Source organism: Arvicola amphibius, chromosome 3 (assembly GCF_903992535.2).
Source record: "Arvicola amphibius chromosome 3, mArvAmp1.2, whole genome shotgun sequence".
In the NCBI taxonomy this organism is placed as follows: domain Eukaryota; kingdom Metazoa; phylum Chordata; class Mammalia; order Rodentia; family Cricetidae; genus Arvicola; species Arvicola amphibius.
The window spans coordinates 90,709,978-90,854,093 of record NC_052049.1 but is presented as its reverse complement, the minus strand read 5'-3'; the positions used below and the strand labels follow the sequence as shown (position 1 = coordinate 90,854,093).

At 42.4% G+C, this 144,116-nt stretch overlaps 3 protein-coding genes, 1 non-coding gene and 1 pseudogene across 4 annotated transcripts in view; 3 read left to right on the top strand and 2 right to left on the bottom strand.

The window, feature by feature from the left end:
• The window catches only part of LOC119808827, a 4,203-nt pseudogene extending 2,715 nt beyond the window's left edge, over positions 1-1,488 (bottom strand).
• Kiaa0895 (KIAA0895 ortholog) overlaps positions 1-16,044 on the bottom strand; it is a 69,763-nt gene extending 53,719 nt beyond the window's left edge. Inside the window, exons 1-2 of the mRNA XM_038322934.1 lie at positions 15,928-16,044; positions 13,156-13,225 (exon numbers count right to left, since the gene is read on the bottom strand). Of these exons, the coding sequence (XP_038178862.1) occupies positions 13,156-13,225; positions 15,928-16,044 (187 nt within the window). The remainder of the gene's footprint in view (positions 1-13,155; positions 13,226-15,927) is intronic.
• Positions 16,045-21,195: 5,151 nt separating this feature from the next.
• On the top strand, positions 21,196-80,869 carry Anln (anillin actin binding protein). Its single transcript, XM_042054700.1, has 24 exons — positions 21,196-21,246; positions 22,647-22,800; positions 24,196-24,507; positions 27,670-28,055; positions 29,985-30,207; positions 33,131-33,321; positions 34,295-34,402; positions 38,007-38,133; positions 42,089-42,199; positions 43,795-44,027; positions 45,772-45,917; positions 46,244-46,391; positions 48,130-48,265; positions 48,598-48,780; positions 51,250-51,376; positions 53,567-53,615; positions 53,708-53,764; positions 55,031-55,069; positions 55,415-55,436; positions 57,845-57,957; positions 70,761-70,847; positions 73,402-73,509; positions 78,178-78,350; positions 79,729-80,869. The coding sequence occupies exons 1-24, from the start codon at positions 21,196-21,198 to the stop codon at positions 79,850-79,852; spliced, it is 3,408 nt and encodes a 1,135-aa protein (XP_041910634.1). The 3' UTR covers positions 79,853-80,869.
• Positions 80,870-87,384: 6,515 nt separating this feature from the next.
• LOC119810918 lies at positions 87,385-87,531 on the top strand. The gene has a single exon (XR_005284856.1). It is a non-coding gene; the product is annotated as a small nucleolar RNA SNORA3/SNORA45 family (small nucleolar RNA).
• A 13,240-nt stretch (positions 87,532-100,771) lies between these two features.
• On the top strand, positions 100,772-143,897 carry LOC119810319 (zinc finger protein OZF-like). The gene is made up of 9 exons (XM_038323740.1): positions 100,772-100,797; positions 109,530-109,622; positions 110,639-110,733; positions 120,966-121,164; positions 121,255-121,358; positions 133,585-133,711; positions 137,240-137,332; positions 140,165-140,271; positions 141,388-143,897. The coding sequence occupies exons 5-9, from the start codon at positions 121,356-121,358 to the stop codon at positions 142,441-142,443; spliced, it is 1,386 nt and encodes a 461-aa protein (XP_038179668.1). The 5' UTR covers positions 100,772-100,797; positions 109,530-109,622; positions 110,639-110,733; positions 120,966-121,164; positions 121,255-121,355; the 3' UTR covers positions 142,444-143,897.
• The last annotated feature ends 219 nt before the right edge of the window (positions 143,898-144,116 follow it).

The window sequence follows — 144,116 nt, the reverse complement described above, 5'->3', positions numbered from 1 at the left end:
TTGACATCTGACATGGAGATGCAGAGTATGGAGTTTGCCAAGCTGGTTTTTGGTCCAGTATTTCCTTTGGTCCAGTATTTCCTCACTATGCTTCCTTCCTTAAGTTTCGGAGTGGTAATGTAATGTATATCCTGTGCCATTATATGTTGGAAGTATGTGATCTATTTTTTGAATTTGATTTTATAGGGGATTACAGTTAAGAGACTGCATAAATCTCAAAAAAACTTTAAAATTTGGACTTTAAAACATTGTTGAGAGATATTGTGATAGACTATAGGTATTAGCATTCCGGCATCTGTTCTTGCCTGACCTTGGGGTTCTGACAGGCAATGTCCTCAGCTGTAGCCACTAAGAGCACCACCTGTGTACATTCACTAACTTCTCTTTTAAAAGTGCCCTGCCCACCTCCCATCTTTCTGTCTGTTCCTTTCTCTGTCTTTGTCTCTGTCTCTGTCTGTCTCTGTCTGTCTGTCTGTCTCTGTCTCTGTCTCTCACTGTCTCTCTGTCTGTCTCTCTCTCTCCTCTCTCTCTCTCTCTCTCTCTCTCTCTCTCTTTCTCTCTCTCTCTCTCTCCCCTCTTCTGCTGCTCCTTTCCCAAGAGGCTGGTCTCACCCACACCCACACCTTTTTTCTTTTCTTTCTTTCTCTTTTTTTTTCTTTTCTTTCTTTTCTTTTCTTTTTTTTTTTTTTTTTTTTTTTTTTTTTTTTTTTTTTTTTTTTTTTTTTTTTTGTTTTTCGAGACAGGGTTCTCTCTGTAGCTTTGAGCCTGTCCTGGAACTCACTTTGTAGACGTGGCTTGCCTTAAATTCACAGAGATCCACCTGCCTCTGCCTCCAGAGTGCTGGGATTAAAGGCATGTGCCACCACCACCGGCTCCCCTTCCTCTAATTTAAAAAAAAAAACAAAAAAAAAAAACCAAAAAAAAACCCTCTCATGAACTCTGTTGCATGGTGTCTTTCTAGCTCCACTTAAAAATATAAAAAAATAAAAATAAAAAATTTCAACATTGGTTCCCTGACTGGGAAAGGCTCTGCTAGCGCTTGCTTCCTCTTTCCCGCAGACAGTTTAAGCACGCCAGGATCCTGGGACCCAGTCCATATTTCACATACGAAAGACAGGCCTTGCTTCTCCAGATCACTAGGTCTCTCCATCCAAAACTGGCATGATTGGTGAGCCCCTTTTTCCCCACCTCTGGCCATTTATCGAGTGAGGATTTGTCCTTAAGCATGGTGTTTTGCCTTTTGGCTTCGTTAAGTCCTGGTACCAGACAACCACGACTCTCTTGGGCTCAGAGCCCTTGGGCCCCACCCTTTGTGTGATGACTCACTGGGTGGCCTGTGCCCTTCTTGAGCCCTTGGGTCCTTTGGGCTTTGCCCTGCGACACACAATCCCCCCCACCCCCCGTGATGACTCTCCAGGGTGGCTTGTGCCTTTCTCGTTCGATCCTCGCTTGATAAAAGGCCACTAGATCTCGTTCTGCCTCATTCATGGGAAATATGCCTACCAAAAATCTGCTTCCTGGAACTCTATATCCTGATATTTCGTGGAACCTTTGTAACATTCTGCCAGTGATCCCGATAGACGGGAGAGATCACCCTTTCGCTTTCCCCCTCCCCCAATAAACCTCTTACATTAATTCTGTTGCGTGAGGCATGTTTACTCAATGGCAGAGCTCCCTGAAAGGGAGCTGGGACCCTGCCCACCTGCCCACCCTCAACAGATCTGCTCTTCCAGCTGCAACAAGTCTGCTTTCTCCTTCACTGGCCGCTTCATCACCTTCCATTCAGTATTGGCAATTGGGTTTTTGGCCGCAATCTGACCATTCCCCTGGATGTGAGGTTTCCTTTCTCCAGCACAGTCCTCTCCTTGCCTTCTGGCTTTCTCAGTCCTATTACCAGGTGACTGTATCTCTCTGGGGGATCAGAGCCCTTGCCCACCCACCCCCGCCACGCCCCTCTGTGTGACAACTCAGTGGGTGGCCTGTGCCTGTCTCATAATTGACCCTCTCTGATTCTGGGACACTAGGAATTGCAGACCGTTGGGTCTCACTTCTCTGCCTCGCTCATGGGAACTGTGCCATCATCTATACCTCCTTGCTCCCATCGGGATGATTTTTGGAGACCTGCTGACTCCTCCTAATCAGCTATTGTTGCAGGACGACCAGCTATAGGCCACAAGCTGGAGGTCCAAGACCATCAACCATGTCCGGGTGATGCTGTGGGGATGGGAAAGGAACAGGTGCTGTAAGCCCTAGGGAGTCGACTTGATCCTCCTCGAACAGCACTTTGCCAGGTCTAAGTGGCACCTGACGGTTCACAGAGCCTGGACAGTGAAGTGAAACAGCCAGATACTCCAGGACATGGTAGCACCCCAGCCTTCCCAGAGCCCCCAAAGATTAATGATGCCCCCCCAGGTCAACAGGAAGTAGTCTTGAGAACACGGTGTCCTCATCCCCACCTCACCTGCTACCCATTTCTAACTCCTCACCTTTTTATAATAAATAAAAAAGGAGGTGTATTAGCATTCAGGCATCTGTACTGGCCTGTTGGGGTTCTGACAGGCCATGTCCTCAGCTGCAGCCACTAAGAGCACCTCCTGTGCACTACGTTCCCTTATAAAAGGCCCTGCCCTCCTCCCATCCATCTCTCTCTCTCTCCCTCCCTCCCTCTCCCTCTCCCTCTCTTTCTTCCTTTCTCTACTTCTCTGCCTGTCTTTCCCTCCCTCCCTTTGTCCCTCCCTCCTTCCCTCCCTACCTCTTTTTCTCTCTCTCTCTGCCTCTCTTCTCTTTCTGCTGTTCCTGTCTCCAGAGGCCAGTCCTCCCCCTCCCTCCCCTCTTTATATGTTCCCTTTCCCTAATTAAAAAAAAACTCTCCACCTGAGAGCTCTGTTGCATGGCATCTTTCTCTCTCACGCTTTTTTTTAAATTACTACAATAAGAACTCTTGAAGTTAGACTAAATGTATTTTGCATGTTACAAGTTTATGGGGGTCAGGGAGTGGAATGTGGTAGTTTGAATATAATTAGTTTCCATATGATTATAGGGAGTGGCACTATTAGAAGGTGTGGCTTTGTTGGAGGAAGCGTGTCATTATGGAGGTGGGCTTTGGGTTCTCATATGCTCAAGCTACTCCTAGTTCAGTACACTTCCTGTTGCCTGTGGATCAAGATATAAGGAAGGCTCTCAGTGCCTTCTTCAGCACCACATCTGCCTGCACGCCACCACATCCTGTCATGATGATAGTGGACTGAACCTATGAAAGTGAGCCACCCAAGTAAATGTTTCCTTTATAAGAGTTTCCACAGTCATGGTGTCCTCTCACAGATATATAAACCCTAAGACATGGATCTGTTTTAAGTTTTGTTTAATTCTTCTTGCTTGATTTCAGTAAATTATACATGTTTAGAAATTTTTCATTTCTTCTAGACTTTTCTAGCTTGTTGAAACATCAAAATATTCCCTTATGACCTTCTGGATTTTTCTGGAGTCTTTTGTAACACCCTTTTCTCTAATTTCATTAATGTGGACCCTCTTTCTCTGCCTTTGGCTAGTATGGCTAAGGATTGGCCATCATAATACATTTTCAGAGAAACAACTTTTTGTCCTCTTAATTCACTATATTGTTTTATATGTCTCTATTTCATTAATTTCTGCTCTGAATTTTATTTCTTGCCATAGTCTGCACTTGAGTATGACTTTCTTTTCAGTGCTTTGAGCTTATCATTAAGTTATTTGTTATCTTCATAATTAAAAGTTAATATATGATGATGATAAGTGTGTGTGGCTTGTGTCTGTGAGGATGTCATGGCAGACATGTTGTCAAAAAAGAAATCATAGAAATGGTTTTCTCTTTTTGCCTTTACATGAGTTTGGGGGAGGGATTTTGGGTCACGAATGTTGCATGGAAATCATCTTTACTTAGTCATTTCCCCATCTCCTGCACTGATTTTTTTAATATAATCAATTTATAACTATATTTCCCCCCCACTAAGAACAGGACTGTCTCAGCTGTACCCCCAGAGGTTCTGGTACGGTACATTTTCATTTTTCTTGACTCCAGAAATTTAAAGATTTCCTCTTTTGCTGAGTGTGGTGGCAGACCTCTTTAATCCCAGTACTTGTGAGGCAGATGTAGGTGGATCTTGTTTTTGTACTGAGGCTTGCTTTGTGGTCTATACTGTGAACAACCTTACGGGAGGTTCCACGTTCCACTGAGAAGAGAACATATATTCCCTCTCTGTTGGGTAGAAAATTCTTTGATATTTGTTCATTTTATTGATCTATGATGCAATTTAGGTGTTTCTCTGCTGACTTTGATTCAAAACCAATCTATCTTCGTTATGGTTTCTATTCCTGTGAAGAGACACTATGACCATGGCCACGGCATCTCTGATAAAGGAAAACATTTTATTGGGATGGCTTACAGTTTCAGAGGTTAGCCTATTATCATCATGGCAGGTTATGTAAATGTGCAGGCAGATGTCGTGCTGTAGAAGGGGCTGAGAGTTCTATATCTTGATCTGCAGGCAACAGGAAGTGAATTGTATCCACACTGGTCACAGCTTAAGCAAAACAGACCTCAAAGCCCATGCCCACAGTGACACACTTCCTCCAACAGGGCCGCACCTCCTAATAGTACTACTCCCTTAGGGGCCATTCTCTTTTCAAATCACCATACCATCCATATGTGCGAGAGGAGTGTCTCCCACTACTATTGCATCCAGATCTACATAGTCTCTAATGTCTTCTAGCAATTGTTTTATAAAATTGGAAAGCCCTAAGATTTGGTACATAAATATTACTATAGTTACATCATCTTGAAGAGTCGTTCATTTTATCAATACGCAGTGGCCCTTATGTCTTCTGATTAGTTTTTAAAAAAATGTCCAGCTGGTCTTTTTATTCCTGGAGACACCCAAATCCTCAGAGCTTCTCTGTGTTGAATCTGAGGTGTAATTAAAGGAAAAGTCATCTTTCCACTCCAAATCATGGAGGTATTTTGTAGGAAGACATACATTTCACCACAGAAAGTGACCGATGAGAAGTAGGATGCTTGCTGAGAAGAGAGCATAGAAATTCTTGGCAGATCCTGAGTTCAGAATCTTGAAGAGACAGAAAAGCAGCTAACTTCAGAGAAATATTCGCCCTGTGTAATAAGGCACCTCACATGATCTAACACTGACACAGCCTTTCTCATGATCCTTAAAATATTTCATTTTCCATGTGTTTTAATAGATAATTGTGTGGGGTATAAAAATCTAGGTTGACAAGTATTTACTTTCAAGGTTTTCAACATATCATTCCATGTTTCCTAGCTTTTAGGTTCAATGCCAACAAACCTGGTATTTTGGCCTCTGAATATTGACACTTTTCCTTTATAGCTTTTACCTTTGAATTTTTTTTTAAATTTTCTTTATATATATGGATGTTTTGCCTGCATGTTTGTCTATGTGTCATGTGTGTTCCTAGTGCCCAACAAGCCAGAGAGGCTGTTGGATCCCTTAAGAATAGTGTAACAAGGGTTGGCGTGCTGGTGCACACCTTTTGGCAGAGGCAGAAGGATCTCTGAGTTCAAGACCAGTCTGGCCTACAGAGCAAGTTCCAGGACAGACAGGGCTACATAGAGAAACACTATCTCAAAGCACTCCCCCAAACAAAAGAAAGAATGGAGTTACAGGTGTTTGTGAACTGTTAGGTGGGTGCCAGGAATTGAATCCATGTTTTCTGGAAGAGCACTCAGCTATTTCTCCAGCCCTTTTTTTGTGAGGTTATTTTTGTCTTTTAAAAGTTTATTTTTATGTATATGTTACCTGGCAGTTTTCAAATGGAATGCATAGACCTGTATATGACATTCAACTTAAAGGAAAATATTATCATGTCTTTATACCGTAACACTTTTCCTAGGTCTTATCTTCCCGAAGACAAATATCCCTTGCTTCACAATCACACTTAATTCCTGCATCACATTTTGGCAGCACCTGCATTTTTGAGGAACTATTTTCAAGAATGAAGCACTCTAAGAGTGAAAATGAGAACCAAGGTAGATACCTTGAGAACTCCCTGAGAATGGCAACTACCTCCATTGAACCCATATCGATGGATTAGTTTCTCAACCCCTTCCACTGAAACTGATATTGATAGATTAGTTTCTCAACTACAAAGTCAAATAGCTCACTTGTTTTGTGCCCTCTTCTCTCTGATCGTTTTAATACAATTTTTTTTTAAAAATCAATGAATTGTTTTATTTAGAGACACTTATTTTCTCTATTAACAATCACAAACTTAGCAGGGCATAGTGGTATGGCATGGTGCACGCCTTTAATCTCAGCATTTGTGAGGCAGAGGTAGATGGATGTCTGGGTTCAAGGCCAGCCTGGTCTACAGAGTGAGTTTCAGGATAGCCAGGGCTACACAGAGAAATCCTGTCTCAAAAACAAAACAACAACAACAACAAAATAATTACAAACTTGGAAGCTGCTTAACAAGTTTAAAATTGTTCAAAATGGGTACTGTTAATTGAGACTATCATGTGAGGGCTTTTGTTTATCTTTGTGAATCACAAAACTATACCTAGCTCTTACCTTGCCCAGTCAGCTTCAGGTAGCACTCCTGCTTAATGTATGGCCTAAGACAAATCTCCATCAACTGTGTCTCAGAGAAGAAGCCAAAATGTTGAAACTGCTCAACCTGGGAGTGTGCGCAGGCACATAGGAGAATACTGCTGGAATTTGGAATTCTCATATAAGGAAATTACATTTCCTTGTAAAGCATGGGAGAAAAAGCCACCCACCCACCTAGAATAATATGTGATTACATAACTGTAGCTACAGAAATCACATGGTCCATAACAATTTCTCAGCTATCAGCAACTTACATGGATAATGAGTGTCTCATAAGATTATATCACCTGAGCCAGGTGTGGATGCATATGTCTTTAATCCCAGCCTGCCTCTGCCTCCTGAATGCTCGGTTTAAAGGCATGCAAGACTATGTTGGGTTCTTTTTTCTATTTGTATACACATTAACTTTTTATGCTTTCTGTATGTCTGAAATCATGTCATAATAAGATGGTGCAAACTGGAGTGAAAGGTAGAATATGACCTCACATTTGACTACAGAGAAGGTTTCTCAGTACATAATGTACAGCTAGACTCATAGTTAGATACTTAAGGTGATGGGTAGGGCATTTTGATAGTAGGATCAAGGTAAGAAAGCCACTGACTCACTGACAAGGTAGACAGAAGATTTTGGGGGGAAAGGGTACATAATAGTTGAAAGCCAGGCAGTGGTGGCACACACCTTTAATCCCAGCACTTGGGAGGCAGAAGCAGGCAGATCTCTGTGAGGTCAAAGCCAGCCTGATCTACAGAGTAAGCTGTTACAGGACTACACAGAGAAATCCTGTCTTGAAAAAAACCAATAATAATAATAATAATAATAAATAATAAAGTAAGGACTTTTCTTGGCATTGAAAACTGAAGTGGAAGTACTGAGGAAAGAAGTACAATGTGAAGTATGATGGAGAATGTGATAGGACCCAAAGGATTCTGAGTAACTGTGAAGGTTCGATTGATTAAACAAATGAGAAGTGAAATTGGCTCAATATCTTTTTCAGGAAATACTTAACTTAGCAAGCCAGGAAAAGTAGAAAAAGAGGTTAGTGGTAGGCAAATTAATTCATCAGGGAGACAAGGAGCTGAGGATAATGTCATTAAGATGTCCCCTTGATGCTAAGTGAGAAGCAAGTGGCTGGATGACACAACAGAGGCTGGATGACACCAGCTACACCAGCTTAGAGTACACCTATAATCCCAGCATCTGGGAGGCAGGGAAGGGAGGATCAGAACTTCATGGCTAGCCTCAGCTACATGGGGAGTTGGAGGCCAACCTGGACTACATAAGATTCTGGCTCAAAGCAAAACAGAAGAAAATAAGGTAGCAAAATAAAAGCTGGGCGGTGGTGGCGCACACCTTTAATCCCAGCACTCGGGAGGCAGAGGCAGGCGGATCTCTGTGAGTTTGAGACCAGCCTGGTCTACAAGAGCTAGCTCCACGACAGGCTCCAAAAGCTTCAGAGAAACCCTGTCTCAAAAAAACCAAAAAAAAAGCAAAATAAAATAAAGCCATTTCCCTGAAAATAATCTTAACTCATTAGGTCACAAAACAAACAAACAAATAGAAAGGAAGAAAGAAAGAAAGAAAGAAAGAAAGAAAGAAAGAAAGAAAGAAAGAAAGAAAGAAAGAAAGAAAGAAAGGGAGAAAGGAAGGAAGAAGGAAGGAAGGAAGGAAGGAAGGAAGGAAGGAAGGAAGGAAGAAAGCAAGCAAGCTCCATGAAAGTAGAAATGGGGAGCTATGAAGAGGAAGGGAAAGAACAGAATGGGAAGTGAACACAAGAGGGTAACGAATAATTAAGATGCATTACATATATGCACAAATATGTCATCATGAAAACCATTAATATCTATTTAATGAATGTATGTTAATTATGTTAATAAAAACTTTTTTAAAAAAGAGGTTGGGCAGTGTTTGGAGAAGAAATCCAGTGGTATGGATAAGTCCCCCAAGATTCAGCCAATGGCTATGTATTAAAGGCAGTAAAACCTTTAAGAGGTAGGGCTCTGTCTTCAGGTTACTAGGGATTTCCTTGAAGTATGGTGGAATCACAGGTACTTTCTCATCTTTTCTGCTTCATGGCCCTGAGCTGAGTGGTTTGGCTTTGCCATAAAATCTCCTAACATGATACACCTTTAACCGTCAAAGAAATGGGGTCAACCAATCATAAACCCTTGAAACTGTGAACTAAAACACCTTATTTTTATTGTACATGAGATTAAATCTAAAGTCTCAAGCATGCTGAGCAAGCATTCTGACAATATGTATATTCTATGCTCTCTTTTTTAACATTAAAACATTTTTATCTCCCCAAGAGCCAGAGACCATCTAACAGAAGCCCCAACACCAGTCAAGAGAAGCCCTCTTTTGAGATGTTGGTCAGGATTTCCCAAGAGACCCCCCCCCCAAGCATCATAGGTGATTGCTATTGCCTTTCGTTGCCCCCAGAGGTGGAAGGTTAAGTCCTTATTGTCGAAGACACCATGCACTTCAGACACATGGCCCAGAGGCCCCTGAGCTAGAACTGAGCTGAATGTTCCCTCCATGAGGACTAGCTTCATGTACCAGAAAGTACCATGCAGGGTTTTAAAGGAGGGAAGCAAACAACAGTCCTACCCAGCTTGATACTTGGGAGCCACAATAACAACCATCATGGTATAGTGACCTTATGGTAACCAACAACTCACTAACTGGATAAGAAACAGAAAGAATATCATGCCCAGAACTGGAAAGTCAACTACCCCAACTATTTCAACTACTCCAACTACCCACAGCTAGTGAATGCATGGATCTTGGAGGAGAATCTACAACCACCACTTTACTAAGTCAGCACAATTACCAATTACAGTCTAAATATTTGTCCTTATACCCACAGATAAGTATATTCCTTACCCCTCATAAAGGAAACTTCTCTGCAACAGTGACCATTACAGAAAACTACAGCCAATCAAAATGCAGAATTGTGACGTCTAGTCCCAACTGATACATCTACAACTTCTGCACCTAAGGCTCTGGGATCATTGCAAAAGAAGGAGCAGGAAGATCATGAATAGGGAATTTTCTGTGAGATTGTATCTCCATAAATGCCAGAAGCTACAACCATAAAGTCTACAATATGGCTGCCTAAACAGGAGGTGAACAAAGATGACACCAAGAGACATACACATATGTCTGGGTGAGGAGGGAGCTCATGAGGCCTCAATCCTATACAAAGTGCTATAGGCAACTAAGGAATGCTGAGAGCAGAAGAAATAGTTTTAGCCTGGGAATTGCACTCCAATTGACTATTCAATACTGTCTTAGTTAGGGTTTCTATTGCTGTGGAGAGACGCCATGACCACAGCAATTCTTTTTGTTTTTGTTTTTTTCTTTGCTTTGCTTTTCCATGGCTGTCCTGGAACTCACTTTGTAGACCAGGCTGGCCTTGAACTCACAGAGATCTGCCTGTCTGCCTGAGTGCTGTGCTGGGATTAAAGTGCGCCACCACTGCCCAGCTGACCACAGCAACTCTTATAAAGGAATACATTTAATTGGGGGTAGCTTAATTTTAGAGGTTAGTCCATTAACATGACGGTGTGGCATGGAGGCATACAGGCAGATATGTTGCTGGAAAAGGAGCTGAGAGTACTATCTCGACCTACAGGCTACAGGAAATGAACTGAGACACTGGGAGTGGCTTTAGCACATAAGAGATCTCAAAGTCCGCCTCCACAGTGACACACTCCCTCCTACAAGACCATACCTACTCTAACAAAGCCAAACCTCCTAGCAGTGCCACTCCCTATGAGCTTATGGGGACCAATTACATTCAAACTTCCACAAACACTAAATGGTTAGCCTTGAAAACATATATGTGTGTGTGTGTATGTGTGTATGTATGTATGTATGTATATATATATATATATATGTTTTACAAGTAACATTATATAGACTAAGCAGGTTGTATTTAAGAAAAAAAGAGGTCATAAATTTGAAAGAGAGCAAGAGGCATGTGTATGTGGCGGTTGGAGGGAGGAAAGGGAATGAGGAAACGATGTAGTTGAATTGCTATTCTTGTATGTCTGTATAATGAGTAGGCACATGGATGCTAGGGCATGCTTGTGGAAGCCAGAGGACAACTTTGCCGAGTTCACCCTCATGTCTGTGATCACACAGCACACTTGCACCCCAAGCATTTTACCTGCTGAATCATCTTGCCAGCCTTTTTTCTTTTTTGATGTGTATGTGGGATCTCAGCTCTGTAGCACAGGCTGGCCTAGAACTTACTGTGTATCCTGTCTCAAAAGCAAACAAACCCACCCTAGGATAATACCTCTGGGGTAGGTATGGGGCATTTACAAGTGTTGAGTAGAGTCCAAGTGCTATCATATATGTGAGTAAATGGGAAGAGACAGCTCAACATAGAAGGAAGACTTGAGGAATGTTGGGGTCAGCTTGTGTAGAGATTATGCTTCCTGACAACTCATCAGAAAATGGTACTCAAGGGCAAAGTGTCAACTGGGAGTAGAACTGAGGAACTGGTGTTTGGTTTGAGTGTGCTCCTTCAAAAGCATGTGCTTGAACCTAGTCCCCAGTGCAACAATATTTGTAGATCGGGGCTGCATCCTGATGAATGGCTAATTCCCATTTACTTAAATATTTTTAATTAAACATTCTTTTGTGATTTGTTTTTTTTATGTATATGAGTGTTGTGCCTGCATGTGTGTGTGTAGCATATATGTATCTGGTAGTCTGGAAGGTCAGAAAAAGGTGTCATATCCCTTGGAACCTGAATGACAGATGGTTATAAGCTATTGTGGGTGCTGGGACTGAACTCAGGTCCTCTGGAAGAGCAGCACATGCTCTTAAGTATTGAGCGATCTCTCTAGTCCCAGTTCAATACCATGTCTTGTGTGTTCTCACTTGCCTTTCTGGTTCTGCTTTGTAAGAAGACCTTTTTAATTGTGAAGCCTGTGTGTTAGACTGCTCAGTCTGCAAAATAAGAAATAAACCTTTAAAAAATTACTAAATGTTGGTTAGGCATGGTGGTACATGCCTTTAGTTCTAGCATTTGGGAGGCAGAGGTAGGAGGATCTCTATGATCTATAAAAACCCTAGGACAGCCAGAACAATATACAGGCCCTGTCTCAAAAAATAAACAAAAAGGGCTAAGTTATGATGTTTTGTCGTAGCAGAAGATGAACTAACGCAAATGGATGTCAGACTCTTGAAAGTAGGGAAAAAGACTAACTGGACCTGGCATTTGGAAGTTTAGTGAGAGGAGAGATGAATTCTGACAATAAACTTGATGCATTTCTTTGACTAAAATCTAACGGAAATTTGTCCTTGGCACTCAGAGAATGTGGGTATTGAGCCTAGAGTGCTGATGCTGAGTTTCAGTCACAGCAGGAGGCAGAGACAGACAGAGCTCTGTGAGACTGAGGTCACAGTGAGACCCTGTCTCAAAACACCAAACACAAACAGAACCACAAAGTGAGTTTTATGAAAATAGCCTTATGAAATAAATGTGGGTATGGAAACACACACACACACACACACACAATACACAGATTGTAAGATGGGTACAGTGGCACACCTGTAGTCTCAGTCTTTGGAAGGTGGAGGCACAAAGATCAGGTCATCTTCAACAGCATAGGAAGTTTGAGGCTATTCTGGGATATAGGTAACCTAGTGTGGGAAGTCCTTCTGTATATGTGTTGCTTTTATCGGTTAATGAGTAAAAAAAGCTGCTTTGGCTTGTGATAGGGCAGAATAGACCTAGGCAGGAAAACTAAATTGAATGCTGGGAGAAAGTAGGCAGAGTCAGTGAGAGGCCAGGTAGCCACCAGAGGAGAAAGACGCAAGCTGGTGGCTGGAACCTTGCCGGTAGGCTACAATCCTCATAATAAAATATAAAATAATAGAAATGGGTTAATTTAAGATATAAGAGCTAGCTAAAAAATATGCTTAAGCTATTGGCCAAACAGTATTGCAAATAGTATAGTTTCTGAGTGATTATTTCAGGTCTAGGTAGCCGGGAATCAACAAGCAGCTTCAAACAAACTGAAACATTTTCATTGACTAAACTAGGAAAGGGAAAAGATTACACAATGCTAAAAGCAATTAATAACAGTTCATTTTTTATAATATTCCCCTACCACACCCAATAATAGAGATTGTACACAGGGCCCCTCCTACATGCTATACAAGCACTCTATCACTGAGTCACATCCAAACCCATTTTTAGTTACTTTAAGACAGAATCTCATGAAATGACCCAGTCTGGCTCCAAATTTGCAACCCTCTCACCTTAGTCAGTCTGAAGTGGCTAGGATTATAAGCATGCACCACCATGCCCACCTGTGTATAAAATAGTTTGTTTTTGAAACAAGGTCTTACTAGGAAACCAAGCTGGTTTGAAGCTCACTATGTAGCAAAGGCTAGCCCTGCATGGAAGTCATTCTGCCTCAGGCTTTTGTCCCCATGCTCCACTTGATATTAACTTTTGGTAGTTTTCATTTCTTCACTACAATACATGTATAAAGAAGTGGCCGTCAGCCAGATAACCTGAGGCGGAGAACTTTTGTCTGATCCTTCTCGTCACTGCCTTCTGGTCAGATCTTGGCCTTTTTTCCCTCTGTAAAAATACAAATATCCCTGTTATTGTATTACTTTGTCAATTGTGGTACTATATGTGAATTTTGAAAAATTAACTGGAAATGGATATATTTGGAGTGTTCTTGATGATGTTAATGCTACCACATTTTTGTGTTTTTTTTAAGCTCCCCATTACTTTTATCTACAAGAGACATAATTATTTGTTTGAAAGAACAGATCTTCCAAAGAGGAAATACTCATTTTCTCAGGCTCATCATCTCTGCTTAAGATCCTTATCTTTATAAAAAGATTTTATGTATGGATGTTCTGTCCGCATGTAGTTCTGTGAGTCATGTGTGTCCCTGGTGTCCACAGACGCTGCAGGGGAACCGGACACCAGGGACTGGAGTTATGGATGGTTATGAGACACTGTGTGAGTGCTGGGAATTGAAGCTGGGTCCTTTGGAAAAACCGCAATGCTCTCGATTGCTGGGCCATCCCTCCAGTCCTTGGTTATCATTTTAAATGAACATGTATGTATGTGTTTTTTTTTCTTTTCCTTCTTTTTCTTAGGCAGGGGTAGGTCTTGAACTCCTGATTTTTCTCTCTCCTCCTAAGTGCTGAGACTGTATGCATTACCACCACACCCAGCAAAGATTTGTTTTTAATGGAAAATGTTATTCCAGGTTATAAACAGAAGAATGAACTGCCGTGGGAGGCAACTGCAGCAGCCTAGGGGAGCAGCCTTGAATCTGAAGCATGGTGTCTGGCTCCTACCAGGCGCTTCGGACATGAGAGCTATGGTGCTGTGGGAGCTGCTGGCCCTACTATTACTACAACTAAGACATAATCAATGGCCAATGCTTCAGGGCTTGTACGGAGAGAGAAACTACAAGTTTAGAGCAGCTCTATTGCTTTGCTCAAGCTGGCTAGAATCAAATTGTTGTTTATAATGAAACCAAGGATCACAGAGGCAACAGCCAGAAGGCACAACGGCTACATAAATTTCCCATGACTCATTCCCAAGACTGACATACACAGCCACGCCGCACATACACACACCCCTTTACTGAAGCTTGAAAAAGATTCAGGCTTCGTTTCCCTTTGGTTCATAGGTAGCACATTTATTTGACTTATATTCTAGCAACCCCACACATGACACACTTTTATCATTCCACAGCTCCAAGGAACTGGGGAAGTTTATTCCTGTTATATTGTGGTCCCAGCATGGAAGCTGTATTTTTTTCTTTTTCATTTTCTTTTTTTTCCTCTGTAGCTTTGGAGCCTGTCCTGGAGCTAGCTCTTGTAGACCAGGCTGGCCTCGAACTCACAGAGATCCACCTGCCTCTGCCTCCTGAGTGCTGGGATTAAAGGTGTGCGCCACCACCCCCGGCAAAGCTGTATTCTTAAAAGTTGCTCTTATTCCATGTCCAGAATTCAGTTTATGACAATCTATAGATTATTTTAGTTTTTACATGTATTTATTTACTTTGTGTGTGCAGGTCACAGGACAATATGCTGGAACTGATTTTGGCCTAGAATTCAGGTTCCAAGGCTTGGCAGCCAGGGCCTTCATAGCATGAGCCTTGTTGCTAATCCCAAGTTTCCTATTTTTATTTAGCTTTCTGACTCTGGACTTGACCCTTCAGCACGTTGCCAACGAATTTTCTGCTCAGTAAGGAAAGCATCCTTCATCCTGTCGTGGGCCCATTTAGTATACACATTCACCAGAGGCCTTGCTAATGTATTTTTCTCTTACACAGTCCTCAGAACTTTAGGGCCCACAAGCACCAACCTGGGCACACAGAGCACGTGGATTTGGGTGCTTTCTCAACCTTTTTGGGTAAGGCAAACAGTTCTACAACTGGAGCTTTGACAGCCCTGTTTTGTTAGACACTGCTTCTTGGACAGCCTGGGTCTGAGCATCTCCAAAAGACCCTCCCAGGAAGAGGAAAAAGAAACTCAGATAAAAAGATATTGGGGAAGTAATTTCTGGACTGCTTACTGGCTGGTAAATGGGAACTTTTATTAAAACGGGCTTTTCAATTGTCCCTGCTCTCAAATGTGGAAGATTGAACTACAAGGCTTCCCTAGTGTTCTCAGTGCTGACGTTTGGGTACAGGTGGCTGGGAACTGAAACCGAGGGGGCCTGTGAATGAACTTGTCGCACGGTCTATTACTGTTATTTTTCCCAAGGACAAAGAACTAGTCACTGAATGCGAGTGTGGGGACCCACCAGAGTGGCCTCTCAGGAGTGTCAAGCTTGCAGTCCAATGCCTCTTCTGGTGGCAGGAGACAGATGATATCAGGCCCAAGGGCCAGGGAGACCCGGGCCGGATTCGTAAAGGCCCACCGAGGAAAAAGGCAGGGCGGCGGGAGCTGACGGAACCACGAAAGGACCTGCTAGGGCATGCGTGGGTGCGAGCGGGAAAGCAGGCGCTCTCCTTAGGCAGTTCAACGGCAGGAACGACCCCACCCACGGCGACCAGGGAGGCCAGCAGCTCGTGACAAGCAGAGCCGCCGTGTCACGTGACCGAGCTCCGGGGCGGGGACAAACGCGGCTCGGCCCGCCCGGCCCCGCCCGGCCCCCGCGCATGCGCGCAGTCCGGGGCGCTGAAATTCAAATTTGAACGGCCGTGGTCAGCGACCGAGCCGGCACTGAGGGCAGAGCCGACTGGGTGTGGGAGAGCCTGCCGCCCGGCCTCCTGCCTTCCTCCGGAGCTGCGCCGAGCCCGCACTCACTTCTTTCCTTCTCCTGAATTTGAACCACCGGACCCACCGTCTCGTCTCCCGAACGTGAGGCCTGGAGCGATGGACCCGTTTACAGAGGTGAGAGACTCTGCGGGTGCTTTGAACCATGATCCCCCCCCCCCGACCCCCGCCCGCGCTGCCTGTCAGCCTGCGGCCCACCGACGGGCCGCGCGGCGCGTGCGCACCGCGAGCGTGTAGCCGGGCGGAAGCCGCGGGGTCGCAGGCCGCCTGCCAGGCTTTGCGGCGCCGCCTGCGGCTCCGGCTCCGGCTGCGGCGGAGGAGACAGGGCAGCTTTAGACTCTGGGGTAAGGCAGGGAAGACAGGGCCTCAAAAACCCCGCGCTGGCCGCGAACTCCTTCCTCCACCTCCCAAGTGCGAGCGCCGGGCGCTCTGGCGTGCCCCTGCCCTCCGGTTCCCGGTGACAGAGAGCGCGCTTCCCTCCTTTCTCCGTCGCGCCTTCTCCCGGGAGAGAGCGGCCTGCGGTCGGCTGGGACCGGTCCTGCCGGAAAGCTGGAATAGTTGGCGGGGTGGAGTCTGCTCGGTGACTCGTACTGTGTGCTGGGAATCCGATGGGAGGTGATAAAGGGCTTCACCGGCCCTGAGGAGCTGTGCACTTAAAGAATCCCGTGATGAAATCAGCCAAGTCTAAGCGACCTGGTACCCTAGCCGCGAGTTCCTTCGGACGCTTCTGCTCTGCTAACTTTAGACGTCTCATGCGCAGGATTAACACCGATTAAAAGGGAACAGTGTTTATTGTGTGAACCGGAATTATTAGCGTGTGATGGAAGGCTACTGTACTGTCCGGTGTTAATGTAGCACATCATTCCAACAGTGCCTTCCTCGTCTCTCCCTTGGGAACAGGGTCTCGAGTACGTTGTTAACCCTATTCTTTAGCTCTAGTTTTGGCTTCGTGCTGCAGCTGTGCACTGACATTAAGGAATTTCCCGTTGCTATTCGCCCATTCTTTTATTCCAGGACAGTTCCTCTTTTCTTTATTTCTCTTTCTTTAAGCTGTTGTGCAAATTTCAAGACTATGTTGTGAGTTTTGCAAGGTGGGCGTACGGTGTTTCTGTACTACATTGGAAAATGTCATAGAAGATAGTAATAATTTAATTTGGGTAGTGTGCTTAATAGTTAAATTCACAGGCTAAGCCCAAGATATTGAGTTTCAACTATTAAAGGTCTCAATACGACCGTTATGCTTTCCCCATGTTTGCAGTTCTCCGTTATTTTGAGGGAAACAACACTTTGTTAACTTTAACCCAGAAGAGGGTTGGAGAGATGGCTAAGCTGTTGAGAACACTGACTGCTCTTCCAGAGAACCCAGGTTCAAGTCCCAGCACCCATTCTCCTCTCGCAGCCGTCTGTGCCTCTGCTCTCAGGAGAGCCAGTGCCTCCTTCCAGACTCCACAAGCACCAGATCGATACACATGTGCTACCCAGGAGTACATAAAGGCTAAAGACCCGTACACATAAAAATAAATGAACTGCAGAAAATTCTAATGGAAACATCCAGGACACTATGGCAGCTTTAGAGAATAGGGATGACTGTTCACCAAATACCTGTCATTTACAGTGAGTCTCTGAAAGATTGACTTCTGTGAGTCAGCTGGGCGGTGGCTGGCAGACTGCTGAGTTCAAGCCAGCCTGGTCTACAGAGCAAGTGCCAGGACAGCCATGGCTACACACACAGAAACTTTGTCCCAAAATATATATTCACTTGCCTATGAGTTTGAATTTTTTATTGAAAACATTTATTCTTAAAACTTGCATGTCAGTAAAACCACAATTCTAGATTATATTGCCATTAAAAATGATATTCCATATTACTAAAAGAATAAAATTATTTTGAACGACGCTGTATGTTGTTAGTAATCAACAGGATCAACACACTTCAGAAGTATGGTTGAAATTTGTACTTTTACTTAAAAATGCCCTTTGGAAGCTCATACAAAACTCAGATAAAGAGAACCTTCCAGTCTGGGACATTTTAGAACGTGTTTGGAAACGTGCATGCCTTAACTTGTAGTTTATATTCTGAAAAGCGAGGTCCGTTGCTGCTGAAATCACAGCTCTGACAGCTTTACCTTAATTGGTAATGGGGGCCCCGTAGTGAGCTCCAGCTACGAGGTGCTCAGTGACAGTGTTCATGACATTTTTGCACTGCGAAATGAATTTCTGATAGGTTTTTGTTTTGTCTAAAAAAGGACTAATGTCAATATAAATGACTTTTTAAACAAGTGTCTTACTCAAAACCATGCAACACAGAAAGTTATTAGGAATTATTTTTAAAAACTTCACCCAGAGTGATTCCTTACCAATGCTGTCATGAAACAGAAAAGAAATGAACCCATTGCATTCTCTTACTAACTCCTGTTTCAAACACTACAGTCCTGGACAACACTCTCTCCCCTGCTGCCCTGATGTTGGCGGTTCTCACTTTACCAGCCTTTTCTGCTGTATAAACTCACGTTTAATTTCCAGTTTGCAAGGTGATCTCTGAAGCTTCATTGCCAAATCACAAATGTCACTTGCAACTATCTGTTAAATGTGTTTCCTTCCAGAATGTATGCATTCTAAATGGGCTGTTTTCTCCCGTTCAGACATGTTTTCTCCAACATCAAACATATTTAAAAGCATCTTGTTGAATTAACATTATCAGATAGAGGTTTTACTTTTGGTCGGGATTGAACATAAGTCCTTGTAAAGACTGAGCCACACACTCCCACCCCCATTTGAGATAGGCTTCGTGCATCCCATATTGATCTCCAACTTTCTGTAACCTTGAAGTCCTTATCCTCCTGTCTCCATCCTCAGGGTGCTAGGATTACAGGTGTACTCTACCACACCTTCCTGAAGGTGTGATATAAAAGTTAATAACATTCTAAGCCGTGGGTTTCGCTACAGCATTTCCATACAATGTGTCATTTTACTTTGTTTTACTTCATCCCTCTCTCCCACTGCTTTCCTTTTATATCCTCCATCCTATTCCTCTGCCTGGTCCCTGAAGCTCTAATTTTTTTTTGAAGGAAAATATTTTATATTTAAATGATGCAATATAAAGAAGGTCTACTTAAAATACTGAGCACTTACGTTTATGTAATTTAGAGGACATTATTTCTTCAATAAAAAATCTTTGGCACTTAGTAGCCTTATTTTGTTATTTAGAGTATTTAAAATTTTTCCCCTATCATGTGTGAGTTTTGACTCTGTTGCAAACAGTAGGGCACTTGTGTGTATTTGAATGGCAAAACCAACCACATTCTTGTGTTGTGAACCATTGCTGTGCTGACTCAAGTACTCGACCACAGAGAATGGAATGCTGGGCGTGTCCATGGTGGATTTAGTTAGGGTGATGGTGTTTTCTCAGGGTGATAGACTTTATCAAAAGATTAGCAAACCATTATGAATTTGTATAGCGGCCTGATCACTTTTGAGTTGGTTGAAGAAGACTTCTTTAGTGGATGAAGGTCGTGGGCTTATAAGATATTTTAATTGCCCAGCATTTTGATTGTCATTTCTTTCAGTGAACCAACCTTAAGTTAGAAGATGTATCTAAGTGCAGAGTTTCACCTTAACCCAAATTTTATTCATGTTTTGTTTAGTTTTAGGCAGAGTCTTGCTTAAAGACCAAGCTAGCTTGAACTAGTTTTGTGTATCCCGTGCTGGCTTCCCACTCATGATCTCTCTACCTCCTCCCTCCTCAGCCTTGCGGGACTACAAGAGTGGCCACCACACTTGATAGGCCTTGTGCTCCTTCTAAAGCTTTCTTAAAGAAGTTCAAATAAATAGCTTAATCCCTATCTGTATTAATTACTGCTTTATATATGCAGGGTAGTGAATATCTGTGCCCTTTAATTTGTGCATTTGAGGGAGAATTTTATATCACATTGGTTCAAATAGGAATGTCTATCAATTGAGAGTAAGAAATAAGGAATATTCATGAATTTATCCAGTGATTAAGATTTGAACTTATGACTATTTTATATATTTATTAGTTTTTATTTAATAAAACAAGGTATTTTAGCATTTTTCTTTTTGGGAAGTGTGTTATGAAAGACTTCCTGTCTGGGTCACTTTTTTGCTGCTTGTCACAGCTTCAGATCTGAGCATCTGTATTAGTTTTGAAACTGTAACAATTATAAATTTAGATGGCTTAAACTGGGCATTGTGTTGTACCCTTTCACTCCCAGTACTCAGGAGGCAGAGGCTAGTGCATCTCTTGCGGGTTTGAGATCAGCCTGGTCAACATAAGGTCCTGGAGACCCTGTCTCAAATAAATAAATTCGTAACTCAATATTTTTCAGATCTATAGGTCATAGGTTTGAAGTGGGTTTAATCGAGTCAGAGTCAAGTGTGCATAATATTTCATTCCTTCTGGAAGCTCTAAGAGAAAATCTATTTCCTCGCCCCTTTGCTATAAGGTAACATTGATAGGTCAAAGGATTAGAACACAAGCATTTTTTGAGGGACTATTTTTCTGTCTAGCATACTGACTTAAACAGCAACTACTTTCTGTTAAATAATATTTTTAATGGGGGAGATTGGAGAGGTGGCTCAGTGGCGAAGAGCTCATGTTGCTCTTGAAGACGACTTGGGCTCAGTTCCCAGCACTTATGTGGCAATTTACAGCCATTCATAACTCCAGTTCTGGGGGTGACTGTCCTCTTCTGACCTCCACGGGCACAGGCATGCATGCTGTTCACCTACATCCAGGCATATACTCAGATTTTTTTAATTTAAATTTTTCTTGCTAGAGATGGTTCAGCAGTTAAAGAAAGCTACTCCACAGAGGAGTGAAGTTCTGTTCTCAGCACCTACATTGAGTGGCTCACAACCGCTTCTTCTGGCCTCCGTGGGAACTTAGATGGATACATGTGTGAATATTTACATGCAAACAAACAAAATTACATTATTTACTTGTGTGGGGGGTGGTAGTGCATGCGTGTCAGGCACATATGGAATGCAGAAGACAATTGGTTCTTTCCTTCTACCACATAGGTTCCAAGGATAAATTCAGCATCAAACTTGGCAGCATATGCTTTAACCTACTGTGCCATCTCACCGTATTCCCTTCCTGCTCCTCCACACCCACAATCACTTTTTTATTCAGTGGCACAGGAGTTTGGCCAGTTGGGCTCAACTGGCTGTTTATCCGTTGGTTTTGCCTGGCAGTTTTGTAGCGTTTCTTAGTGTTATGGAAAATTACCTGGAGCTAGATGCCATAATGCTGGCATTCAGTGGAGTTGTTTCTCTAGCATGCCATACCTGGACTTTCCTCATGATGTGCCTGAAGGGGAACCCCAAACAGTGGGGGCTTCCTCCCTGACCCCTGATATGCACAAACCACACCCAAATGCCTGTTTTCACGGAGAGGAAGAAAGTTAAAGTGGCTGCTTTCTGACTCAGGCAGAAAACAGCAAATGACCTCATAACGTGTAATTTTTAAGGGAGGTCTGTGTGAGAATGGGCTAGGGTGTGGTAGTAAAGGAGATAGGGTGTGAGGGGGAAGGACAAAGGACTGCCTCTGGATCAAGAGGAGACAGATGTGGCCCATAGGCAAGCGGTGGTTTATACGGGGAAAGGGAACCCTGTGTTAGGATGAGGTGTTTGATTTTAATTGGCCATGTTAATGAGGTGAGCCAAAGGAGGCATTTTTTTTTCTTTTTTTTTCAAGACAGGCTTTCTCTGTAGCTTTGGAGCCTGTCCTGTAACTAGCTCTGTAGATCAGGCTGGCCTCAAACTCACAGAGATCCTCCTGTCTCTGGCTCTCAAGTGCTGGGATTAAAAATGTGCACCACCACTGGCTCAAAGGGGGCTTTGGTTCCTGGACATTGGTACCGGGAGGAAGAAGTGGCCAAATAAGGGAATAGACTATGGTGGCTAGCTTTAGGAATGTAATTTAAAGGTTTTTAGAAAGGCAGAGGGAATGGGGGAGGAGTATGTGCCAGAGCCACGTGCTCAAAAGGGCTAGTGTCCCTTCAGTGCCAGTCCAAGGAAGGGAGTGCAGAAACTGCAAGCCTTTGGGGGACTTAACATTGAAAGTCACATAGTGCATTACTTCTGCCATATTTTCTTAGTCAAAGCAAATCATAAGGCCTGGCCAGCCAACCCAGATTCAAGAATCGTGATACCGAGTTCCTTTGTGTGTGTGTTTGTGTGTGTGTGTGTGTGTGTGTTTGTGTGGCTGTATGTGCAGGTGTGCATGCGAGTGCACTTGGTGGCAAGGGTTTGATGTGTTTCTTCTTCCTCAGTCTTTCTCCACTTTATGTCTTGAGCCAGGTTTTTCACTGAGTTTCAGGAATCCTGACCTTGTCCCTCCCTGGTGGTTCCTGATGTATGCCACCATGCTTGGCTTTAAGTGGGAACTATGCGTCCGAATTTAGGTCCTTATGCTTGCATGGCAGGCACTTTATCCACTAAACTATCACCCCAGTCTCAAATTATACCTTTTGATTGGAACAAAAACTTGAAGCATTTTAAATCTTAGATAGGTGTCTTTACATACTGCTTATTAATATTTAGATTGAATCTCGTAATTTTGAAGTTGGGATGCTTGTTCATTTGGTAAATTTTGGTTTGATTATTTGGGATTTTACCTTTGAAATGTGTTTGACTGTTATCCTACATACCAGTTGTTGGTTTTAGCAGGCATCTAAGGTTTTGTGGACCTCTGGCTAACTTTGTGTTTTAACACTGGTATAATATAGAAGTTGCTTGAACGAACCCGTGCCAGACGAGAGAATCTTCAGAGAAAAATGGCTGAGAGGCCCACAGCAGCAGCAAGGTCAGCACTACATGCTAAGCGAGTCAGAGAGCCACTTTCAGAAGCAAATAATCAGCAGCCCCTCTCAGGGGGTGAAGGTAAGACTGGGCAGGGGTGGGAGGGGCTCCAAAATTTGTATCACTGTTTTACCTGCATGCATGTCTGTGTAGCATATGTGTACAGTGCCTGTAGAGACTAGAAGAGGGCACGGAAACCCCTGGAGCTGGAGTTCTAGACAATTGGTAGCTGCCATGTGGGTTCTGGGTCCTCTGGAAGGAAGAACAGGGTGCTCTTAGCCGCTGGACCATGTTTCCAGTGGGCATCTCCCAAGTTTTTGTTTGTTTAAAAGAATATATTATCTGTGTGGGCAAGTGTACCCTGGTATGTGTGTGGAGACCGACCATAGGCCTATTCCTCAGATTGGTTTTCTCTCTTCACCTTTCATGTGGGTTCTGGACAGCAAACTCAGGTTACCAGGAATGTGCAGCAAGCATGCTTATCCATTGAACCATCTCACTGACCTTTCATTCCAGTTTAAAATATTAATGTTCTTGGCTGGGGAGATGGGTCAGTGGATACTCATGTAAATTCTGGAACATGGCAAGGACACAGGAGGTGGGGACAGTGTTGTCACGGCAAGCTGGACATCTAGATTAGCAGAATTGATGAGCTCTGAGTTCAAGAGTGAGATCCTGCTTCCAGTTACGGTGATAAGATAGAACACATGGAGGAAGACAGCCATGTCAACCTGACTGACCTGCATGTGCACCTGCACACACCTGTGCCATGCACAGAAGAGCACGCGTACACATCCCCTCCACATACTCTTCCCGAGAGGTGCGGTGAGGCCGTGTCCTGGGTAAAGTGAAGCCTTGTTCTGAATGATGCCCTTAGGATCTCTCACATCCTGTGCAGATGGCCATAGGCGTTTCAGTGATGAGACACTAAGTATTTGTGCTGGTTGGTTTGCTGTAGAACAGATAGTTCAGTTGCCCTCAGAGCCACTTCTCTCCCCTTCTGCCTTACTTTAGCTATTGTCCATGAAAGGTTGTTTCACAAACAACAACAAACCAGAAAGCCTGTTTTCTACAACTTAGTTTCTCCAGGCTTGATTTTTCTTCCCTTAAATAAGGTGATTGAGCTATGAGATCCTTAAACTTCTTTAGAGTACTTGGTTATTCTTGTGTATGTGCTGTTTATTTCCTGTTATCTTAAAATTCCATACAATCTTATGTGTGCATCTTGACAATGTTTACATTTATTTTCATTGAGGGTTTTAACAGAAAAAATGACATTTGCCAAAAAAGATGGGTGGGTGGGTTTTTTTTGCCTTATTTCAAAGTTAATGAAAGAAAGGTTTTTGCATTTTTCTTATAACAGAGTAGCTCAAGTATTAGAGACGTTTGATCCCTCATTAGTAAGTCCCACCCAGTTTTCAGGCTGTGAAACTGCAGAGGTTTCAGTATGGGGTTTTGTTGTTCTTTTGGATCTAGAGAAATCTTGTACGAAACCATCACCATCAAAAAAACGATGTTCTGACAAAACTGAAGTTGAAGTTTTGGACTTGGAAAATAAAGAACCTGTTGAGCCAACTGCTGCAAAACCTTGTTCTCCAAGGCCTGGACCCCCTCAGGCCCAGCCCCCAGCACCAGCTGCCATCAGTGATTCTGCGGCTGCCCCATCATCGCTGCTCAGCATGAGCAGAGGGCTGAACTCAAGATCAGAAGCATCTGCCGCCTCCTCTGTTAAAACTCGAATGCAAAAACTTGCTGAGCAACGGCGCCATTGGGATAGTGATATAGCAGGTATTAAATGATATGGGTGGTCCTTGAATTTCTTCTGGTAAGATTCAGCTTGGAGCTGGATGTGGGGTTCTTGTTTTTAATCCCAGCATCTGGGAGGCTGATACAGGAGGATTATAAATTTGAGGCCAGCCTGGAGTAGCGTGAAAGGTAAGTGCTTTTGTTTTATCTATATATGTATTCTTTTTTTTAAGGCCTTTTTAAAAAAACATTATTTATTTATTTATTTATCATGTATACAATATTCTGTCTGTGTGTCTGCCTGCTGGCCAGAAGAGGGCACCAGACCTCATTACAGATGATTGTGAGCCACCATGTGGTTGTCGGGAATTGAACTCAGGACCTTTGTGGAAGAGCAGGCAATGCTCTTAACCACTGAGCCATGTCTCCAGCCCCTCTATATATGTATTCTTTGCTTGTAGATAATTGATATGCCAGGAATATATTCATAAAAAATGAATGAGAATGAAACATTCTCACTGAAGTAGATCTTGAGGTTCTTTAACTAATACAGCAACTTCACCCTAGTACTGAATTACCTTCCGTTTGCAGTGAAAAAGTACTGACCCTCAGCTCTATATTCAGGAATCCTGTTCTTCAGTTCACTTATCAGATTAAGAGACTAAGGTGTGCAGTGCTCCTTGATAGGGGAAAAAGGTTTCAAAACAAAATACGCCCCACCCCCAGTATATTGACCTCTAAAGCATAGTCTCGTGCTACAGTCTGGGCAACAGGTGAGTGAATGACCCTTACCTGCAGGCCAGTTAGTGGTTTTGTACCAGTGCTATTTTTGTCACTAACTGTATGGATTCCTTGACTTGTTGGGTAAAATCCTTGAAATGGCTTCCCATAAATACCCATATTGTATTTTCCAGAGAAAATATAGATAGGAAAAAATTTGAATTAGCATCTCAGAAGTATAGGGAACTCAAGGTGTGCTTTTGTCTCTTGATTATAAAACCCTTTAATTGGGGTGCATGGCCAGAACTAAGACAAAGCAATATGAATAAATTGATGTTTCATTTTTAATGTAAAAAATTATGGGTTTTTCGGTATATAAGTATGTATACACCATGTATGCCTGGCCTGTTGAGCCCAGAGAAGGGTGTCAGAGCCCCAGGGACTGTTGAAGCTGCCATGTGGGTGTTGGGAACTGAACCCAGGTTTTCTGGGAGAGCGGCAATTACTATTAATTGCTGAACCATCTCCACAGCCCCTGAAACAAAATTTTAAAAGAACATTTATTTTAGTTCATGTATGTTTGTCTGTATGTATGTGTCTGCTTGAGTATATACATGCATACAGCTGCACATCTGTGCCTATATGGAGGAGAGGAAAAGGGCAGTGGGTCCGTCAGAGAGAGCCAGAGTTACGGGGTTGCAGGATCCCAGCTTGTTCTATGGTGTTGGAGTCTGAATAACAATCCTTGTAATTGCACCGTAGGTACTCTTAACCCTGATCCATTTCTCCAGCCCCTCATTACTATGCATTTTAACTGAAATTTTGAGTAGTATTGGACAAGAGAAAGTTTGAGATTTCTTCCTCCTTCTTTATTTATTTGTTTGTTTATTTTAAAGGTTTTATTTTTGTAAGTGTAGGGGTGGTGGCATTCATGGGGAGGTCAGAGGACAACTTGCAGGATTCAGTTCTCTCCTGCCACCATGTGGGTCTGGGAAATGGAACTCAGACTGTCAAGCTTGGCAAGCATCTATCACAGTGGTTCTCAACCTTCTTAACGCTGAGGCTCTTTAATACACTTCCTCATGTTGTGGTGGCCCCTAACCAGAAAATTATTTTCGTTGCTACTTCTTAACTCTAATTTTGCTACTGTTATGAATCATAATGTAAGTATCTGATAATGCAGATGGTTTTAGATGACCCCTGTGAAAGGTTTTAGGTGACCCCTAATGAGGCCGAGACCCACAGCTTGAGAACCACTAGTCTATACCCACTGAGCCATTTTATCACCCCTTGTTTTTAAGTAAAATTAACTTATTTCATCACATATTTATATGAAAAGAGTTTATTAGGAGGAAGAATCTTTTGGAACAAGATTTCTGTGGTTTTAGAGGGGTGGAATTAAATTTTCAAGCCAGGCTAGAAGCTTGGGCAGAAGGAGGATAGGGGAGGTGTCTCTTCTCTTAATTGCATATATAGAGAATGATGTGCCCCAAACCTCGGTTTCCTTATATACAAGGTTTTTGAACATAGAGGCCTACATCCTTCATCAGGTATTACTATCTGAGATTTGTTACACATGAAATACTGAATTATTCAACTCTGTGCTATCCAAACAGCCATTTACCATAAGTAACCTTTATTTAAATTAATTAAAATTGGATTCCATTTCTCAGTTCCCCTAGGCACATTTCAGTCCTTACACAAGTGTTGAGCGCTTGCTGTATTGTGTGTGTAGGTGTAGACACCTCTGTTATCTTAGAGCTTTATGTTGGGCGTCATTGGTTGACTTCAGTTTTTAAAAGAAAAGAATTCTGGCCGGGCGGTGGTGGCGCACGGCTTTAATCCCAGCACTCGGGAGGCAGAGGCAGGCGGATCTCTGTGAGTTCGAGGCCAGCCTGGTCTACAAGAGCTAGGTCCAGGACAGGCTCTAAAAAAGCTGCAGAGAAACCCTGTCTCGAAAAACCAAAAAGAAAAAAGAAAAAAAAGAAAAGGATTCTGTAGGATACAGTCTTAAATAGTTCAGTATTATAACTCAAAGAATTAAACGTGAAATATACTATAGTATCTTTAAACTGTAAAAATTTCATTTGTTTGTATATGATACATATGTGTGCTTCAGGACCTGTGTTCTCACTGTTGTGTCCAGCTTTACATAGGTTGACAAGATTCAAAATCAGCTTCCCACGCTTGAGTTAGAGGCACTTTGTCCACGGAGCTATTACCCCAGCCCCCAGCTCTACACTGGTATCTTATAGCATCCATAACCTATTTAAATAAATAAATAAATAACCCGAAAAAGTACATGTTGAGAGTGTTTCAATTTGGATTAAGTACCATTTGATTTGAAAAACATGTCACGTTTAAGTAATGTAATATTTCATGCATGAAGTTAATCCCTTAAAAATTCTGTATGAGTTGAACATATGGTTATACATAAAAATAACTGTTGAATATGCCTTTTGATTTTTCTGAAAACATTTTCAGATGATGTATCGGAAGGCTCACACTTCTCACCAATGCCATCCGAGGACAAGGCTGCTTCACCTTCCAAGCCACCCCTTTCAGATGCCTCAGCTACCCCAATTGGGAGAAGGGGCCGTCTGGCCAACCTTGCTGCGACAATTTGCTCCTGGGAAGATGATGTAAGCCACTCATCTGCAAAGCAAAATAGTGTACAAGAACAGCCTGGTACCACTTGTTTATCCAAATCTTCCTCTGCAAGTGGAGCATCTGCTAGCATCAATAGTAGCAGTGTTCAACAGGAAGCTACATGCTGTTCCCAAAAGGATAGCAATGCCTCTGTCAGTAAAGCTCCATCTTCAAGTGCTGCCGATAGACCATTGCTTAAAGCCTCAGCATCCAGCTCTGTGGTGAGTCAATACCATTTTGGTCTTTTGAAACTTTTGTTATAAATGGTAATGTAGCTATGTATGTATTATGTAGTATATGTCCAGCACATTTATGTGTTTTTAGAATGTTTTATAAAAAGCGAAAACTATAAATTTGGTAATTAATATAGATTAACATTAATATTAACATTTATGACTGAATTAATTTAATTAAATAATAATTTAAATAATTTAATTAAATTTTTAAAATCAAGAGTATATAATAATGGAATATGATGGGGCCTCTTTTGGGCCATTTGGGGAAAAACTAAAATTAATCCCGGCATTAAAATACCTTTATAAGTATGTATAAATATGAGATACTGAATATTTCTGGGTAGAGAGTATAAACCTGTATTTGTAGTTGCCTCCAAGGAAGGCCCATTGACAAACAAGAATATAACAGTGACATTTTCTCTATTTAACACTTGAAGTATTTGGAACTTTTACTTTATGCATGTAATATTATCTCAGTAATTTAACAAAAAGGAAAAAGAGTGTTGATATTATTGCTGATGATGACCTGTCAGTGTAGACAGAGGTTTTGGATTAACCTGCCTTCAATCCCACTTCTGAAATATAGTGAAAAATGGGACTAGGTACAAGTTACTTAATACTGTAAAGGCTTATTTTCTTTATTATGTAAAATCAGCGAACGGGGTTATTAGAAAGTTAAGTTGATCTGCTTAAAATACTTAGCATAGTTCCTGGCTGAATCTTAGTTATTTTTTATAATCAACTTTCAAGTCTATGATACTTATGGTGTTTGAACAGTTCTAATCTCAAAAATTCAAATCCAAAATGATTCAAAATTCTGAATGAAACCTTCTGAGTCCTTGATACTACAAGTGGGAAGTTCCACGAGAAACTTTGCTTCATGCGTTTTGTTATGTGTGGTACTGGGAATTGAACCCAAGGCTTCCTGAATGCTGAGCAAGCACTGTGTCACTGAGCTGTGCTCCCACCCTTTTTGCATGAAAACAAATTGTTTTTTTTTTTTTCTTTTTTGTTTTTTTTTGAGACAGGGTTTCTCTGTGTAGCCCTGGCTGTCATGGAACTCATTCTGTAGACCAGGCTGACCCTAAACTCAGAGATCTACCTGCCACTGCCTCCCGAATGCTGGGCTTAAAGGTGTGCACCACCACTGCCAGGCTGAAAGTATTATTGTTTTGTTTGAGTTTGTTTTTTCTTTTCTTTTCTTTTTTTTTTTTTTTTTTTTTTTGAGACAGGGTTTCTCTGTAGCTTTGGAGTCTACCCTGGAACTAGCTCTTGTAGACCAGGCTGGCCTCGAACTCACAGAGATCCACTTACCTCTGCCTCCCAAGTGCTGGAATTAAAGGTATGCGCCACCACTGCCCAGCGAAATTTTTTATTTTTAAGATAATCTAAAATTGCTTCCAGACAGTGTCTAAGGTGTATATGTAATAGAATTTAATTATGTGTTTAAGCTTGGGTCCCATTCCAATGATACTTCATTGTTAAATATTTTAAAAGATTTTAAAACTATGTTTCCAAAGTTTTAAACACTTCTATCCCAAGTACTTTTGAGTCATGAATACTCAAGTCATATCTTATTGACTTGATATTAATTTAGTTAAAAATAATTTGATGTAACATAATTTGAAAGTTTAATAAAAGTACTAATCCAATAACTGTAAATTTTTCTAATAAAACTGTGAGTGGACCTACCTCTGATAACTACTTAGATGTCAATATATTGTGAGACTAAATTGCCTACAATTTAAATAGCAGCATTTTATAAGCTGATTAAAAATCATTCAAGTTAGTATATTAGAGAACAGAAGAGCAGCATTTTTGGTGAGTTGTTTAGTGGCTGCCAAGGAAGTGGGGCTTGAGTTGTTTGTGGCTCTATGATAGAATTGCTGTTTACCCTGTGTTGTCTTGTTTCAGAAAGCCACCTCTTCCCCCGTGAAATCTGCTGCTCTCACCCCCAGTACTAAGAGCTGTGGAGCACAAATTCCTGAGATACTTCACAGAAGCGTTAGTCCTCTGAAAACAGAGGCATTGAAGCCAAGGGAGAAAGCAGCTTTACCCCAGGCAGTTCAGTCCAAAGAGGAAGCAAACAGGGACGTTTGTCTGCTGTCCCAACCCAGAGACAAACCTGCAACACCAGGTTACGAATGCTCATTTCAACATTTTATTTTATGTTCACTTACTGTTTCCCAGTTTGTGAGTCAAGATCTTCATAAGTATCTCAGGCTGGCCTGGGACTTTCAGTAGCCCAGGCTGGTCTCCATCTGTAGATCCCCATAGTCTCCAGGGTCTAGGGAGTTGCTATGCCAACAAGGATGACCTTGACATAATGATCCCTATCTTCCCAACCACTGAATTGCTTTCTTACTGGGCTCTGATAGAAAACATATTCATTGGAGAACACTAACCGTTTGCTGGTAAGAAGCATTTAATCTCTTATGTTGCAACAGTTTACACAGGATGATCAGGCTACGTCTGTTTTCTGATCTAGTAAAGCACATAGAATTAGAACCTACATCTTGGGGGACTAGTGGAGAATCAGTCTTCAGGATGTAGAACACTGCTTTCCAGTCTTTACTCTGACTAGAGTAAATCTAATCTTACCTTGGCTAAGCTGTGGGGGCTATCAAGCTCCTAGGATCCACTTGTCTCTGCTCCACCCCACCAATAGAGAGACACTAATGTGCATATAGAGTATTGCATGCCCATTATATTTACATATATGTATACCTTGTATATATAAATAAAGGTTTGTATTTCTTATAGAGGTAAGCTGATGTTCTATAAAATGCTATATTTATCTTGTGACTTACCTTCTGGTGTGCTACATATATTATTGACTGAGAAACAGAAGACTAAAAAAGTTAGCATAAAATACATGGTGACAGACTTTTCAGTGGACTGTGTTTAACTTTGTGTGTGATGCATACATCTGAGTATGTTGGAGTGCCTGCATGCATGGGTGGAAGTGAGAGGAGTGCATTGTTAGTCTTCCTCTCTTGAGACAGGATCTCCCATCAAACTGAAAACTCCATTTAGCTAGGCTAGCTAGCCAGTGAGCACCCAGGAACCATATATCTCTACCTTCCAAGGCTAGGGTACAAGCATATAAATTTGTGCTTGTCTATTTTCACACAGATGCTGAGGATTTAAATTCAGGTCCTCATGCTTGCAGGGCAAATGGTCTTAAGTACTGAGCCATCTCCCTGTCCGCTCCCCACCTTTTTTTTTTGAGTGTATTTCTTTTTTGACACAGGAGCTAATGTGCCCCAGGCTTCCCCTAGGCTTACTCTTAGGTGAGGATGACTTTAGACTTTGATCTTCTTATGGCAGGCATGCACCCCCATACCCAGTTTATGCAGTGCTGGGGATTAAACAAAGGGACTTTGTGCCCTTTAAGTGTATATTCTACCAACTGCCACATCCCTAGCCTGTGTTTAACTTCCTGAAAACACAGTCTTTCTCAAGTAGAGTAAGCAGAAAGCCACTGACAGTTTCTAGATGCACTAAGATGAGGATTAGAAATGGGGAGGTCAGTCGTAGAGCTCTTGGATGCACGGGCTCTGGGTCCAATGTCCAGCGCTCACGAAGCTGCAGGCGGGGTGATGACGACAGTGACAACAGAACAGAAATAATTACAGGACCCTTTGGAGTCACAGTGATTTTTGTTTGTTTGGTTGGTTTTGGTTTTTCAAAACAAGGTTTTTCTGTGTAACAGTCCTGGCTGTCCCTCAGACTCAGATCCACCTGCCTCTACTTTCCACGTGCTGGGATTAAAGATATATACCAGAAGTGGTAGTAAATGACACATAGTCCTCAAACTATGGCCATATGTTGAATTCTGCTGTTTTTTTTCCTCTTTAAATAAAGTTTATTATAATAGTCACATCTGTTTATTTCTTTCCTGTGACTTCTTTCAGTCTTTTCTTTCATGTCTATCACAGGAACGCGTTGTCAGCCTCCGATATATTAACTCTACTTTAAATAACAACCTTTTGGTAGAGGTGGCAATATATATGTGTGTGTTATTCTCTTTTACACTTGATCTTAGCCAAAAGGCTGAGAAGCAATGCGTTGTCCTCTTTTTAAAATAATATTCTGCAACAGGTGTGTTTGTGTGTGTGTGTGTGTATACTTTGTACTGTTTCACATAGCAGTCTTTTATGAGTATTAGTTGCATAACTCATAATTTATAAAAAGAAAAATACAGAGGACAGCTGTCTGGAGTTGCTTTCTTGCTTTCTTCCTTTCTTTCTTTCTTTGTTTTTTGTTTCTGTTTTTGTTTTTTAGAGACAGGGTTTCGCTGTAGTTTTAGAGCCTGTCCTGGAACTAGCTCTTGTAGACCAGGCTGGCCTCGAACTCACAGAAATCCACCTGCCTCTGCCTCCCGAGTGCTGGGATTAAAGGCGTGTGCCACCACTGCCTGGCTTTGGAGTTGCTTTTTATCGTGTTATTTTGAGGCAGGGTCTCTTGTTTATTTCTCTGTTGTGCTCTTGAATTTCCAGCCATTTTTCCTCCTCCCATTTGAATGTAGAGTGCTGAGTCTGGGATTTCAGATGTGAACCACTAAATCTATAAGGATTCTGAGGATCAATGCAGGCTCTCATTGCTTTGCAGCAAGCACTTTTAACTGCTAAGCCAGCTTCTTGTCCCCTCCCCCTTTTTAAATTAACTAAATCCTGTACATTTTAGGACATAGGGGCTAAAGAGATGACTCATCAGTTAAGATGATATGTACAGCTGTTTCAGAGCAAATTGAGTTCAATTCTCAGCCCCAATGTCAGGTAGCTCAAAAGTGCCTGTAACTCCAGCTCCAGGGGAATTGACATCTGGCTTATGTTGGTACCTCTACTAATGGGCACCCCCATACAGAGACACATACATACATATAATTAAAAATTTTAGAACATGTTACTAATAGATTCTTTGAACAATTTTAGTTTCTTTTTTGAATGACTATTTCTAGAAGCAAAGCATTTTGTAACTAATGGATTTTAGAATTTTGCCTTGGAAATGATAATTGCTAGTTATTTTGACTAGATTTCAAAACTATGTTTTTATAGGAGGAAAAGGAATTAAGCCTTTCCTGGAACGTTTTGGAGAGCGTTGTCAAGAACACAGCAAAGAAAGTCCAGGTCACAGAGCATCCCATAGAACCCCCAGTGTCACTCCAAACACAAAGGCCGTCCAGGAAAGGTTACTCAAACAGAACACATGTTCTTCTTCTACCCATGTAGCACAGCAGCTCAAACAGGTAAGGCTTTCTGCATTAATTCTTATCACATGACCTCAGCATGGAACCTAAGAAATAAATATGAGTCTCTTTTTAAAAAAAAAAAAAAAAAAAAAAAAAAAAAAGATGTGCTTATTTTAAGTGTCAGGGTGTTTTGCCTGCATGTATGTGTGTGCACTACATATATGTAGTGCCTGCAGAGGCCAGAAGAGGTCATCAGATCCCCTGGAACTGGGATGGTTGCAAGCCTCCTTTGAGTATTGGAACTGAACCTGGGTCCTCTGTAAAAGCAATCAGTGCTCTCACTCACTGAACCATCTTTCCAGCCCAAATATGGGTCTTTTTGACTGAGCTAGAGAGAATCCTTTTGAGGACATGCTCTAATTATAAGACCTATCTCGTTCTGTAGCCTAGGCTACCTTTGAATTCTCTAGGCAGCCCAGGCTAGCCCTATGTTCTTGGTAGTTCTTCTACCTCAGCTTTCCATGTGCTAGGATTATAGATTTGATCACTATCCCTGACTTTAATAAGCAACACTTTGGCTCTCTGTACCTTTAACTGCAAATTGGACATGAAATAACATATCATATTCCACACGTGTTATGAGTTAATATTTTATAACTGAGTACAATTTTTTTTTGAGACAGGGTTTCTTTGTGTAGCCTTGGCTATCCTGGAACTCGGTCTGTAAACCAGGCTGGACTTGAACCCACGGAGATCCATCTGCCTCTGCCTCCCGAGTGCCACCATCACCAGCAAAAACAATAATTTTTTTAAATCTTTCCTTTGATTAAGCCCTTATAGAGTTCTAGCTGATCTCAAATTAGCTCTATAAGTGAGGGTCATCTTGAGCTGCTCCTGCTGCCTCCACCTCCCAAGTGCTTGGACTACAGTTGTATGCTACTATGCTTTTAAGAAATGTTTTACTAGTATTTGGATATTCTTAAATGCTGTTGGTTCTTGTGTAAAACAATGCCTTATCTAATGGATTTAGGAACGTGAAAAAGAACTAGCATGTCTTCGTGGTCGATTTGACAAGGGCAATTTATGGAGTGCAGAAAAGGATGAAAAGTCAAGAAGCAAACAGCTAGAAACCAAAAAGGTAATGTGAACAAGAATTATAAAAGTCCCTGATGTACTAAAGTAATAGTAGTTTTTAATTTTTTTGATTTGAGAGGATGCTCTCTCAATCTAGCCTAGACTGTTACAAACTAAGTAATCCTCTTTTTCAGCCTCCCAAATTCTTGGATTATAGGTGTGAGTCGCCGTGCCCAGCTTTGTAAAGTCAATTTTAAACACTTTCTTTCCAATGATGTTTCTTTTCCCCTTCCCTGGTGCTTAGGTGTAGATGACTCCTTTCCTTGTGGTGTTCTCCATTTTTGTCCCTCTACAGCTTTCTCGCTGACCTCACAGTCAGTCTTGGTGTTCTTCTTAGATGCTGGTTTTAAACACTTCTTAGAATCTACGATTCTCCTCGGTGACTATTTAACTTTTCTACTGTTCTAGTTTGTTTCTCTATTGTGATAAAGCTCTGACTAAAAACAGCTTGGGGAAGAAAGGATTTATTTGGGCTTACATCTTATAGTCCATTATTAAGAAAAGTCTGGGCAGAAATTGGACATAGGAACTCAAGCAGAGAACATGGAGGAAGGCTACTTACTGGCGTGCTCTTCATGACTTGCTCAACCTGCTTTCTTATATAACCTGCCCAGGGATGACACCACCCACAGTGGGGTTGACACTTTCACATCAGTTATTAATCAAGAAAATGCCTCACAGACTTGCCTGTCAGCCAGTCTTCCAAGATGACCCTAAGTTGTGTCAAGTTGACCAAAAACTACCCGGCACATCCACATATGATGCCTTTAGTGTCTGCAACCTTTTCTGGTTCCATATGCCTTTAATTGTTTCTTTATTCTAGTTAGTCTTCAATAAGTCCCTCCTTAAACAAACACAGTCACACTTGGATATATAGATCCAGTTAATATTTTCTAATCTATTACCAATCTTTCTGTCTGTCAGCCAGTGTGATAGTTGCTACCATAGGTTTGTTTTTCTTGTTCCAATTTTCTTTTCTCTGCCCTCTCCTTTTCTCAAGTTCATCCATGATTTTCTTTGATTAGTTTCAGATATTTAACTAGACTTCTTAGCAACGTTTGGCATTGGTACCATAGTACCAGATTCCGAACAGTTTTCTCCAGGCCCTGTAGTCAGGAATCTTTAGATTATGTTGTACTAAATAATTCCTTGGAAGCCTATGAGATAGCAGCACTTATGCATGTGGCCAAACTTATGAACATGATACTAACAGGGAGTTCAGAGCTTTCCTTCCCCAGAAACCCATTGGTTTATCACAAAAGGAGTAGGCAAAATCATGGGTGGAAAATACAGGAGTGTCATTAAAGTCCAAGGAGACAAACCTTTTTGAGAAGGAAGGGATGGTTTATCCCCTGAGGGTTTAAATGAGTCCGCTGAGATTTGTCTGTTTGGTGTTTGTATGTGCTGAGGTTTCAAGTATGAAGTCTGCTGTGATGTGTAAGGTGAAGAGTGCAGGCATGAGGAGGGAAGAGAGCAGAGCCAGTGTAGGCAGTTGCTAGAAGTTCTGTCTAAATGGGAGGGAGAAAGCAGGTGGTGCCTTGGTATAAAAAAGCAAGGTACAAAAAAGCAAAGTGTGTTTGAATTGTTGTGTTTTGTTTTCTGTGACTCAGGAATATTTTAGCACTGATGGAAAGGAGTTAAGTTAATAAGTTATGGTGAAGAGAAAGGAGCTGATCGTTGTCGGATGAGGGAGGGAACCGTGTGTGAGAAAAGCAAGGTGGAAACTCCGCCCTGATGTCTGGCGCGCTGGCCAGGTCTGAGGGTCTGTTAGTGGCTGTTGTGTTTCTTTCAAGGAAAGGGAGGTGCTCACTTCTCTGTCTTTGACTAGAGCATGGCAGGGGAAATACTTGAAGGAAGAGAGGCTAACTGAGAATCAGAAGGGACCAAGATGGTAGAGTTGAGACTCGGATGGCCATGTGTCAGGGACTTTTCTGCTGCCGTGATAAACACCATGACAGAAGCCACTTAGGGAAGAAAGGGTTTGTTTTAGCATAGGGTTCCAGAGGGTAGAGTCAGCGATGGTGGGAAATGGTGGCAACCATCAATGAAGCATGGAAGCAGGAGCTGGCTGGCCATCCTTTCAGCCACAACAGGAAACAGAACAGGAAGTAGGGTAAGGCTATAAACCATCAAAAGCCCATTCCCGTGACATACTTACCTCCAGCAAGACTCCATATCCAAAAGGTTCCAAAACCTCCCCCAAATAGCACCTCCAGCTGGGGAGCCACGTGTTCAAATACATGAACTGTGGGGGACATTTTTTTTCAAACCACAGAACTGTAAGACCATACATGTGTACTATAACAAAATTGCACAGGTATAGCCAAAGAGTCTAGGTGTTGATTTGAAGAATTTTGGTCAGTCCTGGGTTAGGGTTTTCCCAAACAAGAGGTCTGGAAGCTTGGTCATCTGAACCCTTTGATGTCGTTGGTGAGGAAGTGGTTGCAGTGAAGAGTTCTGAGGTTGAGGTCCACACTGTGTGGTGGTGAAGGGATAAGAAAGTAAGTAGAATCAAGGAAGAAGAGCATCAGCTGACCAGAGGACAGAGAGCATTTGGTGGGATTGGAGTCACAGTCAGGATGGGGTGTATGGAGAAGCACAAACCATTTTCAGGGGAGGCCAAATTGGAGTGTTGGCGAAGGGTTTTGGAACTGACATTTTGATGCAGCTGAGAGGTTGCTTGGATGGCCCTGATGGCCCCTTGATGATGCAGGCCTTAAACTAGAGAAGCACTTGTGGGTTCAGAGAAGACTCTGTTAGTAATGCTAAGAAGCTCCAGGTTGTTTCTGGTGGGGCCTGTGGTCATGGAGTGCACTAAATTCTGGGGGCCAATCTTGGAGTAATAGCTTTAAACGCGGGTTAATAAGACCCTGCAGAGGTGCGGTTCTCGTGTTGTCAGGCTCGGGCGAGAAGTCTGTTGTAGGTTTTTATTGTTTTAGTCCTTCTCACAGTCATTGACTCACTGTGTAGACCAGGCCGGCCTGGAACTGGCAGTGCTTTTTTTGCATCTGCCACCAGAGTGCTGGGGTTATAGATGTGTGCCACCATGCCTGGCCATCATAGCTGTCTCCGCTGCGGGGCGAGAACAGCCTATGGAGTACACTACAAGTTAGCAGTGGGCTGGACAGTAACTAAGCCTATCCATCAGAAAGTCCAGTATTGAGACAGTAAAACAATGTATGCTTTCCTTCTTTTCTTCCTTATTTTTGGGTCTGTTTTTATCCTTGTTTTGTTTTGTTTTGGAATTTTATACTTTGAGTAAATGATGATTAAATAGAATCTTCGTGTCAGAACTGTCTCAATATTGTATAGGCAAAGACAGAGAAAAAGTTTTGTGTTACCTTCACTTTAGTTGGTTTGTGTATGACTGAGATCTGATGTGAATTTTCATTCTTTCTCACTTTCTAGTCTTGTAAAATATTTTAAATAATGAAAATCTTACACCCGGGAAGTTATTAACACTGGCCTGGGCCCTTTTAATAGTATATTATTTCTTTTGTACTCAAAAAATATATTGAATGTTATTTAATAATAGTTCTATTTCATTTAGTAAACTAAGATTTATAATTCTGAGAAATAGAATTTACCTCTCCATTTGCCTTTTGCAGGACATTCACTGTCAGAATACTCCCCTCAAGAAACATCAAGTTGTTTCAAACACCCCATCGGCTGCTGTAACAGATAAAGTGGCCGAAGATCAAACTGCAGTGAAGATATCTAGTGCAGAACCTTCAGGTTAGTGTCCCCTGCTGCGCAGCTGAAGCTGTGCTGCTGCAGACACTGGAGATGACTCCGAGGACGAGTGCTGCTGTGCCATACGCAGGCAGAGCTGTTCTCCCCTTCAGTCTGCTCATTTCTGACCTGTAGTTCTTCCCAGTGTAAGAGCTCCCGCTTGGCCAGTGTGCTGTCCCCTCCCCAAGGACAGACGGGCTTTGGCTTTGTTCTGTCTTACAGCCTAGAGAGTATAGCCCGTCATGGCAAAGGAGCCAAAGGGGCCTAGGCTAGGAAACTCCCCCCTCTACCCTCCCCCTGTCTCTTCCTCCTCTCTTTCTCCCCCTCCCCCCATTTCCCCAGCCCTCTTTTTCTTTGGAGATAGGATCTTACTGTGCAACCCAGACTAGCCTAGAACATTTAATCCTCCTGCCTCAGTGTGTTAAGTGTTGGAATTATAGGTGAGTCACCACACATGGCTTATCACAAACACTTTGAAATTTTTGTTTTCCTTTCTTGCTTGCTTTTCTTTCCTTCTTCTTTCCTTCCTTCCTTGTGACAGGGTCTTACTATGTAGCTCCTGCTGTTCTGGAACTCTGTAGACCAGGCTAACCTCAAACTTAGAGATCAGCCTACCTCTGCCTCCTAAATGCTGGGATTAAAGGTGTGCCCCACCATGCACTTGACAAATTTTTATCTTAATAATGTGTGATATATAAAAAGAATCATATAAACTCAGGCTCAGGGGATAAGAACACTGGCTGTTCTTCCAGAGGTTCTGAGTTCAATTCCCAGCCCCACATGTTATCTCATAACCATCTGTAATGAGATCTGGTGCCCTCTTCTGGCCTGTAGGCATACATGCAGACAGGACACTGTATGCATAATAAATAAATAAAGCTAAAAATAAAAATAAGAATCACATAAACTCTACCTGCTTTAGCTGGGCATGGTGGTCTATGTCTTTAATCTCAGTCTTCTATGGGCTAAGAGAGGATTCATGATGTTAAATAATAATAAAAATAATGAAACCCCACCCTTATCCCATCCCCCAAAACCAGTTGAACAACTTACTGGCCTTAGGTGCACAGTTCAGTAGAGTTAACTATGTTCACTTGTCATCGATCTCCAGAACTTACCTTGCAAAATTGAAACTGTACCTGTTAAACAAAAATTCTCCTTGATGCTTTATCCTCCCATTTTACATTGTTGCTGTGAATTTGTCTTCTTAAAATGCCTCATGAGAAGAAACACGCAGTAGTACTTTAATCTTTAAGAATGCAGTCCGAGATTCTGTAGGAGAAGCTTAAAATTGTGACTAGCACCTGAACTCCCTAAGAACTCGGGTTCTCCTGCATGTCCTGCAGTTTTCACACGGCACCAGAATTGTCACAGCTTGGTGTGTATTTCTGGAAAGTGAGACCCTGGGTGAAGGAGGCCACTGTAGCTGGACACTGTCCCACCATGTGTACGTAGCATGTGTACATAGCTCACGCATTCTCCGTGTGTGCACTTACAGTGCCTTCTCCCTCTCTGCTGCCGTGCGCAGTTGCCTGCGCCCCCGTTGCAGTCTTTGAAGAAGGAAGTGCCCAGCAGTGGAACCGCTGCATCGTGTTTCGTTGCAGTTTCACAATCTTATGTTCTCACTAACGGTGCACAAAGTTCTAATTTTTCTGCTTTTTACCAGCGTTGTTACTTTCTGTTTTGACTGGTTTTTGATAATGATGTTTTTGTTTTGGGTAGTAACCATCTTAATAAGTGTAAGGTGAAATCCCATTGTGTTATTTGTGTTTCTGAATGGCGATGGTGGACATTTTTCATATTTTTTTGTGGTCATTTTTGTTTCCTCTCTTAAAAAATGACTTCCGTACCCACCCATCCCACACACATACACCTGTTTTTTTCTGGGGGGAAAAAGGCAGGACCTTACTAGGTCGGCTAGGATAGCCTGGAATCACTTCAAATTTCTGCCACTGTCCCTCCAGGTGCTGGGTTTATAAGCATGTACTGCCATGCCTGTTCCAGTCTGTGTGTGCATGCAGGCGTGTCTACATGGGTTTGTGGTATTTTTCCTTGGAACCGTCCATCTTTTGTTGAAACAGGCTCTCTTACCTAGAACCTGTTGTTCCCTGGTTAGGCGAGGGTAGCTGATCCTTAAACTGGGCATCTGCCTGTCTCCAGCTTCCTGGTGCTGGATTAGAAGTGAACACTGCCACTTTGATCTTTATGTGCGTTCTGGGATTCAGCTCAGGTCCTCATGCTCGTGATTATTGGCAGGTACTTCACTACTGACTGAGCTGCCGCCACCACTGCCTCCGAAACCCTGCTTCCTTCGTTTTTCAGCCATCCGATTTCTCATGGTTGGGTTGTTGTAGTCATCTGTATATTCTGGATAGCAACCTCTTCATCATGGATAGCTTTGTAATTGTTTGCTTCCTTTTATGTGTTGCTGAAACCAAGGGCCTTACACCTGGCAGAGAAAGTACCATTAAGTTGAACCCAGCTATATAATACATTTTAGCAGGAAATATGAATCTTTTCTTTCAGAAATATTTTGAATATTCAGGGGGTCCTTGAATTCTATATAAATTTGAGGATGCCTTTCTGATCCTGTAAAGGAAGATTTTGGTAGATATCACATTGAGTGTGCAGATTATCTGGTCCTGCTGGCGCTTTACCAGATGTTTCCTCGTGTTTGTATCTTTTAGCAGAATTTTGCTGTTTTTAAGATACAAATTGTTTGACTCTTTGGTTGAGCTTATTCCTATGTATTTTCTTCTTTTACTTTCTTACCTAGCCCAAGCTGTAGTCCAGGATCCCCTTAAACTTCAGACTCTCCTGCCCCCACTTCCCAAGTGCTAGGGTCACAGTTGTGCGTGCGCCACCACACCTGGGTTATGCGGTGATCACAGGTGAGCATGTGCTACCACATCTGGGTTATGCGGTGCTGATGATTGCTCAGGCTTCCAGACAGCCAGAGAAACTAGAGTTATTTTGAGACTGTTCACGGCTGTGTAGATGTATGTTTGTATGTATGTATGTATCATTGGTATCATTCAGTGTTATGCTCTGTAGCCCTTGCTGTCCTTGAATATGCTGCAATTCTGCGCTAGCCATGTGTTTTAAGATTTCAGGTGTGAGCCACCAACCACCCTTAGATGTTGATATTATCTCCTTTATGTAGCTTTGCTGAATTTACTAAATTTATTAGTTCTAACAGGCATGTGCTGCCTTATTTTTTTGGTAGCATTCTTCAGGGTTGTCAGCATTAGGTGATGCCATTTGTGAGCTGAAATTGTGGTAATTCTGTTCTGGTTTGGATGCCTTTTATATTTACTTAATTTTTATTTTATTTTTATTTAGTTGCTTTTGATAAGACTTTAAAATGTATCTCACATTCAGTAGGGAGAACAGGCATGCCTTATGTTTCCCACCTCAGAGGAATGCTGTCAGTCTCTTGTCAGTGAGTGTGTTAGCGTTACCTAATACTTTCATCTATTTTCTGAGGAAATGATCTTCTGGACTTAGTTTTGAGTGATTTTGTTTACACATTTTTTTTAGGTGAAAACTAATTATGGAATAGTCTGAATAAAGAAAACTTGCCATTTTTCCTCCTGGTGGAGAGAAAAACAGGAAATTAAGAGAAAGCAGATAAAACACTTCCCCCTCCATTTATAGATTTGAATGTTTAAAAGTACATGCATGGCTTGCTTTTTGGGGGCGGGGGGAAACAGGGTTCCTCTAGCTTTGGAGCCTGTCCTGGATCTAGCTGTTGTAGACCAGGCTGGTCTCGAACTCACAGAGATCCGCCTGCCTCTGCCTCCCGAGTGCTGGGATTAAAGGTGTGCGCCACCACCACCCAGCCAAGTATGGCTTTCTAATAAAGATTTATGATTCTCTAATTTTACATTTTCAGGTTGTTCCTGGCACATGTGTGCGACACACACACATTAATTTGATTTTTCTCAAACTCTTTTAGGTTCCCCTGAAAGCAAAATGACCAAGTCCAGCCCTTTGAAAATAACATTGTTTTTAGAAGAGGAAAAGTCCTTAAAAGTCACATCAGACCTGAAGGCTGAGCAGGAAACTGGTTGGTTTACAGCATTACTCTTGTTAGTTCTAGATCCCTTGTAAGAAATAACAAAATAATGTAAGACTAGTACTCTCATTTTAACCGTCCTGTTACTTTATAATACCTTTTTGTCACACTAGGATACACTGTAGCTTCCGTTGAGCTGTGGTACTGTTGGTTTTTGTTTATCTTTTATTTTTTATTCATTTTGCATTTCAACCACAGTTGTCCCTGCCACCCACTCCTCCCAAAGGGTAAGGCCTCCCATGGGGAGTCAGCAGAGCTGCTGTTAGCGGTTAAATCACTCTAGATGGGGCTAACGTTTTCCTGCACTGACTGCTGTGTGAGATGACATCTCCTACAATAGAAGGGACTCCTTGGAAGTGCTATTTGAGGTTTATCATTTATTGTTTTATTTTACTTATTTATTTTTTTCCAGGACAGGGTTTCGCTGTGTGGCCATTGCCGTCATAGACTCACTTTGTAGACCAGGCTGGCCTCAAACTCCCAAAGATCCACTTGCCTGTCTCCTGAGTGCTGGAATTAAAGGCATGAGCCACCATTGCCTGTAGGAGATGGGAGGCAGCTAGTTAGTTCCTGGTGGCCCGGCTAGCTTAGATCTGAAATAATCACATAGAAACTGTATTAACTAAATCACTGCTTGGCCCATTAGCTCTAGCTTCTTATTGGCTAACTCTTACATATTAATTTAACCCATTTCTATTAATCTGTGTATCGCCACGTGGCTGTGGCTTACCGGCTAAAGTTCCCAGCATCTTTCTTCAGAGGCTCCATGGCTTCTCCCTGACTCCACCCTTCTTTCTCCCAGCATACAGTCTAGCTTTCCCCACCTAGTTCTGTTCTTCCCTGCCATAGGCTCAAAGCAGTTCTTTATTCATTAACTAATAGAAGCAACACATAGAGAGAAAGACCTCCCACACCAATTGCCCATCGTGACTTATTATTTTTAAATTATGTGTGTGTGACTCTTTATGGTGGTGTGTTCAGAGGTGCCTTTAGAGGCCAAAGCAAAGTGTTTTGTTTTGGAGCTGGAGTTACAGGTCGTTGTGAGCTGCCCATTGTGGGTGCTAAGAACTGTACTTGGGTCCTCTAGAATAATAGCAGACTTTAACCACCAAGCCATATCTCCAGCCCTTGAGTACTTTTTGAAAGTCAGAATCTTATGTTTACTTTCCTTTTTTTTTCAATATTTATTTACTTACTTATTATATATACAATATATGTCTTCTGGCCAGAAGAGGGCATCAGATCTCATTACAGATGGTTGTGAGCTACCATGTGGTTGCTGGGAATTGAACTCAGGACCTTTGGAATAGCAGGAAATGCTCTTAACCGCTGAGCCATCTCTCCAGCCCCTACGTTTACTTTCTCTGTAAATCTAATCTTTATATCTTAGAAAATATCTCGGAACTTTTTAAATATTGTTAAATATGAACTTTATCTTGATTTTATAAGCATTGGAAGTTGTCCTCTCTCCGTTGTTAGGAAGTGATTTTTCTTAGAGTAACTCTTGTTTATTTTAGCAAACAATGGAAACTCAGCCTCCTCTGCCACGTTGGTTCTTAGTGTCTACCCACTGAAATGTTTTTCAGAAGTAGTGCGTGAAATTGAAATGAATGTGGATGATGATATCAATAGCTCCAAAGTCATTAATGACATCTTTAGTGATGTCCTAGAGGAAGGAGAACTGGATGTGGAAAAGAGCCAAGAGGAGATGGAGCAAGTGGAAGCAGAGACCAGCGAAGAGCAGGAAGATGCACTGAATATCTCCTCGATGTCTTTGCTCAGTCCCTTGGCTCAGACGGTTGGTGTGGTAAGTCTAGAGGTAAGAAAAGACGACATGTACACAGGCTTAATGCCAAATACACTGAATAATATACTTCTTCCACTTTTTGTAGATGGATTTCCCTCTACACAGTGGGGTTGTATAAATCTGTTAGAATTTTCTTAGTAACTCTAGTAGTTCCTGTGACCTCAGGTAAACATTGACATATTTTAACAAACATGACATTTGGGCTCAATTCTGGTTGTAGTGTTTTGTGATTGTTGCAGCTTCTCAATCACATGGTTCTCTCAGCTGTTATACAAGGTCAGCTATTGCCTACATTCTAGGGCTGATGGAATCTTTAAGTCTTAATTATATTTAGGTTCGGAAATACAAGTAGCATTCACTGAGGCCTAACCTCTGTTACTTGCCATCACCTTATGAGCTCAATTAGAAGTACTTTATTTAAAAGGTTTTGTTGGTTTGGGTTTTTTTTTAATTATTATTTATTTATTTTTTGAGACAGGTTCTCATATGGCCCAGGTTGGTGTGGTATTGTTAGGTTGGTGTAAGTTTAGGTTGGTGTTGCAGTTTCATACCATGAATTTTAAGACTTTCTAAAAGGCTCAAGTACATCTTTATCAGTTAGTCTAGGAACTATTAAAGGTAGCACTTTTTTTTTTGGTTTTTTGTTTTGTTTTGTTTTGTTTTGTTTTGGTTTTTTTGGTTTTTTGAGACAGGGTTTCTCTGTAGCTTTGGAGCCTGTCCTAGAAGTAGCTCTTGTAGACCAGGCTGGCCTCAAACTCACAGAGATCTGCCTGCCTCCTGAGTGCTGGGATTAAAGGCATGCACCACCACTGCCCAGCTTAAAGTTAACATATTTTTGCCAGTGAGAAATAAATATGTTTAATTGTGTAGTAAAATGTGTGCTTTTAAACTCAACAAACTTTTGAAAAGCATCTCTGGATCCTGCTGGCTGTGAAGCATCTTCCTATAAACAGTGTTGTGGAGATGTTGAGTCAGTGTTAGCTGGCTGACTAGAGGTCAGGCGAATATGGTGCATGAGGGAGAACTTTGTGACTCAGTTCAGATTTAAAGAACTTTTTTCCCCTCTTCATTTTTAGTTTTATGTGTATGTTGTTTTGCCTGAGTGCTTATCTATGTATCATGTATGTGCAGTGCCTACAGAAGCCATAAAAGGAATTGGATCCTCTGGGACTATATTTTAGAGATGGTTGTGAGCCACCATATGAGTGCTGGGAATTGAGCCCTGGTCTTCTAGAACATCAGCCATTATTCTTAAATACAAGTCCTCTCTCCAGCCCCCAGCTGAGCTTTTAAAGTTTGGTTCTGTGATGTTTGGTCCTTCTCTGTGGACCAGTACTTCTGTGGCAGTAGGTATTTCAGTCTTCAGTGCATTTCATGTATTTGCTGATTTGTGTGTTCTTTATCCATTTATTTTGTAGAAATTCAATCTGTTTTATTATTTTATTATAAAGCAGTAGATGTGTTAGATATGTATGTCCTAATAACAGAAAAGAATTAATTACATTATTAATTCAAAATTAAATGAAGTATCATTTAGGATAGTGTTGTACATCCATAACATCTGGTATGTAAATCCTGGGTGTGGTGATACATGTCTGCAACCCCAGGTTTCAGGGGGTTTCGGCAGGAAGATCAAGAGATGGAAACTAGCCTGGACTAGATAATGAAGACCACGTCTCTTAAATAAAAACAAAAAATATATATAAAAACAAAGTTGAAAGTCTAACATCTCATTTACTTGTTTACTTTTATGTAGAATGTAATTTCTTCACCCAAATTGGAGTTAGGAGACACTAGCCCAAGTGCTGCAAGTCCCAAACCAGGAAAATTCCAGAGAACCCGTGTTCCTCGAGCCGAGTCTGGTGATAGCATTAGTTCTGAGGATCGTGATCTTCTCTATAGGTAAGGTGTGTGGGGAAGGCTCACCTCCACCGTGTTGTCTGAGGTTGACATGAGAAACATCACAGCTTAGCTCTTGTTTACAGAGCTTTGTAAGCTTGGGATGACTGTGGCCTGGGGAGTGAACTCAGGACCTCAGGTGTGCTAAGCAGGAAGCCTGCCACTGATGAGCAGCCCCAGCTTGGAATAACTTCTGTCAGTTTTCCTTTCACCAATGACACTTCCATTTTGGGGGAATGCGCTGATGCTTAAGTGTGAGATTCGGTTTCTGTGACGTTTGATAACGTCTGTTGTTCAGTGGATCTCTAACAGTGGCTCTTTCCCTGCAGCATTGATGCATACAGGTCTCAAAGATTCAAAGAAGCAGAGCGTCCTTCCATAAAGCAAGTGATTGTTCGAAAAGAAGATGTTGCTTCAAAATTGGGTGAAAAGAATAATGTCTTTTCTTGTCAAGTTAATATCAAACAAAAAATGCAGGTATGTTTTCGCATGTGAAGGGAATGTAGACTTTCTTGAACTAAATTGTGAGCTTGTGGCCCTACTAATCTTGGCCCCAAGGGACTGGAGTGAGGCTAGCATGTGGGTGTTATGTTAGTAGTATCTTAGCTACTCCTGATTCAGTTTAACATCAGGAATACACCCTTCTTAGAAAGTTGGAAGCTGGTTCACAGTGCTGTGACATCATCACACTGGAGCAGATTGTGTAGTATAGTGATGCCTAGCATGTGTGAGGCCCTGGGTTCAATCCCCAGCACCTCTCTACTGCCCAAAACTTAATTATAACTGTTAGCTGGATGATGGTATGTGAAACTTACTATGGTCTTAAAGGGGTTTTATGCTAAAGAAAATGTTTTGTTTGCTTGGTGCTTTCTATGTGGGCGTGGGGATCAGGACCCAGGTCCCCATGCTTGTGCAGCAGACCCTTTGCCAATTGACCCACCAAGTGACCATGTGGAGCTCAAGTCAGCACAATAGCAACTTCTGAAAACAAAAATACACTATAATTTAAAATTGTTACTAATTACTAAGAAACAGTGGTAGGAAAATATTAAAAATTTGTTCTAGCTGGGCGGTGCTGGCGCAAGCCTTTAATCCCAGCACTTGGGAGGCAGAGGAGGCGGATCTCTGTGAGTTTGAGGCCTGCCTGGTCTACAGGAGCTAGTTCCAGGACAGGCTTCAAAAACTACAGAGAAACCCTGTCTCAAAAAAAAAAAAAAGTTCCAATTAGTTACGGCAGTATGGTATATTTATTTATTTTGAGACAGGGTCTCCTGATGTAACCTTAGCTGGCCTGGAGCTTGGGCTTGGTATGTACCCAGACTTCCCTAGACTCAGGTCTGCCTACTTCAGCCTCCCGAGTGTGGAAATTAAAGGACTGTTGTGGGTTTTTTTCTTCGTTTTGTTTCGTTTTGTGGCTTTTCAAGACACAGTTTCTCTATATAGCTCTGGCTGTCTTATAACTTTCTCTGTAGACCAGGCTGGCCTTGAACTCAAACTCTGAGAGATTCCCCTGGCTCTGCATCTGCATATGCCACCACGCCACCTGACTGTCTTGTTTTATGGCAGCAGAAAACTGCATATATACTAAAAGTTCACTTTATGGCATAGAGTGTGACCTTCATAGCCAGCAGAGTCATGAGCTGTGGGAGACAAGAAGACAGTTTGGTTCATCAGGACTTAGTAGCTGGTATTAGTCACCAAACTTGAGTGTCTGCTCCAGCCTTCTTGATAAGGAGGTTTTTCATCCCTTCCCTTGATGGGATAACTCTGTGTGCTTAACATTCCGAGATCCCTAGTAAATATCTGATCACAAAGGCCTCCATGCCTCCCGCAATACAGTAGTGTCACATTGTAGGTTGTCTTCATTGGTGTCACATGGTGTGTGATGTACATGCTATTTTCAGAAGTATGGCCACAGGAAGGTGTGCACGGATAAGTGCTGCCAGGAACATCTTGGATTCATCACATAATTTAACTTTGAACTAATGTTTGATTGTTTGTATTTACAACCTTTTACTGTTATATTTTTTGTGATGCTCACAGTTATGTTCCTAGCTAACCCACAGTAATAGAATCTGTAATCTAAACACTTGTGCAGTAAAACTAACATTTGGACTTTTAAAATATTTGGAAATTGTGCAGTCTGTTTAATTAGAATTAAAGTTTAAATAAAGTGGTAATGATGATTAATTAATTCCTCTTGTGCTTTCACTAGGAGCTCAGTAATGACATAAATTTGCAGCAGACAGTGATCTATCAAGCCAGCCAGGCTCTGAACTGTTGTGTTGATGAAGAACATGGGAAAGGATCCTTGGAAGAAGCTGAAGCAGAAAGACTTCTTCTGATTGCAAGTATGTATAAGGCACCTGGAATACAGTATCCTAAATGAACATACATGTGCCATTCCTGTCTGTGTCTTACATCTAATGTGGGAATGGAGCGGTTGAGGTGGGAAGGTGACACCTCATTAAGAAAACCGATTAAAAACTGGCCCTTTGTAAGGAGCTGGGAGCAGACTAGCAGAGGACATTTCACCCAAGAGCTCCGTCGAAGAGACGGTAACTGATTTTTGTCTCTGTTGTTTTGTTCAGTTGCCAACTCAATGTGCTTTCATGATTTGGCCTCATTCAGGTCCAGCTGCAGTTCTAATATTTAGAATCCTTACTTGCATATTTCTATGTAGCTGAGAAGAGAGCACTTCTGATTGACGAACTGAATAAGCTGAAGAATGAAGGGCCTCAGAGGAGGAAGAAGGCTGGTATTGTGTCTCAGAGTGAATTTGTTCCATCCAAAGGGTCAGTCACTTTGTCAGAAATCTGCTTGCCTCTGAAAGCAGATTTTGTCTGCAGCACCGCTCAGAAACCAGGTATGAGGCTGGATTACACAGATAATTGTGAAGTCCACTTAGACTGCATTTGTTTGAGAAAGATATAAGTATGCATTATGATGCAAAACTTCCATCTTACATTGTTGCAGTGGTATGCTTGTTCATCCTGGCTGCCCAGAAACAAAATAATAAAACAGAAACTGTATTAATTAAAACACTGCTAGCCCATTAGCTCTAGCTTCTTATTGGCTAACTCTTATATTAATTTAACCCATTTCTATTAATCTGTAAATCACCACATGGCAGTGGTTTGCTGGCAAAGATTCAGCATGCCTATCTCTGGTGAATTCATGGCGTCTCTCTGACTCCCCCCTTCTTTCTCCCGGCATTCAATGCCGTCCTCCCTGCCTAGCTCTGCTCCACCCTGCCCTGCTCTACTGTGGGCTCAAAGCAGTTCTTTATTCATTAACGGTAATCACAGCATACAGAGGGGACTCCCACATCATTACAGTTTCGTTCCTCATATTGTATGGACAATTTCTCATATTAAATAGTTAGAGGAAATTTTACATAATAGGGTTAGCAACCCATGCAAGTATGTATATCACTGTATCTCAAAGTAAGGCCAAACATAATATGACAGAAAACATTTTCCTAGGTTATCTTGACAAGGCATGACATTTGCCTTTCATTGGTATAGGAGGACCTTCTGTATTTCTGTTGCTTTCATTGGTTAATAAAGAAACTGCTTTGGGCCTGGTGATAGGGCAGAACTTAGGTAGGCAGGGAGACAGAACTGAATTCTGGGGAAAGAAAGCAAAGAGAGAGCCGGGCGGTGGTGGCGCACGCCTTTAATCCCAGCACTCGGGAGGCAGAGGCAGGAGGATCTCTGAGTTTGAGGCCAGCCTGGTCTACAAGAGCTAGTTCCAGGACAGGCTCTAGAAACTACAGGGAAACCCTGTCTCGAAAAACCAAAATAAAAAAGAGAGAGAGAGAGCCGCCATGGAGCTGCCAGGTCAGACATGCTGAATCTTTTCCAGTAAGCCATGACATGTATGTCGTGGTGACATACAGATTATTAGAAATGGGTTGAATCAAGATGTGAGCATCAGCCAATAAGAGGCTAGAACTAATGGGCCAGGCAGTATTTAAATGAATACAGTTTCTGTGTGATTATTTTGGGTGTAAGCTAGCAGGGTGGCCGGGATAGAACAAGGGACCCCTCTCCTACATTTCATTAATTAGTTTTGTTATCTGCCAGGTCATTTAAAAAGTTTACTTTATTGTTAAAATTCACCCCATTTTATAAGTTCCTTCTAGAAATTTTGAATTATTGGTTGTGTGAGTGATAATTGCTCAGTGACTATACTATATTGAAGTTCTATTTCCTTTTCTTTTCTGGATTGGATAACCACAGTGACCTTTTAAGATTGCCTAATCTACAAAAAAATCACATGAGAGTCATATGGGTAAAGAGGAATATGGCAGTATGCTCTGAAAACAGCAGGATATTTCTAGAAAACTCATGTGAAATATTGGATAAGAATTGTTTTAAGATTCTTTTGCATTTTTATTTAATTAGAACATTTTCTTTGGAGTAAAGAAGTTTTAAAATTGAAAAGTGAATTTAAGGTTTGGGGAAAGAATGGAGACATAACATGGTTGAGCCTTCAGTGGGACCATGTGGAACAAGGTTGTCATCCCAGCTGCTTGGGAGGCTGCAGTGGTCCTGAGCTCAAGGCCAGATGGAACAACCAAGTGACAGCTGTGTTTCTCCAAACAGGGTAGGGAGGGGGCAGGGGTATAGTTGAGACCCAGTGCTGCCTCACATGTCTGAGTCCCTGAATTCAGTCTCTAGGACTTAATTTTTTTTTTAATAACATTCACTGGATGTGGCGGCTTGTGTTTATAATCCCAGTAGTTTGGAAGATTACAAAAGTATATCTTCTCAAATTCAAGGCCTGCCTGGGTTAGAGAAGGCGTTCCTATTTCTGAACAAACAAATGAAGAAAAGTTTGAGTATTATTGTAGAAATGAGCTAATCTAGGTTATAATTTTTCCTGTTGCCTGATTTTAGTATCATGCAGAAAACTTGGTAATTTAGTCTTTGAAATATTGTTACTTAGTGATAGTGAATAATAGTTTGTTTTTATTAGATATTATCCCTGAGTAACCCTTAATGGTTTTTAAATCAAATTTTGAAATAACAAATCATAATTTACCTTTTAGAGGTATATACTTATTACTGCCTAATAAATTATAGCAGAAAGGGAGGAATGTAGAATGAAGTTATTTTGCTTTATGTAAGTAGAAGACTTTATGTTTATCCCCAGACTATACGTATCAGCTTGTCTTTCTTAGGTTTTTGTTTTGAGAAATCTGATCTTAGACATTGTAAATATAAATTTTATGTGGGTCAGGTGCGTTATGACTTCTGACCTTCCAGAATGTTGTCTAGTGAAGTTTGATCCTCTTTTGCTAATTTTGCAATGTGTTTACTTATTACAGATGCATCAAATTACTACTACTTAATTATGCTAAAAGCTGGATCTGAGCATATGGTCGCCACACCGTTAGCAAGTCCTTCAAACTCTCTGAGTGGTGACGCTCTGACATTCACCACCACATTTACTCTGTGAGTAAACTGAGTATCTCATGATTCAGACAAGTTTTTCTTTATATAGAGTAAGACAACCTCAGCATTTGACTGATAACTTATGATCTCGTTTTATCTGTTGTAGTATATGGGATGGAACTCAGCTTTGTGCATGCTAAACATGCATTATCAGCAAACTACATCCCAAACTTTTATAGGTTGGTTTTTTTTTTGGGGGGGGGGGGAGGTATTTTTTGAGACAGAGTTTCTCTGTGTAGCCCTGGCTGTCCTGGAACTCACTCTGTAGACCAGGCTGGCCTCAAACTCAGAGATCTACCTGCCTCTGCCTCCCTAGTGCTGGGATTAAAAGCATGTGCTAGCACTGCCAGACCCCAAACTTTTATAGTATTTAAAATGTATTTATATTTGTTTGCTAATTTATTTTAATTAATGTAATATTTTTATTAGCATATGTTATACATAATGACATGTTATTTTTATACCTGCAAATAATATATTTTTGGTTATATTAGCTCCCCGCCACCCTTTCTTGTCTCATCTCACTCCTGCTGATCCCTTTGTTCTCCCAGTCAGTCTCCCATCTGTCTTCTCACTTTGGTAGTACTGAAATCAAGCCTAGGACCTTGTGAACTAGGCAAGTACTCTACCACATGCTACAGCCCATCCCCTTAATTTGTCTATTTTAGTTATTATTCAGTGAGCTAATGAGTTTAAATTAGGGTTGCTTACAGGACCATGGGTAAGGGGTTACTTACAATAGCATGGGCAACTTATCAGTGATTGCCCTACTGAAAAAAAAGTCCCATGTCTTCCCCCACCCCCACCCCAGTAACCATCAGCTGCCAGTGTCTCAGGTAGAGATAAGCCCTTGAAGCACCTCCCGCAAATTTTTCTTTCTTCTATTCTTCTTCTTTCTTTTTCCTTTTAAGTTTATTTATGAGACTCTGGAGAGATGGCTCAATGGCTAAGAGCATAGTCTGTTCTTCAGAGGACCAAGTTTAGTTCCCAATATCCTTGTGGCAGCTCACAACAATTTGTAGCTCTAGTTAGTTCCTGAGGATCCAATGCTCTCTTCTAGCTTCTGCAGCCACCACATACAGGTGTGGTACACAGACACACATGTAGACCAAACACCCACATACATTAAAATAAAAATAATTAATCTTTAAGAATGTATTTGTAACTATTATCTGTTTGTGTGTGTGTGTGTGTATGTATGCTTGCATGACGTGGGTGCATGGGTTTGTGTTTAATAGTGCATGTGTGGAAGTTAGAGGATAACTAGAATCTGTTCTCTCCTTCTGCCTTTATGTGAGCTCTGGGTATTGAACTTAGGTTGCTAGGCTTGTGCAGCAAGCCCCTTTAGCCATCTTCTGGACCCCTGTTTATTCTTTAAATATGAGCAGATAACTCAATTTTCAGTTGCTCAGTTTAGCTCTTCTTTCTGATTTATTTTCATTGATACTTTTTTGACTATAGATATTCAGTATATATTGTGCTTCAGTATTTTGCACCATTATTTTTATAGGTGCTTTAAATCACGTAATATTTATTTATTTTTGAGTTTTGAGTTTTCAAGACTGGGTTTCTCCTTGCAGTCCTGGCTATCATGTTATTTGCTCTGTAGACCAGGCTGGCCTCAGACTCAGAGATCTGCCTGCCTCTGTCTTCCAAGTGCTGGAATTAAGGGCATGTGCCATCTTGCCTAGCTGTAACAATATTTTATTATCACTAAAAGATAATTAGTATCAAATACATATTAAACTGCAGTCAAAATCTAATTTGAAAAAATCTTTCTGCTTTTATTATTACTATTATTATTTATCCTATGAACTTCTAAAATTACCTGCATACAGCAGCCCAGGAATGAGGGAAGCAGAGGGACAGCTTGTGGGAGTCCTCTTTTGTTCTTGGGTCTTGGGATAGAGCTCAGTGCTCATGCAACCTTGGTTGCAAGCACATTTACCTCACTGGCCTTACTTTATTAGTAGTAAAGACCTTGATTTTTATAACACAAGTATCTCTGAACTATATCTTAGAAAATATATGTTTGTACCATTTTTTTATTATTCTTTACAGGTTTAGTTGTATTTCTTAAAAATACAATAGAATCTTTTACTTTGAGTCTTGTAACAGTGTTTGTGCATTGTTTTTAAAGACATGAGTTTAGTTTTTTATTACAGTTTTATTTAATACTTTTTTTTCCAGGAATGATGTTTCCAATGACTTTGAAATAAATGTTGAAGTTTACAGCTTGGTAAGCAGTTAAAAAGCTTTCTGAAATGAATAATAATATATTTCCTTAATAATACCACATTTTAAGATAGTTATCTTTGGATCTGTGTGTAGGTACAAAAGAAAGATTCATCTGGCCCTGATAAGAAGAAGAAAGCATCAAAGTCCAAGGTGAGAGTTACAGAGACCTAGTAAAAGCATCTAAGCCAGTGTTCTGCTGCTGTGAGAGACTGTGGCCATGCAGTGCTTATAGGGGAAGCATCTAATTGGAGCTGGCTTATGTTCAGGTTTAGTCTGTTAGCATCACAGTAGGAAACATGGCAGGCAGACATGGTGCCAGAGAGGTAGCTTGAGTTCTACATCTGAATCAGCAGGCAGCAGGAAAGAGAGACTAGGCCTGGCTTGGGCTTCTGAAACCTCCAAGTCCATCCCCTGTGACACTTTCTTTAACAAGGCCACACTTACTCTAAGGTCACACCTTCTAATGGTGCCACTCCCTGGTAAGTTTCAGTGATTTAAAGTTTTTTTTTTTTTAAATCAATTACAGGATCCAAATTTCTATTTACTGAATTAAGTAGGTATGACTGTAGAATGTAAACATACACAAGTCATCATGATAAGTGTAATCAGGGCCCTTCTAATACATGCAAATATCTTATTTTCTGAATATTGCTTAAAAATTGAGTTTATAGCTTACTTCAGCTTACTTGTGCTCCTGTCTCTGCAGGTCTGCAAGGCCAAGGTTGAGAAATATGATTACTGGGGTCTTGGTTTCCGCCTTTTTTGCTCTTTTGTTTTCTTCCTAAGTCATTAGACATTTCTTCTGGCTGAGTGGTTGGGGCACATGAGTTTAATTCAAGCACTTGGAAGGCAGATCTTGGATAGCATGGTCTACAGAGTGAGTTCCAGGACAGTCAGGGCTACCCAAAGACCCTGTCTCCAAAAAACCAAAAAAGAAAAAGAAAAAAAAAAAAAGAAATTTTTGTCTGTCTCCAGTTTTGTTTTTTTTTTTTTGTTTTTTTTTTGGTTTATTGAGACAGGGTTTCCCTGTAGTTTCTAGAGCCTGTCCTGGAACTAGCTCTTGTAGACCAGGCTGGCCTCGAACTCAGAGATCCGCCTGCCTCTGCCTCCCGAGTGCTGGGATTAAAGGCGTGCGCCACCACTGCCCGGCTTGTCTGTCTCCAGTTTTAAAGTCTTCCTTTATTCTAAATTTTTTTTGGGTAGAAGTGGAGAGGACATTATACACACACACACACACACACACACACACACACACGCTCTACTTCCAAAGAGTAAAGCAGTATTTGAAAAGCCTTGATAAAGGAATTTAGTGTGGTCTATAATGTTTATATTTAACAGTTATTTTCTGTGTAAGAACATTAAAGTTCTGAATTGTAATATTTAATAGAAAATATGCTAAGCTCTCTCCTTTTCCAGGCTATTACTCCAAAGAGACTTCTCACATCTATAACTTCAGTAAGTAGAATTTTTCTAAAAGTCAAATTCTCTTGATAAACCTACATTTTTAATAAAACTACAAACTGAGAAACCAGCTTTAAGCCTTTAATAGTATAGAAGTCTTTAAAATGCACGAATGGGTCCCAGTACTTGAGAGACAGAAGCTGGGGCATTACAAGCTGAAGTCCAATCTGGACTACAAAGTAAGACTTTCTCAAAGTAAGTGAAGATATGTTAATTATTGATACTTATATAGGAAGCGTGTTTTCTCAACTGTAGTCCTTGTAGTGTTAAAATTTTGTACTTTATTTCATACTAAATAGTAGATAATTAATGTGTCTTCTTCATCTTTTTTTTTGTTAGAAAAGCAACCTTCATTCTTCAGGTGAGTGGATCTAAACTATTTGAAGCTTTAGAATAAGTAAATTTAGCATTTGCATACCTTTATAAATATATCCAACCATATACACCCATATACACACACCTTCTTGATTTGATTTGAAAAAATATTTTCTTTTTTAAGAGTTTTAAAAATTATTTTCATGTGGTATGTGTATATTTGTGTGTTTACCATGTGTGTTTCTGTTGCTTGAAAAATCAGAAGTAGTCATTGGAGCCTCTGGAACTGAAGTTACAGGTGGTTGTGAATCTCTTATAGGTACTAAGGATTAAACCTGGGTTCTCTAAAAGAAGCTCCAGTGCTCTGAAGCACTAAACTGCTTCTCTATCCCCTTAAGATATAGTATTAATTTTAATTGTGTGTGTGCGTGTGTGTGCATGCCTACTGGCACGTACACATATGCATGTGCAATGGTGGTGCGCATAGAGGCCAGAAGAGGATGTTGGATTTCCTGGAGCTAGAGTTAAAGGCAGTTGTGAGCCACCCCTTAATAAGTGCTGGAAATTGAACTCTGGTCCTCTGTTAGGACATTGAGCTATCTTAACTATTGAGCCATCTCTCCAGCCACAAGAAAACATTTCCTACATGGACTTTTTAAAAACAACATATATTACTGGCCAGAACAGATTGTAGTCGGATTTGTTAGGCAGCAATATAAACTAATTATTAGGGCTTTTTTCAGATTGTAGCAGTCATGACTAGTCACTTAGTAATTCCAGCAAGTAGTGTTATTCTTCAGCCCTGCTTCACTTTTTTTATTATCAACACTATGGAGTTTGCCTCTTTTTTGGTTTTCTTCGAGACAGGGTTTCTTTGTGTAACAGTCCTAGCTATCCTGGAACTAGCTTTTGTAGACCAGGCTGGCCTCAAACTCACCGAGATCCGCTTACCTCTGCCTCCCGAGTGCTGGGATTAAAGCCGTGTGCCACCACTGCCCAACTGAAGTTTGCATCTGTAACTTACTGATTTCAACTAGTATTGTAACATGTCAACAAAGCATCTCTCTAGGGCCCTGGGAACTGGGTTGCTGGTGATCAAGAAAAGTCCTCTATAATGAATTTAGGCTCAGGTTTTCAAAGTGGGCTGTGATGGAACTGGCCTCATTTACGTCATGTGTTTGTTCTCTCGACTGTGGTACAAGAAAGTTACTAAGATCACTCAGGATTACCAACAGTAAGGCAGTCTTTTCCATATTTCTTGTCATTTTATTTACTGATATGTGTCTGTGTATACATGCACATGTGTAGGTCAGAGTTCTTTCTCTTCTTACACTTTATAGATTCCAGTGATGAAAACTGGGCCATAAGGTTCGGCTTGGCAAATGCCTTTACCTACTGAGCCATCTAGCTGGTCAACTTTTCTGTATTTTGGGAAGATGTGGGGGGAAATTGCTTTATTTATGTTGAAACTTTTAGGTTCTGTGTCATTAAAAACATAATTTTTACCAAATTAAGAAGTGTCTGCATTTCAGTTAAAGGTAATCTTCTAAATAGTTTTCTTTCATTAGGAAAGCTTGATCTTTGATTTTCCTCCATATTTAAAGTCGAGGTGAGACAGTGATGTGGCTAAGCAGGTAGATTCTTATATGCAGGCCTTAAGATCTGAGTTTGATCCTGGGGTGCCACAACATGGCAGGAAAGAACTGACCTGTCAGATTGTTCTCTTGATCCTCACAAGACTGCACGAACACACAATCAAATACACTAGAGTAAAACTGGAGGACAGTGGACATGGAGCCTCACACTTGTGAGTGATCTTGATACTTGAAAAGCTGAATGAAGCAGGAGGGTTGCTGTGCTTTAATGGCCACTCTGGGCTCTCTGGTAGTTCAGCCTGCCTGGCCAAAGGGAGGCATCCCTGTCACAAAAGACAAAGAATGAAAAGGGAAATGAGGCATCGGATTCTCTCTGGCAGTTTTATTTCATACATGTGGATAGTGAGAAGTCATTGCTTATTACTTAGTGTCATGGTCACTGTGCTAATGCTGTGGAGACCATGACCAAAGCATCTCTTAGGAAAAAAGGCATTTAATTGGGGACTTGCTTCCAGTTTCAGAGGGTGAGCCCATCATCGTGGCAGGAACCAGACAGGCAGTAACTGAGAGCTTTACATTCTGATCCACAGGCAGTGGTTCGGGGCATTGGGAGGAGGAGTTGAAAGAGGTTGAGACTGGGCTTGGCATGGGCTGTTTACATCTCAAAGCCCACTCCCAGTGACACATCTCCTCCCATGAGGACACACAGCAAGGCTATTCTAGCAAGGTCACACACCCTAATACTTCTCAAATGATTTATCAGCTGAGGACTGAGCATTGAAACATGAGCCTATGGGGCCATTTCTATTCAAACTTAGGAAAGCCAATCTGAACTAAATTTTGCTGCGTTTCTCTACAGTTATGGCCAGTCCAGGAGGTCTCGGTGCTGTGCGCACCAGCAACTTTACCCTTGTTGGATCTCATACGCTGTCATTATCTTCCGTTGGAGACACTAAGTTTGCTTTGGACAAGGTAACTCAACTGGACTTATGATTGTGTGTACACTTAAAAATATTACTATTAGTCTATAAAAATTCCAAAATACTTTCAAATGTTTGAAATCTTTGGCTTAAATACACATTCTTAGAATTTTACATTTTAATAGAGGTATACATGAGTGATATATGTTGGGAGTATTTTGCATATTGATACTATTAAATAGATTTAAATAAAATCTTTGGTCTATACTGGTTTCTGTGACAGTTCTGATTAACATTAGGTGTCGCATTTAGGTATTGTTTATATTTTGAAACAATTCAATATGTTATGGAGTTAGCTTTATATATTTTATAGGACAAGTTCCTGCTGTGTCATTGAGGCTTGCCCAAAACTTGCTAAATAGCCCATGCTAGAACTTTCTTGGTCCTCCTGCCCTAACCTCTCAGTGTTGGGATTATAGGCATGTGCCAGCCACAGCTTTTTAATTTTTGAGATCCTTCCATTCTTCCTTCCTAAATTTAATGCTTCAGACTTCAGATCTGTATTTTTTCACTGTGGAGTGCTTCTTACCATAGTGTGAGGTGAGTAAGCATTTAAATCGCTAATGAGACTGTGGTAGGGAGCTTGCTCACGTTGACTCGTGATACATAATATAGTGATTGCTCTTTAAATACAGATTTTTTTAAAAAAAATAGTTTTTAAATCTTAATTAAAATTATTGAATTGGCATGTAGTAATTTGCGTATTTACTTTAATACATGTGCACAGTGTGTCTGATCCAGTCAAGATAATTAGATTTTATATCTGTTCATCCCTTACTGTTTAGAACTTTTGAGCTCCTGTCTTAGTATTTTCTTAAAATACTTAATAAGTTATTATGCAAATAATCCTCCCACTGTGATGTGGACACTAGAATTTATTCCTCCTAATGGTAGTTTTTTTTTTTTTTTCCTGGGGTTTTTGTTTGTTTTTGTTTTTGAGTTAAGGGCTCCCATAGCCCAGGCTACACCGTCAATCTTGTGTGTGGCCGAGGTTGACCCAGAACTCCCAGCCTTCCATCCCTACCTCTGAATTGCTGAGACTCCCAGCTTTGGGATATCTGCCTAGCCTGATTGTGTTCTAGTACTTGCTTGACTTCCCACCTCCTCCACAGCCTCCCTTTCCTGTTTCCCTTCTCCATCTCTAATGGCTATTGACCTCGGGTGGGCTGTGGAAATTCTTCCCGGGTGGAGAGAGCATGCAGTCTTGGGTTCTGTCGTCAGAACAGAGAGGTGAAACTGCTGAAGAGAGGCTGGGCTTCTGTCTGGGCAGATTGAGGTCCATGTCTCCTTCTCTGGTAGCACTAGAGGCCGACCCCAGCTTGCATGCACACTGTGCTGGTAACTTCATTCTGAGCAAAATCACTTCATACTCGGGGCTCTTATTTCCCCATAGGGGATATTAGATTAATACTAGTCAGCCTAACATTAAAACTACGAAAATATTATTTTTGGTTGATAGACAGTGCTGACCATGATTTAATTTTGACTACTGCTAACACAAAAATTATTTTAACATGCTAATATCTAAAATTGTATGTAAGTTTTATTTAGTAATTTGACTAGTCTTAACGCATTGAGTGATTCTGGATTTTTTTTGTTTTCTTTTTGTTTTCTTTTTTGTTTATTTTAGATAAATTTTGATGTAAGAGAACAGGAGCTACTGGGCTATTTGTTCCAGGAAAAGGTTGCTTTATTTTCTTTACTTAAAATTAATGTGCTTAAGAAATCATTTTCTGTCTGTATTATTTCTTAATCATGTTATGTTAAAGCTGCTGGTTAAGTATATGTTCTGATGAATAAGTTGAACTTAATAATTTAAAAAAAGAACTAATGTTCTCTTCAAAACAATAGCCAATCCTTGATTTTTGGTCAATGTGTGTTTGTTTCCATAACCACTCTTCTATATTTTTTGTTTATTTGAATAATTAACAATATGCATGTAGAAACAAAAATTTCATTCTTTGGACTCTTATATATGGGCATCTTTTTCTATGCTTTCATAATTCTAAATTTATAGATTTCTTTACATTTTCTCATTGTTTTCCTTGTTGATTTACTTTAGAATTTACTGTATATATACTTTCTTACATTTTGTGCTTCTTTGTTGTTGTTTGAGACAGCGTTTCTATATGTAACAGCTTTGGATGGTTGTCCTGGAACTTGCTCTGTAGACCAGGCTGGACTCAGACAGAGAAATCTGCCTGCCTCTGCCTTCTGAGTGCTGGAATTAAAGGCAGTGCCACCACCGCCTGGCTTTTTTTTTTTTTTTTAAGACAGGGCTTCATTTATATTTGGCTGGATTTGAACTTACTATGTAGCCAAAGATGACTGTCAACTTCTGACCTAGCAACCTTCCAAGTGCTGGAATCACAGCCCATTGGTCTTCACGGCTTAACATTGGATGCTGGAAATCAAACCCAGAGCTTCATGCATGCTAGGCAAGCACTCTACCAATTGAGCTACATCCCAGCCCACATTTTATAATTTTTTGAAATCTATATTCATATTGATTATTTTTCTGATAAAATTATTCTATATTTGACTATATTTGATAAACTAAAAGAACTATTGGTATGATACTTTAAAATTGTTCTTATGTGTATGAGTGTCTTGGCGGCATATATGTATGTGTACCATGTGTGTGCCTGGTTCCTGCAGAGGTTGCAAGGAGGGAGTTAGATCCCCAGAACCCCAAGTGGTAGATTTCTGTGTTATCTGGGCTGAAAATTAATTTAAAGACTTGGTCCTGGCACTTAAATGATGAATCTCAGTCAGTTGCAGTCTCAAATCCCTTATTGCGATGTCCCCAATGCGACATCCAGAATACTTTTGCTTGATATGTTTCTGAGAAAAGGGTGTTCAAAGCTCACTGACTTGAAGGCGCCTCTTATAGAGAGAGGTTTCCTTTAGGAAATGGAAGTGTCAGTTCAAATATTTTAGGGAAAACAGTGATGAAGTAAAACCATCAGAATGACAGGGTTTTGAGCTTAGAAGTAAAGTGATTAGGCATTTTTCCCTTAGACAGGGTCTTTCTTTATAGCCCTGGCTGGCTGGGAACTCTAGGTAGACCACGTTGGCCTCGAACTCACAGTAATACTCCTGCCTCTGCCTCCCAAGTGCTGGGCTCAAAGGCGCACACCAAAACACCTGACTGAATAGACATTCTTTTTGAGGAAATGCAGCAAATGCCTTTGGGGGGTATTTTTATTTCTATTTTTTTATAGATGTGGTTTTTAATAAATAAATATAATTTATTTATTTATTAAAAATTTCCACCTCCCATTTCCCTCCCGCTCCCCCTCTCCCTCCCTCTCCAGTCCTAAGAGTAATGGGAGCTCACCAAGGCCAGCTGGACTGGGACTGAACGAGCATGTGATCAAAACGGACTCTCTGAATGTGGCTGACAATGAGGGCTGACTGAGAAGTCAATGACAATGGCACTGGGTTTTTATTCTACTGCATGTACTGGCTTTTGGGGAGCCAGATTGTTTGGATGCTCACCTTCCTAGACCTGGATGAAGGGGGGAGGGCTTTGGACTTCCCACAGGGCAGCAAATGCCTTTTGACGTGTATAGCCACGTCTCCCTTCCACTCTAGAATATGCCAGTGCATGACGAGTTCCATTATTCATCCTGGCTCTAGGTCACAGTTCACATCCTAACTATCAGTGAAGTGAGGATGCCTTAAAGAGATTCATGCTAAGTGGACTAAGGCGAGAACTTTATCTTGTGTGTTAGTAAGAAAGATTTACTCAAAAAACAAGCAATGCCAAAGAAAATATAATCCTTAACACACACACAAGAAAAGAAAGATTTACTCTTTTTTAGATGAGTGGATATTTCCATGCCAGATAACTACGCTTTAATTTGGAAGAAAATGTCAATCAAACTTCTAATTAGTAGGACTGATGTAGTTTCAGTTTTAGTTTAAAATTTTGTTTAGTCTGAGTGTTTTGTGTGCAGGGTCCTAGGATTCAAGCTGAGGGACTCATGCATGATAGGGTACCTTGCGCGTATTTTGTCAATTTTTGTGTCATATATTTTAAACTTTCTGATGCGTTGTTCCATTTATCTCTGATTTTTATTTTAGTTTTTTTAAATAATTTTTATTTTATGTGCATTGGTGTTTGCCCTGCATGTAGATCTGTGTGAGGGAGTTAGATCCACTGGAACTTAAGTTACAGACAGTTGTGAGCTGCCATGTGGGTGCTGAGAATTCAACCTCAGCCCTCTGGAAGAGCAGACAGTGCTTTTAACATCTGACCTATCTCTCCAGCCCCTAATTTGTTTTCTTTTTTGAGGGTCTTCTCATGTAGTCCAAATTGACCTCAAATTTGTTTCAATCCTCTGCCTCACCCTCCTAAATACTGGACCTAGAGGAATAGGAGATCACACCTGCTTTTGGTCCTTTTCATTTTAAAGTTTGTGTTGTCTGATATGAATGTCTGATATGGTTTTGCTTTCTGCCTTCCCCTTATTCCTTCTCCATCTGCTTCAAGCTCGTGTCTTAGGTACAGCCTAATCTGACAAGTCTTTTCAGTTCTTTGTCTTTTTCATTGAACTGTTTAGTTCATTTGCTTTAGTGTCACACAGATGTGGGTGAAGTACAGCCCACTGTCAGTCTTTCTTTAATGTGACACATGTGTGTGAATTACAACCCATGGTCAATCTTTTCTTTTTCTTTTCATGTCATACAGATGTGGGTAGATTACAGCCCACTGCCAATCTTTTTTTCTCTTACTTTAAAAAATAAATTATAAATACTTTATCAAAGTTCATCAAGGACCTTCCAGAATGCTTACTCTTTATTGTTCAGGGATTATTCGTTCACAGAGTAGGTCACCGTGCCCTATCTTAAACCCCGGCATGTCATTACTCCTTGTGGGCCTCAGTTAGATGTCCACACTGGTCTCCTTTTCCAGTGGCGCACACATCGCACAGGGCCATATTGGTCTCCTGGCAAGAGCAGCTGTCAAGGTTTATGCTGGGGTTAAGCCCCACTGAAGCTGTCAGGATTCAGGAGGGTCGCTGTAGCAGGTGAAAGCTGGCTAAGATCTGAGGGAAACAAACTAAATTAGCTATATAAATCTTTTTATCATGTCCCATTTATTCTTTCTATGCTCTTTCTAATTCTCTCTTGATGTTTGTCTCTTGATGTTCCTCGCTGTTCCTCCTCACTGTTCTACCCATCCTACAAGGATTTCAGTTTATATACACAGACGTAGTTAACAGTATACATTTTTTTAGGGCTAACAGGATAGACAAAAGAATGACGCGGTAGGCATCTTATGTCTCAGAAGGGACATGGCTGTGAAGCTCCCTAGCAGGTACTGGGAGGATTAGGATGAAGTTTACCCCCTGGGCCAAACATCCTGGTACTGTGTTGGCTGGCACCCAGGTGAGAAGGAATTTCTTTCTCTGGGGCTGGTTTAGCGACCCAACATTTTTTTCCTGTATCTTTTAAGGGTAGAGGTACAAACAGTTAATTTCCTAGACTAAGATCTTGTGCCAGATGAAACTGAGGTGAAGGTAAGTAGAGAATACTAATACTTGTTAGGGGAGAGGAAAGGCCAGTGGGTCACACTCTCCTGAGTTGTCTGGTAGAGCACTCAGGGCCACCCAGACCTGTTCATCAGTAAGAGCAGAAATGCTGTCTCTCCTGCTCAGGGCTCCTTTCTTGTCAATAAGTCCTGGATAATTGTGTGGAACTAGCTTTATGTAGATTTGACTACTAGAACAAAGGTTTGGCTGAGTGAATACTTTTACACCAGGGCCACATGGTGTGGGAGAAGGTATATGTTATGCCCAAATCCGCGGGGTCCCCACAAAAGCCAATAAAGGAGACCAAGTCCCATATGTAAAAGCAAAGAGCCTTTATTTTAATAAAGTTTGCAAACTCGGTCTCTCTGCATGTCCAACGTGCTGGAATATACGGAAAGCCCTGAGCTCAATTAGAATTGTGTTTTTATAGTAGTAGAGGTGGGGTGAGGGGTCTCTGAGGTTTAGGGCCCCTGACTGGCTGACATTTGTCCAGGGGTGTCCTGTTGAGGTGTGCTGGCAGGTGTCTCTATCTACAGTTCCTGGAATGCCAGGCATTTCCTTTGAATGGTCTGCTCTTGGGTGGGGGTCGGGCCACCTTGGCCTGCCAGGGATTGTCTCAGGGTAAAGTATTGCAACTCCAGACTCCATTTAAATTCATCCATGGCCAGAGTCCCAGGTGATAATGATTGGAAGTAAAGAATTTCCTTTGGGTGACCTGCCCAGACTTAGCTTATCATGGCTGGCCCCCACAATATACAGTTGCCAGTTCAGGAAAAATCGGGTTTAAAAAATAATTTATACACTGCTGAGATATTTCAGGATGAATCCCATTATAGAAGGAGAAACATCATAATTTCACAAGATTTCTACAGAATTGACAGTGGCTATCCAAAAGACTAGTGTTCCTGAAGCTTTGCAGATCAGGTTCTCCACCAGGTCATACTCCTGTGGATCCGTCCACGGACCTGTCAGCTGTACTTTACCGTATAATACTTGTGGCTCACATCAAGGAGCCAAGCAAGCTTCAATTTAGAGAGGTCTCCTGAGCCTCAGGGTGGTGGGCAGGGCTTGCAGTTGCCAGACCTTAGCATCTTTCCGTCTGAAAGCGCAGACAGAGTGCATGTGAGCTAAGCCCCAAGCCTCAGCTAATCTGAGCCTTCTGGTCTACTTCTTCAGTTGCTCTCTATTTTGTTTGTTTGTAAGACTCATTTTGTAGCGTGTAACCTCAGCTGCTCTTGAACTCCTTATGTAGGCCAGACTGGCCCCCAACTTGGCATTCCTCTTGTCTCAGCATCCAGAGTGTCTAAAATTAAGGTTTGGCCTTTGAGTAGTTCTGGTTCAGTTTTTTTCAGAGACCTTGGATGAGCTGGACCCTGTGTTCTCCAGCTGCCTGCAGATACTGATAGGTAGGGAAGGCTGACAGGCAGACCACTTACCCCACAGCCCCTCGGCTGCTAAAGTTTGCCTTTTTACTACAGAATGCCCTGCGAATGGCAGTTCAGCCCCTGGGAAATAATTTGGCCCCAGCTTTGTTTCACCTAGCAAAGACATATGTCTTACTGGCGTTTAGTACTTCCCTCCTGTTTGCTTTTGTAGTGGTTTGATGACTTCACTTTATCTTAGCCCAAAGGCCAAGAAGCAATTTTTTATATCTTTTTTATTTTAGATATTATAATTATATAATTTCTCCCTTCCCTTTTCTCCCTTCAAACTCTTACATACACTTCATTCTTGCTCTTTTTCAAGTTCATGGCCTCTATTAAAGGCCATGGTGAGACTGAATATAGCATCTGCCGTTCCTGGGAAAGACATCTTACTGCAAACTCTCTGCTCCTCTGGTTCCTACAGCTTTCTACCCCCGTCCACAGTGTTGCCTGAGCCTTCGGAGTAGAGTTGAGCTGTAGATGTATCTGCCAGGACAGAGCTCCACAACTCTGTTTTGGTTAGTGTAATTTTCAGTAATTGTCTCCATCTGTTGCGAAGAGAAGTTAGTTTTTATTGCTGTTGCTAAGTTTACCCAGTGTTTTATTATTGTTATTATTAATGTTAAAGTAAAAAAAAAAATAATAGACTTTTTTGTAGGTTTTCATCTCTAAGATTCTGGGAACTTAATTGTATAAATCTTTCAAACATACATTAGGATAAATTAGTAAACAGAATTTGGGAGTAATTTTGAGAGTGTGTACTTGTCCAGAATTGTCTGTCTCTATGGTCAAGCGAGAAGAGTCAGCACATGGCGCAATGACAGGATGGGACTGCACCGTCTGCATACAGAGACTAGACGTCTGCATACAGAGACTAGACAGGGCTCCTGCAGCTGGAGTTCTGTGGCGGCTTTCACTGCTAGGTCTAAGCCTGTTTCTATCCAGGGTCAGGCTGGCTGACTTTACGTATGGACTTCATAGTTTTGGAAATCTGCCCCAAAGTAAAATGACACCAGGTTGAGTGACTGTCACCTGCATTAGGAGTGTTCTAGAGCAGCGTTAAAGAAACGAGTAGATAACTACAGGGTAGTTATTATCAGCTCCTTTTTGTTCTCTTGGGTGAAATTGTGTTTGAGGAAAGTGTTTTTAGTTGGCACATAGGTTCATAAGGTTTAGTTTTCCTCTATTTCAGGAAAATTAGGAACAGAAATTATCAAGGGAAAAATAGAATTATTTATAGCTTGGCCTACCTGGGGAAATGGCAGTTAAATTTTTATAGAAAAAAATGAACCTAAAACCAGGAACTTTGTATTACTATACATATGCACATGTTGCTTTGTGAGGCATTTTTGAAATCCCTTTTGAGGAGGCAGCCCTCCTAGTGCCAGTTAGCCTTTGCCTCCGCAAGCTTGAGATTCATGGGGATATTTAAATTCTTTTGAGTCCATTGTTTTGGGGTCCCTGTTTCAATGGTGTGTTTGTGTGTGTTGTTAGTAGGTGCTTCTTCACTTGAAATGAGTTCATATCCTGCTAATTTCATCGTAAATTGAAAATCACTTAAGATATCTAAACCTACTAAGCATGGCTTAGCCCTCCCTTCCATAAACATTACACTAGCCTGTACTTGAACAAATTTATTTAACATAAATCCTATTGTATAAGAAAGTAAGGAGTATCTCATGCACTTTGTCAAATTTTTTAATTAGTAAAAGCTTGCCAAGGACATGAGACGCTCTAAAGTAACAGTCCCTTCTCTGTGGCTGATTCAAAGACAGTTTCTGCTAAGTGCATGTTTACTTATTGCACGGTATCAAATACCATAAATTGAGTCATAACTGGTTAAGAATATTTCTTATGTGTTTAAATTTCCTTTAAAACAAACCTGTTTTCTTGTGACACGTGATGTACATGAAAGCTCATCTACAGTAGTAGAAAGTAGACCCACAGTTCCCTGGAGGTGATAATGTTTGTGACTGACTGTCGTCATGCTCTAAACATTTTATTCAAGGGGCAGGTAAGATGCACAAGTCTGTGGACCTGAGTTTGATCACTGGAACCATGTAAAGGTGGAGGGGAGAACAGACTCCATCAAGTTGCCTTCTCACCTCCACAAGTGTGCTATGTGCACACACACAAATAAAAGACAGAGAAAATAGTCCACATGGTAAACTGTGTAAAAAATTTTTTTTAATTTAGGTAAATGTAAAGAACTTAAGGCAAAATTCAGTGAGTTTTGACAAGTGTACACCAAGCAGGGTATACAGCATTTCCACTATTCCTTGTTATCAGCCCCAACCACACAGACACCTGTTCTCCCTTCTGCCCTCATGCATTATTTTGGCTCCTTGTTAAACTTCCTTTAGGAACATGTGCATTCTCTTTTTTTGCTCAACGTTATAGGTTTTGAGGTTTATTCATGTTATGTGTTAGGAGTTCATTGTTTGAAAAACGATCAGCTGGATGTGGTTTACATCTTTAATCCCTGTACTTGAGGTAGAGGTAGATGGACCTCTCTGAGTTTAAGGTCAGCCTGGACTACATAGTGAGGCCCTGTCTTCCTTAGGATTCAGGCATTATGCTGGCCAGCCCGTCACCTGACAGGATGCACCTGTAGCAAATACTTAGTCATCCCGGTGCCCTAGATTAACTACGTCATGCACTGCATAGCTGTTTAAGGCTCTGCAGGCGTGCACAAAAGGTCCCTTTAAGAGACAAGCTCCACCCATTCCAGCTCCCCCCCCTCTTTCTCTCCCCCTCTCTCCCTCTCCCTCCCTCCCTCCCACTCCCTCTCCCTCTCCCTTTCCCATTCCCTGTCTCCCAATAAAAACCTTTGTAAGCATGGTCTACATAGCATATCTGTCTCTCACCTGCCGTGGAGTTCCTTGAACTCCCTTCCACTAGATCACAACAGTCTTGATAAAAAGAAAAACAGAAAAACAACCCTCGGCACAGATCAATAAATTGGAAATTATTCATTGAGTTAGAATTCATTCAACAAAAGTACAAACTTTGAAATGAACAGTTTAGTGGCACTTAATACATTCATGGGCATGTTCAGCTATCATCTCTTTTTTCCAAGATAAACCCATTTCTCCAAAACTTTGAGTTCTGTTATGTTTGAGTTGTTTCTGTCATTTTGGCTTGATTCTGTGGTTGTGCATGCATGTAATTGTATGAGTGCCTTGTTTTTGAGTTCTGGGACTTATATCCAGGAATGTGACTGGGGAATCACAACGACAATCTGGATTATCCTTATAAAGAGCCACAGTAATAGGAGGTTCCAATTCCAGGGTTTTTCTTTTTAAGACATGACCTTCCTAGGAGCTATGAAGTGGCTTACTGGTTTGAGACAGGCTCTACCCTCCATTTCAGGCATTTCTCTGGTTAGGGCTGTAAGTTTGAGCCACCTCAACCACCTTTCTTGTGAGTCTGATTTGCATTGAGTTTGTCTTTTGGCTCTTTTGCTCTTGAGTTCTTTGGCTTTTCCAGGCACAACACATGGATCATTTGATCGACATGTGAGTAGTACAAATGTCTCATAGTGAGAAGTGTCATGATAGTTTTTTTTTAAATTACGTTTATTTACTTTGTGTGTGTGCTTGTGCATGCTATGGCACTCATGTAAGTTCAAGGACAGTCTCTCCTTCCCCTGTATCATTCCTGGGGATGAAATACAGGCTGTAAGGCTTGGTGGTGAGCATTTCTGCCCAGGGAGACATCTTGGTGGCCCTGTTTTTGTTTATGTTGTTTTGAGACAAAGCCTTAGGTACCCATGCTGGCCTTGAATTTGCCTTGTATCTGAGGATGAGCTTGAACTCTATCCCAGACTCCGCCTCCTACTGTTTAGATGAAATTTGTGCCACTACTCTGGACTGTAATTGTGTTCATTGTTTTTAGCTGTTTCTATTAGCATATTAATATGCATATTAGTGCATTTTAGTTTTTTTTTTCATACGTGCACATTCCCTCCAGAAACCGAGCCCCTTTTGTGACTTCACCTCTGAAGATGTCTACCCTCCCCCTCCCCACCGTTAATCTACCTGTAAATCCCCAGGGAGGGGTGACAGGCCTAATCTTGCAGAGCTCCTGAGCAGGTGACCACAGCCCTTAGGAGTTCAGGGATGTAGTGGCCGTGTTATGATGCAGTGATCCCTGAAGCCGGCATATTCCACACACACCCCTCTACTGTTAGATTATTACCCCTTCCCTCATTCAGCAGTCCTTTGTTCTCTGAATTTTAGCCAATTATGAGTCTCTGTGCTTTGCTCTTAATTTCTGGGGACCCTCTTTTCTGAAAGGTTTTTAATTTTGATGAAGCCTGTTTTATTTTCATCTTACTTGTGCTTTTTATATCTTATCTGACAATTCATTGCTAAATCTATGAGCATGAAATTTTATATGTTTTCTTTTGGTGATAGTAGCTCTCATATTTAAGTCATAATCTATTCTAAATTAACATTTATGTTATGAGGTTGACGTTCAGCTGTTCTGCTTAGTAGGATTTTTTTTCTTCTCATGTTGGCACAAGCTAGAATCATTTGAGGTTAAGAAACCTCAATTGAGCCAGGCGATGGTGGCGCACACCTTTAATCCCAGCATTCAGGGAGGCAGAGGCAGACGGATCTCTGAGTTTAAGGCCAGCCTGGTCTACAAAGTGAGTTACAGACAGCCAGAGAGACACAGAGAAATCCTGTCTCAACAGAAAAAGAAAGAAAGAGAAAACAAAAGAAACCTCGATTGAGAAAATACTTCCACCAGTTTGGCTTGTGGGCAAGGCTGTAGAGCATTTTCTTTGATTGACGTGGAAGGCTGCAGCTTACAGTGGGCACTGGCACTACTAAGCACGTGGTCCTGGGGTACATAGGACAGACGGCTGAGCAAGCCAGTCGGCAGCACTTCTCCACGGCTTCTGCTTCAGTTCCTGCCTCCGTTCCTGCCCTGACTTCTCTCGGGTGGACGGTGACAGGAAGTGTAAGATGAAATATGTCCATTTCCCTCCAAGTTGCTTTTAGCCGTGGTGCTTTATCACAGCAGTGGGAACTGGATGAAGACACCAGCCTACACTTCTGCATGTGATCTCCAGTTTTCTCACTGCCATTTGCTCTAGACTGCTCTGTTTCTTAGACTAGTCTTGGCACAGTTTTCAAAAATTAATTGGCAAAAAATAATCACGTATGAATATGTGGGGTTATTTCTGGTCTCTGTCTTTGATTACTGCAGATTGGGTCAGGGCTTTGTGCATGCCACCCAGTCCTCTGCCTCTGGCACATCTTGAGTTCTTTCTTGGCTCTCAGCTCTGTTTCATGTGCCCGTGTGTCAATCTCTCTACCTACTGCTAAATAATGTGTCCACTATTTCAACTTTGAATTAATTTGTGAAACTGAGAAGTATGATTCCTCCATGTGTTCTTTTTGATGATTTTGATTACTTACAGTCTTTGCAATTTCATATAGACTTAAGGATTGGCTTTCCTGTTCTGTGGTTTATTTTTCTTTATTGCTAAGTAATGCTGCATTATAGGAGTGTACACAGTTGATCTATCCAGACTCCTCCTGAATGTCTCCTAATAAAGGAGTCAGCAGCTCCTAGTCTCAAATCTCCTTTCTTTTCTCATTAGTTTGGATCTTGGGACTTCTGTTTTTGTAAAATTCTACCTTGAATGAATTTATTCTTTAATTAAAAGTATCTGTTGCTAAGGAACCAGTGGCTCTTTTATACTTCAGCTTTAGAATGTGATGTATTTTCATGGTATAGTATTTTGTGTTCATGATTTATCAAGAAAGATCAAACTTTGAAACGATTTTACAAATAATTTCCCCTTTTCTTCACAGGTACCTTTTTTATCTCCTTTGGAAGGTCATATCTGCTTAAAAGTCAGCTGTCAAGTGAATTCAAGTGTTGAGGAGAGAGGTTTCCTGGTGAGTGACATCTCGTTCTCCATTACCTTCTTCCGCCTTCCTGAAGGAAGAAAGCCTATATGATCACATGATAAATCGGTTTTGTAAGGATTTGTTGCATTTCCCTCTAAGCCACTGACTGTGCTGGTGTTAGGATATAATTAGACACGGAAAAGAATCTCTTTAAATTGGCTTTAAAGTTTTTAATTATATTTATTTATTTGGGAAGGGGCACATGTATGCCACAGTGTGTTTATGGAGTTCAGAGATTAAGTTGCAGAAATTGATTCTCTCTACCTTATGGGTTCTGAAGATCAAACTTAAGTCATAAGGCTGGCAGTAAGTACCGTTATCCACTAAGCCATCTTGCTGGTCCAGGAGGAGCTTTAACTTAGTATGGAGGAAGGAAGTGAACTGAACCTACAAGAGCATTACATCATAAGAGAAAGCAGAGGGCGCACTGCTGGGAACTGAGAGCGTAAGCTGCTTAGAAAGTCAGCAGAGGCAGGGAGAGAAATGCTGTGGGCAAGTGGGACAGTGTCCTGGGTGTCCCTTCCCCCTGTCACTCCAACCAAAGAGAAGGAGGAGAGAGTGCTCAACATTTCAGGATAGTAAGGGCTTAGCCTGGGGACAGAGGTGGAGAATGAGGAGATTGTGTATGGTTAGAGAAATGGACCAAGTATTTTAAAGAAATTGAACTTCATTCTGAAGCCAATTGAGTGACTATTACAGAGTTTTAAGAGATGAAAATAGCCACATTTTGGGTTTAGGATAATCACAGTGAGTGGTGTGTAGAAGATGGTTTAGAGAACAGCAATCTGAAAGATGGGCGAGCTCACTAGGTCTCAGCCACTCTACATGAGAGATGAGAGAAGGCAAGCATGGGCAGATGGTGGACAGGTCCTAGTGACTGTCTGCAGGAAGTGAGAAGGGAAAAGACAGGAGAGTGCTCAGACTGATCCCTGCCTTGCACAAGTTGGGTAGCAGGATGCTGCTGAGGAAGGACACTGTGGGGAGTAAATCTGCTTCTCTTAGTGACACTTAAAATAGAAGTGGTGGGTTTCTTGAGATATTGACCTCATCTCACAAAGAATATACATTGGTCATCTCAATTTTGCCATTACATTTGTTTTGTTGCTTTTTTTTTAAACAGTCTGTTTTATATAGCACTGGTCATTCTAGAACTTGCTATGTAGACCAGGCTGGCCTTGAACTCAGAGATCCAGCTGCCTCTGCTAGAATTAAAAGCTTGTGCCACCACACCCAGCACAACACTTTTTTTTTTTCTGTCACTTGTAGTTGGAGGATGCTTGTTTGTTCCCTCCTGCCCAGACCACGAAATAACCACTCAGAAACTATATTATTTAAATCACTGCTTGGCCAATCACTTAAGTGTATTGCTAGCTAGCTCTTACATCTTTGGTTAACCCATTTTTATTATTTTATATTTTACCATGAGGTTTGTGGCCTACCGGCAAAGTTCCAACTGGCAGCTTGCTTCTTTTTTCCCATGGCGTCTCCTCTGGCTCCGCCTACTCTGTGTGTGTGTGTGTGTGTGTGTGTGTGTGTGTGTGTGTGTGTGTGTGTGTGTATACATATATATATATATATATATATATATATATATATATATATATATATATATAAAATCTTTTAACAGCCTGGCTATATTTGGTTAAGCAATTGACTGAAAGCAGCTTCTTTATTCATTAACCAATAAAAGCAACACATAGAAAGACTTTCCACAACATTTCCCCTTTTCTATTTAAATAAAAAGGAAGGTTTTAACTTTAACATAGTAAAATTACATATAATAAAACAGTTATTAAGCAAGAATTATAGTTGCAATATTGATATCTATTTTATCTTTTATCATAACTAAGGAAAACTCTTATTTTTAACTCCATCGAAGATTCCAGAAGGATATAACATTACCTAAGTAAACAGGAAGTGAGTTGTAAGCTACTTTCAAAACTCTAGAATTGATAGAGACATCTCGCTGCCTGGACAATCACCCAAAGATTTTTTGTAACATTGGAGCATTCACCTTGAGCCTACGGGCCCATAGTATTTGGCAGACTTTTTTATGAAGCAGGACATTTTAAAGACAGCTTTGCCTATATTGGCAGTTTGTCAGTCACATCAGTCATTGCTTTATCACATTTGATCATCTAGTCATCCTTTAATCATTACTCAATCTCTTACCTTTTTTAAATAATTAAAAATTTATTATAAAGAACTTGAAAATTTAAAAAAATCACATGCTAATATTTCCATGTCTAAAGTCTGTACATCCCAGTGAACTTCTGTGTGATTAGGACAGCCATTCAGAAGATGTGGCACTTCAAGACAGGGATTGTGTAGCTTCAGCTGACCTTGACCTCACAGTGATCACAAGCACCACGCCCGGCTTGGTCTAGATGTTCTTAAATGCGTTTTCGATAGAACAATCCGACTTTTATTACTGAAGTAAAAGACACAATAAACTCATACAAATAGATTTTCACATAAAAATGTAACAGATATGAACATTTTTCCTTAATTTTCTAATGTCAGTGTTTCAATTGACTTCCAGACCATATTTGAAGATGTTAGTGGTTTTGGTGCCTGGCATCGAAGATGGTGTGTTCTCTCTGGAAACTGTGTCTCCTACTGGACTTACCCAGATGATGAGAGGCGAAAGGTAATTGATACAGCTCTAGTCAGTGGGAAGTCCTGCGGGGCTTTCGTGGTGCTTCATGTGCATGGATCCGATTCCCTTTGTATGCGTTAACACATAACTATTCGCGTTTTGTTTGTGTACTCTTCTACAGCTAAAAATATATAATAGTAATTATGTATGTATTTATAAATCATTTCCCTGAGCCCCAGCCTTATATTTAATATACTTACTCAGCAGGGTTTGGTACTGCTTACCTGGATCCTCAGATTCTTTATTATATCCAAGTATCTTTGTAAAGCAATAGACATACCTATAATGTTTTTAATTGTTTCTAAACAGCATTACATTTTACTAAATAGCATTGCATTATAATAGGTAGACGGAGGCCTCTTGTTTGTTCCCAGCTGCCCAGACAATGAAATAATCACTAGAAAACTATACTACTTGCAATACTGTTTGGCCAATAGCTTATGTGTATTTCTGGCTTACTCTTATATCTTAAATTAACCCATTTCTACTATTTTATATTTTACCACGAGGCTCATGACCATTGTGATGATTTGAATGAGAATGGCCCTCTCATAGGCTCATATATTTGAATGCTTGGTCTCCAGTTGATGGAACTGTTTGGGAAGGATTAGGAGGTATACTGGCTAATTCTCATATAAGCTCAAGTTATCTGAAAGGAGGAAACGAACCTTAATTGAGAAAATGCCTCTAGGAAGATCCTATTGTAGGGCATTTTCTTAATTAGTGATTGATGGAGTGGGCACAGCCATTGTAGGTGGTGCCGTCCCTGGGGTCATGTCCTAGGTTCTATAAGAAAGCAGGCTGAGCAGGCCTTGGGAACAAGCCAATAAGCAGCACCTCTCCTGGCCTCTGCATCAGCTTCTGCCTCCAGGTCTCTGCCCTGTTTGAGTTTCTGTCCTGTCCTGACTTCCTTCAGTAATAAACAGTAATATGGAAGTGTAAGCCAAATAAACCCCTTCCTCCTCGAGTTGTTTTGGTCATGGTGTTTCATTGCAGCAGTGGGAACCCTAACTAGGATAGGAGGTGTGGCCTTTTTGGAGGTGTGTCACTTTGAAGTTTCCAAAGCCCATGCCATTCCCAGTTAGCTCTCTCTGCCTCCAGCTTGGGGATTAGAGGCTGTAATTTCTTCGCTACTGCTCCAGGGCCATGCCTGATTGCTTGCTACCATGCCCCTCGTCATAATAGTCATAGACTCTAACCCTAAGGAGCCATGAGCCCCCCCCCGCCCCAAAACATTTTCTTTTATTAGTTGCCGAAAAATCACTGTTAAAAGCCCACTTTACTATCATTTAATGCTTTGAATCTGTATTGTGTGTATTTTCATGTATTCCCTTAGGATAAATTTCTTTCTGATAAAATCATAGAATCAGAATATCCTCACTTGTTTCTTAATTGCTGTTGTCATCTTAGCAACCAGTAATAGATCATTTATCTTGCCACCAACAGGGATATAAGAATTTCTATTAACCTGCAGCCAGATAATTTTTTTCTTGTCCTATCTGGACTTAATCAGCCTGGGGTTTTAAAAATAACCTCTTGTACTTTAATTTATTTTTAAAATTACTAATGGAGTTGGCAGTTTTATTGGCTGTGTATAAATTCTTGTACCATATGTATCCTTTTTATATTTCCCTGACTATTTGATATCATTAACTTTTGTCTCCACTTTGGTTTTTATACCTTAGGAATATCATAGCTTCTAATACTACAAAGTAATTATTTTGCAAATACATGATAAATATGAACAATTAAAGTAAGATATATAGGTGCCCTTTTGTTGAAAAGAGAATAGGAAGCCTGGCAGTGGTGATGCACGCCTTTAATCCCAGCACTCAGGAGGCAGAAGCAGGCGGATCTCTGTGAATTTGAGGCCAGCCTGGTCTACAAGAGCTAGTTCCAGGGTAAGCTCCAAAGCTATAGAGAAACCCTGTCTCGAAAAACCAGAAAGAAAAGAGGGAGGGAGGGAGGGAGGGAGGGAGGGAAGGAAGGAAGGAAGGAAGGAAGGAAGGAAGGAAGGAAGGAAGGAAGGAAGGAAGGAAGGAAGGAAGGAAAAAATAGGATAGTGTATATAAAAAGTAATTAAGTTGAATTCGTGTTTCTTTTTCTATAATTTTTACTTATTTATTGTGTATACAGTATTCAGCCTGCATGTATGCGTGCAGGCCAGAAAAGGACACCAGGTCTTATTGCAGATGGTTGTGAGCCACCATGTGGTTGCTGGGAATTGAACTCAGGACCTCTGGAAAAGCAGCCTGAGCTCTTAACCACTGAGCCATTTCTCCAGCCCCAAATACATGTTTCTAACTGTTGAAAGGGAAGTATATGGGGGAATCAATTGTACTGTTTTGTTATTCATCTGTGTGTACACGACATACATGCAGGTGCCTGCGGAGGCCAGAAGATGGTTGGGATCCCTGGCTTCTGTGAGTCCCGTGATGTGGGTGTTGGGAACCGAAGCCAGGTCCTCTGCAATAATGTCAAGCACCCTTAGCTGTTAAGCTATCTGTCAAGCTGTCTGTCGTTTTTTGAAGTTTTCCATAAAAGTATTGTACATTTCTTTTAGATGCATAGAATGGTTGGCAAGAGCCATCAGTTGGTAATTTAAGTTTCTATTTTTATGTCCAGCAATAAATAATAAATACCATTAAATGTTTTTATAAGTATAATATAAATTTTAACATTTATTTTTTAGTTACAAATCACTTTCTGGTGTTGTGAAAGATAGTTTTCAGGTTAGATCCAGTTCGCATTCTCCAAGTTCTGTGTCCAGAGTTCACGGTATCTTCAGCAGTGGGGCTCTCGTTTAGGGTCTGGGAGGCAATGCAGAGCAATAGCAGTAGCCAGTATTGTTGGGGGCTCTTGGACTCCTCTGACCGGCAGCTCCAGAGGAGATGCCTGGTACTGGGGCTTTTCTTCGATAGTCTCTGGCTTTTATCATCCCAAGTGGCATAACTTCATTGAATCTGTCTCTGCCTGTCTTTCTTTCTGTCAGTGTGTGCATGTACACTTACATTTACTTACATGCAGTTTTGGGTAAATATAATACGATTCTCTACAGTTATTTATTCTTCCCCACCTAGTCCTCTTCATCCTCACCCTTAACTAAGCCTCCCCACCATTTTCCCTTCCCCTTCACATGACTTGCATCCTGCTGTTCCCCTCTGGGTCTTTCCCCACTCCATGGCCCGTCCCCTTTTACTTTCTTGGCTTCTGTATTTACTTCAGGTCATATAGTCACATCTGGACTTGGCACTGGGAGCCACAAAAGAGAGAGAACATAGTGTTTGTCTTTCTGGGTCTAGATTACTTCACTCAATATATTTTCTGAATCCTTCCATTAGTCTGCAAATCTCATTATTTCATTTTCTTTACAGCTGAATAGTATTCCATAGTATGTATGTACCACGTTCTCGTTATCCTTTCATCAGGTGAAGGACATGTATGTTGTCTTCATGTTCTAATTATTGTGAATTAAGCAGCAGTGAACATGAAGCACAGTGAACTGTGGGTAGGAGTTGAGTCCTTGGGGCATATGCAAAGGAGTGGTGTAGCTGGTTCTTGTGCTGTTTTATTTCAGCTGCCACAATACAGTCTCCTGCAGCCTCATTCCTGTCCATCTTTCACAAACTACAAAGTTCTGTTTTCTTTTCAGACAAAGCAATGACCTATTGTGTATACATGCCATAGTTTTTAAATAATTCATATTTTGATGGACCCTTAGGTTTCTCCCATATCATAACTAATATGAGTAATCCTGCCATAAGATGTCTTTGACACTAATTTTATTTCCAGAGCAATCCCACCAGTTCTTCTGGAGCAGTGCTTCTCAACCTTCTTAGTGCTGTGACCCTTAATACTGTTCTCGTGTGTGGTTTCCCACCCCCCAGCTAAAAATTACTTCATTGCTACTTCATAACTGTAATTTTCTACTGTTATAAACTGTTATGTAAATATCTAGTATGTATGATGGTCTTTGGCAACCCCTGGGAAAGGGTTATTCAACCCACTAAGGGGCTGAGACTCACAAGTTGAAAACTGCTATAATGGGCTACAATGGGTCCTATGTGACCCTACTGTTAAAACATTTGAGGCCCTCTCAGTCATCTGAAGTGAGTTTTCTATATCATTTTTAATGCTTTACATTGTTTTTGGATGTGCATCGTGTATGTGTGAGAATGCATATTCAGACATGTGCACATATATAGATGCATATATCGTCACTCGATGGTAATTAGGGGGTTTCCCAAAAGTTTACGTGGGAACATAGATTTATATTATTGAGCATGCACCCAAGCCCAAGTGAGCCGGATCAATCCATTGCCTGTATAGTTCCTGGATTGTGTTCCTTTATATTTGAATAGAAACTGGCTTTCATCAAGTGTTTGATAAGGAAAGAACTTAATCTCATTGTTTAAAGCAGAGGTGTGTGCAGCCTGATGTAGGTGAGAGGTCCTAGTTGCCAATAGGTTGCTAAGTGGAGTCCCAGGCTGTTAAGCCATTTCTTAGGCTTGGCTGCTTCATGCTTGCTTGTTTTCTGGTTGTTAAAAATTACATTTTAAATAACAGCTTTTTAACTTTATGCTAACTTTACTTAATGCTTACTGCATTAAGTAACCTTGCTTGTTCTCTACTAATACTTTTTATATTTTGTCTTTAAAGAATCCCATAGGAAGGATAAATCTGGCCAATTGTATCAGTCATCAGGTAGAACCAGCCAACAGAGAATTTTGTGCAAGACGCAACACTATGGAATTAATTACTGTCCGACCACAAAGAGAAGACGACCGAGAGACTCTTGTCAGCCAGTGCAGAGACACACTCTGTGTCACCAAGTATGTACTGCTCCATGCTTGTTTCTGTCAACTAAGTAATTGCCAGCTTCGTTCTTAGATGTATGGAAAATACTATTGATGGTGCCCAACTTTGAAAAGGGTAACATTCTGGTTACATATACATATACAGATACATATAAATAGATACACATACATAATAGTAAGAGAACAGCCTATAATATATACATATAACACATATATTATAACCTATATTATAACTCATACATAACAGTAAAAGAACAACCTGTAATAACTGACTAAATTTAATTAAGAAAAGTTAAAGACTGAATCTCAGTTGGTCATGGCTGTTCTCCAAGCAGTTAGCTGGTAATCTTTGAGTTAAGCTTAAAAATTTCATGTATAGTTGAGAAGTCAAGCATATTTCTCTTCATTAGGAAATACCCTCATAACTGGGCAGTGGTAGCACACGCCATTAATCCCAGCACTCGGGATGCAAAAACAGGCAGATCTCTGAGTTCAAGGCCAACCTGATCTACAAAGTGAGTTCCAATAAAGCCAGGGCTGTTACACAGAGAAACCCTGTCTTGAAGAAGAAAAAAAAAAGTATTCTCACTTAATTAGATTACTTTAAAAATTGATTTTAGTCTGCAGGTTTCTGGTTGGAGGTTAACTAAACACCATGGCAAAAAGCAACTTGAGGAAAGGGTTTATTTGGTTTTCACTTCCACAACACAATCCACCACTGAGGGAAGTCAGTGTAAGAACTCAAGTAGGAGCCTAGGGACAGGACCTGAAACAGAAGCTATGGGGAAATGCTGCTTACTGGCTTGCTCAGCCTGCTTTCTTATATATAGAACCCAGGACCACCTGCTCAGGGATGGGACCATCCACCATGGGCCAGACCCTCCCACATCAATTCATAATCAAGAAAATGCCCCCACAGAGATTTTCCTACAGGCCAGTCTGATGGAGGCATGTTCTCAAAGGGTTCCCTTTTCCCAGATGACCCTAGTTGTATCAAGTCAGCAAAGAGACTGCCCAGCACAAATAACCATGAAAACTTGAAGACGATCTTCAGTGAGCAGTTGTGACTCGAGGTGGAGATGCGAATGTGGCACAATCTAGTCATCAGGCCACTGCTGGATGTACTGGCTTGTGTAGAAGTCACTCGGTGACCTGAGATTCCATCTCAAAAAAACAAAAACAAGGAAACACTAAGGAATTAGTGTGAGTCATAATTAGTTAACCAGACCAGGAATGGCAGTAAATTGTGCTCTTCCCTGTGCGGCTCTAGGTTAGCATCAGATGGAAGGTAGGCAGCGAGTCTTGGTTTATTTAGGGATTTATGTTTTCCTAGAACGGGTGTGTGGGGGCATGGGATGGTGGGAAGGAGGCTGACCTCTGCTTGTTCTTGCAGGAACTGGCTCTCTGCAGACACTAAAGAGGAGCGGGATCTCTGGATGCAGAAACTCAACCAGGTGATTGTTGATATTCGCCTCTGGCAGCCTGACGCTTGCTACAAGCCAGTTGGAAAGCCTTAAACTGTGGGAACTTTCACATCATGGAGAGGCTTCGCTAGCTGTGTCAAAATGTGTCTTAAGACATGGTTAGGAGCATCAGATTTGCAAGTTGTATTTTATGCTTTAGATATAAAGGGTCTGTGCAAATACTCACTACATATTATGCAGTATTTATTTCCTTCTATGTAAAACTTCACCTAGTTTCTCTTGCATTCATCAGTGTTTGAGAGTCAATTCATGGTAATTGATTTTGCTAAATCTTAAGTTGAGTCTCATTTTCTAGACACCTAATTAGCCAGTTATTTGTGGCAAAAAAAGAAAAAAAATGGTAAGTTCTGAGTTGTCTTTTGGAGCTGCAGGTTTTGAAGTATCAGGTTTCCTGTAGGTCACAAACAGAAACCTCTGGTAATGATTCCTTCTCCAGTCTCAGTGATTTTTTTAAAAGGGGGTGATCATTCATGGCTCATAGTATGGTGTGTAGAGTACTGAACGCACTCTCAGAGAGTTTTGCAGAAACATGTTTAATGATGGAAATGAGAAAAGATAATGTGGCCTTGGCTGCCTTCTGGAGAGTTGTGGACATAAGTGACACTATCTGATATTTGGGGCTGAATATTACAAAAGCATTAAGAATCACATGGCTTGCATTCACTCCATTTCTATCTATGCAGTGTGGTGCACATTGCCGTAGTGTTCAGGCTTTATTAAATAGTTATCTTTTCATATAGCTTAGAGATTCTTCATATTAACATATTAATTTTCTCTTATAAGAACAAATGTAAATTAAAGAACATTTACATAAAAAGATTTAAACTTTTACCAAGCTGCTGTGAACTACTAATTTGCTTGCCAAAGTTCTTGTCTTTTTCTTTCCTTTTATATCCATCTATGACAGTTTCTAGAAGTGTTTTGAGATCATTGACAAAACAGTAAGCCATGTTCCCTTTAAAAGCCCAACACCTTCTTGCAGTTTAGAAACGCTGAAGTGCATGGCTTCAGTTTTCAGTACAGTTTGTATGTCTTCTCCGACTGTGATTGATGGTTTCATTTATAAACACTAAATTCTATCACCTGCAATTATATTTGTTACTCATCTAAATGTCTTTTTTCTTATGTATATTATAAAAATATTTTATGACTGCCTACATAAATAAATAATTGTAAATGGTCAAAAGAATCATTTATTTAAGAACTCTGTGGTGTAATTTCTGTGTATGTCTTGGTGGTGTTGACAGTTTCCGTCCATATTTTCATCTCTAGCCTAGTCTTCGTCTCACTGAGTGTTGTGGGGTTGTTGTTAATAGAGCAGCACTCAGCACACTGTGGTGACGGGTTGTGTACTTGAAGAGGAAGTGGGTGAGACTGACAGGGATCTGTATCTCCTTACAAATATGTGTAGTCTTCTGTACGAAAATGTTCCATATATACTATTTATAATATAAAGAAAAAACCAAGTATGTCTTAAAGCTCATCTGATTTTCATATATATAATTTTATATATGAAATTCAATTTTAGAAATTTTAGTGTATATGTTGTTTTTTTTTAATCTATTTAACTATGTGTTGCTGTGAAGGTATCAGATCCCTTGGAACTGGAGTTACATATAGTTGTGCGCTGCATGTGGGTGCTGGGAATTGAATTCAGGTCCTCTGGAAGAACAACCAGTGCTCTTAACCACTGAACCATCTCTCCAGCCCCTGTTGGTTATTTTTAATGGTTAATGAAACCATCTAGAATCTCCTGAGTAGGGAGTCTTTTTGGTTTTTCGAGACAGAATTTCTTTAGAACAGCCCAGGCTGTACTGGAACTCATTTTGTAGACCAGGCTGGCCTCAAACTCACGGAGATCTACTTGCCTCTGCCTCCTAGGTGCTGAGATTAAAGGCATGCGCCACCACCGCTGTCTTGAGTTTAGAATCTTAATGAGGAACTATCTAGAATAGGTTGGCCTGTGAGCATTCTGTGGGGGACATTATTTTTATTTGTGTGTGTGTGTGTGTGTGTGTGTGTGTGGGTGTGTGTGTGTGTGTAAGAGCCGTTACTATTATGTATAATATATTAACATATGCTAATAAAATACTTTAAAGTTCTTTCCTTACAAATATCTGTAGATAAGATAAACACAAAAGATGATTATTCACAACATGGTAATAAAAGGATTAATGTATAAAATATAAGAGACTGGCTATCATTGAGCATTTATTGTGTATCAGGTTATCCTTGATGTTGCAGGCATTATTTTACCAACCTAATAAAATTAACTTTAGCACTAAATTAACATTTCTGGGCCATTACAAGTGATAGACATATATAACCTTTATTTTCTGTTCCAGAATCCACATGATTTACCCTTTTATTGTGATAGTTCTCAAATTAGTGAGGAAAAGAAAATTTAACCCAGGCAAATAATTTTATTGGTAAGTTAACATATACAAAGATCCAACAAATCTAAAAGTAGTAAATTAACAGAAAAATACAAGTTTAAATGGCCATTAGTTGTCTGCAACTAACACTCCTGGTGAGAATAGAAACTTACGTAGCTTTCCTGATAAGAATGGGTAATGTGGGCTGGAGAGATGGCTCAGCTGTTGAGAGCAATGGCTGCTCTTCCTGTGTACCTGAGTTCAGTTCCCAGAACCCACATGGCAACTCACAACTGTCGGTAAGATCTTACACCCTCACACAGACACAGGCACAACACCAATGCACATAGAATAAATCATTGAAAAAACTGGTAATATAATTGGTTGTGATGACTTTGAAGGAAAATGGTGAAGTAACCTGGGAATCAATAAAGATACAAATTTAAAATAGTCCGCAAAACAGTGATAAGAAATTAGGGATTACCCTTTCTACAAAGTGCTTCATAGTGCTTTTAAAAGACTGAATTAGGCCCATATACATACTGATTTGGGAAGTTTTCCAGGACATCTGGGGGAAATTGGGCTGTTCTGTCAGCAGGGAAGGGCCCACCTCGTCCTCATATGGGGAGGGCAGGGCTTGCTTTGGCTGATCCGTAGGATTACAGTGAGGATGTTTTCGTTGTATTGGATATTTGTGTTGAATATTTTGTAATGGGTTTGGGAAAACTAAATATTAAAGTCAGAAAGAAAATTGAGCAGTGCACTGAGTATAGAGCCTGGCTAAGTCTGTGTGGGGAGAAGCCAGCTAGAATTGAGTGGGCAATCACGGGAGGAAGGCTGGTTTTAGAAATGGCTGTTGCCGTGCTCACGGGAGAGAGCCAAAAGTAAAAAAACATGAAAAGACTGTTGAAAGATAAATACAGGATGGGGGTACATATGGGCTCTATAGGGGAAAGAACATTGTGACTTAGTATATAAGTTGAGTCCAGAACCCAGTAGCTGCCTTTATTGAGATCTGGGTACCCACATTAGAAGTCACGAGGGCCAGGCACCTGTGGGATGATCCGTGAAATGGTGGGAGCCACCTCAAGGCAGGCAGAATTGCAGTGTGAGATAACTGCACATCTGTTTCCAAACACAAAGGCATGACCAACCTCAGTTTGTAAGGAGACAGCAAAAGCCTCTAGGCCAGAGATCTCTAGTCCCTAAAAGAAATTATACGTTCACCGGGCAGTGGTGGCACACACCTTTAATCCCAGCACTCCAGAGGCAGAACAGGTGGATCTCAGTGAGTTTGAGGCCAGCCTGGTCTACAAGAGCTAGTTCCAGGACAGGCTCCAGAGCTACAGAGAAACCCTATCTTGAAAAAAAACAAAAAAGAAAAAAGAAATTATTCTCTCAAGAGACCCTAAACCCTAAGACAGTCTTCCACTGGCGCCAATGTGGGTGGGGCAAGAATTTCCACATAAAGCCTGACGAGAAAGCTAGATTTAAAAAGTTTCTATAGAGACAAAAGAAGAGTCAATCACAACTTCCTAGTGGCAGCATTGTCTCGAGTGTTCTCTGTCTGCTAGAGGCAGAGTCTCGAGTGTTCTTTTTTTATTATTATTAAAAATTTCCGCCTTCTCCCCACCTCCCATTTACCCCCTCCCCCCTCCACTCCCTCTCCCTTTCCTGTCCAGAGATCAGTAAGGGTTCCCTGCCCTGTGGGAAGTCCAAGTTCCTCCTCCCTCCATCCAGGTCTAGGAAGGTAAGCATCCAAACAGGCCAGGCCCCCCCCAAAGCCAGTATGTGTAGTAGGATCCAAATCCAGTGTCGTTGTCCTTGGCTTCTCAGCAGCCCTCATTGTCCCCCATGTTCAGGGAGTCCAGTTTTATCCCGTGCTTTTTCAGTCCCAGTCCAGCTGGGCTTGGTAAGCTCTGAATAGATCAGCCCCACCATCTCAGTGGGTGGGAGCACTCCTCGCAGTCCAGACTTCCTTGCTCATGTTTTCCCTCCTTCTGCTCCTCATTTGGACCTTGGGCGCTCAGTCCAGTGCACCAGTGTGTGGCTCTGTCTCTATCTCCATCCATCGCCAGATGAAGGTTCCCTCATGGTCCTGACTTTCTTTCTCATGTTCTCCAGTCTGGAGTATTCTTGTCTGCTAGAGGCAAGCAGAGGCACGGATCCTTTTAAGAGAGGTTTCCTGACTCAACCTCAGCAGCAAAAACCGTGCAGCTCTTTTAAGAGGCTCTGCCACCAAACACTGAAATGGTGTTTGTGAGCAGCCCGGCAGCATTCTTCTCGGTGATGGCAAGGATCTAGAAACTCCACAGAATTGTGGGGCCGGAGAGGTGGCTCAGTGGTTAAGAGCGCATACACCTCTTTGAGAGTACCTGGGTTCATGCCCTAACACCCACGTGGGGCAGCTCACAACTTCCTGTCACTCCAGCTCCAGGGGAATCTACCTCAGGTATACATAATGGAAAATAGATGTTTTTAATACAAGAGCAAAGCTTAACAGACTGTTGTTTTCCTTCATTTGCTTTTCTCATAGTTGTTTAATATAATTTATTTTTTTTTGTTTGAGTAAAGTATGTAAGAAACGCTCAATGATAATATTTTTAAGTGTTGAAAATTCTACATGAAATTTTTCTTACATTTATTATCAATGATTAACTATACATTTCAAATATTTAAAGAGTAAAACTTGATAAGAAATGTGTCTTGGGCTGGCTCTGTAAGGAAAGGTGCCTGCTGACAGGCCTGACAGCCGGAGTCCCCCTCGCAGCCTCTGCCGTGGGAGAAGAGAACACCCCTTTACACTATCCTCTCGTCTCCACACACGTGCTCCTGAAGCAGATAAGCTAGAAAAGAACAGTTATTAGAAAGTGACTTAGTTTTGCTCTGATATAGTAGTTTGACTTAATCATACAGGCCATTTTGAAACCTCTTTCTGTATTCCAGTAATCATTCCTGGGATTGGAAATACAAAAAAAAAAAAAAAAAAAAAAAAAAAAAAAAAAGCCAATATGGCTGCAGCCATTACAAGATCCAATGGGAAGAGTCATCTTAATTCTGAAAGACCCCCAGTGTGGGGAGACTCTCACTCAAGTCTCGGGATAACACGACCCCCCCCAGTAACTCACAAGAGACCGTCCTTGCTGCAATCACACGAGGTTTAATGATGAGATGAGACGGAAACCAGTGCACTGGGGCAGAGACTCATAACCCAGGCAGGGGAAGAGTTCGACCCGGAGTGACTGGGAGAAGGGGCTTTTAAGGGAAGAAATCATTGCCCAGTGATCCGAAAGGAGCAGGGAGGGTGTAGAAAATTCCGAGAATACCAATGATGATCACAAGGGGGCAACTCCCTGTCTCTCAAGACCACTCCCAAAGTCATTATCAGCTAGTTCCTTTCTCAAGATTATTCTCAAGATTACAATCTAACTTTATCTTCAGCTAGTTTCGGAAACAGTCACTGAACCAGCTAATCCTAGATTCCCGATTTTTCTCTCCCTGCTTAGATTTTTGGCTATTTTCTTCCTGCTTTGTGTGTGTGTGGGGGGGGGGGGGGATGACCTGGATTTATCCAGGGCTTTCTTTGGGGAGAACTGGTTTTATCCAAGTCTTTCAATTCTGTTGATCAGTTGCAAATATTTTCTGAGAAAAATGGGTGTAATACAGCCAATCCTACATGAGCTTTTATAACCTGCAGGAAGGATAGTATAAATCTTTTTTTAGTGGGGGTATGGGTGGAAGGGAGGGGAGGGAAGGGGGAGGAGGAGGGAAGGAGATGGAAATATTTAATTAAAAAAAATGAGGAAAAAATAAATAAATAAATTTTTAAAAAGTTGAGAAAAAAAAAGAAAAGAAAAAGATTTATTTATTATATAGTGTTCTGCCTGCATGTATGTCTGCAGACCAGAAGAGGGCACCAGATCTCATCATACCTGGTTGTGAGCCACCATGTGGTTTCTGGGAATTGAACTCTGGACCTCTGAAAGAGCAGCCAGTGCTCTTAACCTCTGAGCCACCTTTGCAGCCCCCAGTATTAACCTTCCTAAAGGTGGAGAACCACCGCACTAGATTTCAGACTTTGGGGATTAATTTCACCAAGAGAGGGCAGTGGGTGGGGTGAAAGAAGGAGAAAGTAAAGAAGTTCATAAGATTTTTTTTTTAGCTTCCTGAAAAGGTGGACTGCTACTGCTGAGACCAGAATGCTGGTCTGAGCATTAGCAGATGTTAACCAACTTGGTGGATTGGAAGTAGCATGAATATGAGTTATAAAAATAATGTTGAAGACCATCCTGGTCTACAAGAGCTAGTTCCAGGACAGGCTCTAGAAACTACAGGGAAACCCTGTCTCAAAAAAAACAAACAAACAAACAAATAAATAAATAAATAAATAAATAATGTTTTTTTTTGTCATATCAGGTAGGAGAGAAATAATTGTAAGTAACAGAAGTGGGGGTGGGTTCAAGACTGCAGTTTCTAAAAGAGAAACAGGTTGAGCCCAATATACTGAGTCAGGTAAAATAGTCAATGACAAGAAACATAATAAGAACTGCTTGATTACAGTAAGTTCAGACTGTTGAGTTATGTGGTGGTTTGAATAAGAATGGTCCCAGAGGCTCATATATTTGAATGCCTAGTCGCCAGGAAGTGGAACTATTTGACATGATTACAAGGATTAGAAGATCTGGCCTTGGAGGAAGTATCTCTCTGGGAGGTAGATTTTGGGGTATCAAAAGCCCATGCTTCTCTCTCTCTCTCTCTCTCTCTCTCTCTCTCTCTCTCTCTCTCTCTCTCTCTCTCTCTCTCTCTCTCTCTCTCTCTCTCTCTCTCTCTCTCTCTCTCTTTCATGTGTGTGTGTGTCTTTGGATCAGGATGTAGCTCTCAGTGACTTCTCCAGTACCATGCTTCATGCCTTTCCATGAATTGCAAACAGGGAAATTCCAAGGCCTAATAGGTCCTGTATGACCTAGTTGCAACTGTTCCTGTACTAACAGTTAGGCCTGTTTTAATTTTTCCCCCACAAAGGAGCCATTGATCAACCCATACTGGGTCAGCCACTCTGTGAGAGAAAACAAAATCTAAGTTCTGGGGCAGCCAAGTCTTTCCCAGAGTGTCTGCAGGACACTCAGCACAGATTCTTCTCTGTGCTTAGCCAGTTCAAACTTCCATTGGTTCACATTTCAGGAATCTGACACTGAGAAGGTTATTTTAGGCATGTTTAATTTAAGCATAGCACAATTTTTGTCCTGGTGTGCTAGAGTTCTCAAAGACAATCTGCTGGTCTTGATTCACTGGTAGGGGTCTTCAGTGTCCCTGTTAGTGCCCAGATCAGAAACATGTCCTACCTGAGGCCACACATGGTAGTGCATGCTTTAATCCCAGCACTATGGAAATGTGTTGGTGGATCTCTATGAGGCCATACTAATATACATTTGAGTTCCAGGCCAGCCAAGGTTACACAGTGAGACTATCTCAAAAAGGGGAATGAGTCCTACCTGAGTGTTGGGGTGTTGAGTATCTGCTGTACTGTATTTAAATATATATATATATATATATATATATATATATATATATATAAAGCATAGCATAATTTGATGAAAACTTTCCTGGTGACAATTAACTCAGTCCCATGTTCACAGTAAAGCATTCACAAATCTTGTTGAGGAACAAAGTACGCTAAATAAAGATTGGTCGTGACTATATCAAGACTCTTTGTAGAGGATGATGGAAACCTTCCATACGAATGGGTTCTCCAGACTGAGAAGACAGCCTCACTATGAGGACGTTGGGGGAAGATCTGGGGTGGTCTCTACCACACGGATATCACAAAGGTTACCAGGCCATTAACCACACCCACTCCCAACCTTCCTTGGCAGGAACAACCCTGTGTGTTTAACATTCCAGGTTCCCTTAGTGTTCTTCTGTGAGTACAAGGACCTCCGTGCCTCCCACAGCTGGTGCTGGGAGTTTTGTTCAGTGGTCTTTGGCTGTCGGTGGGAACACCTTCATCGCAGATGACAACATTTCACTTAAATTATAAATGCATATAGATTTTTAGGTAAATAGTTAATATTCCTTATGAGTTTTTCAAACATTCCTAGTTATTTTGCCCTCCTCCCTCCTCCACTGCATTTATCCCCCTCTCCTTACCTAGTAAACCCCCCTTTCCCATTTCCCTTGCCAGATCATTTGTCCTCTGCTATTCCCCTCTCTGGCTCCCCAAAGTCCCCACCCTATCAATTGTGCCTTTTTGCTTTCAAGCTTTCTGGAATTACCAAAGGTTTGAGCTTGGTGCCTCTGTTGAGGGAGAACATGTGATGTATGTTTTTCTGGGTCTGGGTTACAGGTAATTTTAAGTTTTTAATCACTATCTGCGGGTACATCTTCACCCTGGGGAGAAGTACACCCTGTGCACTAGTCAGGATTCTCTAGAGCAGCCATTCTCAACCTGTGCTTTGTGATCTGTCTAAGTATTGCATATCAGATATTTACATTACAATTCATGACAGTGGCAATGAAACAATTTTATGGTTGGGGGTCAGCACAGCATGAGGAAGTCTATTAAAGGGTACAGCATTAGGAAGGTTGAGAACCATTGCTCGAGAGAAATAAAACTGGTGGAATGATAGAATCATATATATTATAGATGATATATAATATATATCTTATATATGATTTATTAGAGTGGGTTATAGGCTGCGGTCTAGCTAGTCTAATAATGGCTGTCTCCTGATGGAAAGTCATGGATTTCAGTTCATGAGGCCAGATGGCTTAGCTGGTCTTTGGTACACATCAGCATACTAAAGAAAAGAAGCTAGCTCTAATAACAGTGAAAGAATGCTTCAGCAGCAGGATATATGAGTTTGCCAGTGGTAATAAGAGCAAACAGGCAAAACCCAAAACCTTCATTTCCTGTCCTTATATCGCTTTCCATGAGAAATTCTGTCTTCTGATCTCACATGATCCAATTAACAAGAATTCCTCACAGACACGTTTGGTGACTTGGGTTTTTAGTGAATTCCAGATATAGTCAAGTTGACAACCAAGAATATTATCAGAAGCCCATGCTTTGTCAACTTGACACATAGTTGTATCCCCTTATTGTATATACTGTTGCCATGACTTTTATGGTTTTGGTCCCTGTCCCTTAAGAGACAAGCCACGCCCTCCCCCTTCCACTGAGGCAGGCTGATCTTCAGCTTCCAGCCTGAGCTCTCCCCCTTTTCCATCTTCCTCTTGGAGAGGCAGCTTTGCTTCTGCCTCTCTCCCCACTTCTCTGCTCCCTCTCTCTCTCTCTCTCTCTCTCTCTCTCTCTCTCTCTCTCTCTCTCTCTCTCTCTTTCTCTCTCTCTCTCTCTTCCCTTTCCTCTATCCCCTTCATAACTCTCCTGAATAAACAACCTCACCATTTCTATCTTCTGCCCGCCCGCCATGTGTCTCCCTGCCTGGGACCAGCTACTGCTCGGGGACCGGCAGCCATCTCTGCCTGGGACTGGCTGCTCCCAGAACCCACTGCCTGCCACCACATGGGCCGCCACCACTGCTCAGGCCACCGCTCTAAGATCAGCAGCCTTCTCTGCCTGGGACTGGCTGCTCGCAGGGCCCTCTGTCTGCTGCCACATGGCCTGCTACCACCATTTGGGACTTCATAGCATTTGCTGCTTGCCTACAGCTGCCGCCTGGGGCTCAGCAGCATTTTTTTTAAAAGAACACAACAATGACCACTCACTGTGTGGGAAGGTTTTATTGTAGAGATGAGAGAACAGGCAGAGATATCTGGCAGAGTCCGGAGCAGAGAAAGAGAGAGAGTAGACTGAGCATGTCCAGCAGACTGGACACGGTCAGGGATATCTTCTAGCGAGGGGAGAATGGAAGATGATAGAAAATAAAGAAAGCATAGTGAGACTAAACAGCTGGTTTAGGCGGAGAATGAGTATCCTGGGGGAGGGAAGCATGTGAGCTGGAGGGAGGTGAGAGTCGGAAGGAGAAAGGCTAGGATGCTAGCATGGACTCTGAAATATGTACCTGTGATGCTGAGAGAGCCTGGAGACCAGCTTCTGCTTTGAAATGATAGGTACTGTGTGGATAACTGTTTGTCCCTTCTGCCAGAGGCGAGAGAAATGACCCCTTTCTGCAGACAGAAACCAGCTTCACAAGTTCCTAAGGAATGCTGGCTTTTATCTAACTGCCAGAAATCCTTCTAGGTTGAGTCCAGGTTGTGTTCATTTCTGATTATTTGGACTGCCTTTAGGAGTTTGGGGAACTGGGGTGTCATTTGAACTTGACACTTACGCCATTCTTAATTTCCAAATGAAAACAAAAGCAGGCCATAGTCACACTTAGCATGATATAACTACCCTACCTACAATCTCAAACCCATTATATATTTTTAAATGTGTATTTTAGGATTAGTTAGGATTCTCTAGAAGGACATTCTTTTAGTATCCCGTATCTTACATATGGTAACTGTCACCACTCTAAAGGCAGTGGGGCCTGGGCTAATGGAGCTGATAAATGAGGCAATGTCTCGTGCAGTAGTCCACTTTACTCACAGCCTCAAACCATTTATACTCCGAGGGTTAAGAAGGTCACATGAAGAAAGTTCTCATAAGTTCAAGCTGTATATAATCACAAGGACAAGCCATGCATGTCAAAAAAATCCCACTTTTTCCGTAGAGGCACATAAAGCGAAGTTTAAGTATTGAATTCAATAACAACAGCAAGCAATGAAGTAATCCAAAGTCAGCTCACTCCTATCTGCTCACCTGAGAGGAGCACAAACAAAAACACGTGTCAAGGACAATTTCATGTTTTGAAGAAACAAGGTCACAAGATTCTTGTCTTTCTCAGAGTGGTCTTGTAAATGCTCAGAATTCTCCACACATAACTGCATTCCTGGACCATGTCCCCACAGGTAACCACGGAAATTCTCTCAACCGATGTTACATTATATGGTAAAGTACCCGAAGAAAGAAAGCACAACTCTCTGCACAGACACATTCCTAACAAAACGCAACAGAAACACTCTTCTGCAACTGGTCACGTGGCCTTGGGTGGTATTTAATGTAGGAACCAGCCACAATAAGCTAAATATGAACAGATCACCCAAAGGAGGTTCTTCTAACCATTCTCACCTGCCAGAGTAGGACTCAGCCATCGATAAATTTAATAGAGGCCTGAGTCTCAGTAGTTTACCCTGAAGCAATACCTGGTTGCAGGAAAAACCACAAACTGAGATTACTTGAGCACCACCCAAGAACAGACCATCCAAAGGAAATAAATATCTAACGTTCCAACTGCTGTAGATAGGATCACCTGCCAGCGCACACTCGCGAGGACACCCCTAGAGAAATGTCAGTCAATCAGGGGTCCTGAACCTCAGAAACCCCTCACCCCCACCTTTATTACTATAAAAACCCAACTCTAACTGAGCTCGGGGCTCTCCATTTATTCCAATACGTTGGGCATGCGAAAAGACCGAGTTTGCAAACTTTCATAAAATAACGGCTCTTTGTTTTTACATATGGGGCATGGTCTCCTTCCTGGCTTTTGGGGAACTTTGCAGATTTGGGCAAACATTTATAACTACCTTCCTCTGCTACCCACCTGTATTTCCTCCAAGCACCTCAGCAGGCCTTGGCTTCATTCCTCATGTATCTGTGCGCTTAGTCACTCCGGATTAGGCTGTTGTAGCTTCCAAGGACTTTCCACACAAAGGATCTCCTGCATTCCAGACATAATCTTCCTTACCCCCATTGTAGAGAGGTGATTCAATTTCCCCATGGTAATCTGGATCTGTCACCGTCCTAACACTGTTATTCCTTTCTTAGCTTTTGGCTCAAGAGCATAAGAAACCCAAAGATGTTGTAGGAATCTAGCAGAGTCACTGTATCAAGGGTGAACATTCGAGCAGAAAAGATATTCTCCGGAAGTCTTTAGCCTTGAAGCAATCTTGGTGGAAATCTGTGCTTGTTTTCTGTGGTTTCTGGAGCTGCTTTTCGGAAACTGCTTTCCAGTCTTTGCATGCCTTTGGTGGCAAGATGAAGCTGTTGGCCCATCTGAAGCTCCTGGATTACTGGGTAGTGCAAATGGTACACAATAAAAGACTAACATAGCAGGGCGTGATGCTTCCCTTCAGAGAAACATATAGGACATTGGTATGTGGAGCTTGTTTACCCAAAAAACAACTGGAGTTCCCCCAAAACCAAATAGGAGATCTGAGTCCTGTATGGAAAAGCAAAGAGCCTTTATTCTTACACAAGTTTGCAAACTCGGTGGCTCCATGTGTCCAATGTATTGGAGTGATTGGAGAGCCCCAGCTCAGTTGGGATTGGGTTTTTATAGTAGCAAAGGTGGGGCTGACATTTGTTAGCCAATTGGGTGTCCTGGTGAAAAGAGATGGGTGTGTGCTGGCAGGTGGTCCTAGCTATACTGGGTGGAATGTTAGGAATTTCCTCTGGATGGTCTGTTCCTGGGTGGTGCTTGGGTGGTCTCAGTTTGCAGTCTTTCTTGAAACCAGGGTAAACTACTAAGATGCAGGCCTCTGTAGAGCTTGTCGCGGCTGGGTCTGGCACTCCCCTGTCTCTGCTGCCACCAGTCCACCTTGACCCACCTTATCTGGTTCTCTCACCAACTCTCCCTTAGCATTTCCTTCAAGCCCTGGCAACACTAAAACACGGATTGAATCGCCATTTCCTATTTCCTCTCTAGGTGACCCTAGGGATCCACTTCTGAGTATTTGTGTTGTGTGGATGGTGCTGAAGATGGAACCTAGGAATTTGTGCTTGCTGGGGAAAGTGCTAGGCCACTGAGCCACACCCCAGTCTTAACAACCACAGCATCTTTTTATTCTGTGAAAAGGTCTGACTCTAGCTCAAGCTGGCCTTGAACTTGTGGTCTCACTTCAACTGGCCTGTCTTAAGGATGGGCTTCTAGCCCTGTGATTCAGACTCCAACTCCTCATGAGTTCTCATACATCCTGATGTCTTGAATCCTAAGATTTTTAACTTTCCTTATACCAATCTCCATAGAAACCCTGTTGTTCTGTCTTGACTGAACCTACAGGGGCGGATATAAGAATCCCAGTTTCCCAAGCTCAAGGGTGGGTTGTTCACAGAGAGGGAGTAGGAACCAGATAGATCCTTGGCAGGGATAGGGGCTACAGATAAATAATAAAGATGACAAACTTCCACCTTCTTTAACGTCCTGACTGGAGACAAAGGCCTCGCCCGCTTTTTCTCCTGCCAACGGGCCTTCTTTCTGGCTTACGTGTCCAGGCCACTTGAATTATCTTAAACGTGTTCAAGACCAGTCCTGAACAGGGTTATCTGATACTGTGGGCTGATCCAAGCCCCTTACTTCTAAGTTGACAGTCAGAGATGAGAGGAAGAGGGGCCCTTCTAAGCCACATGAAACTTCCATTCCCTCCAGGGGGAAATGGACTTTGGTTGCCAAGTCCCCTCTCTTTCTCTGTGCTTTGCTGTGTGTGTATTTCTTCACCTGTAATAAAGCATGTAACCTCTTACCCTGACATGTCTGAGATTTTCTTGCCTTTTTAACTCTTTAATGGGTGGAGAAAACAAACCCAGTCAGGACCCCTCGATGGAAACAACAGCTCTGAGCATCTGGTTCAGCCGAGTCTATAATTCTGTGCCCCGGGATGCCAGTCTATTGGTTCTGTAACCACTGGACGCTGTCCCCTGGCTTCCCATTCCTATGCCACTTTGTGCTTGTCCTCTATACTCCCAGGACCTCTGGTCCCAAGCTCCAGGGGTCATCATATCTGGGCTTCAGGGTACTGTAGCCTACACTCGTAACACTACTAATGTGTATCGCTGGGACATCAAGTTCTGTTAGCTTTCCCAGATACTTGAAGCTCTGTCTGTCTATGTTCTGAGCTCTCAGTGACTCTAGGTAGCCTTCACATGGCCCTGACTCTAGGTGGTTTACTCACCCTAGTAGTAAGTCAGTTCTGGCCTAGCCTGGTCAGGCCATCTTGAGTTGTATGACGTTTTACTGTTTTGGCTTTCTGAGGGGCCAGCCACCCAGCTCCCAAGTATATCACACACAGAGAGGCTTATTATTATTTATGGATGCCTGGCCTTAGCTTGGCTTGTTTCTTGCCAGCTTTTCTTAACTAATTATCCTGACTACCTTTTGCCTCTGGGCTTTTATCTTTTTCTATTTCTGTATACTTTTCTTTCCTTCTTATTCCATGACTGGCTGGGTGGCTGGCCCCTGATGTCCTTCTCGTCTTGTTCTCTTTCTCCTCTTTCTCTCTCTCTCAGATTTCACCTTCTATTTATACTCTCTGCTTGCTATTCCCCCATCCTTGCTCCCGCCTTGCTATTGGCTGTTTATCAATTTATTAGGACCATCGGGTGGTTTAGACAAGCACAGTAACACAGCTTCACAGAATTAAACAACAGAGAATTGGTGGACATGCCGTTAACCTTTGAGCCAGAAGAAATAGGGGGACACCCTGACTCTTCCTCTGTTCATTTGTGGCCCTTAGGGAGTAGACCAGGACTACATGGTCCATCACACAGAGTTCTCCTGTCTGTGTCTGCTGGCTTCTCACCTCCTCATGTTTGTTTATTCATTGTCTTGGTTGCTGTCAGTCTTCTTGTTTACTTGTGAATTAATCTCCACCATAAGCCAAACTTCCTCTAAACCTAGGGTCCCTTTGGACTTTGTTTTTTCTTTCTCATTTCCAGGACTTCAGGAACGCTACGCAGTCTCTGTAACCTGTGTGAAACCAGGGCAACGAAGGTTTTTATTAATCATGTTACACAAAACATTCTCAGTAGACACATCATCTCTATTAATGTCATTTGCTTTCATAAAATAGATGTTTCAAGTGTGATAACTTTATCTGTATTGGAAGGCGTAAAAAGCCTAAAAATATACAGAAGAATGGAAATAAGTTGTATCTACATGGGAAACATTTATATGTTTTCTATTTTCTTCAACCATGAAAAAAAAATAAGCCACATCATCGCTTTTTGAATGGGTTGTTGTTATAAGCCATTTTATTAGTTTTGATTTTTATGTGTGTATTACAAATATTAAATTTAGACTTTTTGGAATATATCTGATATGAAAGCTGGTGACAGGCCATCAGGGGATGGGAGTGAACCAAAAGTTGAAAACATTTTATACTTTTGCCCCACATTTATTTGTGTTGGGCATTGGGGTTTTTAGGGGATTGCTGCCCATTTCAAAGCCCAGGTTTACTCCTCAAAAGATCAGATAACAAAATAACAAAGATGGCATGCTTCTGGCTTCTTCTTCACTCCACCTGCACCCTCATTACTGTCAGCAGTGACCTACTTCTAGATAGCTGGTCAGATATGCTCAACACCCGTCTGGACATTCTTGCCTATAGCTGTGGCCTATCAGTCTTTCTTTGTCTGAACTGACCACTCCTCAATTAGGGGAAGGGGACTGTCTTAGTTAGGTTTTCTATCGCCGTGAAGAGAGACCATGACCACTGCAACTCTTATAACTGGGGTTGGCTTATAGTAACAGAGGCTCACTCCATTATTGACATGGTGGCATGCAGGCAGACGTGGTGCTGGAGAAGGAGCTGAGAGTTCTACATCTGGATCTGCAGGCAGCAGGAAGAGAAATTGGGAAACTGGCTTGAGCATCGGAGACCTCAAAGCCCGCCCCCAGTGGCACAGTTCTGCCAACAATGCCACACCTACTCCAACAAGGCCACACCTTGTAGTAGTCTCACTCCCTAGGAGTCTGTAGAGGTCCCTAGGAGTCCCTAGGAGTCTGTAGAGGTCGATTTCTTTCAGACCTCCACAGTGGCCCATCGTTGGCCATAACAATACCTCAGCCCTCCAACAGAAGAATGGAGCTGCCCTTTTCTTTGCTGTGTGCTCTGTAGAATGCCTGCCTCTGTGTGTGTCTGGCTGAGTGAGTGAGTTATGGCTAAGAAAGTGCCATTTTATGCTGGGCATCCTTCTTGGTACCCACCAGCTACTTGTCTCTGACTCCAGTCCCTGGAAGATAAGTTCCCAGTAACTCTGATTCAGAGACCCCCACCCAAAAATGTACAGCCACGACTATCTACCTGTTATGATCTGACTGCCTTTTTTGTTTCTGTAACTTGCTTACGCAGATACCCAATGATTGTTCTGAATTTCCTTAATCACTTCACTTGGCAGAACAGAGCAGTTTTTGCTAGATTGCATAGTTGTTGAGGGTCTTCTTTTGGCTTTCCCTTTAAAAGTTCTTTCCCATACCTTCCTTCACAGCAATCTCGAATGTGTCTCCCAGACTGTTCATTCTGCTAACAGCTAGTCAGCACAACTTTTAATTATGATTGGACTGAGTCTATGATCTTTTCCCAGGGAGTCACGAAAGTAGCACAAGTGTAGTGCTTTTAATAAAATTTGTAAACTGCTGTTGCCTGCTGTGTCTGAGATTCTTCCCTCCTGCTACCTGGGGTGCCAGAGGCTTCTACTGTTTCAGTTCTTTAATTGGCAGAGGAGGCAAACCTGCTCCAAACCCTACTTCGCCTCCAAACCCTAGGACCGGATCAAGGCTAAGCGCAAATGTTCAACTGGCCATCTTAGGGCTCACAGGAAGCCCTACCTTAAGATACTGTTCATCCCGAACATTGCAGAAGATAAACCAGTTCCACAACTGTCTAATTAGAGCAAGCTTTAGTTTAGAGGTGCACTGAAGGACTGGCCAGCAGGCGCTCTCACCCTAATCTGGGATTTTAGAGAGCAGACCCTTCTGGCCTCTTGAGGCCCCGTTTATGAGGGAAAGATAAGAACTGGCTGTTCGAGATTGTTAGAAAACTACAATGAAAGAGGAAGACATGGATATACATCGTGTAAATGGCGTCGTTATGTTTTGCAGGTTACATCAGATTTAAGGAACAAACTTATTCTTTTTGTGTGTTTGTTTTTTCGAGATAGTTCTTCTCTGTATCTTTGGAGTCTGTGCTGGAACTAGCTCTTGTAGACCAAGCTGACCTCGAACTCACAGAGATCCGCCTACCTCTGCAACTGAGTGCTGGGATTAAAGGCGTGTGCCACCACTGCCTGGCACAAAAAATATTTTCTATTTAAGAATAAGTTTGTTGCCGGGCACTTGGGAGCAGGTTCCAAAGCTACAGAGAAACCCTATCTTGAAAAGAAAAAAAAAAAAAAAAAAGGAAGGAAAAGATTTTTGTAAAAAAGTATGGAAGTTTAACACAATGGGCTTCTTCATTTACAAGGTATGTTGTTCCTGTTTTGGTCTCACATTATCTACCATTAAGAAGCTGTCATTTTTGTTGTTATTTGTTCGTTTGCTTTTGAGACATGGTTTCTCTGTAGCTTTTGAACTCGCTCTTGTAGACCAGGCTGACCTCGAACTCACAGAGATTCCCCTGCCTCAGCCTCCCGAGTGCTGGGATTAAAGGCGTGGGCCACCACCACCCAGTTGAAGCTGTCATTCTTAAATAATGGGAATGAAGTTAGTGTTCCAGTTTTATCAACCCATGGATTGGTACCCCTCTCTGTCACTCAGGGTCTGAGTCGGTGAGAACTGAAGCTCTGTCCAATCGAAGGCGCCAGGGTGAGAAACGTGCAATCAGGCGAAGAGACCGAGAGTAGGGGGCGGGCTTTTGAGGTCTTGCTGGGGCCTTTGTCCCTGATACGCCGTCGGACCACCATCTTGGGATCTGGAGCCGGCCTCCCAGGTTCCGGGGACTCTGTCGGTACCGGCACGGTTCTGCGCCGCGCAGCGAGGACGCGGGGTGTCCGGACTCCGCCATGGTGAGCGCGACGTCCCCGCGGAGCTGGTGCCGGCGGCGGCAGAGTCCCCAAGCCCGAGCGCTCCGTCCCTCCGGCTGTGGGGTGGGGGCTGGGCGAGCTCCCGGCATCCTGGCGTCCTGTCGCATCCCTGGTCCCTGCGTGGGGATTCGAGTCCGGCTGCAGCGCTTTCCGCAGCTCTGGCCTGGCGGGGGCCGCGCGGGGGACAGGACTGTGGCAGGAGGCCCAGGGATGCAGGTCCCCGTCTCTGGACGAAGGCCCCCGCGGGGTTTGGGGCTTGTGGCACTTCTCTGCAGCCAGCTGATGTGAAAGGACTTTTGTCAGCTGGACAGTGCCGGCTCCCTGGCCCCAGTCACTCGTTGCCCCAGGATTTTCCTGGACCTGGGTCGCTGTACAGCTCCGCCCCGCTCCCTCCGCCCTGTGTGCCTCTTGCTTTATTTTTTTTTCTGAATCTCGGGCTCGCTCTATAGGACTAGCTTTTGAACCGTACTGATTGTAGACGTGTCTTTTGATTTCTCACCACCGCTTCCCCTTGAGGCATTTATTTTCTTGAGTCCAGTTCTCTAGAGCATGGATTGGAATTCTGATTCCCACTTATCCATTGGGCACTATCCTATGGCTCTCTGTGATGGAACCTAGGGGAGCGTCCCAGGGAGGCACTCTGTCACGATTCCAGTCCACTTGTGACAGGAGTGTCTGATGGGGTGTCCAGCAGCCTGGGTGTCCAGGCTCTTCTCAGAGGCAAACAAAGAATTGAAGTAGGGTCTCTGGAGAAAATAACCATCTCTTGAAGCAGAAAACACCCTGGCAGGAAGGATGGGGTCCCCAGAGCAGGGAGACCTTGACGTGGTCTGAAGTAGTCATCTTGTTATCTTTTGGGGCCCTGGGTTTAATACCATCTCCCTACATTCAATCTCTAACCCAGGCAGCCTTGATCTGGATGGAGATAACCAAAGGTAGAGGCTCTGGTCGATGGATGGTCTTGTTACACACACGCACACGCACATGCACCTGCCTTAAGTGGGAAGTTCTATCTTCCCTGCTGGCCTGCCCCTATCATCCCTGACACCCAGTCTTCTCTCTCTGTCCTCCATTCCCACTCCTGCTCTCCGCCCCCACCACCGCACCTTTTGAGGCAGGACTCCTCACAGTATAGCCAGGCTGACACAGCTTATGGTGGTCCTACCCCAGCCTCCTGAGCACATGCGCCACCCACCACCCTGCTTCCCTGTCCCCCTTTCTCTCCCCACCCCTTCCCTGTTCCTTGTTAGCATTTCTTTGAAATCCTGAGTGTGCGGACCTGACTGGAAAAGGACTTTTGCTGGCTGAGCCTCTACCCAGGCAGATGGTGGGCACTGGGCTGTGGGCTTCCAGAAGTAGCTGTGTACAGAGGGCTCCCCCTTGCCTGCCTTCCTTCATCTTCATCTGCCCTGTTAAGGAGAACGAGGAGAGGGCTTTTAGATTCAGGCTCAACTCACCTTCACGTCAGACATGGTGGTGTAGGAGGTTGAGACCAGCTCAGGCTACAGAGTTCAGGGCCATGCTAAGCAACCTAATTAAACCCTGTCCAGAGGGCCCTGGGTTCCAATCCCAGTCACCTCTCTGTGGGACTTCAGAGATGTCAGTACTCTTTTCTTGAAGATTGGGGTGATGTCATCCCCTGACTCTCAGTGTCGTGGGCCCACAAAGGCCAAAGTGAGGAATTGCTTTAGAGAGACTCATGCTGCTCAGAGCCCACAGGCCTGACAGGAGACCTGAGGCCTGAGGGAGGAGGTGAGGGTCTGCAGGAGAGTCAGTCAGAGGGACAGGGATTTAGGATGAGGCAACTGGTGGTCTGATTGTGTAGACCAGTTATGAGGGAGTAGAGAAGTTTGAGGAGATTTGGAGAGTGAAGGCGTGGCCTGTGGAAAGACTGACCAGATAGAAAGGAGAAAAATTAAGGGAACATGGGAAGAGCAAGGAGGCCCCTCCTCTGCAGAACCCCTCCCTGTGGAGAAACCCCCACTCTGGAGAACCTCTGACCTAGAGAACTCCTCACTCTGGGGAACCCCTCCCTGTGAAGAACGCCCTTTTCTGGAGAACCACCCCCACTCTATGGAACCTCTCCACTCTGGAGAACCCCTCTCTGGAGAGCCCTACACTCTAGAGGAACTCCCCCACTATAGAGAACCCTCCTCTGGAGAACCCCCTCTGCAGTCTGATGGAAGGAACTCTTATCAGCTGAGGGTCAAGTAGAATGTTTGCTATGAAGTCACCAATAAAGTGTTACTTCTATATAGCAATATCTCCATTAAGAATATTAACATTGCCGGCAGTGGTGGTGTATGCCTTTTATCCCAGCACTTGGGAGGCAGAGGCAGGCAGATCTCTATGAGTTTGAGGCCAGACTGGTCAACAAGAGCTAGTTTCAGGACAGGCTCCCAAGCTACAAAGAAACCCTGTTCTCCCCTCCCCCCCAAAAGAAGAAAGCAAAGATATTAATATTTTTGGTCTGGAGAGATGATATAGTGGTTAAGAGCACTGGCTACTCCAGAGGACCAGAGTTCAATTCCCAGCACCCACATGCCTGCTCACAACCTCTGTAACTGCAGTTCCAGGGGATTGGACACCCTCACACAGACATACATGTAGGCAAAACCCCAATGCACGCAAAATATAAATAAATGAATCATTAAAAGAAAGAATATTGAAATTTTAATGAAACAGTCTCAAAGCTGGAGCCTCTAAGACTTTGACTCTTTTGCAGATGTAAACTTGAATTCTGGGACATCCCTGCGACACTATTTCGAGAAGGCCCAAGGCACTTTACTCCCTGCAGGCCGGAAACGGTGAGTGTGTGGTCTAGCGTCCAGAACCAGGGGAGGGAAATCTGTAGCCTGCATAATCAGACTGGTCTAGGTCCCCATCATCTGTGCAACTTGACTATGGGGTCTTCTCCCCCAGAGTCTCTTGATCCCCAACACTTGGAGCCTTCAGATTTGGTTTCTGTAACCTGCAATTTAGATGCTTTTGTGTCTTTTGCTTGTGGCATCAGGTTCCATTCTGTCTCCCAGAACTAAGTCTGTTTTTGCCCTGAGCTCCATCTATAGGTTCTGGTGAATTTAGGCAGCCAGCACCGGGCCCTGGTCTGCTGGAGACAACTCATCCTGGCCTACAAAGGCTGTCAGTGCGTTCCTAGGATTGCCAGTGTGTTTGAGCTGCCAGACAGTGGCCCAGGAAGATGTCAGTCCTGCCAGTAGCATCAGTGGCAGTGGACTGTGGCTGTTGGCAAGGGATGTTTGTGGATTCGCAGTTTGTGCTGAAGGCAGTGATGATGTTGGCCCTGGTATAAGAGCCCCTTATCTCTGCTGCTTCTGAGTACTGGGTGTGTGCCGAACCTGGAAACTGCAGCCATAGTGGAGTGGCTTAGGAAGCTGAACCTAGAGGACTTTTGTAAGCCTGGGCAATGATGATTACCCGTGCACCCTGGGGATTTCCCCGGACCCAAGCCCCGGGAGGCTAAGCTAGTGCTGTTTGCCCTACCCTACTACCGCAGACTGCCTGTGCAGGTCTGGGTGGTGCATCTCTGGTTTTGTGGCTCCGGCTGTCTAGCTTTGAGTGCTTGTGACTTTCTTTCTCTTTCCGGATCCAGGCCTGTGAGTGCCACTCGGCTTTGTTTTTGTTGTCACTGACCCATCTTTCCCTAGTGTCCCTTGGGTCTCTCAACACATCTTCCCCCTGAGGCCTTTCCCTTCAGGCCCTAGGGTTGCTTGGGTATAGGCAGGAATAAGGATTCCCACTTCCTGACTTGTTGATCTTGATTAACATCTTCCTCCTCCCTCCTTTCTTCCCTCCCTCCCTCCCTCCCTCCCTCCCTCCGTCCGTCCGTCCGTCCGTCTGTCTGTCTGTCTGTCTGTCTGTGTCTGGAACTAGGAATTAAACCTAGACATTTCAGCACGCTTGACAAGCTCTGCCACCCGGCCACGTCCCCATGGGATTCTTGGTTTGTCTTTAGACAAGCTCTTGGTCTGTAGCCAGGCTAGTCTTGAATTTGGAATTGTCCTGCCTTGGACTCCCAAACTAGGATTGCAGGGCTGCTCCATGAGGTCTGGGCCCATGTCCTTTGCAGCAGTGAAGAGAAGACCCTGTTCAGTGATTGGCACATGGCAGGATCCTTGTGCAAAAATGTACCTTTTTGCTTCCCAGGTTCTACCTTGTGCCTCCAGCAACAGGCCTTGAGGTTGGGGTCACTCAGATGCTCAAAATATGTCTTTATTTGTGGTGTTCGTGCACCCAGCCCAAGCTGTTGAAGATGATGCTTATGGAATCCAAATGTAAATAGCTATAGGGACTGGGGGACAGGCACAGATGTGAGAGAGGGGACTGGGGGACAGGTACAGATGTGAGAGGGGACTGGAGGACAGGCACAGATGTGAGAGAGGGGACTGAGGGACAGGTACAGATGTGAGAGAGGGGACTGAGGGACAGGCACAGATGTGAGAGAGGGGACTGGAGGACAGGCACAGATGTGGTGAGAGGCAGGCGACAGACACAGCAAGAGGCAGACAGGCAGAGACCACAGTGAGGCCCAAGGCTCCTAGGCCTTGTGTACTCTAACTCCTTCCCCCCTCCCTCCTGCTTTGCTGAGAGGTGCTAGTCTTGGGGTGGGGGATGGGGACAGTGGAGCAGGTCATGGTGACAATAGGGTGGGGCATGGTGAGGTGATGTTCATGCTTGTGATAGGAGGCAGAGTAGAGTGTTCTTGTCTCTGCCCCGAGTGGGGCCAACAGGCCCCAACTTTCAGCATTTTCCTAGGGTTGGTAACTGATCAGAGTCGAACGTGATAGGCATAAAGGACTGGTTTTCCCTCTTTGGACCTAGAGCTTCAGAGGTTCCACCCACCCATAGGGACAGCCCTTGGATGGGCTGTAGAAACTCATCAAAGAAGACTGGAAAGTCCTGCTTGGTGTCTAATCTCTTCCCCCCGTGCAAGCTGCAGGGCTGTTCTTCCTGTTTCTGCTAGAGGAAGGAGCAGGGGATGTTACTGCTCCAAGTCCCCATGGGGAGTGGAGTCCAGTCAGAAGACGGGGACCTGAGGAGGTTCTCTGTGTACTGGACATCCTCTAGTTGAGAGGGCAGTGGGGCTCAGATACCACATTTCCATCTGCCTCAGTTTGGCTCTGTGTGGAAGTTTTACCAACTGCTGATCATCTTTGGGAGTTCCAGGCCGTTAGCTGTCGCTGCAGGTCCCCAGCTGTCAAATCGGGAAACCAGGTCCACTCAGCAGCCACGCTTTCTCTTTTCACGTTTTGCTGGTTTTAAGGCAAGGTTTACCCAGGCTCACCATAGAGACCCAGCTGGCTTTAAATACACTTTGATCCTCCTGCTTCTGCCCTGATTTTTGGGGCTCCAGCTTTGACTACCCTTTGCTTCTGTCTTATAAATTCTGATGCTGTATCGTAGCTGCGTTACCCATGTTGGTCGCTTTCCCTCCGGGTTCCTGCACTGTGACTTTAAGAGTTGAAGACAATAACAGGTCCTCACAGGGTCACTGAACAGATTTAACTTAACCCATGTGCAGACTGAATGAATAAGGGGGTGGGGGGAGGATGGGTCAGTTAGTAAAATACATGCCACGCAACAAGAGGACCTGGCATGCTGGCATGCTGGGATATTTGTAACCACAGTGCTAGGGGAATAGAGGCAAGTGAATCACAGTCTAACTGAGAGAGGCACCCTGTCTCAGAAACAGCAGAAAGTTAACAGAGGGAGATACAACCTTGACTTCTCAGGCACACATGTGTACACATGTGTTGTGTGCACACACACATCTGGGGAAAGAGAACAGGAAAATAAAAGAATGAATGGTTCTATCTCTACCTTTTGTTTGTTCTTATTTTTTTTGGTAGTGTTTTTGTTTTATTTGGGTAATATTTGATTTTCATTTGTTTGTTTTGAGAAAGGAACCCATTATATAGCTCACACCGGGTTGGGATTCACTGTATAGTCCAGTATGGCTTCAGACTCACAGAACCTCTTATCTTAGCCTCTGAAGTGCTTATAAGTGTACAACTATTCCTACTTACCCCGCTTGTCTTACCCTTATCCGCTCAGCCCATGGCTTCTCGTAACCCTTTAAGCACACAGAGGAGACAGGGTGGGTCTCTCCCGAGTCCCACTCAGAATTGACCACATAATCCACCCCCACCCCCTGCACCTTGTGAAGAAAATTCAGCTGAAGTTTACACTCAGAGCTGTTTCCCAGCCAGGGACTGGGAGGAGATGGGGCTTAAACCAGCCATCTGTGGCTCCAGTGTTCTGGTTTCAGCAGGCCCTGGGTGGGCAGCCAGTGGCTACAAATTGGCTCTGATTTTCAGCCTTTGTTCCCAGGAGGGCATGTTTGGATGAGGAAAATGGAGCATGGGGGGGACTGAAGCCGTGCCTTGCGAGGGTGTCTGCAGGGACCTGGCAACACAGCCACACACTCTGCAACTTGGCTTTGCTGCCTCCAGGAGAAGGAAGGGCTGGAGAGAGATTTCCAGCAGTAGTTGGGGGTGGAGCTCTACTTATTCACTGAAGAAGCAGGAGCAGTGGATTCTCCCCACCCCCAGTGCTTGGCTTCCCCTTTCTCCTCTGGCTGTGTCTGTACAGGAGCGTTTAGACATCCGGTTCCTCCCTCTGCCACCCGGGCACCTGACGCCCTGTGTTCCTCCCCTGACCACAATGACCAGTGTCGATATGGTACCGTGTGGATGCTGACATCTGCCATCAATGGGTAGGTTTGAGGGCAGGTCTCAGAAAATCGCGGTACCCACGAGAGGATGAAAGACAGCTAGGGGGACCATGGTACTCATCTGTAAGTGGGGTACTATCAAATCGTTTAGGTTGTGCAGGCATGGTGGTGCTTGCCTAAATTCTGACACTTGATACACTGAGGCAGGAGAACTGGGAATTTGAGGGTAGCTTAGTCTATATAGTGAGACTTCATCACCAACAGGGGTGATGTTTGAATTCCAGTGTGATTCTAGGCAGACAATTTTCCTAGGTACAGTTTTCTCACTTATGCAGTGGATCAAACCTTTGCCTCGTGGGGTGGTTGGGATGCTCTGGTGCACAGATCCGGCAGTGTAGACTCCCATTGTAATGCCAGCTGTGTGGTTTTACTGCTGCCGTCCCAGCATTTGAGGAGTTGAACCACTAGGATCAACGAGTTCAAGGTCACCCCATGCTACACAGAGAAACCCCATAACTCACAGGTAAGCACTTGTATAACATGCACAAGGCCCTGGGTTGTTCCTCAGCACCACAAAACAGACAATAGACAGAGAACCAAAACAAAACAACAAAAAGGTTAAAAAGTTCTTAGTACATGGGAGAAGTCATTTAAAAAGGAGTAATTACTGGAGGTGGAGAGATGGCTTAGTGGCTAAGTGTGAGACTGAGTTCAGTTCCCAGCACCTACACTGGGCAGCTCAACCTGCCTGTAACTCAGCACCAGGGGATCCAATGCTCCTTTCTGGCCTCTGGGTTCTCATACTCATATGCTCATACCTAATCAGTTTTCTGTGCCCCACCCCCATACAGAGTAGGGTTAGCCAGATCAAGCCAAATTGAAAAAGTATAACAACAGGTTTATTTGAACAAAGTAACCTCCAGGCTAGTTCTCCAGTCCCAAGAGATCCAGGCCAGAGGGGCTGCACCCCTGTCCCCCCAACTAAAGTAGGGATACTTTATAGGTTGTAGGTGAGGGCTGATGATGTGTCTGCCACAAACTGGGTTTGCGCCAAGTATGGTCAAAAGCCGAGTGCTTAGGTGAGGATTTGGGCAGCTGGCAGCAACAGGGGAGGAAGCTGCAACAGTCGCTCGGAATGCAGAACTGGGATTTTGGGGGCGTTTCCTTTGTTCAGAGACTCTCTGAGTGGGCAGGGTTTGCAGGGGTGGGGGGGAATGAGGCTTCCCAGATGGTGCAGGAGCAAGCTGGAGCCTCCAAATGAATAATGCGTGTACACATGCACACAGATGATTTAAATAATGAGCAATTAATATAGAACTTGGCAGTTGACAACACAGCAGGCTGCTCCAGCTTCCTTTCCAGAACCCATTTATGGCTGGGTGTGTAGATAGCCACTGACTCCGGTAGTGGCTTAGGAGGTGTAGTCTTGCTGGAGGTTTCAAAAGCCCTGCACCATTGTGAGTTCTGTCTGCTTCCCTTTGCTGTTTGAAATGAGAGGCTCTGGCCAGCTCCACTTGCCATGATGGTCCGCCGCCACACTTCCTGTGGGATTGGTATAGACCCCCTCTGGAACAGTAAACCCAAGTGAGGTCTCTCTTTTACAGCTGCTTTGGTTGTGGGGCTTTCCCCCAGCAGTAGAGCATGAGCTAAGATGGTTTCACATCTGCTGATGACAGCTTCCCTCTGACTGTAAGTCTTGAAGCCTTGGTTGAAACCCCTCTGTATTAGGCAGCTTTTTGTCGCAGGGAAGGGTATTTTGGCACGTGGTTTTCAGAGCTTTCAGACCGTGGTCCCCTCATCATGTCACACTGACGCTGCCAGGAAGAACATCTAGGCAATGTGGCAGGTGGTGGAGCCAGGCCGGTCACCTCACTACAGCCAGGAAGCAGGGCTGGGATGGGGGATAGGACTAGCATCTCAGCAGCCTGTTGTAGTGTTTATCCTGTGGATCTGGTGTCTCACACATGTGAAATTTTATACTGTGAATGTAGCAACCCTAGCATGCATCACATGATCATAACTTATAGTGTTTTTAAAGACAGTGTCCCATGAAGCCTGGGCTAGTTTTGAACTTGTCATATAGACAAGGATGAAGTAAAGCTTCTGATCTTCCTGCGTCTACCTCCTGGGTACCGAGATCATGGGTGTGTACCCCTGGGTCCTGTTTGTGTAGTGTCTTAGTGTTCTATTGCTGTGAAGAGACACAGTGACCACGGCAAGTCCTATATAACTTTTAACTGGACAGGCTTACAGGTTCAGGGTTTTAATCCATTGTTATCATGGTGGGGACCTTGGTGGCACAAAGGCAGACATGGTGCAGGAGGAGTAGCCGAGAAGTCTACATCTGGATCAGCAGGCAGCCGGAAGAGAGAGAGACACTGGGCCTGGCTTGAGCATTTGTAACCTCAAAAGCCAGTGACACTCTTCCTCCAACAAGGTCACGGCTACTTCAGCAATGCCACACCTCCTACTAGTGCCTGTGGGGGCCATTTTCATTCCAACCACCACATGTAGTTTGCAGTCTTTATGTGTTGTTCCTTTTGATTATTTTGTTGAAATTTTTTTTTATTTATTTATTTTTTTTTTTTATTTTTCGAGACAGGGTTTCTCTGTAGCTTTTTTTTTTAGAGCCTGTCCTGGAACTAGCTCTTGTAGACCAGGCTGGCCTCGAACTCAGAGATCCGCCTGCCTCTGCCTCCCGAGTGCTGGGATTAAAGGCGTGCGCCACCACCGCCCGGCCTTTTGTTGAAAAATTTTAATGATAGCTTTTTTCCACGTATGTATTTATTGGGGAGATGGTGTGTGTGCTGTGGTGAATATGTTGATATCAGAAGACAACTTGAAGGACTTGGTTCCCTCCATCAGGTAGGCCCTGGGGATTCAACTCAGGCCGTCAGACTTGGTGGCCAATGCCTTTCTCCGCTGAGCCGTCTCACCAGCCCTTGTTAAGAGTTTTTGCATGAGCGTTCGTCAGTGGTACTGATCTGGGTTTGACTACAGACAGTTGTGTCCATGACTAATTTTATTTATTTATGTTTTTGAAATAAGGTCTTACTCTGAACAATAGGCTGGCCTGGACCTTTGATGCCCACCCTGACCTTGATCTTGCAGTCCCTTGCCTCAGCCTCCAGAGGGCTGGGGTTACTGTCATGGGCCACTATACCCCCCAGTGTGTACCCTCACCACTACCCCAAGGTCTTAGGTTCTGTATCTGTGTCTTCCTCCCTCTCCAGGATCTTACTGGGTAGTCCAGGTTGACCTCAAACACATGATGAAGCTTACTGAATGTAGGCATTACAAACAAGATGGGCTTGAGACAGGATTTCACTCTTTGTCCAGACTGGCCCTGAATTCAGTTTTCTGCACCAGCCTCTCAAGTAGCTTGAAACATATGTACATCTCAACATTCAGCTAAGTCTCTTTTAACAGCCAATGGCTGCCTGGACACCCTGTCTCCTGTGTGGCTACAGTGTAGCCATCCTGAAGCACAGGAGAAACACTTTGCTTTCCAGCTCAGAACTGGTACTTTGTTTTCTTTCTGAGAACTGGCGTATAATTCCTGTGCCATTTTGGAGCCTTCATTTCTCTCTGTTTCTTTGTCTTTTGAAACTCTATTGTAGCCCAGGGTAGCTTTAAACTTACTTTATATAGTTTTAAAAGCATTATGCAAGCCAGGAGTGGTGGTGCACACCTTTAGTCCCAGCACTTGGGAGGCAGAGGCAGGTGGATCTCTGAGTTCGAGGCCAGCCTGGTCTACAGAGTGAATTCCAAGACAGCCAGGGCTATACAGAGGGAACCCTGTCTCAAACTCCCCTTCCCCAAGAAAAAAAGCACTGTAATGTTGGTTGTATGGTTGTAGCCGGGAAGTTGGCAGGGCCTCTACTTGCTGGTTTTGTTTTGTTCTGTTTTTGTTTTTTGTTTTGTTTTATAAGGGCTTTAGGCGTACCTCTTCAGGACTATAGAACTCTCTAGGAAAGAAGTTTGTTAGTTTCAATGTCCCTGACAGAATTGTTAGATCTACCGAGGATCCTTGAGTTTCTTGAGTCTCTCTGTGTATATCTCTCCTATGATGGCAAAATTCTCTTGCTGAAACTATATTTTCATGTGCTTTCTCTTCTGGAACATAACACTAGTGTGTGCTTCCTTAATGTCCATTAGTGTATATCAAAAGGTCAGTTATTCCTTAAGTGTTTCTCATTTCTTAACCTGCTTCAGTTATTTAAAGATAAAGTCATTGTGCTTTGGATTTTTTCTCTGCCTTATCAATTCAGCTGTGGAGTCTTTGCTTTATACTCTCTTCTTTGTCTTTGTTTGTACTGTTTTGGAGGTTGTTTTTTCTTCTTTACATTTCTTTCTTTTGAGGCGGGTCTCACTATGTAGTCCCTGTCGGCCTAGAACTTGCTGTGTAGTCCAGGCTGGCCTTGAACTCACAGAGATCTGCAGGCCTTTTCCTCTCAGTTGCTGGGATTAACAGCCTCTGTCCCTGTGCCTGGCTTTGTTTTTCCTTTTTTTTTTTTTTAAATTGAGCTCTTTCCATGCAAAGTTTCTGACCAGTTCTTTATAATTATCTCTTTTTCTGAGTTCCATGTGTTCTAATGGAGTTTTTCCAATTTGGTTGTATTTTCTCTTTATTATCTTCTGTTACCTTAAATAGTCTCCAAATCTTTATTTTGGGTTTTTTATCATGCAGCTTACTGCCACTTGAGGGCGGCAGTCCCGTCGGGGAACAGGGTGAGAGTGTTTCTGATCCACTGGTCACAGTATAGTCTTTGCAATGGAGCTGTTGCCGTTCATGAGTGGGCCTCACTCGGAACATTGCAAAGCTGATGTGTTGTTTCCCATTTGCAGGACACCGCATGACTGGAGCAGAGTTCATCTTTAAATGGGCGCTGAGATACAGGCCATGGACCATAGCAGAAGCCTCAGTTCGATGCCTCCCAGGTCAGTCAATGCAGATGGCACAAGGGTGTCAACAAGGAGAGAACACATCTTGTATTGGTTGTATTGAGCTGATTTTATACCCAAACGGTTCCTGTAGATAGTTAGTCCTGTGACTCAGACATGTGTTTTCTGCAGTTCCTGAAGAGGGTTCTCCTTGTTAACACATTACCCAGTTTCTGCTTTGAAGTATGTTTTCTTAGATTTGTTAAAATTTCAATCCTATATAGTACTTAGATCCAGTGGTTCTCAACCTATGGGTTGCGACCCCTCTGGGGGTTTAATGACCCTTTTCATAGGGTCGCCTAAGACTATTGGAAAACACAGATATTTACAGAACAATTCGTAACAGTAACAAAATTACAGGTGTGAAGTAACAATTAAAATAATCTTATGGTTGGGGTCACCACAACATGAAGAACTGTATTAAAGGCTCTCAGCATTGGGAAGGTTGAGAACCTCTGACTTAGATGTTTTTATTGCTTAGTCACTGTACCTAAATTCTCACTTCCATTCTTTTTTAAATTAAGCAGTTGCTAGCATTGGTTTTCAACACTTGCTGTGGTCCTGTTTATTCTTTGTAGCTGTGGTGGTGATGCCAATAGTAATCACACGGACGACTCTCTGTGTAACAGCCCTAGCAGTCCTGGAACTCGCTCTGCAGACCTGGCTGGTCTGGAACTCACAGAGATCCACCTGCCTCTGTCTCCGGAGTGCTGGGATTAAAGGCGTGCGCCCCCATGCTCACAGGCAACTCTTAGAGTTATCTTACATTCATGTATGAAAAGTGAAAACTGAACCAAAGATAGGAAGATTATGGTGACATAGAGCTCAGACAGTGATTCCTGGGAGGAGAGAAAAAGCAGGTGTGAGGTTTTAAGAAGAGAGTAAAAACTGAACTCCATGTTAAGGAGTTGTTTGTTTTAGTTCAAGTTGGACTTAACTGATTTCCAAATTTGGCACATCATGCTTGATCTTGGGTGGTGGTATTTTTAATATCATTTTCTGTGTTCATAAAGTGAATGCCAGGGTTGGGACCAGCCATGAAAATCAAGAGAAAGACTTGTGGCAAATAGGAATCGAAAAAGCAGTACATCAAATGAAGACTGTTTAGGTAAGACATTTACTGCAAGCGCTCAAAGCACATTTCGGGTCCGAACATAAAGGACGAAAAGTCTTGAGGAATGCGGGACTGCTCCATAGTGGGCCTGGTGAACTGCGGACGGGAGAAGAGCCGCTGCTCTCTTTTTAAACAGAGTTGGAATAATATGTAGATTGTAAGCGTTAGGCTGAAGACAAAAGGACTTGGGAAGAGAGCAGGACAGCTGAGAACGTGTGTGCTGGCTGCTTGTGTCGCCAAACCCAGCACTTTCATGATTGAGGATGTGCTGACCATCTTGTTAACCATAAGAAGATCCAAGAGTCACACTATTATACTCAATATATTTGATGAGGGATATCCTTCAAAATCAGTGTAATCTTACTGACACATCAAGAGGTTTCGTATTCAAGGTGCCTCTAGGAGATTCAGTCAGTACTAGAAGTCCCCTTTAAGGCAACATTTAATGCCCAAAACGTGAAAAATATAAGGAAGCAGACCATTAAATTTAATGGGTGTGGGAGAATGTTTATTACAAGATGGAACTGAGGAAATGGTATGTACACACGAGAATAGTAGTGTAAATATAGTTATTTGAGAAATCTTTTATTAAGTAGCTATACTTCAGAAAACATTAGGCTATATGTGCTAGGAAAAGGCCCCATGAGTATAAGGAATATAAATATTTTTTATGTCTTGAGTCAGAACAAAAAGTTCAACAGAAAATCCTCTATGGGAGAAAACTCCTATGAATATAAAGCATGTATGAAAATGTATAGCCAGATGTCACAGCTCTGCAGGAATCAGAAATCTTATACCCTTTTTTTTCTCTCTGAGACAGGGTTTCTCTGTGTAGCCCTGGCTGTTCTGAAACTCACTCTGTAGACCAAGTGGGCTTTGAACTCATAGAGATCCTCTTGCCTCTGCCTCCTGAGTGCTAGGATTAAAGGCATGAAATCTCACATTTAAGAACCTTATATACCTATAAAATATAGGAAAGTTTTCTATTGTAAATCAGCCCCCACTCAACATCAGAAACCTTAGAATAGGGAGAAACCTATGAATTTACAGAGTGTTATGAAAGTACTCAATTTGAAGTCAGTGCTCACTTTTCGTCAGAGAACACATACAGGAAGAAACCTTATGAATGTAAAGAATGCAAGAAAGCTGCTAACTTCAAGTCCCAGTTCACTGTACACCAGAGAAGTCACACAGGTTGGAAGCCTTAATAATGTGAAGAATGCAAGTAGACTTTCTCTTGCAAGTCACAGCTCTGTGCATTGGAAAAGTCATGTATCTGTACACTATAGACCCCACATAGGTGGGAAGCTCTATGAATGTAAAGAAAGAGGGACAGCTCTCTACTTTGTTGTGCACCAGAAGTTCATAAGGCTAGAACCCTCTTGGATGTAAAGGATGCAGGAGATATTTCTCTCTCAGGTCAAAACTGTATCCGAGGACTCATACCAGTGAGAAGCCTTGGATGCAAAGAGTGCGGGAAAAGTTTCTATCAGAAGACAAGCTTCACCCTGCATCAGAGGATATGTACAGGGAGAAGTCCTATGGCTGTACAGAGTACAGAAAGCTTTCTGCTCAGCCAAAATTCCCTGTGCATCAGAGAACACACACAGAGGCCCTGTGAATGCAAACAATGCTTCTAGAAAAGCTTTCTTCTGCAGGTCACACTTATTTGACATCAGAGATCCCATACAGGTGCAAAACCTAATAAATGTGAGGGATTTAGAAAAGCCTACAGGAGGTCACAACTTACTGTCCTTCAGAGAGCTCATGTGGTTAGAAACCATATAGAGACAGATTACAGGAAAGAATTCAACTCAAGCCAGGCCCAGTGTCTCTAGAGTTGCTGATGCCTGCAAAGCCAGATGTAGAGCTCTCAGCTTTATGTCTGGCTGCATGCTACCATGCTCCCAAACATCACGAAAATGGTCCAAATCTTGGAAACTGTAAGCAAGCCCAAATGAAATGTTTTCTTTTATGATAGTTGTGTTGGTCATGGTGTCTCACCACAGTATTAGTAACCCTGACTAAGACACCACTCAAGCAAGGAGTATAAAAAAATTAAAAACGTGTACAAGGAACATGCAAGAATTGTCAGATACCATGAAAATACCATATCTTCAAATTATGGGCATAGATGAAAGAGAAGAATTCCAGGTCAATGGCATAGACCAGATCTTCAACAGTGTCATACAAGAAAACTTGGCCAAATTAAGGAAAGACACACTCAGACAGATCTAAGAAGCACACAGACCCCCAAATAGACAAGATCAGAAAAGAAGCTCCCTATAGCATATTACAGTTCAGACATTAAACATACAGCACATAGAGAGAGTACTAAAGCAGCAAGAGAAAAGTTACAAGTCATGTAGAAAGAAAGGTCCATCAGAACGACAGGTGGTTTCCACATGGAAGATTTAAAAGCCAGAAAGACAATCCTGGAACAGTGTACTCCAGTTCTTAGAGACCATGAACACAAACTGAGACTACCGTGTGCAGGAAAACCATGTACCACAGTTGAAGGGGGAAAACCTTCATGATATAACCAGGCTAACAGAATTCATGTCCACAAAACAGAATGTTGGAAACAAGACTTTGCACTGATGAGAGGAATAAGCATTGCCAGAGAAAGAAAACAAATGGAGCTGTAACTTCTGAAGCACAAGATGACACTAAGAACATGACCAGAAGCAAAAGGACAGCAATCAGCACACCTTAGAATAATAACATTAAATAGTAATGGCCTCTACTCAATCAGAGCACACAGGCTGATTGAGTGTATTAAGAAACAAACTCTGAGCTGGGCAGTGGTGGTGCACGCCTTTAATCTCAGCACTTGGGAGGCAGAGGCAGGCAGATCTCTGTGAGTTCGAGGCCAGCCTGGTCTACAAGAGCTAGTTCCAGGACAGGCTCCAAAGCTACAGAGAAACCCTGTCTCGAAAAACAAAAAATAAAAACAACAAAAATAAACAGAAACACCAGACTTAAGTGGTACCATACGCCATATGAACCTAATATGCCTAAAGAATGTTCCACTTAAGCCCCAAAGAATAGACACTTAGCAGCTCATGGAAGCTTCTCTGAAATAGACTGCAGTGTAAGCTGCCACCTGGCGGAGGAACTGGAAACAGTGATGAAAAACCTTCTACAAGAGAGAAGCCCAGGCCCAGATGGGTTCACAGCAGAATTCTACCAGACTTCCAGGGAAGGTCCCCAGCCAGTCTTTCTTAAATGAGTTTTTAAAAATGAAAGAAAGGGGTGCAAGTCTGAGACCTTTGAGGGAGTAGACGAGAGCCAGAGACCTCTGTGTGACCAGGCCTAAGCCAGGGACCTCCGTGGGAGTGGGCCCAGGCCAGGGACATCTACAGAAACAGGTCTGAGCCAGCGACCTCCACTGGAGCAGGCCTGAGGCAGCAACCTCAGCAGAAAGAACACCAAGCAAGCAATCTCTGTGGGAGCAGGCCTGAACAACCCCTGGTATTACAGAACTAACCATAGGAGCACTGAGTGACCTCCAGGAACACAAGTGACCAACAGGGTGACTGGACTGTGGCCCTGGCTGCGCCATATGGAGCAACCATCTGAGGATTCACTGGCACCTGGAAGACTGATCACCCATAGTCTCAGACAGCTTCAACTACACCAATCAGGAAAAGATGGGTAAACAAGGTAAGAACATATGCAACACCACAAAGAGCAACACACCACCAGTAAAAACTAGTGGCCCTACAACAGCAAGACTTGAACAACCAAATATAGATGCAGCAGAAGAAAATGACCTGAAAAATAGCTTTAAGAGAATGTTTGAGGTCCTTAAAGAGGAAATGAAAAATTCCCTCAAAGAAATGGAGGAAAAGACAAACAAAAAGTGGGAAGACATCAACAAATCCCTTAAAGAAAACCAAGAAAAAGCAACCAAATATATGAAAGAAACTATTCAAGACTTGAAAACTGAAATAGAGACAATACAGAAAACAGAAGCTGAGGGAATTACAGAAACAGAAATCATGAGAAAACGATCAGGAACCACAAATGCAAGGATAAACAGCAGAATACAAGACATGGAAGAGAGAATCTCAAGCATTGAAGATAAAATAGAGGAAATAGACTCATCTGTCAAAGAAAACATTAAATCTAACAAAAGCTCAACCCAAAATATCCAGGAAATATGGGACACCATGAAAAGATCAAACCTAAGAATAATAGGTATAGAAGAAGAAGTCCAACTCAAAAACACAAAAAATATATTTAACAAAATCATAGAAGAAAACTTTCCCAACCTAAAGAAAGATATGCCTATGAAAATACAAGAAGCTTAGAGAACACCAAATAGACTGGATCAAGAAAAACATTCCCTTGCCACATAATAATCAAAACACTAAACATACAGAATAAAGAATATTAAGAGTTGCAAAGGAAAAAGGCCAAGTAAAAGATAAAGGAAGACTTATCAGAATTACACCTGACTTCTCAATGGAAACAGTGAAAGCCAGAAGGTCTTGGTCAAGCATTATCTAGACATTAAGAGACCACAGATGCCAGCCCGGAATACTACTATACCCAGCAAAACTTTCAATCATTATAGAAGGACAAAACAAGATATTCCATGACAGTACCAGATTTAACCAATACCTAGCCACAAACCTAGCCCTATATAAAGTACTAGAAAAAAAAAAACCTCCGACCTAAGGAAGTTGGCTACATCCACAAAAACATGGACAATAAATAGATGATCTTACAGCAGGAAATCCCCAAAAGGGAAAAACACACAAAATAACATCACCACCAACAAAAACTAAACAGAAGATAGCATCACTGGTCATTAATATCTCTTCATACAAATAGACTCAACTCACCTATAGAGACACAGGCTAACAGATTGGATACATAAACAGAGTCCATCCTGCCGGGCGGTGGTGGCGCACGCCTTTAATCCCAGCACTCGGGAGGCAGAGGCAGGCGGATCTCTGTGAGTTCGAGACCAGCCTAGTCTACAAGAGCTAGTTCCAGGACAGGCTCCAAAGCCACAGAGAAACCCTGTCTCGAAAAACCAAAAAAAAAAAAAAAAAAAAAAAAAAAAAAAAAAAACCAAAAAAAAAACCAGAGTCCATCCTTCTGCTGCATACAAGAAACACACCTCAACCTCAAAAACAGACATTACCTCATAGTAAAGGGTTGGGAAAAAATTTTCCAATCAAATGGACCTAAGAAACAAGCGGGTGTAGCTATCCTAACATCTAACAAAATAGACTTCAAACTAAAATTAATCAAAAGAGACAAAGAAGGTCATTTCATATTAGTCACAGGAAAAATCCATCAAGAAGAAATCTCAATACTGAACATCTATGCCCCAAATACAAGGGCACCCTCATATGTAAAAGAAACACTTCTAAGCTTAAATCATACATTAAACACCATACACTGATAGCGGGAGACTTCAGCACTCCCCTCTCACCACTGTACAGGTCTGTCAGACAAAAAATTAACAGAGAAATAGGGAACTAACATGTTATGACTCAAATGGACTTAATAGACATCTATAGAACATTTCATCCAAACATAAAAGACTATACCTTCTTCTCAGCACCTCATGGAACCTTTTCAAAAATTGACCACATACTCGGTAACAAAAAAAAAAAAATCTCAACAGATACAAAAAAATTGGAATAACCCCATGTATCTTATGAGATCACCATGGCTTAAAATTAGAAACCAACAGCAACACTAATTCCAGAAAGCCCACAAACATGGAAATTAAATAGTGCTCACCTGAAGCATCAGTGGGTCAAGAAAGAAATAAAGGAAGAAATTAAAGACTTCCTAAAATTCAATGAAAATGACCACACAACATACCCAAATTTATGGGACCCAATGAAAGCAATGTTAAAAGGAAAATTTGTAACACTAACTGCCTACATAAAGAAACTGGAAAAAAATCCCACACTAGTAAATTAACAGAATATTTGAAAACTTTAGAACAAAAAGAAAGAAAGCAAACTCACCCAAGAGGACTAGATGTCAGGAAATAATCAAATTGAGAGCTGAAATCAACAAAATAGAAACAAAGAAAACAAGACAAAGAGTAAATGAGACAAAGAGTTGGTTCTTCGAGAAAATCAACAAAATAGACAAACTTTAATCCAAGCTAACCAAAAGGCAGAGAGAGAATATCCAAATTAACAAATCAGAAATGAAAAGGGGGACATAACAATAGACACAAAGGAAATCCAGAGAATCATTAGGTCATATTTTGAAAACCTGTAGTCCATAAAATTGAAAATTTTAAAGGAAATGGACAACTTTCTGGATAAATATCACTTACCAAAATTAAATCAAGACCAGATAAGAAATTAAACAGACCTATAACTGCTGAGATAATAGAAACAGTCATCAAAAGTCTCCCAACCAAACAAAACCCAGGACCAGATGGTTTCAGCTCAGAATTCTACAAGACTTTCAAAGAAGAACTAAGACCAAAACTCCTCAAATTATTTCACACAATAGAAAGAGAAGGAACATTGCCAAACTCTTTTTATGAGGCTACAATTACACTGATACCCAAACCACATAAAGACATTACTAAGAAAGAGAATTACAGACCAATCTCACTTATGAACATTGATGCAAAAATACTAAATAAAATACTGGCAAACTGAACCCAAGAACACAACAGAGCCTTCATCCACCATTATCAAATCGGCTTCATCCCAGAGATGCAGGGATGGTTCAACATAGGAAAATCTGTCATCATAATCCACCATATAAACAAACTGAAAAATAAAAACCACATGTTCATCTTATTAGATGCTGAAAAAGCCTCCAACAAAATACAACATCCCTTCATGATAAAGGTCTTACATAGAGCAGGGATACCAGGGACATTCCTAGACATAAAAAAGGCAATATACAGCAAGCCAACAGCCAACATCACACTAAATGGAGAGAAACTCAAAGCAATCCCACTGAAATCAAGAACAAGACAAGGTTGTCCACTCTCTCCATATCTATTCAATAGAGTTCTTGGGGTTCTAGCTAGAGCAATAAGACAACAAAAGGAAATCAAGGGGATATAAATCAGAAAAGAAGAAGTCAAATTCTCACTATTTACTGATAATATGATAGTTTACATAAGCAACTCCAACAGTTCTACCAAGGAACTTCTACAACCCATAAACACTTTCAGTAATGTAACTGGATACAAGATTATTTTTAAAAAAATCAGTGGCACTCTTTTACACAGATGATAAATGGGCCGAGAAAGAAACCAGAGAAGTATCACCCTCACAATAGCCACAAATAACATAAAATATCACAGAGTAACTCTAACCAAACAAGTGGGAGACTTGTATGACAAGAATTTTATATCTTTGAAGAAAGAAATTGAAGAAGACATGAGAAAATGGAAAGATCTCCCATGCTCTTGGGTAAGTAGAGTTAACATAACAAAAATGTCAGTGTTAACAAAAGCAATCTACAGATTCAATGCAATGCCCATCAAAATCCCAGCAAAATTCTTCAAAGACCTTGAAAAAACGGTACTCAACTTAATATGGAAAAGCCAAAAACCCAGGATAGCCAAAACAATCCTGTACAATAAAGAAACTTCTGGAGGCATCGAAATCCCTGGCTTCAAACGCGACTTCAGAGCTGCAGTACTGAAAACAGCCTGGTATTGGCATAAAAACATAAAAACAGGAGGACCAATGGAACTGAATCGCTGAATCGAAGACCTAGATACCAATCCACACACTTATGAACACCTGATTTTTGACAAAGAAAAAAAATTAAATGGAAAAAGAAAGCATATTTAACATCTGTGTCTTCTGGCGTTTTATCTTCCACCTCTTTTTGCTGCATCTCCATGCTCTCTTCATTCTGGTCTGGTCACACGGTCCTCAGTGCTGAGCTTCTCAGACTCACTAAGCTAATTGTTTCCTATGGCCTTTGCCCAGGAAACCCTCAGCCTGGAATGGTCTTGCCTAGACAGCTACTGGGCTCGATCCAGTCAATTTGTGTCTACTTAAATTCTCTGCCCTATGATCCCTTGCCTCATTTTCCTCCATGTCATTGTATGGTTCGTGTATACGCTGTAGCTGTCTGAATCCTCCCTGCTAAAATGTTTCCTTCCCCAAGGCAAGACGTCATTCTCTCACCAGAGCCTAGAACACAGTTGGTACGGTGTATGTGACCATTCGCCACACACAGCTGGTACGCTGTATGTATTCAGTGACCATTCACCAAATGAAGGCATTCATCTCAGCAGTCACCCTCAACTTCACCCCTTAGTGGGCCATGGTTCTCTCATCTATGAAGTGAGGGATGTGAACTCAGGGCTGTCAGGGTCTCTGCCAAATGCACATCAAAGTCAGCCTCCAATCCAAGATACTCAAGGGCTGTATATGGAGCACAGGCCTTGGCTAAAAGGAGGAAGGACTAGGTGGGAGGGAGACATCGCTCTTGGGCTTTTGGAAAGGCCTTTGATTTCATATAACCTGGGAAGTACCCTCTGTTAGAGAGGTGCTTGCTCATTATCATGCCTGCCTCATGGGGATGAAGGCATCAGCTCTGCAGTAGCACCAGGCTGGTCATCTACAGTCTCTTGACTCTCATGGAAGCTATGTGACCTCCAGGATTCCCTGTGGGGTAGTTGGGTCCCTGCTCAGGTGACAGAGAGTCCTAACCATTGAACCCTTCTGCCCGCTTCCCAGTGATCCCCATCTAGATAGAACAGCCGTCCAGTCGATAGCAACGCCGAGAGCATTCGTGAGTGTGCAAGCGTGTGGATGTCAGGAAAGAGCTCAGCACAACAGCATTGACTTTACCATGATGCCTGGTCTTCATTTAAAGTTAGCCTAGCCAGGGCTGGAGCAATGGCTTAGTGGTAAGAATGCTCGTTGTGCGGGGTGGTAGTGGCGCACGCCTTTAATCCCAGGGCTTGGGAGGCAGAAGCTGGTGGATCTCTATGAGTTTGAGGCCAGCCTGGTCTACAGAGCGAGTTCTAGGACAAGCTCCAGAAGTCACACAGAGAAACTCTGTCTCAAAAAATCAAAAATAGAAAGAAAAGTTTAAAAAAAGGAGAAAAAGAATGCTCATTGCTCTTGTAGAGGACGCAGATTCAGTTCTCAGTACCCAAGAAAGGCTTAAACTTCCATAAATCCAATTCCAGAGACTCTGACCCCTCCTCTGACCTTTGAGGGCATCCAACACACACACATATACAGGCAGAACATTCATGCAGAAATATTTTAAAAATACTTTAAAGTGTCTGGGCTGGTAACGATGGCCATACACCTGTAATCCCCAAATTTAAACTCTTGAAGAAACAGTATTGAGTTTGAGCCTATCCTAGGCCACATAGACCTGCATTGCCTCAAAAACAATTTCAGATGTAGCTCAGTGGAAGAACAGTTGCCTAGAATTGAACATTTAGGAGCTGGGGCCATGGCTCGGCAGTAGGGCGTTTGGCTAATGTGTGAAGGCTTGTGAGACCTTTACTGCCAGATTCTCGCTAAGGCACAAACATGCAATGATTATCCAGAATATAATTCCAACCTCCACGTGATTACTGTGAGAAAATTACAATCAAAAAATCTAAAATTGTATTAGGGGCATTTAATCCTTAAAGAAGAGGGCAAAGACAGTACTGAGTGAATAGAAATTATATGAATATGGTTAAAGATGTTTTTAGGAGAGCTATGGAAGTTTTGGTGAAAGCAAGAATGAAGTTTTTAATACCCATATAGTAATCATGCCTGAAAACGTACTGAGAGACAGGCAGTGTGCACAATGTGAACTTACCCTGGGGACTGGGCTCTGTGCCCTTCACCCCAGCGGGGCTCTTTGTGACTGATCTGCTATGACTATTGCATTGGTACCAACACCACAGTCACTGGTGTGGGGAGGAAGAAGGAATTAACAGGAATTGAGCGCTTAGATGAGTTAAGTTTCAGATGAAGTAAGCCTGTGCTTCAGAGAGTGTCCCCAGCCTGGAGTCTGAATGATTTGCCCACAGGCTCAGTGATGCTCACTCTACCCACACTCAAACAATTTCCTAAGTGACAAAGCTGGAGGGAGTAGTGGGTAGTTGTGATTTAAAAGTCACAACGTTCACTTGACTCTGTGGGAAGGAAGAATTGCCCTTGGAAGAACATGAGAGTTTTCTAGAAGTTATGAAATATTAAATGTTTGCATACCTTAGTATCTCAGAATGACAATTTGTTCTGTTTCAGGGTGAGCCTGGTTAAGGAGGTGCAGTGCTCAGGAGTCCATAATCTCAGCCCTGGGAAGCATAAGAAAGGCTAATAATTCGAGGCCAGCCTCTAATTGGGCCACAGTGATAGCTGCAGGCTGTCCTGAGCAGGAAGCTCTGCCTTCTGGCTCCATCCCCCAAGGCTTTGTGCCACCAGCTGTTACTCAGAGTCTGAGGAGGTGAGAAATAAAACCCTGTCTGGCCCAGCGCTAAGGTGAGGAATGTCCAGTCTTTGTCTCTGAACAAACCATCATGTGATCTGTCTTCAGGTTCATCTTGATCAGGAGGCTCTAATGCCACTTCTGTTTCCCGGTGACATGCTGCTCCCTTGAAAATCACAGTGAGGACACTGGGTGTCCTGGAACCGGAAATGGTGAGTCTGTGACTTGTCTCTGGCAAGGAACACAGGCCTGATCGTTCTGTGGGCTTCTTATTTACACAAAAGATATAATTTACATCATGGTTTAATGAATAAACCATTTTGAAAATTGGTTTTCTTTGGATGGGACCCCTGGTAAGTAACTCTGTGTTCCAGGGGATGGCCCCACCTCCATGCACACTGGGATTCAGTGGGTTATTTAAGGAAAAGAAGGATATGAAGTTGGGACGGAATGTTCCAGGGAGAAGAAGGGGTGGGCTGGGTGTGGAAAGATAAAATGTGCCATCTAGGCTTGTTGTAGACACCTTTAATCCCAGCACTTGGAAGGCAGAGACAGGTGGATCTCAGTGAGTTCAAGGTCATCCTGGTTTACAAAGCAAGTCCCAGGATGTCCAGAACTGTTAAACATTTAAACAGAGAAACTCTGTCTCCAAACCCAAAAAGAAAACCAAAAACAAACAAACAAACAAAAAAAACCCATTGTCTTCATCTATGAAATTTTTGAAGAATTAAAAATGTTTTAAAACTTAGGTAGAAAAATATATAAGTTGGTTTATGTACTTTTCTTGTCCATGAAAAACAAGTCTCTAACTTCACACCAAGTGAAGACACCAAGTGACTGACCTTGGCTTGGGAACACAGATTGTTGTAGGGAGGCTGCTTGTTTGTTCCTGGCTGCCCAGACCCGAAATAATCACAACACTGCTTGGGCTATTAGCTTATGCATATTTCTAGCTCACTTGTATATCTTAAATTAATCCATTTCTATTAATCTGTGTATTGCCACATGACTGTGGCTCACCGGCAAGTTTCTGTCCTGTGTCTGTCTCTGGCGAATCTCTGTGGCTTCTCACTGACTCTGCCTCCTTTCTCCCAGCATTCAGTTTAGTTTTCCCACCTAGTTCTACTCTGCCCTATCAACAGGCCAAGGCAGTTTCTTTATTCATTAACCAATAAAAGCCTAGTCCAGAGCACATATGTGTGCGCCTTCTCAACTGGTAAATCCCTGGAACCTCCTCTGCTTTTGCCATCCCCAGTCCTTAGACCTAGCCTTGACACACAGCCTGTATGCCAGCCTCGCCTGGTGAGTGCCTGTCTTCATCAGGGTTTCTACTGCTGTGCCGAAAAACCATGACCAAGGCAACCTGGAGGAAAAGGGTTTATTTCAGCTCACATGAGCTGATCACAGCATTATACCCAGATCATGGACCTCCCCAAAACCACCGAGGAGACCAAGTCTGGTCTGGAAAAGCAAAGAGCCTTTATTCTTTTTGTTTTGTTTGTTTGTTTTGAGACAGGGTTTCTCTGTAGCTTTGGAGCCTGACCTGGAGCTAGCTCTTGTTGACCAGGCTGGCCTCGAACTCTCAAACCCACAGAGATCTGCTTGCCTCTGCCTCCTGAGTGCCTGGGATTAAAGGCATGTGCCACCGCCTCCTGACATCAAAACCAACTTAAAAATCAGTAACTTCCATAGCCCTCAGCAGCCAGTGTCAATGGCCTCCATTTGAGGCCATCGTGACATGCAGACCCAGGTGGCTGTCAAGTACCATGCCTGGGTCCATGGTCCTTTCACAGTTGGGGTCCGTGTTGAAGTCCATGTCCCGTGTTGCCACCAGGACCACTCAGAGCCCCAAGGCTGGAGTCTGGGGTCCATGCTCCAGCAGGGCCGTATAGATCTGGGTGGAAGTGCAATCGAGCAGCTTCCAAAGTGTGCAGTAGATGACAGAGACAGCTGGCTGCCTGGTGTGCAGTAGATGACAGACAGCTGGCTGCCTGGGCCATCACTCAGAGTCTCATTTGCAGTGTTGGAGCCACCAACTTTGACTAAGGCCTAGCGTAACTAACAAACCATTTTTAGAAGTAGGAAAAATTTCAGAACCGTTTTGTCCTGTCTTGGCAAGGTTTGGCAGTCTCTTTTGTGAATGTGTTCTGCTTGTTCAGTCCAGACAACATGTACTTTGTCAGTGGTTGAGGCATAGGCAGTTCCTTGCCCAAAGGCCAGTTGTGCCAAGAAGAAAACAAACTCCAAGAGGAGTGTCTTTGGTGCTCAACATTCTCTCGGGAATAGATTGGTACTGTCAGGAACAATTGTGTCTCACATCAACAGAATTCTAAGTTATTTAAATGCCATGACCTACAGATCCTTGAAGTGGTTGAAGATTACTTATCTAGGCAGAATACAATCTCTCTGTATCTAAAGAACCTAATTAATCCAACTATATGTATAAAAAGCATGAATAACTATTGACCTATAATACTTAATACCTGTATAACTTAAAGACTAAGACTTCATATCAGAATATTAAATAATCTGTAAACAACTGTGAAGTAAATGAGGACAATGACCTCAAAATGTAAACAATGTATAAGTATCTTGATCAGATGTAGGACTGTATAATGCAATATGATAAATAGATCCTAAAAATTGTATCAATATACAAATGTCTTAAACAGACAGAAACATGCATGCATACAATCTGACAAAATAACTTTGTATAGGTGTACAAATATTGTAAACAAATAACAAAGATAATTTTAACTTGTATCAATATACAAGAATCTATACCATAAAGAATAGCTCACAAGTATTCATTCTAATACCCACTATTACTAGTAGTAGTATAAGTTCACACTAAATTACCTATTATTCTATTCAGTTTTTCCTCTTTTTTGATTCATTTTTATGTCTTATTTTATTATCCAGACCAGTATATTTTTTTACAGTAGGCATTGGATTTTTAAAATTTTTTTGATGAGACACGTTTTCCACAGTAACTGGAAATGATTGGATCACGTTCCACATGGGGGCCTGTAAGAGGCTCCCCCAAAGGAGTTTTCTGATTGTATTGGCTTGTCTTGTCTGTCTTTTGTCAGCCTACACTTACTGTTTTAATGTCAGACTTTGCTACACCTTCTACATACACCTGAAGGCTGAGTCCTCCTATTCTTGCCTTTCCCAAAGGAAATATTATTTTTAGAAAATTTTTGTCTACAATCCCTTTTCAGATGTCCTATTCTACCACAGTTAAAACTTTTGGCATTTTGGCATCTCCTCATACTGTTGGAAATTGCTTTTCCTACCCAAGGTTCAGTACTATAGTCAAATGTCTCAACATTTATCGTATGTAAGATTCATTTATCTCTTGGTGCTGATCTAACCTTTAAAGGCCCAAGAATCTTTTTGCATTTTAAGTTGACATTTCAAAAACCAAAGATTCAATGAATACACATCTAACTTCTGGGTTTGTTACTCCCACTTGTACAGCCTTAGTTAATCTTTGTAAAAAGTCACTAAAGGGTTCTTTTTGGCCCTGTTTAACCCTGATATATGATTTAATTCTCTTTCCTGGTTTCTGAATCTTGTCCAAAGCATTTAAAGCTGCTGTGCTACATAGGGACAAGGTGTGTTCATGGTAAAGAGCCTGATCCTGAGGATCAGAGTAAAGTCCTTCCCCCCAGAATTTGATCTTGGGAAATAGTCATTTTGCTTTTCCCTGTTGTTCTAAAGTTTTTGCTTCTCTCTAATAACATTTCCAAAGAAGCTGCGGTCTATCTTCTAGGACTGCTGAGATTAAATGAAGCCAATCTTGTGGGGTTGCCTTATTGTTTGAAGCCCATGTTTTGACCATTTCCCTAACACACGGTGAATGTAGGCCATAATTAACTATTGTTTGTTTAATTTCGTTAGACCACTTACACGTATGCGTTTCCATCTATATTTTTTGACTGCCTTAGGTACTTGGTGTCAGATGGTCTTTCCGAGGAGATCACTGGATAGGCAGTTAGAACTCTGGGTAAGATACCCCAGAGCGTGGCATGTATTGATGAGGCTAAATTTTGTCTTTGTACCTTTGTCCCTGGTCATCAAATTTGATAATTTTTTCAATCTTTTAAGTTCTTTTTACCACTGCCTTTTGAAAAGTCTGGATCTCCTGTCTGGTGTTCTGTTCTAATGTCCTCATTGAGGATTCCAAGGTATGAAGTCTGTCCAGTAAAAATAATGTCATCCTTGGACGTAATTTTTATGGCATACATATTACCTTCCTGAAGAAATACTCTATCTGTCAATCTATTATAATTGTCAATAGATTTTGATTAATACATGTAACAGTACGAATTCTCTCAGACAATGTCTCAGCACCTTCTGTCACTGACTGCGTTTTATCCGTCAAATTGGTCGTATTCTTTTTTAGAGTGCTAATAATTTTCCCTTTTAATTGGTCATTATCAGTCTGTAATGACTGTATCATTTCTAAAAGTCCCTCATTCTTGGCTCTATTATCAAGCCATTTTTTAAGGAGAAAATATGGAAGGCAAAGCTAATCCCTAGAATTAAATATAGTGATGTAGAAGGGAAATCACATAAGCCTTGCATGATGCTATTTATGGTATAAGTAAAAAAGCTGTTGACCTCTTGCATCATTAAATTATCTGTCATCTTGACCTTATAAATTACAAATTTGACTTTACAAATCTCACCTGTAATGAGTTGGAGTATGTGCAATAACTGTTACCGGACAGTAGGTGTCGCAGCTGTAACTCTGTGGCCGGCTTGAACAGTCGAATTGCTTTTAGTGTGTTAGATACTGAAAATATGCTTAAATTAAAAGCAGTTATTCAGTGCAAATAACAGACTTTGTGCCCCGCGGAAATCCCTGACTGGACGGCAGCAGCAACAGGAACAGCAAAGCAGCAACAACTGGGGAAGCCGACGCCTCACCTGCATTTCCGCAGTGTGTGGGGGGGGGGAGCTGGACCCAGAAGGGCTCCTAGAGGGCACCGAGGCCAGAGACCGCTGCTGCAGAGCCATAGTGTGGGGTGCTACGCAGGCCCTGGCGGTGGCAGCACGGGGTGCTACAAGGGGCCTGGCGGTGGCTGGCTGAAGCCACGGGCGAGAAGGGTCAGTGCCCAAATACCCAGATGCATAACTGCAGGGGTCCCGAATCCCCCAAGCTCCATCTTGGGCACCAACTTGTTGAATGACACCGGTTGAAGAAATCCAGGCTAACTCCAAGATAAACAAATTATATTTACTTTATTATAAGGGGCAAACTTTCAAAACAGGAACGAGAAGTCCAACCTCAGTTGTATATCGTGGGGAAACACAGAGAGAAAGGGCTCTGGGCAGGCAGGCAGCTTTTCTCCAGGTACCCAAAAGGTCACACCCTAACCTGGTCCAACCTCTTGAAAATCACTGGCTGACACCAGAAACCAGGGTCCTTGAACCAAACCAGGGACTCTTTGCAATGAGCATTTGCGAGTAAAGCTGACTGGACAAAGGGCGGACTGTGTGCTGCATCTCTGCCAGTGCCTCCGGGGTGAAGGAAAAGTTGTCGGAGAGGGGGAAAACTAGAGAACTGAGGAGGTTTTTGTTTTGCTTTGTTTGCTTGTTTGTTTGTTTTGTTTTGTTTTAAATTTTCTTTTGGGAGGGCACAGCATGGATGAGGGAAGGATATGGGAGGACTAGAAAGTGACCAGAATTAGGGTACATAACATGAAATTCCCAAAGAATCAATAAAGAAATTATGCTTAAAAAACACAGTAGACTCTACATACCAACCACAGAGAGTCCAAGAAGGAGATAACAGAAGCACTCCCATTTACAATAGCCTCAAAAGATATAAAATATCTAGGAATAACCCTAACCAAGGAAGTAAAAGATGTCTATAATGAAATCTTTAACAAAATCTCTGAAGAAAGACATTGAAGAACTCACTAGAAAATGGAAAAACCTGGATTGGTAGAATTGAAATTGTGAAACTGGCCGTGTTATCATTCGTGATGCAGGTCCCCTGGCGGGCAGGAGACAGATAAGCCATGCAGAGAGAGCCTGAGTATAGAGTTTATTCAGTGGGGATTGGGAAGGGTATAAGGTATAAGGGTAAGGAGTTATAAAGGAGAGAGAGACAGAGAGACAGAAAAAGAAGGGGAGGGAGAGGCAGAGACTGCCACTTCAGAAGCCTTCTTCTGACAGAGAGAGAGGGAAGGAGGGAGAGATGAAGAGGAGGCAGTAGATCAGTAAGTAGATCTGCTTGGCAGGAAAGGGGAGATTGGGAGTGGGTGGGGCTTATCTCTTAAAGGGATAGGTGACAGGGCAGACCAGCAGATTTATTACAGACTGTTCTACCAAAAGTAGTTTATAGGTTCAGCACAATCTCTGTCAAAATTTCCATAGTATTCTACATGCCCACGTGTACACACACATACATGTGCATAAAAATAGATAGATAGATAATTCTGAAATTCACACAGAACCACAAAAGTCCTAGCTAGGCAAAGCATTCCAAAGCAAAGGAACAGTGCTGGTTACACCAGATTTCAGGCTATGTTACAGAGCAATGGTAACGAAAACAACATGGTACTGTCACAAAACAAACATGGAGGTCAGCAGAACAAAGTAGAAGATCCAAACATGATTGCATTTAGTTATAGGCATCTCAATTCGTCAAAGATGCCCCAAAAATGCATTGGAGAAAAGACAGCCTAGCATCTTCAATAAATGATGCTGGGAAAACTGGATGTCTGTAAAGCAAAGAATAAAATTAACTCCTTATCTACCACCCTGCACGGAAATCAACTCTCCATAGATCAAAGATGTGGAGCCTGGAGCTCTGAAACTGTCGGAAGAAAGTGAGGTGGTACCCTGTAGGTGTAGTTGTGGGACGTGAGCTTTTGGTTGTTTCTTTAGATTTTCATTAGATTTCTTTATTATTATTATTATTATTATTATTATTATTACAAATTTTCACCTCCTCACCTCCTCCCATTTTCCCTCCCCTCCCCCCACTCCCCCTTCCCTTCTCTCGCCAGTCCAAAGAGCAGTCAGGGTTCCCTGCCCTGTGGGGAAGTCCAGGGTCCTCCCCCCTCCATCCAGATCTAGGAAGGTGAGCATCCAAACAGACTAGGTTCCCACAAAGCCAGTACATGGAGTAGAATCAAAACCCAGTACCATTGTCCTTGGCTTCTCAGTCAGCCCTCCATGTAAGCCATGTTCAGAGAGTCCGGTTTGATCACATGCTCCATCAGACCCAGTCCAGCTGGCTTTGGTGAGCTCCCAGTAGATCAGCCCCACCGTCACAGTGGGTGGGCGCACCCCTCGCGGACCTGACTTCCTGGCTCATGTTCTCTCTCCTTCTGCTCCTCATTTGGACTTTGGGAGCTCAGTCCAGTGCTCCAATGTGGGTCTCTGTCTCTATCTCCATCCATCGCCAGATGAAGGTTCTATGGTGGTAAACAAAATATTCATCAGAGTGGCTATAGTATAGGGTCAGTTCAGGTGCCCTCTCCTCACTGTTCAAGGAACAAGCTGGGGACATCTCCTTGGGCACCTGGGAACCCCTCTAGAGTCCAGTCTCTTGCCAACCCTCAAATGGCAAGATATTAATTAATTAAGATATATACTTCCCTACTCCCATATCCACTCCTCTTTCCATCCCAACTGTCCCATTCCCCCAAGCTCTCCCCATCCTCCCCTTCTCACTTCTCTCTCCCATCTTCCCTTACCCTCATCCCACCCCACCCCAAGCTCTCCATTTTTGCCTGGAAATCTTGTCTACTTCCAATATCCAGGAGGATAACTACATAGTTTTTTTTGGCGGGGGGGTTCACCTTCCTATTTAGCTTCTCTAGGATCATGAATTATAGGCTCAATGTCCTTCATTTATGGCTAGAATCCACTAATGAGTAAGTACATACCATATTCATCTTTTTGGGTCTGGGTTACCTCAGAATAGTGTTCTCTCTTTCCATCCATTTGCATGCAAAGTTCAAGATGTCATTGTTTTTTACCGCTGAGTAGTACTCTAATGCGTATATATTCCACACTTTCTTTATCCATTCTTCCATTGAGGGTGACCAGGAAGTATAGGGGGTTGAGGAATGTCTGTGCTCCATCTCCTGGGCGGAACTCACTCACCCCTCTGATGGATCTTCTGGTACAGGATCAGAGCCCCTAGGTGGCCAGGGACCTTGCAGACAAAAGGCCTACCTTGCTGCAGGCAGGCTATTGAAACAAAGGAACCAGAAGTGAGCTTTTGACTGTTTCCCAGGAGCTAAGATCAATGATTGACAATGACTTATATCCATACTATAAAAAATTCTCAAAATCAAAGAGAAAAAAATGCATCCAAGGAGAGTTTTTGAAAAGAGAAATAGAAACGTGTAGGAATATCTCAAAAACTGTTCACCATCCTTAACAATTAGGGGCATGCTATTTAATACTACCATGAGATTTTATCTCATTCCAGATCAAGGGAACAACGGACAGCAAATGCTGGCTGGGATGCAGAGAATGGAATTCTAATTCACTATGAGTGAGATGCAAACTGGTGTAACCAGGGTGGTGAATTCTCCAAAAGCTAAAATCAGATCTCCCATATGACCCAGTTACTCCACTCCTTGGCATATACCCTAAAGACGTATATATTATTGATCGAAGCATAATTAGGATAAGATATCTCTTGAAAATTGTGTTGGGTGTCTGTAAGTTTCTGGCTTCCTGATAGAACACAGAACAAGGGCCTTCTTCCCATGTCTGGTCATCCTTTGTCTTTTTGGGTAGCTGCACCTCTCCCCTGTGGCTCACCTCTTGTCCCTGGGCTTTCCATATGTATAGGAAGCAAGCCATCAAATCCAGAATGCTGACCATCAGGTCTAGCACTTCCTGTGTCTGGAGACGAAGTCCTAAGATTCTCCTCCCTGCAAGCATTCCCATGCATTAAGTCCCTCTTCCCACATTTCTGTTATTTGTTTCTCCTGGTGCATGTTTTATACAGTTGGGATTTTGGCTTTTTCTCAGCACTGGAGCAAAGGCTTTTTAAAGACAGCTATAATTGCTTGCGGGCATTTCCCATAAGAGCAGAGCTGAGAAGATTGGCTTGATTCCATGTAAACAGTCTTTGTACTTCCTCCTCCCGTAGACTCAGCCCTTGCCAGACTGCCTGTTGATTGACTGTCCCCTCAGACCTTATATGCATGTCTAGTACTTTGGCATTGCAACACCACCATGTCATCTGCAACATTATGTTCAAGATCCACACAACTGAGTCTCCAAAGAGATCTCAGTGATCTGTGTTGTCTCCTTTTCTGTAACACCGCTAGGGACTGGAGACCATGGAAGACATGATCCTCCGAAATTATTTGTCTCTCTGAGCTGCAGGGAGATTGGGATGTGCCCAGGTCCCTTTTCTCCAGAGCTGGGGAGTTTAGCCTGTATTCCCCCAGCGTGGCTTTGTTAAAGCTGAGGTATTTAGAGCAGGCTAGATTTCTGTAAGTGAGGTAAGGCAAGGCCTGGGCTCAGGGAGATCTAAGATCTGCCAGGTTGCTAGAGCTTTCTGTTCACTCTGCCTTGTTCATTTCTGCGGGCAAGTACTATAAAAGCTTGACTATTGGCAACAGCAGTAAGCAAACCTTGTTTGAAGTTACTTTCCAGGAGGAAGTTCTGTGAGTTTTTGCCCTCTTTTGCCCTGGTCCCTTAGGATGAAGCCGGTGGAAACGCACATTATGTGTAGAATTCCCACGTTTTATCTGTGCTCTAGATGGGCTTGTGTGGATGAAATAGCAGTGTTTAGGTAACTGTCTTTCTCCCTTCAGAGTGATGTTAGTGGTTCGGAATTGTTTTTTAATTACAGAGTATACTGGCCCAATGTAGAACTCATGCTTGTGTGTGCCCTGACATTCCAAACTCATTTATATCGTTGTTGTCTAAAGTATAGACAACAAGTAAAGAATTTAGAAGTCTGTCAATTGTATACTTTTCAGAAGGGCCTCAGATATGTATAGATATTTATTGTTTGTGTCCATGTATAGAGGAAAAAGCAAGTTTCTACTACTTCGGACTTTTAAAGCATTTTGCATGCATGACCACTTTTCATCTGAGATGTTTTATATGACACTAGATATATAGGTTTACAAATGGCTCAAAGACTTACTGATGAGAAACCATAAAGAAGTTATTTTAAAACGATTCTTTGGTATACATACAATTTTAATTAAAGATGAAGTCAAGGTGCATACTAAACCATGAAAGGCTTGTGTTTCTAACAGTACAATTCAGATATGTACTAGTTTGATACTTAGATGAAGAGTATGGAAAATGTTAAATCTTTCTATAATTAATCCGTCATGTCTCTGTGGGAATGGAAAATGTATTTACAATAAAAACAGCATAGTTTAAAACATACGTGTGAGTCAGAGCTTTTCTGGTCACTTCCCCTGGAGGTGTGTGGTGGAATCACGGCAGGAAGGAGATAAGTGCTCGGATAACAGCTACGCCAAATCACGTGGTGCAGCACTGGTGAGCGCTGCCACACACCCCTTGGATCCATACACACTTGTAGTGATGAGCTGCGGGCCGGCTTCCCGCCGCCCTGCTCTCGGCCACCGGCTAGCTTAAAACCCAAAATAACAACACACAAATTGTATTCTTTTAAACACTGCCTGGCCCATAGTTTCAGCCTCTTATTGGCTAATTAACCCATGTTTAGTAATCCGTGTAGCACCACAAGGTGGTCGCTTACAGGGGAGATCTTAACCTGCCTCGGAGAAGAGAGGCATGGGGACTCACTATGGCGACTGCCTGAAGCGGCTCCCCTCTCTTTCCCAGAATTCTGTTCTGTTTACTCTGCCTACCTAATTTTCTGTTCTATTAAAGGGCCAAGGCAGTTTTTTTTTATTAATCAATGAAAGTAACACATAGACACTCCTCCATCATTTCCCCTTTTTCTGTTTAAACAAAAAAGAAAGGCTTTAACTTTAACATAGTAAAATTACATATAACAAAACAGTTATCAAGCAAGAATTACAGTTACAATATTTAAATCTATTTTATCTTTTATCATAACTAAGGAAAACTATAACTATTGAACCATTCTTCAATTCCATCAAAGACTCCAGAAGGATATAATACTACCTAAGTAAACAAGAAATATGCAACTTTCAAACTCTAGAAATGACAGAGACAACTCGCTGCCTGGACAGTCACCCAAGTTCCTCTGTACCATTGGGGCATCCATCTTCGGCCTTCAGGCCCATAGTATCCAGCAGACATTTCCATGAAGCAGGAAATTCCAAAGACAGTTCAGTCACTTTCTGCTATGTCCTGCAGAATGTCTTGTAGACTCGTTCATGAATCAGGAACCCCAAAAGACCATCTTACCTTTAGGCAAGTTCAGCAGTCCTCTTTCTGCGGGTTCTTTGTGTCCAATTTATGCAACAGTCCAGGCAAGAGCAGTTTCTTGCCCAAATGGCTATCAAACTTCATAAGGAGCCTCTTCAATGCCTATCTTCCTCTTGAAGTATATTGATACTGCCAGGAGCAGACGTGTCTCATTGTCATGAAAACCCTAAGTTATTAAAACATCTTAAATGCCATGTTCTGTAGTCTTTGAAAGATATGAAGAATGCCTATCTAACTGAAATATATCTCTATATATCTAAAAAAATCTAACTAACATGACAACAAGCTTGACTATTATTGATGACTATCCATTAACAACCTATATTTCCTAATTATACATTACATTTTAAAATGAACTACACAATCACAATAGCTTAATGAAGATCAGAAATACACACACACACACACACACACACACACACACATATATATATATATATATATAACAAAATTGACCTTAAAATCCACACCAATGCAAATTATTCATATCTATATAACACACTTGATCCAGAATTAATTTTTGGTTAACACATATTCAGGAAACCATAGTATTGACAAATTTTCCCCAACATCTACACCAGTGTACATGATTCCTTGTGGATTCCACATTTGCACAGGCTCTAGGGATTGAACTCACGGCCCTGCCATCTGTATGCACTGTACCACAGTGGTGTGCTCCCAGCCCCATCTGCCTTTGCATTGCATTGTTGGTTCTTTATAGACTTAATGTCATTTTTATGTGGTTACATGTATCTATGTCTGTCTTTTGCTCATAATAATATAGACCATGCGTATACATGTATTCCTCTATGAATTTGTGTTTCTGTTGTAATTCCTTAGAAAAGTTTCTGGTCGTATTTTTTTGAATCACAAGATTAACACCTAGTTAAAACTTTTGTGTTGATTGTTTTTCTTCTATCATAATACAGAATTCAAAACAGGCTACATTTTTATGACACATATATACACATAAAACAATCAATTCCCATTTTCTGTTCCTAAAGCTGAGCACAACTTGGATTGAAGACAAATTTGTCATTCTAGGTGTTGGTATCATTTGAGGACGTAGCCGTGGACTTCAGCTGGGAGGAGTGGCGGGACCTGGATGCTTCCCAGAGGACCCTCTACAGGGACGTGATGCTGGAGACCTACAGCAGCCTGGCGTCCTTGGGTGAGTCAGACTCCCGTAGTTCTCAGAGGTACCAGTATTAGAATCGTTGCTTGCTTTTAATGCTAATTTGATATTGTACATTTTAATTGGCATGGCAATGATACGCATGTGTGAAGAAGAATGTATCTCTGTACTGCACATCGTGTACAGTGATCTGGTTGATGTTAGCTGATAGTGTATCAGCCCTGGATTCACTTGTTTGTATTGGGAACATTTGCATCTCTCTGATGTCATTTTAGAATTTTTAGTTGGTGTCGCATATGTGTATAATAGTAATAGTATTGTAGAACTTATGGTAGGCCTCCCTTCCTGCTATACCTGCTAGTGCGTACCTTCTTCCCCTCCCCCATGCCCCGCGTCTCGCCCTGGCTCTAGTTCCTATTGTTTTTCTCTCTATTTGAGGCCACCTTTAGTTTGGTGAGAACACAGAGGACTTTTCATTGTGTGCCTGGCTCATTTCCTCTACACACTGTAACTTCCCTGCAGAGACTTAGGAGAAATGGGTTTGCTCCAAATACGGATGGAGTTTGATTGCCCAAAGAAAGATTGCATCAGTGCTAGGTGAATATATGAGTTTACTGGGTTTATTTAGTGAGTAAATGTGAGTCTCAGATATACAAAAAACAAAAGCAGAAAAAGCCTCCAACCTTAGTTAGTTCTTACTTACAGTTTTACCAACCTACAGGTGGGCAAAAGTGTGCCCAGGCTGGAATCTCAGCAGAGAAATTCATGATAGTCTCATAAGGGGATGCTACCAGTCCCGGTCCCCTCCATAAGGCTACGTAGCTTTGTTCATTCAATTGCTGTGGCTCTGTGCCAAGGTCATTCTGTGTTTTAAGATGGTGCCAATCTTCTGAAGCCCAGAACAACAGCCATTCTACAGATAACAGAATGGCCTGCTTGCCTGCCACTGTGACCGATGTTATTTTGAATTTGCGCGTGCCACACTTCTCTACGTACATTCCTTTGTTGAAGACGCCTGTGTGCAGATTTCCCTGTAGACACCGACGTCACCTCCTTTGACTGTATATGGCCAGCAGTGGCACAGTGTTGATGTCATTCTGGGTCCAGTTTTTACAACCATTATATTGTATTTTCAAGTGGCTGCACTAACATATATTGCTACTATCTCTTTGTATAGTTTTTTAGCATTTTTTTAATTTTGTATATTAAAAATAACATTCTATCTATAATTCAGTGGTAAGGCATTTGGGGAAAATCTCTTTCAATTTTACTTGTAAACGTATTTGTAGGTCATGTTTGGGAAATATCAATTTAGGTTGTTTGCTCAGATTTAATGAGATCTTTTACTTTTCTGTGTTTAGTGAATGAGATCCTTTATATGGTCTAGAAATTAATTGCTTCCTGAATAAATAATTTTCTAGTATTTTCTCATTCTAGACATGACATTTAGTCTAATATAATCTCATGTGTTGCTTTTGCTTCTGTTGACTGGATTGGCGTATATCAAAAGACTCCATCTGCATCGTTGTTCCGAGTTCTAGAGTTCCAGACCTTACATGTAATTCTATGATCCATTTGTAATTGATTTCTCTATATGGTATGAAAAGAGTATTGTCTTTGTTTGTTTGTTTGTTTGTTTGTTTCAAGACAGTGGTCCCTTTCTATAGTATGCAAATATCCAGATTTCGCAGAATAATTGATTCATGAGAACGTACTTCTTTTCTGAATGTAAGTTCTGAAGCCTCTGTTGAGCGAGAAGCTGAGGAGTGTGCGTGCTTGTCAGCTCCCTAGCCCCCTGATGCCATGGGCTGGGGGAGATGTGTTTAGCTCTAGGAAGTCACAGGTTTCATGTGACATTCTTTTGGGCCTTTTTACGTGGATCCTCTGTTGAGAGAGCCTTGTAGCAGGGAACACATTGCAGGGCAAGGCTTCTCAGCTCAGTCTTAGTAGGAGGAAAGGTGGGGGATGACACCTCAATGCCCCTGCAAAGTGTGTCCCAGTGATCTCCTTTCCTTCCCCTTTAACTTTACCTGCTGATTGCATAGCAGACCACTGACCAGTACCTGCCCACATGGTCTCTGGAGTGCATTTTTAATTCATACTAAGTATGCATGGATTTTGTTTTGTTTTATTAACTGTGTGTACAGAGTGTTTTGTGCTCGCTCATTTCTGTATGGAAGAACTGTGTCTCTGGCATGAGGCGCCCTTGGCCGTTTGTGGTAGTTATGTCCTCGTCTGCTCCATTTCTATTCTGTGGAGACGACTTACGTCTTTATTTGATGGAGATATCAGATCTGTCATTTGGATCTTGTGTCTTTGTCTGGATTTGAAGTCATTGTAATAGCTAGTACGTAAAGTAACCACTGGGAACTTGGCTCTTCCTGTAATAGGTGCTCATTTATAAGTGACTGTAGGCTTCCTTCCTTGTGTTTTTAGGATTCCCTTTGTCTTGGAGTTTTTCTAGTTTGGATGTAAGTGATTTGTTGGTTCAAATCTTTTAGGTTCTATTGGACATGCCTGTCTATGCTTTTATAACCATTCTCTTTTCTTCTGGAACACAAATAATGTGAATGTTTGTTTTCTTATAAGGACCATGTTGCTGGGTGGTGGTGGCACATGCCTTTAATCCCAGCACTTGAAAGGCAGAGGCAGGTGGATCTCTGTGAGTTTAAGGCCAGCCTGGTCTACAAAGCAAGTTCCAGGACAGCAAGGACTGTTATACAGAGAAACCCTGTCTGGAAAAAGGAAAAAAAAAAAAACCTATGTTCTCATATATATTCTTTTATTTTTAAAAGTTTTGTGTGTATGGATATTTTGCCTTTTTTTATGTCTGTGCACTTGTGCGCCTGGTGTCCTTGAAGGCCAGAAGATGGCGTTAGATGCATTGGAGCTGGAACTTTAGATGGTTGGGATCAGGGCAGCGTGTGCTCTTGACTACTGAGCAGACCCTCTAGATACTGTCTTCTCTTCTTCCCAGTTCTTTAATCTGCTTTTGTTTGTTTAAGGTAGTCAGTCTTTGTCTCCGTGTTTCTCTCTGCATGGTCTGAGCTGTGTGTGTGTTTTTTTTTCTTTGATCAGTTGAGCTTTTCCCTTACAAGTCTTCTGGGTCGTTCTTTCTTTATGGCTACTTTTCTTTTTTAATTTATAGCAGACAAATTGTCTGTCGAGTTTCCTTAAGTCAGCGCTTTTACATGACTGCTGGGGACGGAACTCGGGTCCTCTTACTTCCATAACAGGGGCTTTACCCACTGTTCCACCATCCATCTCCCTGGGAGGTTTCTTAAAATCCTTAAGTGCTACTTGGGGACAACACTTCCATCAGTGGAGAGTGGGAGTGAAAACCTACTTTAATACAAACGTGTAAGTCACCGAGTGCTAGGGCTGTAGCTCGGTTGAGTGACTCTCCTACCACGCGTAAGGCCACTGGATTAGTCTCCAGCCTACCCAGAAATAAATAAATAAAAAGAAAGGAAGGAAGGAAGGAAGGAAGAAGTTTCTAATCGCCTCTCATCAGTGGCCTTGATTAGCACTTTGTCACAACCCCGCATTGTTTCTCACTCACAGGGCACTGCATGACCAAACCTGAGTTGATCTTGAACTTAGAGCATGGACTTGGGCCGTGGAGCATGGCAGGTGCCTCTGTCTGGAGCCTCTCAGGTCAGTGAATGAACGAGGCGAGAGAGGGCGGGACACAGAAGCTGCCAGACTGTTCATCTCGGGCGGGTTTTCAACAAGGTCCGTCTAAACCCAGTCCTGAGGACAGATCGCCTCCTGGACCAGACACCTGTTCTATCCGGTTTCCCCAACGTTCTGTGTTAAACTACCAGTTTCTTGATGTTGAGAAATGGCTTTTGTTGTTGTTGTTGTTCTGCTGCTCTTCAGAACGATCCAGCTTTACCTGGATCTTCATTTGTGCGTGTTCCCCTCCCTTTATAACCGTATGTTTTAAGTTAGGCGTTTATTGACATTATTTCAATACCAGCTTTTGACTAGTGCTTGTCTTTGCAATTCTCATGATCCTTAATCACACACAAAGGCTTCTCCTCTTAAAATAGTAGAGCAAGGGACATGTGTTATGGTGAGGTAGGCAGCACAGAGAATGTTTCTCAGGTACGGAGGGGAAAACATGGGGCTTTAGAGGGGGAAATAGTAAAGAATTTTTGCTTATTTCAGTTTTACTGTGTGATAACTATTTTTCACATTTGCCATGAGGTACACATTTGGGTTTAAATTTAAGACTAGCTAGGGAACCTGATTAAAAACTACCAGCCAAACAAGAGTCTAATTTGGCTATACTTGTGTCGCCTGTGGACAGAGGACATCAGAAGTCACAGGGTTGGATAGCACACGAGCAAGTCTTTCCACATGGGCTGTGGAAATCTGAAGTCAGAGTCACAAAGGTGAGTGTGGAGTTGCAGAGAGGAGAAAGCCCTGCGCAGTCATCAAACACTGGAGAACTAGCTCAAAAGCCGAGGCACACTCAGATGAGTCCTGGATGAGGGAGAGTCCCTGGAGAGAGGGAGAGAGAGCTTGGTTAGTAAAATCCCGAGAGAGAGAGAGAGAGAGAGAGAGAGAGAGAGAGAGAGAGGGAGAGGGAGAGGGAGAGAGAGAGAGAGAGACAGACAGAGACAGAGACAAAGAGAAACAGAGAGAGACAGAGAGTTCAGTCAGTAAAGTTCTTGCCTTCAAAGGCTGCAGACCTGAGTTTCTGTACACAAGTACAAAAATTAAGACATGGTTTGGGGGCCCCTGATTGTAAACTTGGTGCTTCTGAGTTGGAGACAGGCAGATCCCTGGGGCTTGATGGCCAGCCAGTCTCATAAATTGCTGAACCTCAGGTCCCAGTGAGAGACATTGTCTCAAACAAGGAAGCAATACCCGAGGTTCACCCTCTGAGTTCCCCATGTGTGTGCACATGTGTTCATACACACAAACACACTACGTGTGCACCTACATGAGCCTGCATATACAAGGTCATTTTAACTCTTGTATGCAAAATTTGGCTTCTTGGGTAAGAAATTCAGCAGAGAGATTCTGAAAAAAGATACAGTCTCAGGTCTGGGAAGAGAAAAAGCTAAATTAAAAACAGAAACAAAAAAACACTCTTTGGAAAGTACACAATGGGGAAGAAATAATCCCAGTGATTTGTTTAAAGACAACACTGAGCAAGTGTAACAATTACATAGTAATAAGGGGAAGAAAACAGAACGATTGTCAGCACTTCTAGACCGAAGAGCTCTTGGGAAGTTTTATGAGGTATCTAATCTGTGAATCTTTTATTAAACAGTGAATTGAGAGTAAGGTCAACACAAAACATACTCCATGAAATTAGTGTATAATATTCTACAAACCTTGGCCAAGAGACAGGCATCCACATATACGGCATTTACAATTACAAGTTGTAGACTCTGAGAATACTTCCTCAAAGGTTGTTATTGTTAAGATGCCCAGAGGACAGAATATGGGCAGAATATGGAAAAGTATAAGCAAAATGTGTGATTAGTTTGTTTGGGTTTGGTTTGTTTTTGAGACAGGATCTCACTATGTAGCTCTGGCTGGTCTGGAACATTATATAAATCCGGCTGGCCTTGAACTCGCAGAGATCTCCCACTGCTGGCCTTAAACACGTGTGCCACCACGCCCAGTAGTTCCTTTTGAATATAAGTCTACTATCATAGCAGATTGATTAACAGAAACTCTGAATTCCAGAAAGTATAGTCTTTGGTGTTTTAAACCCTGAAAATACAAACTGCCAATCAAGATTATTCTATGAAGCAAAGTCTAAAATCAGATAATGTTATGAATTTCTGTGATAAGCGTAAATAGAATCACTCTATGAATACTAAGTCACTATTACAGAAGATACTTAAAACAAAGTAACAATATTCCTTTTGTAAAGGCAAGCAAGCCACAAGCAACATTTCTCATAAAAACAATCATTCCTACAAAACCCCATGGAAGATCCTGCTGTTCTTTATCAAAGCAAAGTACACTCTCTGAACCAAAGTAGCAGTCTTCACCCTAATGTGTGGTATACTAGGGAGAGAGAATGTTTATAACCTACGTCCTAAAGGCAGCTAGTAGAAGAGGGTTTCCTGTTTCACAGATGAAGGAGCATAGCAGGGTACATTTAGAAGCCAGAGAAACAGGACAGGTGGAATAATGAGAGGGAACATCGCTATAAAGACGCCTGCAGCTGAGAAATGGGTTGGGTGTTTATTGCCATGTATTTCAACAGAGCAGCAATGCAACAGAGAGCCAGAGCTTAACGCTGCAATATTTCTCAGTGTATTGTTTTATTCTACTTCATTAAAGACTAGGATGTGTACAGTTATAAGATGATACTGTAAAAGTTCAATTGTACATTGGGCAGTGGTGGCGCATGCCTTTACTCCTAACACTTGGGAGGCAGAGGCAGGCAGGTCTTGTGTTTGAATTACATAAAGCTTGTGCCCAATTCATAGTAGTTGAAATTTTTCCTATTTTCAGGTGTCAACAAAATGAGTAGCCTGGTTGAGAACAGCCAGAAAAATGGAGACAGACATTTCTGGCGAGTTGAAGATGACAGCAATGCATCAAATGAAGAACTCATTGAAGTAGGTAAAGCTGCTGTCAGCCCAAACTGTGCCCTGATTGAGTTCATTTTCTCTGCCAGCTGAAGAATAGAAAGGCAAAAACAGGAAAGGCAGGCAGTATTGTAGGTGCCACAGCTAGCCTCAAGGGAAGTATCAGACGGAGCAGGCAGATCATCCTGAAGAAAGCTGCTCCCAGGGGTGAGGAAACACACAACGAGGCACAGAGAAAAACTTCTACAGAGCCAAGGGGCCCTAGGAGTCTGTAACCCAGTTTCTTATTAAGGGCATAGGGGTTTCAAGGGTATTTGAGTGCTCAAGGGGTCTTCACCCCTAACTTAGGGTTGGTCCATCTGAACAAAGAGAGAGTGACTAACAGACCCTTAACTTTGGTGGAAACATGTTCTGACCCACCCTCGCACTGACCGAGATCCATCACCACAGTGCCCCACTGGCAGCAGCAGAAGCCCACCAGGCCTTTCTTTTAAGCTGCTAGGCTTTTATGTCAGGTCAGGAAAGTGAGGAGGAAGCTGCTATCGTGGAAGTCCACCATCTTTATTACCTAGTTATGGCCCCTCTTCCTATCTGGCCACCACCAGGGACCTAACGCCATGTCCTTCAAAATCATATTCCAACTTTGAACATGAAAAATAGAAACTGCTTTAGGAATGTTTCCGTGGGAACTTGATCTATGGCGGGATGAGTGTCTCAGTAGTGAACCTGGTGAGACGCGGGCTACGAAAGAATCAACCATTTTATAGTAATTGAAACCCTTCAGTTACCCTGTGCTTCCGGGTAACACACACTTAATCATGTCATTTTGATTCAAGAAAAACCTCCAAAGGCAGGGTCGGTAACATAGAAGTTTTCATTTATAGAGGAGCTCAATTAGGAAATCCTGTGATAAGCGTGACCTACTCAAGTCATGGCACGGATAGGATGCAAAATTCTAATAGGGTGAGACAACATTCTTTGACTAAATTTATCCAGTAAGTGAAGTAAAATAGACAGCAGAGAGAAATTATTTCAATGTGTGTTTGTGAGAAGTGTCATTAAGAAATCATGATAAGCAAAACATAGTAAATTATTTAGGACTCTCCCTGTGAATACGAGGAGTTTAACAAACCCTTCTGTCTTCAGGCAGAACTAAAGCTACACGAGGAAATCCACCATGGAACAAAGCCCTATGAATGTGAAGTGTGTTTGGAAGCGTTGTACCTGAAGTCAGACTGTAGCAGAAATCAGAGGTATCACACGTGTGAGAATCCGTACGAATGTAAAGAGTGCAGGCAAGCTTTCTATCCTAACTCTACCTTCAGTCAGTGTCAGAGGCTCGAGAGGGGCGAGAAGCCCCATGCGTGCATGGAATGTGGAAAAACCTTCTACTGCAAGTCCCACCTGACCGTCCACCAGAGGACGCACACGGGCGAGAAGCCCTATGAATGTAAAGACTGCGGTAAAGCTTTCTACAGCAAGTCACAGCTCAACGTACACCTGAGAATTCACACAGGGGAGAAGCCCTACGAATGTAAAGACTGTAGGAAAGCCTTCTACCGCAACTCCGACCTCACCGTCCACCAGAGGACGCACACGGGCGAGAAGCCCTATGCATGTAAAGTCTGCAATAAAGCCTTCTACTGCAATTCCCAGCTCACTGTCCACCACAGGACGCACACCGGCGAGAAGCCCTACGAGTGTCACGTATGTACGAAAGCCTTCTACTGCAAGTCCCAGCTCGCTGTCCATCATAGGACGCACACCGGCGAGAAGCCCTACGAATGTAAAGAGTGTGGGAAGGCCTTCCAGTGCAGGTCGGACCTCACTCGACACTGGAGGACGCACACTGGCGAGAGGCCATACGAGTGTAACGAGTGCAGGAAAGCCTTCTATCGCAAGTCAGACCTGACTGTCCATCAGAGGACCCACACAGGCGAGAAGCCGTATGCATGTAAAGAATGCAGGAAAGCCTTCTACTGCAACTCCCAGCTCACTGTCCATCAGAGATACCACACGGGTGAGAAGCCGTATGAGTGTAAAGACTGTGGGAAGGCCTTCCAGTGCAAGTATGAACTCACACGACATCAGAGAACACATACAGGTGAGAAACCGTATGTGTGTCTAGAATGCAAGAAGGCTTTCTACACCAAGTCAGACCTCACTCGGCATCTGAAAACACATGCAGGTGACAAACCCTGAGTACAGAGGGCGCAGTAAAGCCCGACACAGCCAGTCAATCTTGAGGTGGCATCAGAGAACACATATAAAAACTATTGCCATAAGATTAGCCCTTAATATCAGAATTCATACAGATGCAAAAATACCCATGAAAATAAAGTAAGAAAGCTCTCTGCTTTAGCTCATCTCCATGTGCACACCAATAAATTTAGGGAGCACGAGCAGACTTTGTGTGGTCAGAGCTCATGGGTCATCATGTAGCACACACAGGCGAACGGCCCTTTGAATATAAAAAACACTAGAACACTTTTTTAAACCATAAAGTGCATTCAGTGGGCAGAAAAGCTCATATAGGTAGTCTTTATCAATATGTCTATCATAGAAAACTTTGATACCTAAGTCAGACCCCAGTCTACATCAGAAACCTCATAAAGATGAAGTTGTGTACAGCAAGTGATTTAGCCAGATATGGGTGTTCATCCTGACCCGTGTCTGTGATCCTGGCAGAGACACATAGGGACTTGATATGTACCAGCATAGCAAAACACCAGACCAAAAGATGGGGAAAGCCAGGTGTGGTGGTGCACACCTTTAATCCTAGCACTCAGGAGGCAGTGCCATGTGGACCCCTGAGGTTGAGGCTAACCTGGCCAACATAGCATGTTCTGGACCAACTAGGGCTATACAGTGAAAGCCTGCCACAAAAGTGAGAAAATCTTCAGTGTCAGTAGATGCTGCGTTGTTGTTAAACCGTAAGAAAGTAAAGGATGTCAGAAACCTTAATACTTGGAACTCAGCTGACATCAGAACACAACAAAAGGATGACACAGCATCAGAATGTTGACAGTCGCATAGGTGCCACACTTCTCCTGCCCTTGTGTCAGTATAGTAATCTCGGTATTCGTCTGCATACACGTGCTCTAGAAACCCCATCACCACACGCTAGGGGCTGCGTTCACACGGTAGCAGGCATGGCACTGGTTGTGAGAGTGGGAACATGTCTGCACTTTTAAATTAGTTGAACTAGGATGGGGCTTAGTCACAGTGCCCTTGGGAAGCACATGCGTTCCCTCTCCGTTTGTATCTGAAGCTGGTTTGTCACCCAGATTTTCAGCATTCATGCTCATGAAACAGTTGTTACAGAGTATAAGCCGTTGTGAAGAGGTTGTAACAAATCGATCATACATTATTTTGAGCACCTTTTTCAGCCTGAGTTGTTCTCATATTCATGGTAATACTGCTTTGTGCTCTTGAGAGCTTGGGTTAGAGGAATGGTCTTCCATGCAACCATATATTTCCTTAATATGTGAAAATTTTTTCAGTAAAATTTTAACATTTTTATACAACATAAATTTTGGGGAGAAAATTTCAGTTTATGTAACTTGCATGTTAATTTCCAGATGGAATTGTTTGAAATGGTATTGGAAATTAAGCATTTAACTGTATACTACCAAATAAACACAATGGTGTTTCCAGCCAGTGTCTATTAAGCTTTTTCTTTGGGCATTTATATGTTCTCATAACTAGAGTTTGGTAGTGGTTAGTGAATGTAGTAGACAAAGACTAACAATGCTGGTAAAGATCTAGTAGTACACAGTTACTCCTCACAACAGAAATTTTTCTGTATGCTAGTATTTTGTGTTAATGCTTTGCCTGTAGAATACTCAGCATGATGGTATAGGAAATACGTATAC

What these genes read in the sequence shown, in the direction of transcription:
- LOC119810319 (XM_038323740.1), top strand. An exon ending in CTCTGTCTGGAGCCTCTCAG is followed by an intron (nt 137,333 to 140,164) that starts GTCAGTGAATGA and finishes TCCTATTTTCAG; the next exon opens with GTGTCAACAAAATGAGTAGC. An exon ending in CAAATGAAGAACTCATTGAA is followed by an intron (nt 140,272 to 141,387) that starts GTAGGTAAAGCT and finishes TTCTGTCTTCAG; the next exon opens with GCAGAACTAAAGCTACACGA.
- Anln (XM_042054700.1), top strand. Translation starts at nt 21,196, where the DNA reads ATGCCATACCTGGACTTTCCTCATGATGTGCCTGAAGGGGAACCCCAA. An exon ending in TTCACCACCACATTTACTCT is followed by an intron (nt 51,377 to 53,566) that starts GTGAGTAAACTG and finishes TTTTTTTTCCAG; the next exon opens with GAATGATGTTTCCAATGACT. An exon ending in AGAAAGCATCAAAGTCCAAG is followed by an intron (nt 53,765 to 55,030) that starts GTGAGAGTTACA and finishes CTCCTTTTCCAG; the next exon opens with GCTATTACTCCAAAGAGACT.